The 144,179-nt window shown below is 42.8% G+C and overlaps 5 protein-coding genes across 10 annotated transcripts in view; 3 read left to right on the forward strand and 2 right to left on the reverse strand.

Moving 5' to 3' along the window:
- The first annotated feature begins 414 nt into the window (after positions 1–414).
- On the forward strand, positions 415–14,278 carry eif2b4 (eukaryotic translation initiation factor 2B, subunit 4 delta). 4 transcript variants are annotated; one of them, XR_013792154.1, is made up of 14 exons: positions 415–538; positions 1,461–1,495; positions 1,636–1,822; positions 3,453–3,668; positions 5,338–5,420; positions 6,832–6,923; positions 8,659–8,773; positions 9,337–9,413; positions 9,603–9,705; positions 10,125–10,252; positions 11,310–11,487; positions 12,209–12,389; positions 12,756–13,350; positions 13,476–14,278. XR_013792154.1 is itself a non-coding variant. In XM_079526954.1 (13 exons), exons 1-13 carry the CDS (start codon positions 514–516, stop codon positions 12,953–12,955), a joined length of 1,620 nt encoding a protein of 539 aa, XP_079383080.1. In that variant the 5' UTR covers positions 415–513; the 3' UTR covers positions 12,956–14,278. The 4 variants fall into 4 exon arrangements, 1 of the variants encoding a protein (XP_079383080.1); XR_013792155.1 differs by having other exon boundaries at positions 12,756–13,232; positions 13,351–14,278; XR_013792156.1 differs by having other exon boundaries at positions 12,756–13,212; positions 13,459–14,278.
- Positions 14,155–17,866, reverse strand: atraid (all-trans retinoic acid-induced differentiation factor). Its single transcript, XM_079526955.1, has 7 exons — positions 17,747–17,866; positions 17,341–17,483; positions 16,637–16,705; positions 16,477–16,548; positions 16,205–16,326; positions 15,619–15,719; positions 14,155–15,526 (listed from the first exon to the last, which is right to left on the reverse strand). The coding sequence occupies exons 1-7, from the start codon at positions 17,840–17,842 to the stop codon at positions 15,422–15,424; spliced, it is 708 nt and encodes a 235-aa protein (XP_079383081.1). The 5' UTR covers positions 17,843–17,866; the 3' UTR covers positions 14,155–15,421.
- Positions 17,867–19,577: 1,711 nt separating this feature from the next.
- On the forward strand, positions 19,578–81,099 carry snx17 (sorting nexin 17). Of its 2 annotated transcripts, none has more exons than XM_079525853.1 (15): positions 19,578–20,533; positions 28,785–28,859; positions 34,918–35,035; positions 41,008–41,072; positions 49,138–49,248; positions 54,698–54,788; positions 57,686–57,773; positions 63,029–63,098; positions 65,484–65,576; positions 65,756–65,959; positions 74,733–74,861; positions 75,890–75,967; positions 76,374–76,448; positions 76,550–76,591; positions 76,936–81,099. In XM_079525853.1, the coding sequence occupies exons 1-15, from the start codon at positions 20,474–20,476 to the stop codon at positions 77,053–77,055; spliced, it is 1,419 nt and encodes a 472-aa protein (XP_079381979.1). In that variant the 5' UTR covers positions 19,578–20,473; the 3' UTR covers positions 77,056–81,099. The 2 variants fall into 2 exon arrangements, with proteins under 2 accessions (XP_079381979.1, XP_079381980.1); XM_079525854.1 differs by having other exon boundaries at positions 74,736–74,861.
- A 3,223-nt stretch (positions 81,100–84,322) lies between these two features.
- On the reverse strand, positions 84,323–103,338 carry znf513a (zinc finger protein 513a; the record flags this gene model as incomplete). Its single annotated transcript, XM_079525660.1, has 6 exons — positions 103,204–103,338; positions 101,538–101,671; positions 92,598–92,729; positions 88,678–89,487; positions 86,690–87,756; positions 84,323–84,358 (listed from the first exon to the last, which is right to left on the reverse strand). The coding sequence occupies exons 2-6, from the start codon at positions 101,575–101,577 to the stop codon at positions 84,323–84,325; spliced, it is 2,085 nt and encodes a 694-aa protein (XP_079381786.1). The 5' UTR covers positions 101,578–101,671; positions 103,204–103,338.
- A 7,831-nt stretch (positions 103,339–111,169) lies between these two features.
- The window catches only part of LOC306940711 (E3 ubiquitin-protein ligase RNF19A), a 34,243-nt gene continuing 1,233 nt past the window's right edge, over positions 111,170–144,179 (forward strand). Inside the window, exons 1-10 of one of the 2 annotated variants that reach the window (XM_079525841.1) lie at positions 111,170–111,474; positions 121,980–122,650; positions 125,288–125,814; positions 130,520–130,725; positions 131,296–131,443; positions 133,166–133,328; positions 135,552–135,666; positions 141,782–141,919; positions 142,642–142,906; positions 143,462–144,179. The exon at positions 143,462–144,179 is cut by the window's right edge and continues 1,233 nt beyond it. In XM_079525841.1, the coding sequence (XP_079381967.1) occupies positions 122,495–122,650; positions 125,288–125,814; positions 130,520–130,725; positions 131,296–131,443; positions 133,166–133,328; positions 135,552–135,666; positions 141,782–141,919; positions 142,642–142,906; positions 143,462–143,735 (1,992 nt within the window). In that variant the 5' untranslated portion in view covers positions 111,170–111,474; positions 121,980–122,494 and the 3' untranslated portion in view covers positions 143,736–144,179. The remainder of the gene's footprint in view (positions 111,475–121,979; positions 122,651–125,287; positions 125,815–130,519; positions 130,726–131,295; positions 131,444–133,165; positions 133,329–135,551; positions 135,667–141,781; positions 141,920–142,641; positions 142,907–143,461) is intronic. The other variant, XM_079525842.1, reaches the window with a different exon arrangement.

Genomic DNA, 144,179 nt, shown 5'->3' on the forward strand with positions numbered 1-144,179 from the left:
AATCATAGGGAATAATTATTCAAATCATTTTAATTTTGAAAGGTTTCATCATACATACAATCAGAGCAGAGTATAATGGCCCGTTTAATTAACCCAATTTAGACTCAAAGAGATGGTAAGAAAATGTGTCTGTTCTCACTATACATTTAAATTAGACAAGCTAAAAAAAATGTCTTCCATATTATTTAGCTGCTAAATAAGAAGAAATGTTTTTGATGATGACATGTTTAAGACCCCAGGAAGAGTAGCTGCTGTGACTCACAGTAAGCTAATGGGGATCTAATAAATACATCTAATCAAATCAAAATCAAGAAGTGAATTAAGACAAAGCAAATACAAATAAGGAAATACATGATCAAATCCAAATTCTTACAATGAAAAGGGGGCCACTACTACTTTTCCCCCCACAGGCCCCCACGGTGGGGCGCTGTGACCTCCTCCTACTACCCGGTCCTGTCAGCTCTCCCGTGGGGGAAGTGAGTGGAGTGGAGCCGTAGAGCAGAGAGAGTAAACATGGCTGACAGTGGAGGAGGCACAGGTGAGTTTACCAGAGAATAACAACCTAACGACGCGGCGATTTACAGTCGCTTAAGGATATATGTAGCAGCCAAAACGTCCACTACTAACAGCTTAGGGCTTCTGGGATACTTTATCTTTTACATTTATCTACTAGGGAGTATAGTGGAGTCTGTGCGGGCAGCTAATGTTAGCATCGCATGTAACGGTTGAACCACCAGTGTGTGTGTGTGAGCGGTGCTGCCTTCATGTTATTGAACGTCATTGCATCATCCGTTCACTTCTATCCAAAACAATGCCATTGGAAGACAAGTGCATGTTTAGTTCACCCTTCCACCAGTCTTCAATCAGTCTTTGGGTTGTGTTGCCATGAGTAACTGTGGGCACTGGGCATTATGGATTAGGAAGTCATGTTAATATTGTCGAAGCTGGAATGAAGCTGTCATTCACAGCTGCTTGGCCTGTGAAACACAAGGCTCCCATAATGTATAGTACCATTTTAGCCACGGTAACAATTTACAATTTTACAATTTAGGCATTTAGCAGATGCTCTTAATCCAGAGCGATTTACATTAAGCAAGAACAAAAAGCATGGCAATACAATACATCAAAAAGTAGTAGCATGAAACATGCGTAAGCTAAGAACGTGGAATATCTATATAATGAAACTATACATATACTATACTATACTATACATATGTACTAGTGCTATGACTACATACAATGCAATTTTAGTGCTGTCTACATAACATGCTATAAGTCTGTATCAAATGCTATCTAAGTCTACATAAAGTGCTATCTAAGGGGGTAGGGTAAGTGCTATGGGCCATTATGGAGTCTGAAAAGGTGGGTTTTCAGACTACTAGTAATTAGTAATAACTGATGTAACATGATATGTACTTGGCTGATGTAATCACACAAAACGAATTACAAATGTGTTCCAGATGGACCTGAAAATAAAGACACTGGAAACATAAAGGTTAGTACTATCTTGGTGTTGTTTCAACAAATATACAATTCAAAATGTTACCCCGATGTTTGGGATTCGTTTATGAAATGCAAAGCAGCGAATATACTATACAAAACGAAATAAACGAAAGTCATTTTCTTTCCCGACAGAGCGAAGGAAAGGAATTGACCAAAGAGGATAAGCAACGGCTGAGGAAAGAGAAAAAACAGCAGAAGAAAGGCAAAGAGAAAAAGGATGAGAAGTCTTCAACGGAAAGTGAGAAAGAAGAGAAGCCTGTTGTTGTCGCTGCGTCAGCACCGGCTCCTCAGCCGGCCGTACAGCCCCCATCACAGAAAGGTGAGGACCTCTCCTCTCAGCCGGCCGTACAGCCCCCATCACAGAAAGGTGAGGACCTCTCTCCTCAGCCGGCCGTACAGCCCCCATCACAGAAAGGTGAGGACCTCTCTCCTCAGCCGGCCGTACAGCCCCCATCACAGAAAGGTGAGGACCTCTCTCCTCAGCCGGCCGTACAGCCTCCATCACAGAAAGGTTCACCCCTCTACATCAGTGACAGTGAGTGGTTCTCTAAGTGTGGTCTGGGACCTCCCAGTGGTCCATGAGCAGTGGGCTCCAGGGGCCAGGGTCCCAAGCAACATTTCGTAATATAGCATTTAACCAATAAGTTTAACCACTATTTATTTTTGCCACTATTTTTGAGTGGTTCCACTCCTATAGACAGCTATGTGTGTCCCTGGGTCTGTCCCTGGGTCTGTCTGTCCAAGCACGAAAATAGCGTCAGAGATAAAATAGGGTGCATTTTTCATCCCAAAACGCAGTTTATAGTTAAGGGACGCAATAAAACAACGAGGATGCACTACTGTACTATGTACTGTACTATGTACTGTACTGTACTGTGTTTTATTCTAGTTTATTTTGCTAGCTTTAGTTATAATAATCCTTTCTTCTTCTGTTTTCTACATGAATATAACCACATTATAACCATATAAAATGAAATGGGAGTTAAATGCTGCAATTTGTAAAAATGGCAAAATACGTTGTTGAAGTGGGACTCATCTAAAAGACCATCCCTGCATCCTGGGACTCATTACATTGAAAACCTATTTACATCACTGAGCGTTATAGCGTTTGTTCACCACCATGTGTCACTGTTGCACAGCCTAACACACAGACACAGACACACACAGGCCAGGGAGGAGGGCTAGTACAGTACAGTACAGTACAGCACTACTCACTACTACTCAAAATTACCATTCAAATGTACCTAAACTAGATCTGTTTTTTTTGGGTAAAATGTCAAAATATCTTCTCTTGTGCTCTTATGGAGAATCCTTAGCATAACATTTTTGAGGGGTGCTAGCCCCTCCAAAATGCATGGCTTTTGAAGATTGTCATATGGCAGTCAAGTCTATGGACTTTAATATTAGTTTAGGGCACTAAATGACAACGTAAGACATCATGTGGCCAATAAAAATACAGTGGGTGCCCCTCACTGCATAGGAGTGTGATGTGTTTTATGTATTTTTCTAATGGTGCTCTATGGCCAAATACATCTGGGGCTCCTTGACATAGGCAACAAAGTCTTATGCGCTGAGACGGGTGCGTAGGCAGGGCTCAATGTACCCAGAAAAATGCACATAAAGTGCACAAAGACCCGCACACTGTCTGCACTTGCAATACGAACTTTATTTAGGCAACGTTTCGGTCAAAGACCTTCTTCAGGCATCCCAGGCATCCTTGACATGAAAACGTTTAAGAACAACTGATCTACATCGGCTAACCATGCAACCTTCTGTGTGTTCCTTCCCCTCCACCAGCTCCCTCAGCAGGGCCTGCACCTGATCTACATCATCTAACCATGCAACCTTCTGTGTGTTCCTTCCCCTCCACCAGCTCCCTCAGCAGGGCCTGCACCTGATCTACATCATCTAACCATGCAACCTTCTGTGTGTTCCCTCCCCTCCACCAGCTCCCTCAGCAGGGCCTGCACCTGCGTCGATTCACGTGCCAGTCTCAGAAGGACCCGCCTCGGCTGACAAGCCTGCGAAGAGTAAAGCAGAGCTGAAGGCTGAGAGGAGGGCTCGGCAGGACGCTGAGAGGGCCTCCAAAGAGTCCAAACAGAACAAGACCACAGGTCCACCGGGCCCCGCAGGCAAACCCAAGGCACCGCCCAATGAGCAGTCAGGTACTGTAACCCTAAACCCAAGGCACCGCCCAATGAGCAGTCAGGTACTGTAACCCTAAACCCAAGGCACCGCCCAATGAGCAGTCAGGTACTGTAACCCTAAACCCAAGGCACCGCCCAATGAGCAGTCAGGTACTGTAACCCTAAACCCAAGGCACCGCCCAATGAGCAGTCAGGTACTGTAACCCTAAACCCAAGGCACCGCCCAATGAGCAGTCAGGTACTGTAACCCTAAACCCAAGGCACCGCCCAATGAGCAGTCAGGTACTGTAACCCTAACCCAAGGCACCGCCCAATGAGCAGTCAGGTACTGTAACCCTAACCCAAGGCACCGCCCAATGAGCAGTCAGGTACTGTAACCCTAAACCCAAGGCACCGCCCAATGAGCAGTCAGGTACTGTAACCCTAACCCAAGGCACCGCCCAATGAGCAGTCAGGTACTGTAACCCTAAACCCAAGGCACCGCCCAATGAGCAGTCAGGTACTGTAACCCTAAACCCAAGGGACCGCCCAATGAGCAGTCAGGTACTGGAATAATGTATATGTTATAGCATATATAGATGTTTCTAGTTCTTGTTCAGTCTTCTCTCGTGTCTCTCAGTCTCTGCTAGAATAACTTTACTAAATTACTTCTATGATCGGTATTTAACACACATAGGTTACAGCAAGAAAGTTTAAATGCGGAACCTAAACGTAAAACTAACAAAACGGATGTAAATGTAAATGCTCAATTTTACAATTGAAAGATGAAGGGAAGCTCCGCACACTCAATGTATTTATTTAGCATGCTTTCAGTCTACTGACCTTCTTCAGACATAATCAAAAAGTGACGTAGGACAGAATATATGTTCATCACTTGATTGGATGAATGGTCACACCTATGTCAAAACATTTCCTAATTTACAATTAAAATAATGTACAGTAGAGTATAACTATAAGTCCACAGACTGCTCAGCTCCCAATCCTTTACATCGGGTGCACGTTTAAAACAACACACCGGTAGACCACCAGCACTTACTTTTTGTCTTATTTTCACACGGTGAACTGAACTCTTTGAAACTATTCTGAAGCTCACTTTTCAGTGATTGTAATTATTCCCCTGAGCGACACACACCGACTGCACGGAGGAGAAATGAACTGGGTCACTCCGGGGCAGACTGGGTGGTTGAGTGGAGTGGTCACTCCGGGGCAGACTGGGTGGTTGAGTGGAGTGGTCACTCCGGGGCAGACTGGGTGGTTGAGTGGAGTGGTCACTCGGGGGCAGACTGGGTGGTTGAGTGGAGTTGTGCACAGTCGGCCTCTTGTTTTAGTTGCCACAACAAAGCTGCCTACTAGTCAGTGGTAGTGACTCCATGAATTGAATACACAGGACCTTGTCACCTCATTGGGAAAAAAGCCTTTTAACATTATTTTGTATAAACTGTTAATTAATAAAGTAATCAATCAATCAAAAAAGTGAGAGACGGCAGCAAGAGAATGACCAGAGATCAGTTGTCATACAGATCCATCAAAATATAATTATTCTGTGGGACTTCTTCCACTGGAGAACTTTGGACGTCAGACCTATTATCTGCTAAATGTATATTTCACTGTTCTTGTTTGGCTAATATATGCAGAAACACATGCTTTGGATTAACAGGGTTCTACTTTAACTATTATGTATTTGCAGTAGTAAAGAGGCTGCCAGAGCATGTCCAAGTGGACAACCCAGAAGTTTTAAAGAAGCTTGCCAAGAAGTTGGAAAGGCAACAGGTCAGCTGTTTTTTTATTTGTTTACTCCTTGGAACAACTCCTTTACCTGGTTGAAAGTGACTAATTATTAAAGAAATAGTTTAATTTGCTAAGGATGTTTCATTATTTAGTGCATTGCAGTCCCAGAGTTTAAAGGGAAAAAATTTCGGGTCTAATTCGGGTCTAATTCGGTCTAATTCGGGTCTAATTCGGGTCTATTTGACCAATATAAATCAACTTTTTTCATTTTTTTTTGCTGGAAAAATATGGTGCTGACACGACGTTATGCTGCTTTCACACGGGCAGATGCAAAGCTACACTAGTACACCTAGTCACAGAACAGTGTCGTCGTTAAGCAGCAGGAGGATCCCACTGGCAGCACCTGTCCGTTTATCATTAGCACAACCACGAACGTCCAACACATATACAATGAATTACTCACCTAATGCTGCCTGCAGGTTCCATGTTTAATTCCAGCGGTGTGTAACCTACATTGTCTAAGAAGTGACAGTTTTCATATTGTAAATATGGTCGCTAACGTGGGACTTAAAAAAAAAAAAAAAAAAAAAAAAAAAATCTCAAAATTATCTCACGGGCCAGATATTATTTCTGGGGGGCCAATTTTGGCCCGCGGGCCGCCTGTTGCCGACCCCTGCTATAGTGTGTGTGTGTGGTAAAGATGCCTTGTTTATTTCTCCGCAAAATGTTGAGCTTATGGAATGTATGCCCAGTAACATGAAACGACCTGTTTGACATTATCGTTTCGCAGCATCAACATTTCACATTTTCTTTGAAGTACAGTAATAATAGCCACCTCATTCCTCACTGCATGTCACTGTGCCAAACATTTCTTTCAGACACCAGGGCAAAGCGCTGCTAAAAAGGTATCGGGCATTAAGTTGTGGAACTTGTGGCCCATGGAACGAACGTGTGCCTCGTTGTTTTGGTTGCTGTTGTTGTGTTTTTTCATGATCACTTCTCTGTCATTACCTGCATTATCAAGGAGTTGAACATGATTACCTATATGAGTTGTGTCTCCTGTTTGTGTGCTCTGTGCTAACGGACAGCACAGGGCTGTTTGCTGTGAATGGTTTCGTTTGAGTTCTACACTGATAAATGTATCAGAAATATTTGCTGCTGTTGTTGATTTGAAGATGCTTAAGGGTGGCATTGTGACTTGCAATTGGACACAAACGTAAGGGCCTCTCGGGAATACATATCCAGATCAACCTTTAACCTTCAACCTTTGAATCAAAAGTCAAAATACTGCATTGGTTCTCCAATGAGGTGTCTCTCCTACATTGGGTGCATTGGAACACAAGTTCTTTCTCCTATGGTCCTGACAAGTAACGGTTTTTGGACAAGGATTTCACCTGACCGTGATTATTTGCTAAGCTCATGATCACTAATCTTTTGGGCTTTGATATTTCAGATCCCACTACGATCGGACTACGGCTACAAAGTCAGCCTATTCTCTCACCTCCACCAGTACAGTCGCAATGCGCCTCTCACTCAGCAACTCAGGTAATCTGCCTTCATTTATATCGCGTACAATACAATCTATAGCAGTGGTTCTCAAACTGTTTTATTTCAAGGACAATCATAACTCTTGAGAGTGTACTAGAGATGTCCCGATACTGTATCGGGAAAAGTATCGGATCGGCCCTTATTTGTCATATCGGGTCATATCGGTATCTGTGAATATGCTGCAAGTGCACATTTGTCTGCTATAGTCTGCTATAAACACACCACGAGATATAGATTGCTGTAAACACAACATGAGATCACGACACTGGTATCGGTATTCGGTATCGGTATCGGCTAACACAGAAATTGTGGTATCGGGATCGGATCGGAAACGAAAAAAAGTGTATCGGGACATCCCTAGAGTGTACAAATGAAACCATTTTTACAGACCTGTAAGTGGCCATTTGGAACCCCCTCAAGGAACCCAGAGGGTCCTTGGATCCCCCTTTGAGAACCATTGCTATAGTACAGTGGTTCTCAACCGTTTCTCACCAAGTACCACCTCAGAAAATATTTGGCTCTCCGTTATGACGTTAAAATACGTCGAACAAGGCCTGGGCCATGGCTCAGTGGTCCAGGCACCTTGGCTGGTAATCCAGCCAAGGTGTTCGACTCCCGATCCAGACGGCCTTTACTGCATGTCTTCCCCCCCATCTCTCTCCCCATTTTCTGTCAGCCTACTGTCTGTCCCTCCATAAAATATATAAAATAAAGGCGAAAGCCACAAAAAAAAACATTTAAAAAATAAATAAACGTTGAACAAATGCAGTAGCGTACGCCTAACCTATCCCATCCTATTCACACAGGAGGGAGATTTGAACGGCACTAATTTGTGCTGCTGGTACCTTACCAGTTTTTACGTGCAGCTGCTGCTGGTCAAAATATTCTCCTTAAACTTTTATAGTTCCATTTTAAGCCACTGCGTTGCCACCGTTTAGTTTGTTGTGATCCGTGAACGCATCGTCAGCACAGCAGTGCTCGGCACAAAGCCAAACCACCCCCCACACCCCCCCTCCCCCCACACACCCCCACCCTTGTCATGTTCAGGAAGATTCCTGGTACCACCAGAGACGGTCCTTAGTACCATTGGTGGTACCACAGGCTGAGAATCACTGCTTATAGTACATTAGAATTACAATATTTGTTTGGAGAATTGCAATGTAAGGGGTCTGCAAAAATAAAATGCCTTACCTGTTTTGCATTTAAACCAGTGATTACTAGTTAGTACAGTAGTTAGTACAGTAGTAGTTCAAGTGGTAAATAAAATATATGTGAAAATTAAACCCATATCTTTAACCCATTTTGGGCAGGAACCCCATTTGGTGTTTTAAGCATTATGTTATACTTTAGCTATTGAAAAATAGCAGATCTACAAGCTCATAGCACGGCACCAAGTGCCGCGCTATGAGCTTGTAGGTCTGCTATTTTTGAAAAATTGTGAAAATGTGGCACAAATCTATAAATATATATTCTTTCAGAGCGAACATTTTTAACTCAAACCTTTGCTTCTGTCAGTCCCTGCATGGAACAACATATTTTGAGGTGGGGGTCGGCGGCCAATTACATATAATTTTTGGGGGTCCTTGACATGAAAATGTTTGAGAACGACTGATATAGAAACATGGGTTTTTCTGAAAACGGTCATAATTTAGAAGACATTTTGTAGAATCTGGTCTCAGGTCTAAACTAAATGGGTTAAACCTCTGTCTCTGATTGCGTTGGTCTGTGGCAGCATTCCCTCCACAGTGATTCATCCTGCCATTGTGAGGCTGGGTCTGCAGTATTCCCAGGGGATCGTGGCCGGGTCCAATGCTCGCTCTGTAGCCCTGCTGAACGCCTTCAAACAGGTAGCGTTATGCAGAAATAGCAGATCTACTGTACATGATTACAACGCGTTGCATCAAGAGATTGGCTATTTAAACTTTGTATGGAAGTATAAAATAGAAATAGTCTACAAGCTCACAACGTTTTGTGACGTTGTTGTTCGGCAAGTGCTGCCATCATACAACTAACATACTGTATACTAAATGGGTTGATTTGTTTCCCAATATATATATAGGAGGTTGATTTAGATCTTTTGGATGTGACAATTATGCAACAGAAGGACATGTGCCACTTTGGGAAATACAAATAAATATCACAGCAGCTGGTGACATTACAATCTATTTTGCAAGGTTATAATAATTATCGCTGGTTGAAAAATAAGAAGTCAAACTTTTCAATGTGCCAACAAAAAAAATAAACATTTTCTTTGTTACCAATCTCAAGCAAACATGGGGAAATTACATTAAAAAATTATAATAATATGCATAATAGAGGTCTCCGAGGTGTTGCACAATGTATCGACTTGAACTGCTTTCAGTGCAGATTGTGACGTCAATGAGCTATAACTGCTTCTGTGTCTCTCCAGGTCATACGGGACTACACTACTCCTCCTAATGAGGAGCTGTCTCGAGATCTCGTTAACAAGCTGAAACCCTACATCAGGTACAAAAATGTGTACATATAATATAACTTAATGCAGTGGTTTTCTTTTATTTCAACGACCCACACATAACACATAAATATTTCGGCTACAGAGCTGAAATATATATAAGTTAATAGAGTAACTTTTGATATTTAATCTTGAAGTGTTTAAGCTAAAAAAAAATACCCCTTTCTTTCATATCCCTGCAGTTTTTTGAATCAATGTCGCCCCCTGTCAGCCAGCATGGGTAATGCAATCAAGTACATCAAAAAAGAGATCTCCAATATTCCTAGTAATTGCAAAGAAGAAGAGGTAATGTTTTCTCAGTTGGAATGCAGTGCTCATCTGTCACATCAATCTCTCACACCTCATAGACATCACGTCACCAACACATTGAATCGCTAAATGCATCAATCATGTTACTTAAGGCTTGACTTAACCCATTTTGGGTGGGAACCCCTTTTGGTGTTAGCATTATGTTATACTTTAGCTATTGAAAAATAGCAGATCTACAAGCTCATAGCGCGCCACCGAGTGGCGCGCTACGAGCTTGTAGGTCTGCTATTTTTGAAAAATCGAAGAACGACTGACATAGAAACATAGCTTTTTCAGAAAACTGTCAGGATGTAGAAGACATTTATAGAATCTCATCTCAGGTCAAAATAATGCTCTCAACTTTTCACTATGGGCTTCCGTTGTGTTTCATCTCATCTTCTCTCACTCCGTTTTAGGCTAAGAGCAAACTGCAGTCATGTATAGACTGCTACATTAATGAGAAGATCATTCTTGCAGCTAAAGCTATCTCCAAGTACGCCATCGAAAAGATCAGTGATGGAGACGTAATTCTAGTGTATGGATGGTAAGTAACAAACTTGGTTTGAAAAATGTTTCTGTGTGTTTTAGCTATCATTAAGCCTTTACTCTGCTGAGCAGTACTGTCTTTTGCGACCTTTGCCATTGTGTGCATTTCTTAAAGCAGTGGTTCCCAAACAGTTTAGCTTGAGATCCACTCATACGGCAAGTTGGTGGTGCCCAGGATTGAACCCAGAACCTCGCGATTGATGCATCGTTATTGTCCAAAGGCTATCTAACAGTCCAATAAACAGGCTGTAAACATAAGTCATGGAATCTTAAGAACTGGCATATTTTAATGATTGTGATATGACTATGAACAGCAAATGACATGGATGAAAGCGAATACCACCTGTTACATCACGAATCAGATCAGATCAGTCCGTGGGTCGGGGCGCCACTTGAAGCACAGGCCAGAGGTGTCGTGTGTCCTGGAGAGCTCTGATGTGTATCTGTCTCTCTCTGTGACCTTGCTTAAGCACAGCTAGGGTGCACACTCGTATAAGTAATGTTAACTGCTTAAAAGGTCTACTATCACGATTCACATTAACTCAGGGATTACAGTGTACAGTAGGCTAGTTTTTTATTCCTAGGGTGGCTCAGGTTTAGGAGCGCTCGTTTTACCGCTCCGCCACATCTTTTACTACCGCGGATTTTTTAATAGTTTTTGGATTAAGGTTGGTGAGGGGTACGTTAATAGTTTTTGGATTAAGGTTGGTGAGGGATGCGTTGCTCCCCTGCTTGCGGTTATGTTTAGGTTAGAGTTAGAGATAGGGTTAGTACTAGTCATAGAGTACTAGTAGGCATAAACACTTGTGTGCGGTCCAAAACACAGACCCAGCGCTTCCTACTCCACTGACAACCAATCACAGCGCTCCAAATTCCCTCCCATCATAGGAATAAAAAACTCGCGTACAGTAGTGTGTACTGTACACACCTGGCTTCACTGTTATCATCACATTCTTTTGGCTTGCCATTTTTCCTTTCCGCTTTCCTCCCTAACCCCCTATTCTCCCTCACTCTCTCTCTCCTAACGTAACCATCCTTTCCTTTCCTCTCCTCAGCTCATCACTGGTGAACCACATCTTGTGCGAGGCCTTTGACAAGAGCCGGAAGTTCCGTGTGATCGTGGTGGACAGCAGGCCGCGGCTGGAGGGCAGGGAGGCCCTGAGGCGCCTGGTCCAGAGAGGCATCAGCTGCACCTACGTCCTCATCTCAGCCATCTCCTATATCCTACCAGAGGTGGGATGTCTTGTCTGGACATGATTATCTCCAATTCAGCAGTTCCCATTCCCAAACCTTTGCAGCTCGAGACCCAAAAGAAAGAATACATTATGAATTAATCTCTTAATGGCACTTGGGTAGAGGTTTGGGCTGTGGTACTTACTTGATGATGCCTTTATTTAAATCCAAATATTGGTTCAGATACCTTCAATAGATGATCCTGTTGATCTTTATTTTCCAGTCTTCCAGTCTTGGTGGTGTTCTTAAAGCAATAATATGTCAAAAAAAATGTATTCAGACAGGCATTAGAACGCTCCCAAAATAAATGGTGTCTCTGTGACGCATCTAGGGGCCGCATTCTGCATTCAAAGATTTTCCTAGAAGCTTTGTCATTGGTCGATTTCCCTGTCTGCTTCCTGATTGGTTAGTCATTGCGACCGGATTTTTTTCAGCCAATGACAAAGCTTCTAGGAACATCTTTGAAATTAATGCAGATTGCGGCCCCTAGATGTGTCACAGAGACAAAATGTTTTGGAGAGTTCTACCCATTGCTGGCTGTCTGAAATTCTGAATACCAAAAAAAATCAATATTTTGACATTATTGCTTATAGCAGCTTTAATAATAATAAAAAGGGGTTTGCGTTATACTGTATATTGGCAGAATTGGCTTTGTTCTAAAAGAGTGACTTTTAGAGCTGCTATAGAGTGAGTGGTAACGTGCTATTTGACACCTTCCCAGGTGTCCAAGGTGTTCCTTGGTGCCCATGCCTTGCTGGCCAACGGCTACGTGATGTCCCGTGTGGGGACGTCCCAGATAGCCCTGGTGGCCAGGGCCTTTAACGTGCCTGTGCTGGTGTGCTGCGAGACCTATAAGTTCTGCGAGAGGGTCCAGACGGACTCCTTCGTGTCCAATGAACTAGGTATGGAAATAAATGGCACTTCCCCTTGACCAATTATATTTTATAGTGAAACCACAGGCATCTGTGTAGTTTTGTTTGGTTTCTTTTAACTGCATTTTGCATGATAAGTGGACTCCTAAAGTAATCTCATGTGAATTTATCAAAGCATCGATATCAATGCATTGTGATGATTATATTTCACTTACATATTGACCTGGTTATGTGGATCAACGATTGGTCTCTTTTAAAGCATATGTTATGCTCTGTCGCACATTGAAAGTAGACCTACAAGCTCACAACACGTCGCATCTGCAACACGTTGCAAGCTTGTAGTTCAGCTTTTTTTTTAAGTATGAATTGGGCTTTTGTCGTGCCATGTCTTATCAGATGACCCCGATGACCTCATCGTGACCCGGAAGGGGAAGACTCAGTTGCAGCACTGGCAGGAAGTGCCCAACCTGGGCCTGCTCAACCTGGTCTATGACGTGACGCCACCCGACTTTGTGGATCTGGTCATCACGGACCTGGGCATGATCCCCTGCACCTCTGTCCCCGTGGTACTGAGGGTCAAAAACGTGGACCAGTGAACCCTCTCCGTTCCACCTCCTACACTGTAACTTCCATAGTGGGTAATCACCCGTTTCGAATGGTATCAATCAACCGATAATTCCCAGTAGGTTATTTATCAAGCCGATCTTATCGACCTACTGCATGTAAGTCTGGGAGCCTACTGGCTGCGATTAGCAATGATAAAACGAAAACCCAGGAAAAAGACCGGATTAAGGTTGGCGAACATGCATTAAGGTTGGGACCGCGCTGCTACGTGCTTGCGGTTATGTTTAGGGTGAGGGTATGAGGAGGCTTGTCGTTTCTCAGTAGGCAGTAGACCAAAACGACCGGATTACGGTTGGCGAACATGCGTTAAGGTTGAGACCACGCTGCTACGTGCTTTCGGTTATGTTTAGGGTGAGGGTATGAGGAGGCTTGTCGTTTCTCAGTAGGCAGTAGACCAAAACGACCGGATTAAGGTTGGCGAACATGCGTTAAGGTTGGGACCACGCTGCTACGACATGCTTGCGGTTATGTTTAGGGTGAGGGTATGAGGAGGCTTGTCATTTTCAGTAGGCTCCCAGCATGTGCGGTAGACAGATAAGATAGGTTAACGTTTTGTCAATGCTAATCGCAGCCAGTAGGCTCCCCAGACCACATGCAGTAGGTCGATAAGATCGGCTTGATAAGTAACCTACTGGGAATTATCGGTTGTTTTTTCACTCGAATCTGCTGGGGTAATTTAACACTAGTACAAATGTACCTTTATTTGGTTACATTTGTTCACTCTTGGTTAAACTAACAGGGTGTATTTTACAGTGCAGCTGGTCTGAACCATGAGGCAGTCTTTCTCTGTACCTTGACGGAGTAGTCTGTGTGTGCACGCACATGACACAAAATATCATGCTTTTGGCATGCAATAAAATATCTATCTGAAATGGCATAGGGTTTTTAAACGGAGTCAAAGTGTATTTTGTGTTGCTATTGCAGTTGAAAATGGTTTAAGTTACTTAACATGCATTTTCTGTAGTTCTGTAAAAATGTAGTTGGACAGAAATTCCGTCTCTAATGAAAAAAGGCTAAATGTTCAAATAAATAGGTTGTACTGATAACATTTTAATTTCCAGGATTACAAATGATGCCTGACAATATACTCTAAGTCCAGCTAAGTTCCTTTCCCTAAATACGTTTAAAACTCCAACATGAAGAACCCACATTGAGTCAGTGACAAAAGTACTTAGTTTGTGGTAGACAAAAGTTTTTATTTCTGAAAGATTCAATGGAAGAGACTCAATTATTTTTGTATTGCTATTATGTTACATAACTGACTTATGAATGACCATAAATGGAGACAAACCGTTGTACCTGTCAGTTCATTGTTGCCTTACTGCTCATTATCTGACCTCAATGACCAAGCGATGACCAGAACCGACCAATATAATAGACTAGTAGTCATGATTAAATATGTCATTATGCAACTCTTATAAATGTTTATTGCTCATGTGCAGAAATAATTTATAAAATTACAGCATAGGCACAAAAACTCATGTGAACCTAACTCTGGCTCACAGTGATTCATTCATAATACAATCTTATTTTCATCCTCGGTAAAGGACATGTGCAACGTACCATTTTAGGCTACATCAAACTATATGCAATCTCATGCTTCAAATACAAATTTCCAGTGTTCATGTAAACCCATTTTCTATTTACAGTGTTTGGCAGTTAACTTAAAATAATAAATAAGTCTCATAGAACTCTTAAAACTAAAATCTTCAGTTTCACTCATGTCAGCTGAGTGTAGTACAACAAAGGATTTGTGATGTTAAAAAAAGGGTTCAAACTTGTATTAAAAGAAATGTAGTATAGTAATATATTATTTACCATTACTAAATTAATACAATTCTACAGTATAACACTTGGATGTAAAACTAAAGTAAAGCTGTATAATATGATAAAATAAAACGGCTACCTGTCTTAAAGGGGAATGCCACTCATTTTCAACATTTTACCATGTCATTAATATACCTTAGTTGTTGTGTGGAAATAATAATAAAAAGTCCCCCCATTCTGTGTTGCCTAGAACTGGAGGTCTGAAAAAAAATCAGTAACATTATGAACTTATATTAATGACATAGTAAAATGTTGAAAATGAGTGGTATTCCCCTTAAGTATTAAAACCTTTTCAAATTGCTTGGGGCAAACCATCTCGGTCCTTGTCAGCCTTTTCCATTGTGACTAAATCAACTTAAATTCAGTAGATCACTATGTAAGTAAGGTCTAATTTATACTTTGTCTAGGTCTAATATACTGTATGACTGTCACCAACTGAATCTGTTATTTTCTTAAGAGTGGCGCAGGCAGTACAAATGTATAAATTCCACTTTAACCACTTAAACCCTATATACTTTGTTGACCATCGCGTTGTGATGAGCTTGTAGAAACGCTATTTTCTGCAAATGTTCCCTGCAGAATAGAGATGCTACGGTATAGGGTCCAAGTGGTCAGATTGATATGACCTTGCGTCTCTGGGTGACCCAGAGTATAGTGGCGACCAGGACCGTCGACGCCCCGAGAGGTCCAAACACCTGGAGGATTGGGAACTGCCCCTGTTAAACAAAAACGAAGTATTTGAGATAAAAAAATAACCGATTATTCGTGTAGGATCACTTGCAGACATGCCTGTAGACAGGGGACTGACCTCTCGAAGACACTTGTATCCATGGTGTTTGCCGTCGCATTTGCACTCTGAGAAGCCAGGGCCATAAGGAGCACAGAGAGAGTTCTCTGGACATTCTAGAGCTGTGGGTCATGAACGAATACACATTCCCAATAATTTAGCTTTGTAGTTAATTTGTCCTTATGTTCGATTCTACAAATGCCTTCTAAATCATGACAGTTTTCAGAAAAACCTATGTTTCTATGTCAGTGGTTCTCAACCCTTTTCATGTCAAGGACCCCAAAAATTATATGTATTTGGTGATTTTCAGATGGTCCCCCATCTGGAAATATGTTGTTTCAGGGACCGCCCCAGAAGCAAAGATTTGAGTTAAAAACGTTCGTTCTGAAAAAATATATATTCCAATTTTGTGCCACATTTTCATGATTTTTCAAAAATAGCAGACCTACAAGCTCGTAGGGCGGCACTCGGTGCTTGTAGATCTAAATTATAACTGTTTAAAACACCAAAAGGGGTTGCCGCCCAAAATGTGTTAATGTGGGAGTGATTGGTCCACGGCATTGATACACTGGCTAACAGGTGGATCCTGCTGCATGCAAGGACTCACCTAGCTGTCCAGTTTGGTTGCACAAGTTCAACGGATCATGACAAAGACGATTTCCCTCCTTGACTTCCACCTTTTCCCAAGATGCATTGCCTCCGGGACAAGCTTGGTCTGAAGGCAAAATCCTTCAGGTAAAAATAAACAAGACAAAAACAAAACAAACATTTCCATTGGTGAAGAATCACGGTCAAATGATGAGAAGTATTGTTTTGCAAGAGGTCGTGTAGCCACATAATACTTATACATACAGTAGATACATATAACGTGATACTTACAAATCTTTTAAATAAAAAAATCCTTGAAACACCTTGTCACTGAGGTTGGCAATGGGGTTGTGTGAGAGGTCACTGTAAGGACAAGTGAACAAAATATAACTACATTTTATAGGCTATCCAACACATTGGGGGCAAAAAGGTAAAATAATAACATACATACATAATGACAGCGGTAGATGCCTCTCGGAGATCGCTCACATTACTTAAAGAGCAATTGGACAGATCCAGCCTGAACAAGAATGAGAAGGATAAATGACTGTTAACCACAAATAATAGCACAGATATAACAGGTAAGTACCTTACCACACATCAGTGGTTCCCAAACTTTATATCAAGGACCCCCAAATTAACACAAATTAGCCTGTGGAACCCCCATTTGAAAATATATGCCAGGGACCCCCACACGAGAGATTTGTACTGCTCTAGCAGTGATTCTCAACCCGTTTAATTTCAAGGACCCCCAGTTTGAAATGCATTAGTCTACGCCGGACCCCCATTTAATGGCATTTCTACCTCTGGGACCCCCAATTTATATTGTAAAATCAATGTTAATTTAACTCTTGAGAGTGTACAAATGGAACCAAATGGACCCGTTAGTTAGGGTCCATATGTACACTCAGCTACAGACCCATAAGGGTCCATTTGGTTACAAACTATCATTTAGCTCAAGGACCCCTGGGGGCCCCCAGACCCCACTTTGGGAACCACTGTATTTATTGGTATTGTATTCTATTGGTAGATACAATCCTCAGCTAATAAATGTAAATTTGGGTGGGGGTCCTTGGCATGAAAAAGTTTGGGAATCACTGTAGGCCTACTAATAAAGTAAAATGCATTATTAAACGCCCAGCCGGGCCGGCCTACCCGATGACATATTCCTCCGTATTGCTCGTGTTGTTGTCGTTTCGCAGACAGCAGCGGCCGACCATGAGACCCGCAGAGGAGGCGCAGAACTGTCCCACGGGCGCCGAGGCGTTCAGGGCGCTGCCACTGCACAACTTACATACCTATGGTGATGAATTGAACAAGGTGGACCCTCTTGTAAACACAGTGTAGTGCTTTATTGGGTCATCCACTCACAAGTTAACAGTTTTTTTTGATTGAGTTGTGCTTGAAATGTACTGTAATTCTGCAAACTATGTAACAACAACATTCTGCTTCAACAACACGCTATAATTGTAGGCTACTGTACAGTCATTAACACTTTACAAAAACAACAACAATACTTATTATTATTATAACTAAGCTGCTTAATAATTAATGCTCTTACCTGCAGCTCTGCCAACTGGCAACTCGTGTATAAGCAAGAAATAATGATTAATAATATAATCACAGATGATTTCGGCTGGAAGACTCCAACTCTCATTTTCGTCGAATGAAGTCATATGACTGGTGGTTCAGGTCATGTGACGAGAAGGACGACTTTACAGCCTTCCGCATTTAAATGTATCATTTAGCTTACACTTCGTCAGTAAAAAAATAAATAAAACAAACAAACGAGGAATTCAACTTGTTGTTTCACACTAAACCTTAAAATGTAGGCCTTTATTTATTCTCTGATAGAGATGAGATGACATGAATAAATAAAGCCGGGGTGAAGACGCAGCCGGAGCCTTCATGCCATCATATTGCGTTACATTTTGCGCATATATATTACATACATCCAGTCGTGATTGTCATTAATTAAACTAAGGCCCAATCCCAATTGCCTCCCTCAAGCCCTGAGCCCTGAACCCTCATTGACTTTAGTGACGTCAGCTGTAAGTGCTTGAGGGTGAGAGGCTGCGAGGGCTCCACATTGTTGTGAAGAAATGGGACAGCACTTTGAAGATGAGTCCGCCATTCATGACACTTTGCATCACTTTATTCACAGCCAGTGCCTACCTACATGCTTTGCCTATTTAGTATTTATACATGTCTATCACGTCTATTTTAGAATTTAAGCTGATCGTTTTATTATTAGTTTCATAAATACACTTTCCTGTGTGATAGGGGTTGTAATATTAATATATAATAATATTCATTATAAATTGCATTTCCATATTATTTTACTTTGCTCATTTCTCATCATGTTTCCCTTATTATTATTATTGTTATTAAATATATAGCATATCCTTCCATTCCGTCTCCCTTTGAGAACAGTGAGAAAGCACTATTGTGTTTGTTGACATTCTAACTGCGATACATAACTAATTTGCATACTTAAATGATTGACGTTCGGAGGATCCCCCTCATTCCCCTGGTAACGCTATGAACTGTGGGTAATTTATTTGCCAAAGTCAGCTAAAGTCAGCATCGATGCTGACTTTGGCAAAGGGCACATAAAGGGGCGGGGCTGAGCCCTCACTGACTTACCGATTTCAAATGGGACATCCCTCAAGCCCTCGCAGACTTCACATGAACGCGCAGCTAAGTCAGTGAGGGCTCATTGAGTCAGCAAGGGAGCGGATTGGGATTGGGCCTAAGAAGTCAAGATATATACATCCAATGTGATTTGCAACATCACTTGAATACATTAAACATTGTTCTTGTCGATTTTCTAGATCTTATTGAAGCCTTGCACGGAAATAAAGAAATATTAAAGTTAATGTTTACCAACTTTAATAGGTAAAATCATGATTTTACCTCATGATTAACTACCATATAATCCGAGCACACGTTTTGTGTTTTACTGCTTGCTTGGTAGCCTTGGTTAATAAGCAAGTTATGGAATTATGATCATTATAGAAGTGTTTATACTGACTTTTTGATCTAAAATAAAATAAATGTTGACTGCTGCGCTTTTCTCTGACACTGTGACTGGGCGAAACCATAAAACAAGCTGACGTTATAGCGGGGGGGATTCCGACTCGCCATAGGATTCAAAGGAACATAAATGCATGCAAGAAAGAAGCAATATTTTAGTTAGATATTATCTTAGGTGGAACTCGCCATAATATAGTTTAAATAAAAACGTGTGAAGAAAATAGGCTGTTAATACAATTGTGAAAAGTACTAACCCCCCCTCGGATAAACATAACGGTTTGATCCCACCCAGGGATTGTTGCAATGCTTCTCCTCGGTGGGGCAGACAGTTACTTACATATTGAATACATTATTGCTTGGCTGCAGCCCAACCTTGCGTCGGTTACTTAAAATATTACATTCTCTGTTTGTTGTTGCTGTGCTGTTGTTCTACTATAGCCATATGCATTCGATTAAGAAGAAGAAGAAGAAGTTCTAGAGGAGCGACAACAACAAGAAGGAATATAAGCGCATACATATAAACCCAGCCCACGTTGGATTGTTTGTGTGACACTAGTACATTTGGGGGTTTGTTTTAGCATCGGCTGCCCCGGACGGACGGACGGTACGGTACGGTGTGTGCGACGCGACGCGGGGGTTTTGCACAAACTGCACCTTTTCTCATCCAGAAAGAAAGTTCCATTCCATGATCTGATCGAGCCGCGGCGAGTGTGAACGGATTCGGAATGAACTATTAACGGCATGTTGCATCGAAGAAGGAGGATTCGCCTAGCGTAAATGTCTGACTGTCCTCCTATCCTATGTCAATTATTATTATTATTTAGCCCCGAATCATTTCACACTAATATAGTACTGTGGGACGGGAATAAATCAATTTAGCATCAGCATTATGAAGGCAAGAATTACTTAACATTTTGCAACATGGCTGCTATACGGACGCGGTAGTGAGAAAAGTTTAGCACTGACTGACTGACGTGGGAAAAAAAAGTTTGATAGGAATGTTACTTGGTATATGAGACACTTTTTTGGTTTTTTTTTAAATAGAAGTCGTCGTTTGTTCTGCGAGTCGAACCTGGGCTGGTACAGACTCTCCTGATCGGACTTAAAACCAGCACATTGTGGATATATATACAGTGGTGGGACTGTACTATAGTCACCACCGACACTGACTGCAGCGAACTTTTGTGAGAATCAAAGCAAAAAAAATATTGACAAAAAGGGGACTTGCCTTCCAAACAAGTCTGACCCTACAATGCATTTTTCCATACCTGAAACGGAGGTTCGTTCGGGGGAAAATGGATCAACATATGTGGTGAGTGAGTGACACAAAGTACAAACATGTTATCTTTTAGTTTTAACGTCAGATGGAACCACACAACACACTACACAGCTGTGTTAATCTAAACTCAAACTAATCTAACCTGTCAAAGAAAGATAATATTCGAAGTTGTTGCTTGAAGTTGTATTTCATTTGTAATAATATGGTCATGGCTTTTAGGAACAAATGCAAACCTTATATAGAGTAAGAAAGGACAGCCTACCACCGTGTACATTCGAAATTGAATAAGCAATGCACATGATTACAATTTCATAAGGCAATTTTAAATGTAGGCTATGTCTTGCAATAATTATGCAATTTTACTACACTGCTTAACTGTTTCTTGTAACCACACAACTACAGGAAATAATTTTTCTATTTGTTTTTATTTTAAATGCAGGACATTATCTTTCGACAGTCAGTCTACCTATTTTTTGGCTTGAACTCAATGGTACAACAATGTCCCTTTTGTTATTGAGATTGAGTCAGCATCCCTGTGCAGGTCGGAGGTTTGCCACCAACCATGATATTCCAATGCTGATCCCCTTTAAAAGGATAAGAGACATCCCATTGGAAAGTGTGTTTGTCTTTCCAACTACCTGTTACTAACTGTTATGGTGCACTGCAACGTTTTATGGGCATGTCTGTTTGTCTGGTGACTCTGGTCACTCTGGTGCCAATGTTACTGCCTGGCTGCCTCTCTCTTTTGGTTTTGAAATGCCTGGTTACCCCATGCAAGGTTTGTAAACAAGAACAAGCTCTGTCTGTTGGCACGTTGGTGGAGTTTTCAGTGACTATTCATATTATAATGAAGCATGACATGGGCATTATTATAGACATTTCTCTTGACTTATTATGGACACACAAGTGTGAGCACACAACCACCATACTGGCAGAGACTTGTTTTTTAGAAAGATAAGTAGCCAGCGAACATGTCAAACTAAAGAATGCTGCTTTAGTGCTTTTTTTAATACATGCAAGACTGTGCAAGACACATGAGAACAGTGCTTGTGCCTTCCTTGTGGTCACTGGATGCCTGAAATTATGAGACACTTAACACTTAAATCCATGAGTACCTCAGGTGTATTGGCCCTTTACACCACAGGGAAGTGTGAAATCACGTTTTCCTGAAATTAATTTCATATTCCTGTGACAAAATGACCCTCTCCTGAAGTATGGTGCACTGGGGATGTGTGGTGGACTGTGTCTGTGGGTGTGTCTGAAAGACTGTTTCAAGTCAAATAAGGTAATGAGTAATCCTTTAGTAGGGGAAATTGCTATAATAAAAAACTCACTTTCTCTGGAGAAATCGATATGTTACGGACACTCACACTATACAGTTCTGTTTCCAATGAAGGGATTTCATTTAGCTGTGATACAGACGTGATGTAAGTCGGGTAGAATTCCAATATGCTTTTGTGATCATTCTCTAAGAAATGTACTAGTGCACCTTTTGCAGTTTGCGCCGCCACGCTACAGATGTGCAGTTTGCGCCGCCACGCTACAGATGTGCAGAGGAGCGCCATAGTTTGGGCTGTTTATTAATCACTTCCTCCTTGCATGACTGAAGCTGATGAAAATAGCAGATATGAAATAACTTCACACTGAGGCACAGACTCGCTTCACAGTCACACAGCAAGACTGTTTTATATCTATCCAATATCGATAACGCATACCAAAAAAAAGCCCAATACGGTATTGATTGAATACTTTATTAGTCAGAAATGTAAACGGTACAAACTAGAAAGTACAAGGATATCACAAAAAAGGCTGATTAGGTATGATGATTGATGTGTTTTGCATCCCTAATCAAAACATTGTGAATGTAGTCGTGTACGACTTAGCAAAGAAATGTGCAGGAAGCTGTTTATTTGAAAGGTCCACGCCTCTCCCAAAAACCTTTACTCTCGCTGTTGAAATCATAGAGTTATTTGAAATTCATTATTATTATTAAGAAACTTCCTTATCAGAGAGAGAGAGCCTTTCTGTTTGCTGTACAGTGACTGTCACTGTGACCTGTCTCTGTAACCAACCACACAGCAGGAAGGGACTTGGCTGAATCATAATGCTGAAGGATTGTCTGTGTACCTTGGCACCAAGAGACCACACACAATTTGCAGAGTTTGCAAAGGGTTTTTTAGACTAACAATGCTTGCGCTTTTTAATACGTCAGCATCCCTAAGTAAGCGCGAAAAAAACATGTTTGTTTATTATGTCGCGTCACCCTTCGCATTGGCTTGTCTACATATATCCTATGTTGCTGTTGATAATATGGCTTTTACAGTAGCCTGTGCGTTTACTATGTGAGTGAAGGTGGATAGATGGCGAGTTGTTTACCCTGGGTCGGGGAGCAGGTTGGGACTCGTTAAGACAGCTTGAAGGCTCATCAAATTATAATTTTTATTTGTTTTTAGACTAATGATAATTATGCCCCACTGCATATAATTATAGTTAGACAGCTGCCATTTTGCTCAGAATGTCTGACTGATGGTCTTCTCAAGGTGTGCACAAGGGCTCCTTTTGTTTGCTCTTGAATTATCCTAATGAGCTATCCTCGGTTGAACCTGAATTCGAATTGATGTCGTTAAAATGATGAGGGTGATAAAGTAAGACACAAATCACGGTAGTTATCTTGGCAATCATGATCTCCTTAACTTCAGCTGCTGAAATTATTCATGATACATTTTTGGCTCCACCATTATTTTATAGTTCCTATTTTTTCCATCCTGCCTGCATGTAGATCTTCTGCTCTTAGCCTTCAGTTTTTATCTACTTATTTACCAATGACTGCCCGTGTCTGCCTCTTTAGTCCTACTATGTACGGTACGAACCTCAACAAGGGACAGTTTTGTTTTGACGGATGACATGGCAATTGACTAATATTCATAGGGATTGAATTACAGACAGGAAAGAAGATTAACATGCTGACAGAGCTTCTGCCTTTTGACATTCAAACAGGAAGCTTCTCCAGCAAACTTCCCGTCATCTCATGCCAAAGTTCTGCTGTACAGACTACGAGAGCTTTGTGGAGGCATTTTTGTTTTCCCAAAACTACAATTGAATGATGATGATATCTGATATCTCATGTCCCGAATGTTTAGGTCTGTCACAAAGATGGAAAAAATGATATTATACAATATATCTGATTGACATTTATACCACTTACATGGTGTAAAAGATCGTTTTCTCCAGATTGGGTAAATTGCCGATCACAGATGGGCTAAGTGGCCGGTTATCGGAGCATCTCTACTCTCTAGTTGTCCATCCATCCATCCATCTTCAACCGCTTATCCGTAGTAGGGTGGCGGGGGCAACAGCTCCACCAGAGAGCTCCAGACTTCCCTCTCCAGAGCAACATTAGTGACTTCCTCCTGGGGGATTCCGAGACGTCCCAAGACCAGTGAGTCGATGTGTTTCCTCCAACTGCGCCTTGGTCTGCCCCGGGGTCTCCTCCCAGTGGGACGTGCGTCGAGGACCTCCCTAGAGAGACGCCCGAGAGGCATCCTAACCAGATGCCCGAACCACCTAAGATGGCTCCTTTCCAGGCGAAGGAGCTCAAACATTTTCGTTATTCAACATTTTCCCACACTTTCAAGATCTTTCAAAAATAACAGCTCGCAGCACAAAGTGAGCATGTACAACTTCTGCATTGTATGAACATATGCTTTTTTAACGCTACAATCTGGGACTTATATATATATATACCTTTTTTTTCCCCCGCCTCCAATGTATGGAACAGTATGTTTACAATATATTAAACTAGAACATCTTCAGTGTTTGGTCTCCCTACTCCCTACTCCCTACTCTTCCATGAGAAATGTAGACCCTGGAGTGCCGTGTCAAGTAGGACACACGCTGTGTCATGAATGGCAATAAATGTATCTGAAACAGACGTTTTGCACACTAGAAGCAGTGTGTTGGAGGTGGTGCTTTATGGACCGTTTCACACTAGAAGCAGTGTGTTGGAGGTGGTGCTTTATGGACCGTTTCACACTAGAAGCAGTGTGTTGGAGGTGATGCTTTATGGACCGTTTCACACTAGAAGCAGTGTGTTGGAGGTGGTGCTTTATGGACCGTTTCACACTAGAAGCAGTGTGTTGGAGGTGATGCTTTATGGACCGTTTCACACTAGAAGCAGTGTGTTGGAGGTGGTGCTTTATGGACCGTTTCACACTAGAAGCAGTGTGTTGGAGGTGATGCTTTATGGACCGTTTCACACTAGAAGCAGTGTGTTGGAGGTGGTGCTTTATGGACCGTTTCACACTAGAAGCAGTGTGTTGGAGGTGATGCTTTATGGACCGTTTCACACTAGAAGCAGTGTGTTGGAGGTGGTGCTTTATGGACCGTTTCACACTAGAAGCAGTGTGTTGGAGGTGGTGCTTTATGGACCGTTTCACACTAGAAGCAGTGTGTTGGAGGTGGTGCTTTATGGACCGTTTCACACTAGAAGCAGTGTGTTGGAGGTGATGCTTTATGGACCGTTTCACACTAGAAGCAGTGTGTTGGAGGTGGTGCTTTATGGACCGTTTCACACTAGAAGCAGTGTGTTGGAGGTGGTGCTTTATGGACCGTTTCACACTAGAAGCAGTGTGTTGGAGGTGGTGCTTTATGGACCGTTTCACACTAGAAGCAGTGTGTTGGAGGTGGTGCTTTATGGACCGTTTCACACTAGAAGCAGTGTGTTGGAGGTGGTGCTTTATGGACCGTTTCACACTAGAAGCAGTGTGTTGGAGGTGATGCTTTATGGACCGTTTCACACTGGAAGCAGTGTGTTGGAGGTGGTGCTTTATGGACCGTTTCACACTGGAAGCAGTGTGTTGGAGGTGGTGCTTTATGGACCGTTTCACACTGGAAGCAGTGTGTTGGAGGTGGTGCTTTATGGACCGTTTCACACTAGAAGCAGTGTGTTGGAGGTGGTGCTTTATGGACCGTTTCACACTAGAAGCAGTGTGTTGGAGGTGGTGCTTTATGGACCGTTTCACACTAGAAGCAGTGTGTTGGAGGTGGTGCTTTATGGACCGTTTCACACTAGAAGCAGTGTGTTGGAGGTGATGCTTTATGGACCGTTTCACACTAGAAGCAGTGTGTTGGAGGTGGTGCTTTATGGACCGTTTCACACTGGAAGCAGTGTGTTGGAGGTGATGCTTTATGGACCGTTTCACACTGGAAGCAGTGTGTTGGAGGTGGTGCTTTATGGACCGTTTCACACTAGAAGCAGTGTGTTGGAGGTGGTGCTTTATGGACCGTTTCACACTAGAAGCAGTGTGTTGGAGGTGGTGCTTTATGGACCGTTTCACACTAGAAGCAGTGTGTTGGAGGTGGTGCTTTATGGACCGTTTCACACTAGAAGCAGTGTGTTGGAGGTGGTGCTTTATGGACCGTTTCACACTAGAAGCAGTGTGTTGGAGGTGGTGCTTTATGGACCGTTTCACACTAGAAGCAGTGTGTTGGAGGTGGTGCTTTATGGACCACTAGAAGCAGTGTGTTGGAGGTGATGCTTTATGGACCGTTTCACACTAGAAGCAGTGTGTTGGAGGTGATGCTTTATGGACCGTTTCACACTAGAAGCAGTGTGTTGGAGGTGGTGCTTTATGGACCGTTTCACACTAGAAGCAGTGTGTTGGAGGTGGTGCTTTATGGACCGTTTCACACTAGAAGCAGTGTGTTGGAGGTGGTGCTTTATGGACCGTTTCACACTAGAAGCAGTGTGTTGGAGGTGGTGCTTTATGGACCGTTTCACACTGGAAGCAGTGTGTTGGAGGTGGTGCTTTATGGACCGTTTCACAGGTCAGGAAATGGGAGAGTTCAGTGGTTTAGTGTCAGACTGAGGCCGATTCTTAAAAAAAAAAAAAAAAAAAAAACGCCTTCTAAATTTTTGAAGTATTCTGAAAAACGTATATATAAATATTTATATAGCAGCATCAACATTTTTACATTTTTATTTTTGAGGCATGGGCAAAGCATTTCCGGGGGTCCCCAGCCAAAAACGTTGAGAATCCCTGCTGTATGGAACCCCAAGAGGGGTTCCCGTCCAGATTCGGCACAAACAAGGGACTAAATTCTTTTCGCTCCTATGCCACCAAAATGTGGAACGCCCTACCAACTGTCATTAAGACATGCGAATCCCTTGACTCCTTCAAAACCGCTCTCAAAGGGCACCTACGGATGGCTGCAATTCGAAACTGGCCCCCGTAAAATCTGAATCCCCCCCCCCGCCCCCCCCTTTTTTCCCCTCACTGTATATATTTCTTTTCCCTTTTTACCTCCTTTTTGATGAATTCCTGTTCTGTCTATAGAAGTGTCTATTTGTACGTCTCTAAATGTTTTGATGATTTGAACATGGTGGACCCTGTTGGAAACAAGTGTAATGCTTAATTGGGTCGTCCACTCACAGTTAACAGCCTTTGTATTGAGTTTGTGCTTGAAATGTACTGTAATTCTGCAAACTGTTAATAAATTCTTCAATCAATCAATCAATCAAAAGGTTAGAACACCAAAAGGGGTTCCCGCCCTGAGAATGGGTTAAAAAGCCATTGTTGTCTCAGAAAAACAAACCCTTTCAGCTTTACTATCTGTGATTGGTCTCCAAATGCAAACTGCAGTTGCGTATGGACCGTTTATTCCAAATGCTAGTGTGGAGGAGAAAGTAGTAAACCAATGATAGCTCTTGTGAAAATAAACAAGGGGGAGTCCAGGAGAAGAATACGACATTCTCTCTGAGATCCTCACTCTGTTTCCCTTTTAGAGGCAAATGCCTCTTAAAAGTAACTAAGTAAGTCAATACTTGGCTTCTTTGGTTCCTCTGCTGCTTAATGCTTAATTTATACTCCCTGGTACCAGATCTACTTGCTCACAGTCACAACGCGTCCCGTTGTGGCGCGTTGTTGTGAGCGTGACAGATCTGCTACTGTATTCTCAGTGTGGCGTCATTGTGCACCAAAGTATAATTCAGGCCTAATGATAATGAAGATGCAGTGAATATAATCAGTCCTGCAGTGAGTGAGAGTTGTTGGGTGGAACTTAGCAGATTGATTTTCTTCAATGGTGCACCGGGCGGCGTGCTCTGCTCTGGGAAATTAGAACTGAAACTCAGGGCTCTGGTCTTTTAATTTGATTTTGAGTTTCTCAATTCAATATCTATCTCCACTTTTGCTAGTAAATGAAAGCAGAAATGTGTCGTTACTCTGGAGAATGCTTTCAGAAGACGCTGGAGAATGTGTTCAAAGGCAGACGTAAAAAAACAATTGCTTGAGGGACATTAAGCACAACAGTAGTCTTTTCAACTGACATTTCTGTGTTCGTCCGTTACACCAGGGGTTCTCAACCCGTGGGTCGCGACCCCTCGGGGGGGTCGCCAAATTATTTTAGAGGGTCCCCAAATTATTTTCAAAAAAACAAAAACAAAAAGATTATTTTTTATTTTTTTTCACGATTTTTCAAAAATAGCAGACCTACAAGCTCGTAGCGCGCCACTCGGTGGCGCGCTATGAGCTTGTAGATCTGCTATTTTTAAATAGCAAAATTATAACAATGCTTAAAACACCAAAAGGGGTTCCCGCCCAAAATGGTTTAAGGTTATTGTAGCAGTCAATTTATATTGGGGGTCGGGAGGGGGCGGGGCGGGGGTCCCGAGACGTTGCCAAAGCATTTTCGGGGGTCCCCGGCCAAAAACGTTGAGAACCCCTGCGTTACACCGACGAGCTTTACAAAAATCGATCTATGCTTTTGATGTCTAGTCTAGCCCATTTAGACCTGAGCTCCATCTTCTAAAATCAGACAGTTTTCTGAAAAACCTCTGTTTCTATGTCAGTGGTTCTCAATATTACAGGTCAAGGACCCCCAGAATTTTATGTAATTGACCTGCCGACCCCCATCTGAAAACATGTTGTTCCCGGACCCCCCCCCCCCCCCCCCCCCCCCCCAAGATGCAAAGATTTGAGTTAAAAACGTTCGCTCTGAAAGAATATATATTCAAACATTTGGGCCACATTTTCACGATTTTTCAAAAAATAGCAGACCTACAAGCTCATAGCGCGGCACTCGGTGCCGCGCTACGAGCTTGTAGATCTGCTATTTTTCAACAGCTAAAGTACAACATAATGCTTAAAACACCAAAAGGGGTTCCCGCCCAAACTGGGCTAGGGCTTTTCACATGGTCTCATGTCAGCCAGAGAGAAGCTTTTCTCGTCACTTTTTAATGAGCTTCTCATCTTCCTTCCTTCCTTCCTTCCTTCCTTCCTCCCAGGCCTACAACATCCACGTCAACGGTGTCCTGCACTGCCGCGTTCGCTACAGCCAGCTCCTCGGTCTCCACGAACAGGTACGCCAAACTGTTGCCTCTCACAGTTTACAAACGCTTCCGTCATAGGCCTATCTCACAGCATTTCCCCGCCCCCTTTCCACACCCCCTTTTGTAGCTAGTGGTGTTATTTGTTTTGCGGCCCATAGGCTTCCATGTTAAAACTCAATGGTCGCCAAGGACTTATTTAACTTCTTTTTCATGATGTCCTGGAGCGCCAAGGACGTGTTTTTCGTGTTTATTAACATGGTAAAAAAATAATATATATATATATATATATATATATATATATATATATATATATATATATATAAAAAAAAATAAAAGATATATGGTGGCGGTCTGGGGCTTTTGGCGCCCCCTGGTGGCGGTGAATGAGTTAAAAGAGGTATTTTCACAAGTCACAAACTACCGTTTTGTAAAGGTAAGGTTTATTCTACTTATTAGAGTTGTTATACCATTGTGTTTTCTTCATATTATTATCGGTCTTTGACATTTTAACATTAGGAAATGTACTTAGATTCTCCAGAGAAAAAAAGTGTAAATGCCTAATGTTAAATGACACCACTATCTACCGGAAGTGGGCGTGGAAAGGGGGCTGTGAGATAGGCCTATTCAGTCTGGAGAACGGAAGGGATAAAGATAATGTGACGTCCTCCTTCCCACCTCTGTTTCCTCTTCGAACCAAACCCATTTAGGCCTGACGTCGACATTTAAAAAAAAATGTCTTCTAAATTCTGACAGTTTTCTGAAATACCTCCATGTTTCTGTAATCAGTGGTGCTCAATATTTCATGTCAAGGACCCCAAAGATTATATGTAATATGCCTCCACCCCCCCATCTGAAAATATTTTGTTCCAGGGACCTCCCGCAGAAGCAAAGATTTGAGTTAAAATGTAACAATATGTATTCAAAGATTTGAGGCACATATTCACGATATTTCAAAAATTGCAGACCTACAAGTTCGTAGCGTGGCACTCGGTGCCACGCTACGAGCTTGTAGATCTGCTATTCTTCAACAGCTAAAGTATAACATAATGCCGCCTGCCCAGATTGGGTTAACCCTCCCTACCCTAAGCAAGCATATATTGATTGTTGCTTAGCGTAAATGGAAAGTAAAACATTCAATGTAAAGGTGTTATAGGACTGACAAACGGATGACTGCTTCCTGTCTCGGTGTAGTTCCAGACTCGATCTTGACTCTTGTTCTTCTCCCGAGGTCAACCTAGTGCACGTATTACTCCAGAGGAGATTGGAGGAGGCTGACATGGAAGGAATGTTCTTGGGCCTTTTTCTGTTTTTCCTCAACTAGTGCACACAACAAAATCCTCCCTGTTAATTTTACTCCTCGAGTGTACAAATTGATTCCAAATGATCCATTTGGGTTCATTTGATACACCCTCGGACTTAAATTAACACTGAGGATTTTATTGTGCACCTGCTGAGCAAAGGGAATATTGGCTGCCGAGGTGGTGCTGGGGAGGAGTGGTGTTTTGCGGCTGGTATTTCTCATTCCCTGTCCTGGTGCCACCACATAGTAGAATGTGGCAACAAAGCATTAAACACGCAATTCTTAATTCTTAGGGAGGTTTCTTGGTGTTCGAGAGGTCACTTTCTTTTTGACTAAATACCTCGGACATGGTATTATAATGATAATATTGTAATGTGATGTAGGGATGCTCCGATCAGGTTTTTTGGGACCGATACCGATCACCGACTGTTTTTCTCATGATCGGCTGATACCGATATGTCCGATACTGATACTGATCTTGTGAAATGTTGCAAATTTGAATATTTCCAAAATGATTATATGTCAAAACCCATGTCAAAACTGTTCCTGTGTGTGGGGAGGAAGGGGAGAAAATGCAATGTTATATATAGTATAACATCTGATCGACATTTATACCACTTAAATGGTGTAAAAGATCAGTTTCTCCAGATAGGGTAAATGCCGATTACCGATCAAAGTGAATATCGGCCGATATGGCCGATCACCGATCACTGGCCGATTATCGGAGTATCTCTACTGTGATGCTATCCTTTTTTTCGGGAAACCTTTTTGTTTTAATTAGTGAAAATAGCAGATCTACAAACTCATTCGCACACTGAATAGTATACGACTTGAGTGATTACAACTCTTATGCCATATCACGATATTTATGATTTCCAAAATCCCAGACACGCTACTCTAGTCTCATATCACAATATCAATATAATATCGATTTATTTCCCAGCCCTTGGAGCGGCCATGAGTAAACACTGCACACTTGGGGAATTAAATGACAGTGTGGTTGAATTTATCAGCGTGTGACAGATCCTGGGGTCCCCTGATATGAAATGACAGATCCTGGAGTCCCCTGATATGAAATGACAGATCCTGGAGTCCCCTGATATGAAGTGACAGATCCTGGGGTCCCCTGATATGAAATGACAGATCCTGGGGTCCCCCCTGATATGAAATGCCAGTGGTGGTGACGAACGAGCACATGTTTGTGGAAATGCACAATCACCTGCAGTGGTTATTCATAAATGATGGAGGAAAAGGGCAAACTTTGATTAATGCCTTCAAGGCCGGACCATCCTGTCAGACATGCTGCCGTTGCTTGGCAACAAGGCGTGGAGAAGAGACAGCCGGATTAGAACACCAAATCCCATAGGGGTTTGTCATGGCATAGATATGCAGTCTAATGGCATGTATGTGGCCTGCACCAGCATGTCGGCTGATTGCACTATAGCTCTATAGCGCTCTGTTGGTATTGTTGGTTTTCAGACTTGACTGTTGTGCCTTCGCTGTTGCTCATAGTCAATAGTCATGAATGCAGATCGATCATGATTACTGTCATGCATAGTCACCCCCTTTAAAGGCCCACTCTGGGCACTGGAATATCCCTTATTGTGATTGTTAGAATTAGTTTTCAGGCAGTTACTTGAAAACACTTGAAATTAACTAGAAATGAGCATGTAATGAAATTATCTTTCAGAAATGTTCTCCCTGTAGAAACATGGAAACATGCTTACAAACCCCCAAAGTTTTGGCCTTTTTTATTTCTTTTTTTTACCACATACCTGTTTGCATCCTTGGTTCTGCAAAAGTGATGTAAAACAAGGACGAAGAAAATACTTTAAATGCCTTTTATATTTTTGTTTAAAAGCCATAGAAGAAAGTAAGTGCTGTGGCCGAGAGGAGCACTCGAGGGCAACGTGAGATCGCTGCCCTTTCTATTTGCGTGGACTCTATACTATGATGATGCATCTTTAACACACACAAGTGGCTGCGGCTACCAGGCTCATTAGTATGCGCGACTGATGCTCCCTTCCAGGCAGCACAGTGGAAATAGCAAAGGGCAGTATGTGGAGGTGAAGGATGTTCTCCCTGCCGCCTCCCGTGTGCACTGCAGTCAATCTTTTTACAGATGTGTTAGAGAGCCTGAATTTCCTCTACATGTAAAAGAAAATCACCCATCAGGCAACATGCCACAAGTTGTAAGCAAAAAAAAGGAATGTGAAATGATTAAGTTCTGTTGTAACTCTGTTAGCCTGCAGCAATGTTCCGAATTAAATGAAAACATTTTGGTTTCTGATTCTAGCTTAGCTTAACTTTAGCTGTTGGAAAAATAGCAGATCTACAAGCTCATAGTGCGGCACCGAGTGCAGCGCTACGAGCTTGTAGATCTGCTATTTTTTTTAAATCTTGAATGTGGCAAATCTTTGAATATATATTCTTTCACAGCAAACGTTTTTAACTCAATTATTTGCTTCTGGGGGGGGGGTCCCTGGAACTACATCTTTTCAGATGGGGGCGTCGGCGGCCAAATACAGATAATTCTGGGGGTCCTTGAAAAGGTTGAGCATCATTGTCATAGAAACAGGGGTTTTCAGAAAACTGTCAGGATTTAGAAGACATTTGTAAATTCGTCCTCAGGTCTAAATGGGTTCATTTGAAATCTAGACTGTTCGGTCTTATATAAATGGCAAAATTATTTTCAATGGGAATTAATGAGTCAAGGTAGGTCTGGATGACAGTGAACTCCTGAAATAACCCATTTTGGCCTGACGTCGACATTTAAAAAGAAATGTCTTCAAAATCCTGACAGTTTTCTGAAAAACCTTATGTTTCTGTATCTGTGGTGCTCAATATTTCATGTCAAGGACCCCAAAATGTATATGTAATTGCCCACCCCCACATCTGAAAATATGTTGTTCCAGGGACCTCCCCAGAAGCAAAGATTTGAGTTAAAAACGTTAACTCTGTAATAATATATCTTCAAAGATTTGAGGCACATTTTCACGATTTTTCAAAAAATAGCAGACACTCTGTATGAACTTGTAGATCTGCTATTTTTCAATAGCTAAAGTATAACATAATTCCTAAAACACCAAAAGGGGTTCCCGCCCAAAATGGGATAAGTAGACACTCATCATTCTAGATGTGTGTGTCTGTGTGTGTGTCTGTGTGCGTGTGTGTGCGTGTGTGTAGGGCATGGAAACTATTCACCAGCTATTTGCTGAAATGAGGCTTAAAATAACCCTGTGATTCATCTGAAATGGTATGAATGGGCCTCAAAGACTCTGAATCTGCTGCTGTTGAATTCAGGGAGGGGACCGTACGTACGTACAGGTTCTGCTGCTGTTGAATTCAGGGAGGGGACCGTACCGTACCGTACAGGTTCTGCTGCTGTTGAATTCAGGGAGGGACCGTACCTCACGTACAGGTTCTGCTGCTGTTGAATTCAGGGAGGGGACCGCACCGCACGTACAGGTTCTGCTGCTGTTGAATTCAGGGAGGGGACCGTACCGTACAGGTTCTGCTGCTGTTGAATTCAGGGAGGGGACCGTACCGCACGTACAGGTTCTGCTGCTGTTGAATTCAGGGAGGGGACCGTACCGCACGTACAGGTTCTGCTGCTGTTGAATTCAGGGAGGGGACCGTACCGCACGTACAGGTTCTGCTGCTGTTGAATTCAGGGAGGGGACCGTACCGCACCGTACAGGTTCTGCTGCTGTTGAATTCAGGGAGGGGACCGTACCGTACCGTACAGGTTCTGCTGCTGTTGAATTCAGGGAGGGGAGGGGACCGTACGTACAGGTTCTGCTGCTGTTGAATTCAGGGAGGGGACCGTACCGCACGTACAGGTTCTGCTGCTGTTGAATTCAGGGAGGGGACCATACCGTACCGTACCGTACCGTACAGGTTCTGCTGCTGTTGAATTCAGGGAGGGGACCGTACCGCACGTACAGGTTCTGCTGCTGTTGAATTCAGGGAGGGGACTGTACCGTACCGTACAGGTTCTGCTGCTGTTGAATTCAGGGAGGGGACTGTACCGTACCGTACAGGTTCTGCTGCTGTTGAATTCAGGGAGGGGACCGTACCGTACCATACAGGTTCTGCTGCTGTTGAATTCAGGGAGGGGACCGCACCGTAACGTACAGGTTCTGCTGCTGTTGAATTCAGGGAGGGGACCGCACCGTAACGTACAGGTTCTGCTGCTGTTGAATTCAGGGAGGGGACTGTACCGTACCGTACAGGTTCCGCTGCAGTTGATGTAATTTTGATCCAGTAAAATGTATTTCTAAAGTTGTTGGGTCTTTTTTTTTATTTGAGTCCTTCTGAGTTCATTGTTAAGCCATTTAGACCTGAGAACGAATCTACAAATGCCTTCTAAATTCTGACAGTTTTCTGAAAAACCCATGTTTCTATATGTCAGTGGTTCTCAAACATTTTCATGTCAAGTACCCTCAAAAATATATGTAATTGGTCGCCGATCCCCATCTGAAAATATGTTGTTCCAGTGACCCCCCCCCCCCCATAGCGCGGCACTCGGTGCCGCGCTATGAGCTTGTAGATCTGCTATTTTTCAAAATCTAAAGTATAACATAATGCTTAAAACACCAGAAGGGGTTCCCGTCCAAAATGGGTTAAAAGAACAATGCAGAACTAACGGCTTAATGCGCCACAAATTCACAGCTTAGCCACAGTACAATCCCCAGTGCTAAACTCTGAGTGTTAAGAATGTATGAATGTTTAACACTTAGGATTTAGCTGTGTAGTTTCACAATTATTTCCATTTGGTGCCAACAGATAAAAAAAGAGTATGGGAACAACGTGGTGCCATCCTTTCCCCCGAAGAAGATCTTCACGCTGACCCCCGCTGAAGTGGAACAGAGACGAGAACAGCTGGAGAAATACATGCAGGCTGGTGGGTTCTCCACGTCTAATATATACCTTCACAGATTGTTCCGTTTCTCATGTGTATATGAATGAATGAATGAATAAGAGAAATCTATGAAAATCTGGGAACTAAATCGTTACCAAGAAATTTCTTCACCAATGTGTTTCTAAAGGTGTCTAATAACATGTACTAAAAGTTTGAAATTCAACTCCCGTGGGAAATTGAGTTATTAGCATAATATGTGACCATACCCATAACATCCTATATAAGGCAAAAAAGTCCAAATTTCATCATTCTTTAAGTAGCATGTGACATATGAAACTAGGGGGTTTTCATGATTCTGAATCCATTCCAAGCATTAGTTTTGCACAAAAAACACTCCTTGGGAGGAAAACGGCCTCACAAACGTGATGAGGTCAGCACATTTGGTCATGTGGATATGGCCTAATTTAGCCCAAGGAGTGTTTTTTTGTGCAAAACTAATCACATATTATGCTAATAACTCAATTTCCCACGGGAGTTGAATTTCATGTTACATGTTATTAGACACCTTTAGAAACACATTGGTGAAGAAATTTCTTGGTAACGATTTAGTTCCCAGATTGGTCAAATACCTGATAAAATGCCCTTACTAATGGTAAACTTCATCATTTGCATTTATGTTATTACAAAGAGGTGGCACCGAAAAGGTCTAGGCTGAAGCCCAAGCTTATTTGGCCTAGCCTTTTTTAAGAAAAGAAACACAGTACAAAGGAAACAAAAGAAAAATAAAGCATTTCTTAGAACTTAGTCTTTACAGAGTGAGAGCTTTCAGATGGAGAACAGTAGGATAGAAGTTACAATGATCAGCCCATTTAAACTCAAGCCAAGAATGGAATATAGAACTTTGATCTTATGATAATAATAGTTGTGATAATTATGATATGATAATAATTATGATAATAATCTTATGTTAATGTTTAATGATGATAATTATGATAATAATCCTATGATGTTAATACCCTTCTTTTAAATAGCTTTAAATATATGCTGGTATTCACTGGGTGAATCAAAGTTTCTGATGTTTTAAAATGATTCCCCAAGTTCCTAATAACTCATTATTATCATTATTTAACTACATAGACAAATGTTTTACTCTGCATCTTCATGCCATATCCAGAATTAAAGGTATATACCTTGCTATGCCAGCAATTCCTCTGGTATTTGACTTGGCTTGGTGTGTCGGTTCTGGCAAGCATAAAACTGCTCTCTGAGTCCAGACCACATGAAAGTTCTACATGTCTGACTCAGATCTAAAGCACAAAGCATAGTACTGTAGCATGCTTCTGGGCCAAGACGGTCCTGGGTAAAGTATGCTGACGCACCTGGAATTACCGACTTAGACAATCTTGCCACTAAGTCTTTTCACTCACTTCCTGGTTATGATTATAAACGTTATGCGTTTGCATTCTCTAAAAATATTTCTTTGCCAAATGAAAACTTGAATGTGATTTTAAAATACCGGTAAGTCATATTCCTCATTTCATAGTAAACTAATGTTAACAAACTTTTGCCAGTAATTCGTAAAAAAAAGTTTAACCTTAGGTTGGCCATGATATAAGTGAAAATATTGTTGATCATCATCTATATATCATCTATTTCTTCTGTGATTGAGGAACTCGAATGAGCGATTCCATTCACACTCATTGATTTTTTTAAAAAGGTCTCAAAATCACACTTTTAGCAAATAAACAAGGAAGATTCGGACAGTTTTTCCAGAATCTGAAACATGGCGTACAACGAGACGAGAGTGAATGCTATCACTAGAACCACAGGACCAACATAAATATCTCTGCTGTCGGGAGGAAACCTCATAACTCCAAAATGTTCATTTTTCAGGAAATGAAAAATATAACATTTTCAGGAAATTAAGAAAACCTTATATTTTTTTTAAACGAAAAATATTGTCAATTACTTCCATGAGAGGTGGTGGAGTTAGTTGCTTTAGCAGACATTTTGAGGGGCCAATGGAGTTGAGAGGTTTTGTCCAAAGCACTTTTTACTACTTTCCATTGGTTCAATATTTTCAAAACAACACAATAATAATAACACTGATTTATGCCAAAAAAATCGAAAAGCTCAAAATGGAGTTATGAGGTTTCCTCTCGACAGCAACGAATGATAAAATGTCAATATTTGGACTCGTGGAAAATGTTCCAACGTGGCTTTTTAAAGCCTCTCGCCTGACATTTGACAAACGGGTCAAGGGTCAAGGGTCAAGGGTCAAGGGTGAACTTTGGCCAAACATTCACTGTGACCGAAGGAGAGTTGGCTGCATTTACCATGTTTTGTTTTAATCCACACCAACTCTGGCAGTGAATGCAGAACAAGGGAGCTTTGTTTAGTTGGGTGTATTTGCTCGTAGTCTGGGAGGCATGGACACACACACACACACACACACACACACACACACACACACACACACACACACACACACACAGCCAAGTGTGTTCTTGGCTGGATATTTGCTTGGTTGCATCATTGGTTATGGAAAATTAACCACTATGACAATCTCATTTGGACTGGGCCCGTTGCGAAGCTGTGTTAGCCGTTTTTAAAGGTCTTGTGATCAATGTTGGCATTGACCTATTGGCATAAATGCTTTATAGACCTAAGCTAACAGCATTTTGTGGAAGGGTTGGAGCTCAAAATGTACGTACAGTTTTACTAGCAAGCATTTGTGGCTGTAGTTAATCATGTAATGTATTCATTCATATAATGACTGAACTATAATTCACTATAAAAATGAGCACTGGCACCTCAATGGAAGCTGAAGTATTAATTAAACTGACTTCATCAACTGGATTGTGTCATTCGTCAAGTGTGGCGACTACTGTTGATCGAAGCTGAGCCAAATTCTTCCTAGAAATGTCCAAATCATTGAGACCACCACCAGGCCAGATGACCAGTTAATATCAGTATATCTGTTTTTGAGGGGGCGCTAGCCCCCCCAACATCTGGCTTCCAGAAAAAAAACAGGACCCCCGCTTGTGACGTCATGTGGCAGCCAAGTCTATGGACTTTTAATTAATGCAGAAGGGCGTTCCAACCGCACCTCTAGCCTATAGCAGGCCAGTCTGGTGGATCTCAGAGGCAGCCTCTAGCCTATGGCAGGCCAGTCTGGTGCGTCTCAGAGGCCTCTAGCCTATAGCAGGCCAGTCTGGTGCGTCTCAGAGGCCTCTAGCCTATAGCAGGCCAGTCTGGTGCATCTCAGAGGCCTCTAGCCTATGGCAGGCCAGTCTGGTGCGTCTCAGAGGCCTCTAGCCTATAGCAGGCCAGTCTGGTGCGTCTCAGAGGCCTCTAGCCTATGGCAGGCCAGTCTGGTGCGTCTCAGAGGCCTCTAGCCTATAGCAGGCCAGTCTGGTGCATCTCAGAGGCCTCTAGCCTATGGCAGGCCAGTCTGGTGCGTCTCAGAGGCCTCTAGCCTATAGCAGGCCAGTCTGGTGCGTCTCAGAGGCCTCTAGCCTATAGCAGGCCATGTCTGGTGCATCTCAGAGGCCTCTAGCCTATGGCAAGCCAGTCTGGTGCATCTCAGAGGCCTCTAGCCTATAGCAGGCCAGTCTGGTGCGTCTCAGAGGCCTCTAGCCTATAGCAGGCCAGTCTGGTGCGTCTCAGAGGCCTCTAGCCTATAGCAGGCCAGTCTGGTGCGTCTCAGAGGCCTCTAGCCTATGGCAGGCCAGTCTGGTGCGTCTCAGAGGCCTCTAGCCTATAGCAGGCCAGTCTGGTGCGTCTCAGAGGCCTCTAGCCTATAGCAGGCCAGTCTGGTGCGTCTCAGAGGCCTCTAGCCTATAGCAGGCCAGTCTGGTGCGTCTCAGAGGCCTCTAGCCTATGGCAGGCCAGTCTGGTGCGTCTCAGAGGCCTTTAGCCTATGGCAGGCCAGTCTGGTGCATCTCAGAGGCCTCTAGCCTATGGCAGGCCAGTCTGGTGCATCTCAGAGGCCTCTAGCCTATGGCAGGCCAGTCTGGTGCGTCTCAGAGGCCTCTAGCCTATGGCAGGCCAGTCTGGTGCGTCTCAGAGGCCTCTAGCCTATAGCAGGCCAGTCTGGTGCGTCTCAGAGGCCTCTAGCCTATAGCAGGCCAGTCTGGTGCATCTCAGAGGCCTCTAGCCTATGGCAGGCCAGTCTGGTGCGTCTCAGAGGCCTCTAGCCTATGGCAGGCCAGTCTGGTGCATCTCAGAGGCAGCCTCTAGCCTATAGCAGGCCAGTCTGGTGCGTCTCAGAGACAGGACAGGTTACAGGAGGTCAGGAACCTGGCGAAGATGTAACATCGAAACGTTGTCTCTTTATTACTTTGCACCCTGTTAATAAAATAAGGGCTTAAACTGTCTGAGCTGCTCCAGCCTCCCTTTCTCCACTTTTAAATTAATGTTTGCTTTAAGCAGTGATGTCATGTGGGAGGCTGGGAGCCCCCCCCCCCTCACTTCACACGATTCTGATATTTAGTCGAGTACATTTTGTATAATTATAAAATGACAGATTTAGCTTAAAGGATGATTGAATTATATCCTGTAAACTCCTTACTAATGCATGGATGGCTCACCTAGGATATATACATGCCTTTTTTCTGCATTAATACCAGTCTGTCCTGCCTTCATTTTCACCACTCCTGTAGTACTATATACTCTTGTCATTCACCTTATATGACATGTCTTTGACTACCGGCTGTTATGAGCTACTACTATCTACAGTATCTTACTGTATCACATGACTACTCCTGGCATGTTGTACCTCTGCACTTTGGTATCAGCATCTAGCTGGCAGCACACATATTGTTCAAATACATCTTAATCACCTACCTACATACAGTACATTTCAGAGTCTGTGTTTCCCCCTAGAGTAAAAACACATGATGGCTTTAGTTGACACTGAAAACATTCCTTCCTAAAATGTTGTCTAACCCTGCCCTAACTTTATTATTACCGTACTCTGTACAGTACATCTGTAAAGAGTAAAAAGACTATTATCTTTTTATTGTGTAACCAGCTGATGACGCTCAAGAGTGTAAATGGGGTCGTCCGAGTTGACTTCCCTTCTACTTCCCTTTCACTTTCCAGTTTTCCACCACGCAAAAAAATAAAATAAAATAAAATCAAACTTTATTTGTAAATTTCCAACGACCGAGGTGGAACCAAAGTGCTTCACATCACAGAGCATAAAAACATACATGGAGGCAAAAAGAAGAGGAGAGGAAGATAAATGAAAGCAAAAAATAAAAGGAAGGAAAAGCATTATATAAAAAAATGTCAGAACAGAACAATATATCAAAAACAAAAGGCAATTCCATAAGTGCATATGGGAACAAAGTACATAGGTAGGCTATAAAGGCTACGGTAAACTTAATTAGGAAAAGTGATTGAAAAGAAATGTCTTTAGCAGTGTTGTTTTTGGCGGCACATTTTGATTTTAGTTTTAGTCAGTTTCTTCAATAGCTTTCATTTAGTTTTAGTCGCATTTTAGTCACCTGGAATGTTTTAGTGTTTAGTCTAGTTTTAGTCGACTAAATATCATAAGATTTTAGTCGACTAAATCTACAGTTGATTTAGTCGACTAAAATGTATTTTGGCGGGCCTTGATGCCCTCGTAATTTTCCATTGCTGAAAATAGCCGATCTACAAGCTCACAACGCGTCGCGCTGCGACGCGTTGTGAGCTTGCAACCAAGTGTAAAATGACTTATACTGGATCTCTTGTCCACTAGTCCCTTCCTAACGTTTTAGTCTAGTTTTTATTTGTTGACGAAATTGTCACTATATTTAGTCTCAGTTTTAGTCATCGTAGCTTAGTTTTCATTTAGTTTCCATTTAGTTTTCGTCAGTGAAAAAAGGTAGTCGACGAACATTTTTTGTCATAGTTTTAGTCGACGAAAACAACACTGGTCTTTAGCAAGGATTTGAAAGTCGTCAATGACCGAGCTGAGGATGACTTATTTGGTGATTGTGTTGTCTTCTCTTATTATCTAACAGTGCGTCAGGATCCATTGCTCGGAGCCAGTGAGACGTTCAACAGCTTCTTGAGAAAGGCCCAGCAGGTGGGTGGAGGTGGTGGTGGTGGTGGAGGTGGAGGTGGTGGTGGTGGTGGTGGTGGTGGTGGTTGATTCCCTACCAGGATTTTATTTTATTTTTTAACCAGCAGGTGGGTGGAGGTGGTGGTTGATTCCCTACCAGGATTTTATTTTATTTTATTTTAACCCATTCTGGAGAAAGGCCCAGCAGATGGGTGGAGGTGGTGGTTGATTCCCTACCAGGGATTTTATTTTATTTTTTAACCAGCAGGTGGGTGGAGGTGGTGGTTGATTCCCTACCAGGATTTTATTTAATTTTATTTTAACCCATTCTGGAGAAAGGCCCAGCAGGTGGGTGGAGGTGGTGGTTGATTCCCTACCAGGATTTTATTTTATTTTATTTCAACCCATTCTGGGCGGGAACCCCTCTTGGTGTTTTATAGCATTATGTTATACTTTAGCTATTGAAAAATAGCAGATCTACAAGCTTGTAGGTCTGCTATTTTTGAAAAATCGTGAAAATGTGGGGCAAACATGGAATATATATTCTTTCAGAGCGAACATTTTTAACTCAAATCTTTGCTTCTGGGGGGGTCCCTGACCTGGAACAACATATTTTGAGATGGGGGCTGGAAGCCAATTACATATAATTTTTGGGGGTCCTAGCTTGACATGAAAATGTTTGAGAACGACTGACATAGAAACATAGGGTTTTTGATTAAACTGTCATGTTTTTAGAAGACATTTGTAGAATCGTTCTCGGGTCTAAATGGGTTAACCCATTTTGGGCGGGAACCCCTTTTGGTGTTAGCATTGTTATGCTTTAGCTATTGATAAATAGCAGATCTACAAGCTCATAGCGCGCCACCGATTGGCGCGCTACGAGCTTGTAGGTCTGCTATTTTTGAAAAATCAAAGAACGACTGACATAGAAACATAGCTTTTTCAGAAAACTGTCAGGATGTAGAAGACATTTTTAGAATCTGATCTCAGGTCAAAATGGGTTAATGTTGTTGTTCCGTCAACATGGGGCAGCCAGCCTCACCAGCCAGGCCTGTGAGGAGGCAGAACGTGGGCACAGCGTGGGCGCCGTGAGCCAAAAGGCTCATGGCGTAATTGCTGCCAGCCTGGTGTAATTACTTTTTAGTGACACTGTTACGTTGTGGAGGAGTGAGGAGGCTGTATTCTTTATGGTTGTCACAGTTTGCAGCAGCAAAGCACACGCATTCCCATCGGATGGAGTTGAGATGACTTTTTCATATTGGAGGACCAGATTGTTATGATGTCTGCTTTGCCGCCGCCTCTGTGCGATGAGTCAGTCGATATTCGGCAAATCACGAGCAAGTATGAGTTACAGTGTCGGTTTGCACGTGCATGTGTGAAATCACTGTCCGATCTGAGACTGAGGAGGAGGCAGCGTTGCCACCCTTGGGTCAAATTTAACAACGTAGTTACGCCCTGTGTGGGAGTTGGATCTCTTTTAATGACCTCCATATTATCAAATCAAATCAAATCAAAGTTTATTTGTATAGCACATTTACATTGACCGAAGACAAACCAAAGTGCTGAACAGGAGCATGTAAAACAATAACAGAGCAACAACAAGAGCATGTAAAGAAAAGAAAAACAAAACAAAAACAAAACAAAACAAAAACAAAGCAACAAGTGAGACCGGAAGTATAAACAGACATGGTATAAGAAGGGTACGAGTTTTCAGGCAACATTAAAAGCCAGGGAGAAAAAGTGGGTCTTTAGGAGAGATTTAAAAACACCCAGGGACTGGGCAGAACGAATGGGAAGGGGCAGGGCATTCCACAGTGTGGGACCGGCCACAGAGAAGGCTCGGTCACCTCTAGTGACACATGAGGTTCCAGGCACAATCAAACGCAGTTGGTCAGCTGACCTCAAGGGTCTGGCTGGGACGTATGTTTTAATGAGCTCGCAGAGGTAAGGGGGGGCATGCCCATTTTGGGCTTTGAAGACAAACAATAATAATTTAAAATCTATTCTAAAGCGAACTGGGAGCCAGTGTAGGGAAGCAAGGACAGGTGTAATATGATCGCGCTTTTTCTTTCCGGTAAGGAGGCGGGCAGCAGCATTTTGGACGAGTTGTAGGCGTCTGATAGCAGATTGATCGATTCCAAAGTACAGGGCATTGCAGTAGTCAATCCGCGAGGAAATGAAGGCATGGACAACTTTCTCTAGGTCTGAGGGAGGTAGATAGGCCTTGATCTTGGCCAGCAGCCTTAGTTGGAAAAAGCTAGCTTTGACAACGGCACTAATCTGCTTATCAAATTTAAATTTGTTGTCAAAGAGTACTCCTAGATTTTTAACAAAGGGGCGAGTGTTGATGCTGAGTGGGCCAAGGTCAGCGTTGGGATAGCTTGGGGCATGATCGAAAACCAGCACCTCAGTCTTTCCCTCGTTGAGTGTTAAAAAATTTGAGGCCATCCAAGCCTTAATATCTGAGAGACAGTCCAACAATGGTTTAGTTGAATCACTGGTTTTTGTGTTTAAGGGTAAATAAAGCTGTACATCGTCGGCATAGCAATGGAAAGTCATATTATGTTTTTTAATGATTGTCCCTAATGGCAGAATATACAATAAAAACAGAAGAGGGCCGAGAATGGAGCCCTGGGGGACGCCACAGTTAAGGGGGGCAGGACTAGAGGAAAGTTCACCAAGCTTGACTGTAAAGCTCCTGTCGGTGAGGTAGGACTTGAACCACTGCAGAGCAATGTCAGTGATGCCGATGTAATGCTCTAGTCTGGATAGCAGGGTTGGGTGGTCAACAGTGTCAAATGCCGCTGTCAGGTCCAGGAGCACCAAGGCAGCGGGGGAACCAGTGTCAGCAGTTAAAAGTAAATCATTGAAAACTCTGAGGAGGGCTGTTTCAGTGCTGTGGCCTGTCCTAAAGCCTGACTGAAAGGTTTCATGTATGCCGTGGGTAGTTAGAAATGATTGCAACTGGGTATAAACTAACTTTTCGAGAACCTTGGATAGAAATGGGAGTTGTGAAATGGGTCTAAAATTTGAAAGAACGGAAGGGTCAAGATTCTTTTTTTTTAAAAGAGGCTGAACCTCCGCATGTTTAAAAGCAGCAGGGACATGACCAGAACATGTCTGGTTAATATTACATTAACTCATTCTGAACGGGAACCCCTTTTGGTGTTTTAAGCATTATGTTATACCGTACTCTATTGAAAAATAGCAGATCTACAAGCTCGTAGCGCGGCACCAAGTGCCGTGCTATGAGCTTGTAGGTCTGCTATTTTAGAAAAATCGTGAAAATGTGGCGCAAATCTTTATATATATTCTTTCAGAGCGAACGTTTTTAACTCTTATATTTGCTTCTGGTGGGTCGCTGGAACAACATATTTTCAGATGAGGGTCGGCAGCCAAATACACATAATTTTGGGGATCCTTGACATGAAATATTGAGCACCACTGATACAGAAACATGAGGTATTTCAGAAAACTGTCAGGCATTTTTTTAAATTTCGACGTCAGGCCTAAATTGGTTAAAATATTGAAAATAGGAGACGCGTTATGATTCCTCCTTGTGAATTCATCAACAGGCTTTTTATGAAGCTCCAACCGAGTGCCAAAGCTTGTAGGCTGTAATAACACTGGAGACAGATGAGATCATACCAACACAATTACTGGTTGTTGCTACTCGCCTGCAGAGGCTTTCTGCAGTTGCTGCTTTGCATGCTTAACACCACCCATGTCCGAATTTTGTATCTGATCACAGTCTTGCTACCAATTACTGAGGGGTGCTCTTTATATCATCGTACATCATCATGACGTAAAATAGACACTATGTCTATTTGCTCAGACACTGATGTAGAATCTCAAAGGGAGAACAGGAACGTCTAGCAACGCAACCAATAAACAAAAACTAAGCAACAAAATGTTCTAGTAAACTAAAAAGCAAGGGAACATTTTCTATACGTCAAAGCAGGAGCAGTGTTTGGGAAGTGTGCCCCATGATGGCAATCCTTTTAAAGCTCACTAGGGGAATCACAGCAGCCAGTCTGAGTCTGGTCTGTAGGTCATTCCAAGACCAGGGTCAGAAATAAGCAAGGCTTCTTTTTTTCCAGCTTCAGATTTTGTTGGGGGCACGACGTAGCACAGCCAAGCATTTGATCTGAGTTTGAGAGAGTTTTGGACAAGTTCTAATTTAGAACTAATGTAAAGTGGGAGATTACCAACAATGGCTTTATAAGTGAGAATATACCAATGTAGCAACCTGCGAGACTTTAACCCATTTTGACCTGAGATCAGATTCTAAAAACACCAAAAGGGCTTCCCGCCCAAAATAAGTTAAGGAGTACCAACCCACTAGGACGTACAGAGTACAGTGATGAGTCCTATAGGGGGAGTTGGTTATGAACCTCAATGCAGCATGAAACAGGGGGTCGAGTTTGCTCAGAGTTGAGTAACTAGCAAAGCGGTAGACCGTATCGCCATAATGGAGCTGCGACAGGAAGAGGCCTGTAACCAGCTTTTTGCAAGAAGCATTAGAAAAGCAGGACTTCATTCTGTAGAAGAAACTCAGCGTGAACTTAAGCTTTTTTGCCAAGGCGTCAATGTGGTGTTTGAAGTTTAACTTGTTGTCCAACCAAATCCCAAGATATTTATACAACTCAACCCATTCGATGGATACTCCATCCAGAGTGGTGATATTTGAGGGGACATTGACTAGGCTATTTGGATATAGGAGGGACTCAAAAAAAAAGAAGAGAAAAACAAATATGTCTGCATAATTGTAGTCACTCTAGGTTAGAAAGTGACTCACCTGTTTCCTCATAGCTTTGTTCGATTGGCTCAGTATTTTACAGTATACAGTATTTTGAAACATTGGTCCCATGTTGTTAATCTATGAATATTTACGTGCCAAATAAACCCACGGATTCGACACAACCCTTTTTGCTGTTTGTGTATTCGTTCAGCTGTGCACTCACGTTGCCAACCTCTGCAATCACAAAGATCAGCACGTAGGCAGGCATGTCATATCCATTCTGCACCTCGCCTTCTGTCTTTGCTCCCACATGGGATTCTCATTTCCCCCCCTCTAAACCCATCCCCTCCCTCCCTCCCTCCATCCCCCCCTCCCTCCCTCCCTCCCTCCCCTCCCCTCCCCTCCCCTCCCCTCCCCTCCCCTCCCCTCCCTCCCTCCATCCCCCCCCCTCCCTCCCTCCCTCCCTCCCTCCATCCCTCTCTCCCCTCCCCCCCTCCCTCCCCTCCATCCCCTCCCCTTCCCTCCCTCCCTCCCCTCCCTCCCTCCCTCCTTCCCTCCCTCCCTTCCCTCCCTCCCTCCCCTCCATCCCCCCCCCCCCCTCCCTCCCTCCATCCCCCCCCCTCCCTCCCTCCTTCCCCTCCCTCCTTCCCTCCCTCCCTCCACCCCTCCCTCCCATCCCCTCCCTCCCCCCCTCCCTCCCTCCCTCCCATCCCCTCCCTCCCCTCCTTCCCTCCCTCCCATCCCCTCCCTCCCTCCCTCCCTCCCTCCCCTCCCTCCCTCCCTCCCTCCCCTTCCCTCCCTCCCTCCCTCCCTCCATCCCTCCCTCCCTCCCTCCCATCCCCCCCCCTCCCCTCCCTCCCTCCCTCCATCCCATCCCCCTCCCTCCACCCCCCCCCCTCCCTCCCTCCCTCCCCTCCCTCCCTCCATCCCTCCCTCCCTCCATCCACCCCCCCCCCCCCCCCCCTCCCTCCCTCCTATTCTCTCAGTCTCACGCTGAGGGAACAGCAGGTGTAGAATAGGAGATGAGATCCCTTGCGGTGTTCTCATCTCATCTGCACCCTGGTGATAAACATGCACTTTGAGACCCCTTGTTGACAGAGAGGGAGGATAAGGGATGACTTTGAGAGTCTGTCTGGGAAAGACAAATGGTCTTATGTCCCAGTCTGTCCAATATTGATCATTCAATTATCATCCAAATAGCTATTGTTTGTAGTTTGAAAATAATGCTCATCATAAAATGAAAGACAACATTCCATTGTTTTCCATATTCGTTCAGAAGGATGGTCTCTATAGCAAATTAAATGGGTGACCTTGATCTGATTCTGCATAGATGATGACTGTACGTGTTGTACGTACGTGACGTAAAATAAATACTTAGGGTATTTGCTACAGTATTCCATAACCACGGTACCACCATGAGAAATGTTACCTTTAACCCATTTTGGGCGGGACCCCATTTTGGTGTTAGCATTATGTTATGCTTTAGCTATTGAAAAATAGCAGATCTACAAGCTCATAGCGCGCCACCGAGTGGCGCGCTACGAGCTTGTAGGTCTGCTATTTTTGAAAAATCGAAGAACGACTTTTTCAGAAAACTGTCAGGATGTAGAAGACATTTTTAGAATCTGATCTCAGGCCTAAATGGGGTAATCAAAAATCTTTTGTGTCAATAATGACCACTTGAAATGGTTACATAACTTACATTTATGGTGCACTGTAGTTTCAGCCCTGCCAGCCATCTCTGTCCATCATCAGTCCAATATTTTATCTAGAAAACAACTGGCTGGATAGAGATGGATTTTGCCGTGCATCTTCGTGCTGCATGAGGGATGAAACCACATGGACCTTTTATTTTTATTTCCAGCGTTACCCCTTAGGCAAACATGTCTACATTCACAGTTCACACACAATTGATCTGATAATGGAATTGGCTGATTGCTGTGAACTTGCTGAGCAAGCATTCATTCTAACGGGAGGATGAAACCTAACCTTGTGTTGGTCCTTTTCCTCCAAGGTCCCCCTGAGACTAAAATGTTAATTTGACCCATTCAGGACGGGAACCCCTTTTGTGTGTTTTAACCCATTTAGGCCCGACCTCGAAAAAAAAAAAAGTCTTCTGAAAGAATATATATTCAAAGATTTGTGCCTCATTTTCACGATATTTAAAAAATAGCAGATGATCTTGAGCTTGTAGATCTGCTATTTTTCAATAGCTAAAGTATAACATAATGCTTAGTTAAAACACCAAAAGGGGTTCCCGTACAGAATGGTTTAAGCATTATGTCATACTTTAGCTGTTGAAAAATAGCAGATCTTGTTTAACCTGTAGAAACAGATGCACCTGTTTGAGGTACTTATGTATTATGATCATCAATAGAGAAGAGAGGCAGATATCTCCCCTTGTGTGTATTGTACGTATATTGTTTTGTTTTGTTTTGTTTTTGATGTATGTATTGTCAGTCTTTTCGTTTGAAAGATCGTGAAAATGTGGCACAAATCTTTGAATATATATTCTTTCACAGCGAACGTTTTAACTCAAATCTTTGCTTCTGGGGGGGTCCCTGAAACAACATATTTTCAGATGGGGGTCCGCAGCCAAATACAGATAATTCTGGGGGTCCTTGACATGAAAAAGGTTGAGCACCACTGGCATAGAAACATCGATTTTTCAAGAATCCGTTTCAGAATCGGCCTCAGGTCTAAAACAAACAAACAATAATTCATAATCTAATAAGCAGATTGCAGGGTTTGGGAGATTCCACGGTCTTCCCTTTATGATACGATATTTTGTCCTTTATTGTCACTTTAAAGCTTTTGCTGTTGGGTGTCTTCAGTGAATGAAGTCACATCTCACAGGCCATGATATATTGTCATATCACAGCTAAGGGGCATTGTTTCGTAGCCTGGTAAACCACACCGGTCGCAGAAATCGCATTTCATTTAGAAATATTTAACTTAAGTTGTAAATGAGTCCACAAAACTAGCGTCATTTGTATTGTTGACCTATTTCTAAAATATTAGCGGAACTTTCGTTCAACTTTGACCCCTCTATCACTCACATGGAACTATTTTTTGGGGTGTAGTGATATGGACTCGGGCAATCAATTAATACAGTTGCAACCACTATTAATTTACAGTTTGTTGCACTTGATTAGTGAGCTACTGTAGTGTGACTTGTGTCTTGTTTTTACAAGGAGTGCATTTACAACAAGAAGAAGTTCTTCAAATGAACCCGAGCAGCTTATGATTGAACTGCATATCCGACTAGTTGTTTGACTCAGAAGGACCACCGACGTGCACCGCGGTTGACCTGAAGTTGATCGTTCATGCCTTTGATGTTCACCACAGGAGACCCAGCAGATTCCCACAGAAGAGGTGGCTCTAGAGATCTCCCTCTCCAACGGCCAGAAGGTCACGGTGAACATCCTGTCTTCAGACCAGACGGAGGATGTTCTTGAGGTGAGTTCTAGCTGACTCATGTATGTGATCACAGTTAAAGTCCTCAGCAGTTTTTAGGGTTTTTTTAGGTTTTTTTTTAGGTGGTGTGCAAAGTCCTTCCTCAATTCTCAATTTTAAGTTTTTTTTTTATTCAGCATTGAAGAGGGGTTTAGACAGGGGAACAATGTAGTGCATATATGATGCTTCTCTTTTCTGTTTTTGTACATGCATACAATCTACATAGAGACAGGAAACGGACAGGAAACAGGACTGTTTTGCTAGTATATGAACAGATAAATGGGTTGGATTAATGTGGACAGTTATACAAACAAAACAAAACAACACCCCACCCTCCCACTTGGAACTTTGACGCTACAGGTATTAAAAAAAAAAAAAAAAATAGCCATAGCCACTATGGTAATAAGGATTTCATGGTAATAAGGATTTCATGGTAATAAGGATTTCATGTGCATAAGGAAAGGGAAGAAAGTCATGAGAAAAGAGTAGACAAGAGTGAATGATGGCATAAGAACTGCATGGTGGAGGAATGAGGGGGTTACGGAAGGTTAAGGAGGTAGTTGTCCTCGGCACTTTAAAAGGTTTGTGCAGTATGTTATCTTAAGGTTAAGGAGTTAGTTGTCCTCGGCAGTTTAAAAGCGTGTAAAGGTTTGTGCAGTATGTTATCTTAAGGTTAAGGAGTTAGTTGTCCTCGGCAGTTTAAAAGCGTGTAAAGGTTTGTGCAGTATGTTATCTTAAGGTTAAGGAGTTAGTTGTCCTCGGCACTTTAAAAGCGTGTAAAGGTTTGTGCAGTATGTTATCTTAAGGTTAAGGAGTTAGTTGTCCTCGGCACTTTAAAAGCGTGTAAAGGTTTGTGCAGTATGTTATCTTAAGGTTAAGGAGTTAGTTGTCCTCGGCACTTTAAAAGCGTGTAAAGGTTTGTGCAGTATGTTATCTTAAAGGTTTGTGCAGTATGTTATCTTAAGGTTAAGGAGTTGGTTGTCCTCTGCAGTTTAAAAGCGTGTAAAGGTTTGTGCAGTATGTTATCTTAAAGGTTTGTGCAGTATGTTATCTTAAGGTTAAGGAGTTGGTTGTCCTCTGCAGTTTAAAAGCGTGTAAAGGTTTGTGCAGTATGTTATCTTAAAGGTTTGTGCAGTATGTTATCTTAAAGGTTTGTGCAGTATGTTATCTTAAAGGTTTGTGCAGTATGTTATCTTAAAGGTTTGTGCAGTATGTTATCTTAAAGGTTTGTGCAGTATGTTATCTTAAAGGTTTGTGCAGTATGTTATCTTAAAGGTTTGTGCAGTATGTTATCTTAAAGGTTTGTGCAGTATGTTATCTTAAAGGTTTGTGCAGTATGTTATCTTAAAGGTTTGTGCAGTATGTTATCTTAAAGGTTTGTGCAGTATGTTATCTTAAAGGTTTGTGCAGTATGTTATCTTAAAGGTTTGTGCAGTATGTTATCTTAAAGGTTTGTGCAGTATGTTATCTTAAAGGTTTGTGCAGTATGTTATCTTAAAGGTTTGTGCAGTATGTTATCTTAAAGGTTTGTGCAGTATGTTATCTTAAAGGTTTGTGCAGTATGTTATCTTAAAGGTTTGTGCAGTATGTTATCTTAAGTAATCTTTTGTTTCCTACTCGAGGGCTGCAACTGGAAATTATTTTCACGGCGACTAATCTAGCATTATAATTTGTATACAAATGAATCAATGCAAAGACATTCCGATCTATTTTATTATAATCTACTAAATCTATAGTCTGAGCCCTATTTTATACGTTGTATAAACTAAAATTCAAATTGATTCTTATAATCAATTAAATCAATTACTTTGATAAAGTGTTGCACCTCTACAGCACACCAAGACATGCTAGGAACTGCTTTGAGACACAGATACTGTAGATCAGGGGTGCCCAAAAGGTAGATCGTGATCTATACGAGTATATCAGGTAGATATGTGCAGGTAGATCACATGACATGTCCCTAAAGAATATTTAATTTAAATATAAACAAATATTTTGGCATCTGCCACTTGAGTTAGGTGACATGATTGATTGACATCAAACGGGCCTGTCAGCTCAAACCCACACTGCAATATCATGTTTTCAAGAGTGTTGCTCTAGCTATTCCATTTCTCTCGCTCTATTTTCCATTCCATGTGCATTCGTCTTCTATGTAACACCAGCGCCGCTATTCCAAAGCCCCCTCAGGTAACTATTTTCAGCAATGGTAACAAACATTTTGAAAGTAGCTCTCAAGTCAAAAAGGTGTGGGCACTCCTGCTGTAGATAAACACTGATGGATTATGAAAAGATAAAAGGTCATGTGTCATGTTTTCCCATAGACGTTTCAGAAAGTATTGTTGGCTTTGTCAGAGACTTAAAAGGTCTTTAACCCATTTTGACCTGAGATCAGATTCTAAAAAATGTCTTCTACATCCTGACAGATTTGTGAAAAAGCTATGTTTCTATGTCAGTCGTTCTTCGATTTTTCAAAAATAGCAGACCTACAAGCTCGTAGCGCGCCACTCGGTGGCGCGCTATGAGCTTGTAGATCTGCTATTTTTCAATAGCTAAAGCATAAACAAAATACATACATACATGGATGCACCTGGGACGTATCCTCAGTGATGTATCCTAAGGTCATCGGGGTTTCGGGTCTCCCAACATCATACCCCTCACTCAGGTGACCCAGCCGGGGTGATCAAGTCCCGACTTACGTCCCAGTAGCTACCCTCGATCAGTCCCATTAGGGAAAAACCAGGGCCACACAATCCGTTCTTCCTGAACTACTCTGCCGGGACTGGGAGGTACCATTCTGGCGTGTGGAAGGACTAGGCTCTGTGGGTTGACTCCTGTCCGGGCCCCTCCTACGTCTCACCAGGTCCACTCCTGCTCTCACCAGGTCAGGCCCTGTGCATTGCACCAGACTCCCAGCACCAGGCACTTTATTCAGGAATGGTGGATTCTCGAGCCGCAACAGTTCCGCAGGCTCCACCTTGCCCTTGGTGGTGCCGCAGGCTCCGCTTGAGGCTTGAATGGCCCTCCTAAAGGCCTCACCATGGGTTTGTTGGGCTTCTTCCTCACGGAAGACACAGGCTGGGGCGCCAACCCATACTGCTCCCGGGTGCCGTCTAATTTCCGGCTGCCACCCGTCTCTCCGGTGGTCACCAGACTATTCCTGGTTGTCACGTAGTCTATTCCTATGAGTCACTATAAATAGAATAACTAAACAAAATACATACATACATAGATGCACCTGGGACGTATCCTCAGTGATGCATAACATAATGCTAACACCAAAAGGGGTTCCCGCCCAAAATGGGCTAAATAAATACTTTCTGAAACGTCTATGGGGTAAATGCATGGGAGATGGTTTTCTGGGTCTGTCGTCGTCATGAAAGGAGGCGGGACCAGTGTTGTTTTTTGGCTGCAAATGTCTATTTTAGTTTTAGTCACAGTCTCTTGAATAGTTTTCATTTAGTTTTAGTCACATTTTAGTCACCTGGAATGTTTTAGTGTTAGTCTAGTTTTAGTCGACTAAATATCATGAGATTTCTTTGATTTAGTCGACTAAAATGTGTTTTGGCGGGCCTTGATGCCGTAGTAATGGCTGATTTTACACTTGCTGAAAATAGCTGATCTACAAGCTCACAACGCGTCGCGCAGACTCGCGCTGCGACGCGTTGTGAGCTTGTAGATCAGCTATTTTCAGCATGCAACCAAGTGTAAAATGACTTATACTGGATCTCTTGTCCACTAGTCTCTTCCTAACATTTTAGTCTAGTTTTTATTTGTTAACAAAATCGACAGTATATTTAGTCATAGTTTTAGTCATCATGGCTTAGTTTTAATTTAGTTTTTATGTGGTTGTTGTCAGTGAAAAAAGGTAGTCGACGAACATTTTTCGTCTTAGTTTTAGTCGACGAAATCAACACTGACTGCAACGCTGTGATTCATTGTGCTACATGCTAGAGTCTAGCATGTAGCACAATGAATCACACAACCAAAGTAAGCCTTGTCTGAGCCATGTGGCCCATCGGGCAGGAGCTTATCTACAAGTACTAGTCATGACCAGGGTTGGTCATGACCAGGGCATGTCACAGGGACTTGTCACAGGCACTTTCGACATACTATTGGTCCGACTGTCATTAGAACGACAACCTACCTCAAAACCATAACCTAACCATAACCGCAAGCACAGAGCAGCGGATGTTTGCAAACCTTAATCTGATCGTTGTTTCCGCATGTCGGTCCTATTATGGTGTGTCGGATAAGCGTGCACAACCCAGCCTGGCTCCACCAGCCTCTGAATCACTAGCCACGGCCATTAAAAAATATGTTCTTCTGGCGTGAAACGAAATGAAAATTCAGGCTGAGTGTCAGGCTAAAGCAGGGAGGCATTGGGTCCCATTTTTTTAAATAGTCTTTGGTATGACCTGGCTGGGTGCCACACAACCAAGCCAACGTTCAATCATTTTCGTAGCCGAGCTCGACTTTGACATAAATTACACACACAAAAAGCCCAATGCCATCTCTACAATAGAAAAAGCCCAATGCCATCTCTACAATAGAAAAAGCCCAATGCCATCTAGTCTACAATAGAAAAAGTACGAAGCAATTGTACCTCAGTGAGCTAACGTCACAAGCTGCCCTTTGTCACTGATAGTTGTCATTTTAACCTAATGGAGTAACGCCGGGACAATGCTCCACACGTCCCAAACCACCGGGACAACGCTCCACACGTCCCAAACCACCGGGACAACGCTCCACACGTCCCAAACCACCTGGACAACGCTCCACACGTCCCAAACCACCTGGACAACGCTCCACACGTCCCAAACCACCTGGACAACGCTCCACACGTCCCAAACCACCGGGACAACGCTCCACACGTCCCAAACCACCTGGACAACGCTCCACACGTCCCAAACCGCCGGGACAACGCTCCACACGTCCCAAACCGCCGGGACAACGCTCCACACGTCCCAAACCACCGGGACAACGCTCCACACGTCCCAAACCACCGGGACAACGCTCCACACGTCCCAAACTCTTCTCCCTTCTGGCTCCAAAACTATGGAATGCACTTCCCATTGCAATCAGAACTACAGATTCACTCCCAATCTTCCACCGCAGTCTGAAAACGCACCTCTTCAGACTCCATCTGAGCCTATAGCACTTTCCGTAGTACTTGCCCTGGCCTCGACCTCCTACAGGCGTATACAAAGGCCCAACTTATGTAACTTAGACAGCAGTTTATGTAGACTTATAGCATTTTATGTAAACATAGCACTATATAGTATATGCATAGTTTCCTACATTGCAAATTGAGTATTCAGCTGTAGGCAAAATGCAGTATATTGACCATCAGATCCTCAGCAACAGCAAGATGGACTTCAGAGCAGTGCATAGATAGGAAGATGATACAATCAGTGACGGATCATTTAACTGTCATCTCTTTATCTTCCTACAGGCCGTTGCATCAAAGCTTGACCTCCCAGATGACCTGGTGGGTTACTTCAGCCTGTTCCTAGTCCGAGAAGGCATGGATGGTGGTTTAACGTGTAAGAAGTGCTCACTTTTTCCATTTTTCAAATCAAGAGATTCAAGCCATAAAAAGAAGAAGAACAAAAGACGTTCTACTGTGGATTGTTAAATAACTAAAGTTCATCCATGGCTATAGTTTCTTTTCTCTCAACGTCTTGTCAGCTTGGGCTAGTGTGGATAGATCACAAAGGTACTTTAAACCACTTTCATGGTATTTAATACCTTTGCTGGAATGTTCTAAGAATAGGAAACAACGGCTATACTACCTTTTGGGTCAGAAACCAACGGAACTTGGCCTTGTCTCACTTTGTGAGACAAGGCCAAGATCTGGTTTTAAGAAATCTGTTTATTTATATATCACATAGTGTAGAATATTTTGACTTGTTAACACAAATAATACATGAAGCATTCACTGTGAAACGCTTCAGTATTTCCTTCCTAGCCTTTGGGTTCTTTCACAGCCCTGTGGGGTCTCCTTTCACCCGAGGTTTACTTTTCCACTTCCACATGCCAAACGCCTCTCCAAGTCCTCCTGCCAGATTCACTCACTCTGGAGCTGGAGTTGATGCCAGTTGAACACAATACAATCTGAACTGTATAGGACTCTACGGACATTGTAGGCATTTCATCTCTCTCTCTCTCTCTCTCTCTCTCTCTCTCTCTCTCTCGTCTCTGTCTCTGTCTCTGTCTCTGTCTCTGTCTCTCTCTCTCTCTCTCTCTCTCTGTCTCTGTCTCTGTCTCTGTCTCTGTCTCTGTCTCTGTCTCTCTCTCTCTCTGTCTCTGTCTCTGTCTCTGTCTCTGTCTCTGTCTCTCTCTGTCTCTGTCTCTGTCTCTGTCTCTGTCTCTGTCTCTGTCTCTCTCTGTCTCTGTCTCTGTCTCTGTCTCTCTCTCTCTCTCTCTCTCTCTGTCTCTGTCTCTGTCTCTGTTTCTCTCTGTCTCTCTCTCTCTCTCTCTCTGTCTCTCTCTCTGTCTCTCTCTCTGTCTCTCTCTCTGTCTCTGTCTCTCTCTCTCTCTGTCTCTCTGTCTCTGTCTCTCTGTCTCTCTCTCTCTCTCTGTCTCTGTCTCTCTCTGTCTCTCTCTCTCTCTCTCTCTCTCTCTCTCTCTGTCTCTCTCTCTCTCTCTCTCTCTCTCTCTCTCTCTCTCTCTCTCCTCTCTCTTCCTCTCTCTCCTCTCTCTCCTCTCTCTCTCCTTTCTTGGCATAGTGTAGTATAAACTAAAATGCGATAGAGTAGGGCCACATGTTTCCTGCAACTGCACTGCTGGGATAAACTCCATCCATCCCAGCAGGCCTCAATCCATTTAAAATGGGTCGTTGGGACTGTATCGACAGTATGATATATCCAGAGGAATTGATTTAATGTCCGACAGGATATGGAGAGAGTAGAGATTATTACGCCATTCTCAAAGTGACGCAGCTTTGTACAATATGCTAAAAATGTGTAACAATGAAACTAGCATATTGATATCGGTGTTTGAACCTGGTCTGTGTATTGCATATATAACTCTTGGGTTGGAGCCTCCCAAGTTTTGAAAAACATTCACTTTGTAGCTGTTCTTTTTTATCCTAGTGATTAGGGAAGAGAGAGAGAAAGTAAACTTTACTTTACAAAATTAATTTCTCTATAGAGGGTATGCACAAGCATAACGTGAGTGGCAAAGTGAGTGGCAAAGTGAGTTTAACGTCGTTTAACCCATTTTGACCTGAGATCGGATTCTAAAAATGTCTTCTACATCCTGACAGTTTTCTGAAAAAGCTATGTTTCTATGTCAGTCGTTCTTCGATTTTTCAAAAATAGCAGACCTACAAGCTCGTAGCGCGCCACTCGGTGGCGCGCTATGAGCTTGTAGATCTGCTATTTTTCAATGGCTAAAGCATAACATAATGCTAACACCAAAAGGGGTTCCCGCCCAAAATGGGTTAATGCAATCATATTGGACTTTTCCGTTTGGATGTATGAGCTATCAAGGCCAGAAAGTAGTTTTTTGGCACTCCTGGTGTGATGTCACGCACATACCCTCTATTATGTCGTTTTTTTGTCATTCTCTCTTTATGTACAATATTTTTCTCCATATTTAGCAACAAGCATCATTTACAGCGTGTCCTTTCACTGTCCTTGTGAAATGGACCCTGACTTAACCCATTCTGGACGGGAACCCCTTTTGGTGTTTTAAGCATTATGTTATACTTTAGCATAGTTTGAACACAAGGGCTAGTGTAGCTGATCTTAACCCATTTTGACCTGAGATCAGATTCTAAAAATGTCTTCTACATCCTGACAGTTTTCTGAAAAAGCTATGTTTATTCAAAGATTTCTCGATTTTTCAAAAATAGCAGACCTACAAGCTCGTAGCGCGCCACTCGGTGGCGCGCTACGAGCTTGTAGGTCTGCTATTTTTCAAAAATCGTGAAATCTTTGAATATATTCTTTCAGAGCGTTTTAAACTCAAATCTTTGCTTCTGGGGGGGTGGTCCCTGTTTTCAGATGGGGGTCCACGGCCAAATACAGATTAATCTGGGGGTCCTTGACATGAAAAATATTGAGCACCACCGATATAGAAACATAGGTATTTCAGAAAACTGTCATGATTTAGAATACTTTTTTTTTTTAATTTCGACGTCAGGCCTAAATGGCTTAATAGCTGTTGGTCTATTGATACATTAACCACTCGGGCAGATGATGATGATGATCTTTTTTCCTCATTCATGCGCATGTCTGTCTCTCTCACACACACACACGCACACACACACACGCACATTTCCCTGCTGGGATCAGTCCAGATGGACTCTACCCATCCCTCAATGTTTGTTGTTGTCACCACCGTAATCTAAAATGTCCTTGAGATCAGCCTCTTTTTCTCTCTCTCTCTCTTTGTCTGCCTCTCATTAAATACCTTTTCTCTCTCTCTCCATCAGTTGTACGGAAGCTGCAGGAGTTTGAGCTGCCTTACGTATCCATCACCAGCTTGCGAAGCTCGGAATTTCACATACTCCTACGTAAAAGGTACCGAACACCCACTCGCAGACACAACTTTAACTTTTAAAGATGGAGTGCCACAATTATTGTATTATTCCAGTATGTGTCGACTCTATGAGGTGACAGTACTTCATTAGACACCCTGGAGTCGTTTTTATGTGCAATGGTGTATTAACTTTGTATTTAGGGTTTCTTCCTGGAGGCTGAACCCTTGACAGTCAAACGGGCCAATGAAATAAACAGTAATATAGTGACATCACACTATAGAGCGTCGCAGTCCTGCCTCCTACCCTGGACCAGGAAATGAAACCCAATGCATTATTCTCATAGACATTTCTTAAAGTATTTATTTAAAGACGGTTACGCCGCGGACAAAGCCAACTCGAGTCGTGACAACTCATGACAACACAAACAATATTTTGGACCAAACAAATAATTACAAAGAAGAAAAACAACAAAAAAAGTGTTGTAACCTGCCGTTTTTTTCTTCTTTGTAATTATTTGTTTGGTCCAAAATATTGTTTGTGTTGTCATGAGTTGTCACGACTCGAGTTGGCTTTGTCCGCGGTGTAACCGTCTTTAAATAAATACTTGTCTATGAGAATAATGCATTGGGTTTCATTTCCTGGTCCAGGGTAGGAGGCGGGACTGCGACGCTCTATATGCACCAGTGATATAGAAACATAGGTTTTTCAGAAAACTGTCATTTCGAAATTTCGAAGTCAGGCTAACTAATTGGGTTAAGACATCAGAGCAACTGTACGGGTATATGAACATGTCTGACTGGACCGTCTTTTCTGCAAAGTCCCCGCCTCCCGGCATGCGGCATTTCATTTGAAACATGGGCCGGAGTATTTCCCTTCGAGTACTGCAGTTGTTCTGACCAGACAGTTGGTGGGTTTAACTGTCGCCCCAGCAAAGCCAAAGGGGCTCTTAACCTGAAATTGCTCCAGCATGTCTCCAGCTGCTCCGTGTAAGTGGGACCATATGGAGGTATAGAAGTATTTACCCAGAGAACAGGACATCAGCGAGCAGCCAGAAATGACACAGGCCCAACATGTTTAGTCAAAAAAAACTTTATTCAGTGAAGACAAATAATAGGAAAAGGGTAGATCCACTTGGTCAACCAAATCGAAGCGATCAGGCGGTCTGTTGACCTGATTGATGCCACATCTGTATGTTGCTAGTACGCCTCTCAAGTTAATGAATGCTCTTCTGTACGTGACATCTGCCCTCCTCTCCCTTCTCCGTCCTTTATTTCGTCACGCGACCCCCTGCTGACTGAGAGGTACACAGGATGTTGACTTGTCTGTCTGCCTGAAGGAAAGGCTGTAGTGTTTGTGTCCCTGACCTAGTTTCACTGTGTAGTAGGGCAGCGAGGGTATTGTAACCGCTGGGGGAGACCCCATAGTTAAAGCTAACAAGTTTAATGGATACAACATATATATATTTTAACCAATCTCTGTGGTGCTATAGAGCATATACAATATCTATACAATATAACTACCATATCTGCAGTTGGTCTCTGACCGTACTCTACGGTCTCTGACCGTACTGTACGGTCTCTGGCCGTACTCTACGGTCTCTGGCCGTACTCTACGGTCTCTGACCGTACTCTACGGTCTCTGGCCGTACTCTACGGTCTCTGGCCGTACTCTACGGTCTCTGACCGTAAATAAAGTTATTTGAACCCATTTAGACTGGCTAATTGGCTGCCGACCCCCATCTGAAAATATGTTGTTCCAGGGACCCCCCCCAGAAGCAAAGATATGAGTTAAAAACGTTCGCCCTGAAAGAATATATTCCAACTTTGAGACTCATTTTCACGATAAAAAAAATAGCTCATAGCGCGGCACTCGGTGCTGCGCTATGAGCTTGTAGATCTGCTATTTTTCAATAGCTAAAGCATGCTAACACCAAAAGGGGTTACCGCCCAGACGGTGCACCGGACTGGACACTCAAAGCGCCACCATCTTTATTGTAGTTTGGATTGCAACACATGAAACACAGATTGTAGCTAGCTTTATTGAGATAAAGGAGTTAGATCTGTCGGAAAAAAATGTTAACCAATATTATCACCAAATATTGCGATTGTGCTTAAAGTCTTACGATATTAACCCATTTTAGGCGGGAACCCCTTTTGGTGTTTTAACTAAGCATTATGTTATACTTTAGCTATTGAAAAATAGCAGATCTACAAGCTCATAGCGCGCCACCGAGTGGCGCGCTATGAACTTGTAGATCTGCTATTTTTGAAAAATCGTAAAAATGCGGCACAAATCTTTGAATGGTATATATTCTTTCAGAGCAAACGTTTTTTTAATTTCGACGGCAGGCCTAAATGGGTTAATAACTAATGTATAGAAATAAGGCGTATTGTGATTTAGTACTGTATGCATGTGAAAGTGAATGAAAAAAGTTTCTCTGAGACACAATGGAAATAATGATCTCTCTTGTATTTGTACTGAGCCATCAAAGCAGTCTGGTTTGCATGAAATGTTATATGAATTTTTTAATAACATTAGAAATTTAAATTATAGCTGAAAAAGAAATGCACTCCAAGATGCAGATGTGAGGCCTGAGTTAGTCCTCTCTCTCTCTCTCTCTCTCTCTCTCTCTCTCTCTTTCATCCCGGTCTTCGCTCCCTATATTTTTCATTCTCCTTCATCTTCTCCCTGCTGGTGTTATTGAATTGCTAATGTGGCCAGTTAACTTTGTCAACAATTACCTCCTTTAATCCATTTAGACCTGAGAAATTTAAAAAAAAATGTCTTCGAAATCTTGACAGTTTTCTGAAAAACCTATGTTTCTATGTCAGTGGTGCTCAACCTTTTTCATGTCAAGGATCCCCAGAATTATCTGTATTTGGCTGCAGACCCCCATCTGAAGATATGTTGTTCCAGGGACCCCCCTCCACAAGCAAATATTTGAGTTCAAATCGTTTGCTCCGAAAGAATATATATTCAAAGATTTGCTCCACATTTTCACGATTTTTCAAAAATAGCAGACCTACAAGTTCATGAGCTTGTAGATCTGCTAAAGTATAACAATGCTTTAAAACACCAAAAGGGGTTCCTGCTCAAAATGGGTTAACAACTCTATTCCCTCCATCAACCCTTACTCAGAAGTTTGCTACCAGCGGAAAATGTAATATTTCAAAGGTATGCCCAGATTACTGCATCAATAGAGGAGGCATCGGGATGGAGAGAGAGATGCTAACGAGGGAAATTGAGAAGGCAGAGATTCATCTGAGTTTCATCGAGTTGTTTATGCACATATTCAAGAGTAAATCCTCAATCAAATCTCACAAAGTTTGACAATATACCTACTTTAAGCCCAAACTACACCAAAGGGTCGGGTTGGGACAAAACGGTTTTTAACCCATTTTGACCTGAGATCAGATTCTAAAAATGTCTTCTACATCCTGACAGTTTTCTGAAAAAGCTATGTTTCTATGTCAGTCGTTCTTCAATTTTTCAAAAATAGCAGACCTACAAGCTCGTAGCGCGCCACTCGGTGGCGCGCTATGAGCTTGTAGATCTGCTATTTTTCAATAGCTAAAGCATAACATAATGCTAACACCAAAAGGGGTTCCTGCCCAAAATGGGTTAAGGTAGACACACAGTAAAGTTTGATTTGATTTGATTTATTTGATATATTCATGATACAATTCATAAAAGAGCAGTACAGAATTATCAGAATTGCACAAAAAGTCAGAGGACTTAATTCCATTGCGATCCAAATAAATAAATAGTTACAGCATATGATGAGGAGAACATGTGTTCAAAGACTGGGCAAATTTAATTTCCCTTGGGATTTTGTTCCAATCCTCCACCCCTGTATATTTAAAAGAGCTTCTACCTACCTTATGTCTTAGGTTTGGTGGTTTAAGATCAGCTACACTAGCCCTTGTGTTCAAACTATGGAACTGGTTAACATACGGGAAGTAACCTTTAAGATATTTTGGGCATTGTTCTTTTAAAATGTTATAGACCATAATGAGTCTCAGTTGTAGTATTCTGCCTCGTCGGGATCGGGACTCGAACCCGCGACACACTGTCATGCTGGATTACCAGCCAAGGTGCCTGGACCGCTGAGCCGGCCCAGGCCTCATTATAATATTATAATAACAAAGACATCTGTGTAGAATAGTATGACAATTTTATATTAAATATTTCCCAACAGTTGTTTTTTTTAATGATAACCAACCGAATATTGACTTAAATTGAGTTAACTTCCAAGCAGGAAAGTGGAACGAACACACACACACACACACACACACACACACACACATGCACATGCATACTGACTATGCATGATGTATTTATGTCTCTCTGTAGCCCAAACACAACTTTTATTGAAAGAAGTGTCTCTTGTTCAATTATATTGGTTTCGATTCGATTGGTTCACATTCTGGGCCTTCTGTCAGACGGTGTCAACTGTTGACGCTTAAATTAATTAAAGTTTATGACCAACAATATAACAGCCTTTGTTTTTCTGGGAATGCTGATGATATCAAGAGACAACTTACTATCCACAAATCACATTTCATTAACCCATTTAGACCTGAGGTCGATTCTACAAAATGTCTTCTGAATCCTGACAGTTTTCTGTTTTTGTGGTTCTCTTTCATTTTCATGTCAAGGACCCCCAGAAATATTATGTATTTGCTTGCCGACCCCCATCTGAAAATATATTGTTCTAGGGACCTCCCAGAAGCAAAGATTTGAGTTAAAAACGTTCGCTCTGAAAGAATATATTCAAAGATTTGCGCCACATTTTCACGATTTTTCAAAAATAGCAGACAAGCTCATAGCGCGGCACGGTGCCGCGCTATGAGCTTGGGGCGACTGTGGCTCAGGAGGTAGAGCAGGTCGTCCAATGATCCATGGGTCGGCGGTTCGAATCCCGGCTCCTCCTGTCTACATGTCGAAGTGTCCTTGGGCAAGACACTGAACCCCAAATTGCTCCCGATGTGCTGGTTGGTCCTTGCATGGCTTCCGCCGCAATCGGTGTGTGAATGGGTGAATGTAATGCACAATCTATGTAAAGCGCCTTGGATAAAGGCGCTATATAAATGCACCATTTACCATTTAGATCTGCTATTTTTCAATAGCTAAAGCATAACATAATGGATTAAATGTGTTATACATTTTTGACAAATCTTGGGTGCTTTTCAGATGGTTTGAACTTTGAACCACTGGAGCAATTGATTGTGAATTTATTTGTCGACCACTGCACCCTAAATGCCCACTGTACCCCCCCCCCTTCAACCCTTGCAGCTACTGGGACATGGCGTATGATAATGATGTAATGGAAAACCGAGTGGGCCTTAACCTGCTGTATGCCCAGGTATGTAATAATAATAAAACTTTATTTGTATAGCACCTTTCATGACATGAAATGCAGCTCAAAGTGCTTTACAGAGCAATGGAGAAAGAAAGAAAAGAAAAGCAAGGCATCACATTAAACATAACAGCAGTAATGCAATACAGTGAGGACATGAATAACAAAAAAAATTAAAAGATCAATTAAAAGCAAGAGTGTAGAAGTGGGTCTTGAGCTGTGCTTTAAAAATGTCTACAGAGGCTGCCTGTCGAAGGTACTGTGGGAGTTTGTTCCACGCCGTCGGCCCGTAGAAGCAAAAAGCTCCTTCCCTGTATTTTTTAGGCAAAGCGAGCAGGCCAGCAGTGGAAGATCTTAGGGGGCGGTTTGGGACATATTTAGACAGGCAGTCATGTAGGTAGGAAGGTTTGGGACATATTTAGACAGGCAGTCATGTAGGTAGGAAGGTTTGGGACATATTTAGACAGGCAGTCATGTAGGTAGGAAGGTTTGGGACATATTTAGACAGGCAGTCATGTAGGTAGGAAGGTTTGGGACATATTTAGACAGGCAGTCATGTAGGTAGGAAGGTTTGGGACATATTTAGGCAGGCAGTCATGTAGGTAGGAAGGTTTGGGACATATTTAGACAGGCAGTCATGTAGGTAGGAAGGTTTGGGACATATTTAGGCAGGCAGTCATGTAGGTAGGTAGGAAGGTTTGGGACATATTTAGGCAGGCAGTCATGTAGGTAGGAAGGTTTGGGACATATTTAGACAGGCAGTCATGTAGGTAGGAAGGTTTGGGACATATTTAGACAGTCATGTAGGTAGGAAGGTTTGGGACATATTCAGGCAGGCAGTCATGTAGGTAGGAAGGTTTGGGACATATTTAGGCAGGCAGTCATGTAGGTAGGAAGGTTTGGGACATATTTAGACAGGCAGTCATGTAGGTAGGAAGGTTTGGGACATATTTAGGCAGGCAGTCATGTAGGTAGGAAGGTGCGAGACCATTGAGAGCTTTATAAACAAGTAAAATAATTAACTAACCCTAATCCTAACCCTAAAAACAACCGGAAGCCAGTGCAGTGAAGCTAAAACTGGAGTAATATGTTCTCTCATCTTAGTATGGGGGTCAGTACAAATGTCACCAGTGGTTTTTTTTAAACCTTTTGCCTGTTTTCATTTCACAACATGGCTGGAACAGACACAGGCATTCACTTTCAGCAACACACTAGTATGCACAGTTAATGAAAACAAGAGGTCCTTTTTACTAAACCCCAGAACAATGGAGCTAAACAGAAAATGTGGGGGGGAAAAAGGCGTTTGCCTACTTTTCATCAACTTCTTACACTTTTATTAAGTTTTCATTACAACCAAGACATCAATATCTGAAAGCTTATAAAAGGTGTTGTCTCTTGGGCCCATCAATTATCTAATGGTGTTGATCAGTGTTGTTTTCGTCGACTAAAACGAAGTGAAAAATGTTCGTCGACTACCTTTTTCCACTGATGAAATCTAAATGGAAACTAAATGTAAACTAAGCCATGATGACTAAAACTAAAACTAAATATACTGACAATTTCGTCAACAAATAAAAACTAGACTAAAATGTTAGGAAGGGACTAGTGGACAAGAGATCCAGTATAAGTCATTTTACACTTGGTTGCATGCTGATAATAGCAGATCTGCGACGCGTTGTGAGCTTGTAGATCTGCTATTTTCAGCAAGTGTAAAATCAGTCATTACGACGGCATCAAGGCCAGACAAAATACGATTTAGTCGACTAAATCAACTGTAGATTTAGTCGACTAAAATCTTATGATATTTAGTCGACTAAAACATTCCAGGTGACTAAAATGTGACAAACTGTTCAAGAGACTCTGACTAAAACTAAAATTGAAATTTGCTGCCAAAAACAACACTGGAGTTGACGTGGTTTGGCTTGTGCTCCTGTTCCTATTTATATCAGAGCTCCAACTGTGCTATATTTTCTTAAGCTGTTTAGAGATGACTGGCTTGATTAAAAGTGTGGCGGTCCAAGAACACTGTCAGTGAGTGTTCATCTATGTGTCTGAGCATTTGCGTTTGTCATTTTGATGATTGCATTTTTTTTTTAAATAATTGATTCGATGTTAGAAAATTACATGATCACTAGCCCAAAATACCTCATGGTACAACAAATGGGAAAACATAGCTGGTCTACAAGCTCACAACATGTATTAATGCGATTCATCGTGATCTTGTAGATTGGATATTTTTTGAAAATGCAGAAAGATTGAAAAACTTTTTTAGGATTTTTCATCTACTTTATAATGACTTATAATGCCAGCGTTGAAGTGGCTGAATGCCTTCCTCACTACAAAGGGAAATGAGTGTTCCTTCCATGCATGGTTTCTTCTCTGTCCTTCCAGACGGTGTCTGACATTGAGCGAGGCTGGATACTCGTCAACAAAGACCAGCACAGGCAGCTGAAGTCACTGCAGGAGAAAGGATCCAAGAAGGAAGTAAGCAATACCATCTACTGTGATGTCCGACCTTGGAAATGTGTCTAGCGTTAAATTCCTTTTGCATTCGCTTCCCCTCTGGAGGATCCTTTTGGAAAGGAATCGGGTCACATAAAACCATTTCGAGGATTTAAGAAAATTGCCCGATTTTAGTTACTTATTTGTCCTTTTTCCACCAGTTCATCCGTCTAGGTCAGACACTCAAATATTTCGGCTATATCAAGTTTGATCCCTGCATCACCGACTTCCCCGAGAAGGGCTGTCACGTGATCGTCAGCGCCGGGAACAACGAGCTCAACTTCCACGTCAAGCTACCGAACGAACAGATGAAGGAGGGAAGCTTCAAAGTAACACGCATGAGGTGCTGGCGGGTCACCTCCTCTGTAAGTGGACGATTTTTTTTTATTTTTTTATTTTTTATTTATTCATTTTTTTTGTGGTGCAACCACTCCCTTACGGAGCTGTGTGTGTCTCTGGCTGGCTGGCTGGGTGGCTGGCTGTGTCCGTCCGAGCACGAAAATAGCATGGCTGTTTTAAAATAGCATGGCTGTTTTTTTGGCGCAACCTAACACACACACAAACTCACACGCATATATTAACTGTATATATGATGATTTCGGATGGTACAGTACAGTACAGTACAGTACAGTACAGTACAGTACAGTACAGTACAGTACAGTACAGTACAGTACAGTACAGTACAGTACAGTACAGTACAGTACAGTACAGTACAGTACAGGGACCCACACAAGGTAACTCTGTTCTCGGGACCCCCTGGGGACCCCCACACGGAGTTGCACGACTCACTTCACAGGGGTGGGATTTTTTTTCTTTTTTTCCACTAGAGCTGGACAATACGACTTCAAATCAATATCACGATTATTTAAAACGTATGCCTCGATTATGAATAATCATAACATAAGCCCCCACCTTCCTGAATAACCCGTAAAGGAAACGAGGGTCGTAGAGTTGGAGTGGACGGGTGGCGTTCCTTTCGTGTGCGTTTGCTGCCACCTAGCGGCACAGAAAAGGTTAATGAAAAGGCAGTACGTTTAATCGGAGTTGCTCCCGTGCCGTCCTTTCTACCTCTGTTGCCATTGTTCTAATCCTGTGATGCACTGACCGGTCCTGCCATACCTTTCCTGGTTGGTGCACCGTAAGGAACACCCTTTGCATTTCTGTCTGTACAATTTACAATTTAGGCATTTAGCAGACGCTCTTAATCCAGAGCGACTTACATTAGGCAAGAACAAAAGTATGGGAATACATCACATATATAAAATGCATTTATCAAGAAACATGCGTAAGATAAGAACGTAACTAGAACATATCTATATAATGACACTATACATATTAACTATACATATATACTATGCTATACAAGTATATCTGTAAAAGAGAGAGGTCAAGAAGAGATGTTGTCCATTAAGGCAGGGGTTCTCAACGTTTTTGGCCGGGGACCCCCGGAAATGCTTTGGCAATGTCTCGGGAAGGAATCCTACCATATTGTTCTAGCATAAAAAAAGATCAGAAGCCCTTTGGTTTAGCTTCTCTCCTTGTTGACATTGCCGTTTGTTCGCAAAGGTTACCACTTCTCCTTTTTGTAGCGTTAACCAGCTGGCCCTCTCTCTGACTTGGCGATATTTTCTATTTTTGCACAGCAGAGAGGGATAGTGTAGTAGGAGAGACGGGTTGGACCTAGTCCAGTTAGGCCAGCGAGAGCAGATGTTTTTCCCAGAGAGGTGGGGGTTTTGACCGCTACACCAGTGGTTCCCAAACTTGGTCATGTCAAGGACCCCCAATTTGACACTAATTTGCCCACGGACCCCCTTTGAAAAGACATTCCAGGGACCCCCATAAGAGAAGATTTTTAAGGCTCCAACAGTGATTCTCAACCCGTTTAATTTCAACGGGTCCATTTGCACACTCTCAGAGTTACAGACCCATAAGGGTCCATTTGGTTCCTAACTGTCATTTAGCTGCCTGGGGACCCCCTGGAACTCCCTCAAGGACCCCTGGGGGTCCCCGGACCCCACTTTGGGAACCACTGCGCTACGCTACATAACATGCTGCCCGTTCATTCACTCCTTAGCGCATGCAGACGGAGGCTTACGAAACGCACTTCTTCATTCAGCCGGAGCCAAAGCACCACTTTCTGTTCCTGCTGCGGACGAAAAGTGCTGACCTCTCCATGTTGTTCATCTTCATCAGTTCAATTACCCCGACACGTAGTCACCACAAAGTCTAACGGCATATTATTGATCCACCAGCCTCATACAGTTACCTTATCCCATTTCTACAAAATGTCTTCTAAATCCTACCAGTTTTCTGAAAAACCTATGTTTCTATGTCAGTGGTGCTTAACCTTTCTCATGTCAAGGACCCCCAGAATTATCTGTATTCATCTGAAAATATGTTGTTCCAGGGACTCCCTGGAAGCAAAGATTTGAGTTTAAAACGCTCTGAAAGAATATATATTCAAAGATTTGCGCCACATTTTCACGATTTTTTAAAAATGGAGCTTGTAGATCTGCTATTTTTTCAAAAGCTAAAGTATGACATAATACTTAAAACACCAAAAGGGGTTCCCGTCCTGAATATGTTGTTAGACTCTAGAGCAGGGGTTCTCAACGTTTTTGGCCGGGGACCCCCGGAAATGCTTTGGCAATGTCTCGGGACCCCCGCCCCCTCCCGACCCCCAATATAAATTGACTGCTACAATAACCTTAACCCATTTTGGGCGGGAACCCCTTTTGGTGTTTTAAGCATTATGTTATAATTTAGCTATTAAAAAATAGCAGATCTACAAGCTCATAGCGCGCCACCGAGTGGCGCGCTACGAGCTTGTAGGTCTGCTATTTTTGAAAAATCGTGAAAAAAACAAAAAAATAATAATTTGGCGACCCCCTGAGGGGTCGCGACCCACGGGTTGAGAACCCCTGCTCTAGAGCACCAGCCTTTACTGTAATTGATACAGTAAATCCATTGGCAAAGCAGTAATCGGTTGATGCACTGTAAAATCCTGATCCAATCCAATGGATCCTTTAAAGGTGCATTTGGTTCTATTTGTACCATTGATAATATGCAACAATTGATAATATTCGTAGCAATTATTCTATCGAATACTTTTTATTTTTTGAATAATTTTAACTTTTTGGAGAGAAAAAATATATGATCAACTAATCGATTAACCACTTAAAGGGAATATCACACATTTTCTTTTTCTTTTTCTCTTTTTTTTTCCCACTTGAATTCGTTTTAAATTGTATCATTCTATAATTATGCTAAATTCTTCATACACAAACCAAAAAATTTGCTAAAACTACACCAATCTCTCTCCCACTTCATCTTCCAACTTGGAATGCTCCTCTGATCATTGGCCCTAGTAAAGTACGTCTGTGTACTCTTTGGCTTGCAGAATACACCCCGAGTTCTAGACCTCCAGCCTACAACAACTCTAAGTTATATAAATGACAGTTCAATGTTGAAAATGAGTGGTATTCCCCTTTAAGCATTATTTTATACTTTGTCGACAACCGTGTTGTGCAAAAAATGTCTGATCTACAAGCTCACAAAATGACGCGATGGGATCATTGAAGTATTTTCCCCTCCCCTTTTTTATTTATTTAACATTCCCAGAATAGGATGCTTGGGTTAATAAGGAGCTTCCTTCCCAAACAAACGATTAAAAACATCCTATTTAGTGGTGTACTGTTATCCTACTTAACTGTCCCAGCTCCAATGACGTTTTGTCTCCAGGGGATCGCAGTGATGAAGGGAAAATGACGCGTACGTTTCCGCAAGGAAGACACATTTAAACAGTTTCAGTTGTGTGTGTGTGTGTGTGAGAAAGAGAGATGGGGTGAGAGAGAACCTTCTTTTGGACCAGACCTGGTATTACGTCCTTCACACACAGACACACACACACACACACACACACACACAGACACACACACACACACACACACACACAGACACACACAGGCTGCCAGCGCACAGAAATACATCTAGCACTAGTACTGTTTAGGTCACATATCATTAATTATAAGGCATAGATAGATAGCGTCACTATTGGGGAGAAACCTTGTGTTTCCATAGTTCATCTTGTTTTAATGTATTTTCATACATTTATTTAACCCATTGATGCCTGGTGCAACCTATACGTTGTTCTACCCTTGATGCCGGCGCGCTCTCTGCGTCTCATCAGCTATTGCTATACATGTAGCAACATAACTATTTAAAAAAATAATGAATCAAAATGTGAAGGTTTTCAGAAACTATAGGTCAGGCCCTAGAAGGCGTTCCCAGATTCGGCCTCAGGTATCCTATTTTACTGTGTCTTGCAAAAGTAACTAAAATAGACGATCAACAAAACAAACTTTGTGTTTCTGTTCGCCTATAATGACTTGCTGGACACGAGGTGGTTAGGTCTTTCTTTGGGCTTCATACATTATTTAACAATTAAAAATAGGCTTTGTGGCTAAATAATAAAGACATTGGATTAATTGTAACCCATGTTCCTTTTTCTATTTCCCAAAAAGTAATGGTTTATACAAGGTTTCAGTCCGACAGAGATATGTATAAAGTTGTCATAATGTGTGTGTGTGTGTGTGTGCGAGTCATTCATGCTATCATGATGTTTATTTGTGTGTGTGGGTGTGGGTGCACTGAGGGCTACATGGGAGGGTTGCGAGTAGGAAGTAGGCCTAATTGGTGCACAGGAAAGCACTGAGTGGCTCTGTACTCCTCAGTCACTTCTCGTAAGAAATGAAGCCAACCCAAACTATGGAATGCACTTCCCATTACAATCAGAACTGCAGCCACACTCCCAATCTTCCGCCGTAGTCTGAAAACCCACCTCTTCAGACTCCATCTTGGCCCGTAGCACTTGCCCTAACCCCGACGACCTTACAGGCGTATGCAAAGGCCCAATTTATGTAACTTGGATAGCATCTTATGTAGACATGGCACTATAAAGTATACATGCATAGTTTCATTATATAGATATTCCACTGTTACGTTCTTAGCTTACGTATGATTCATGATAACTACTTGTTATGTATGTGATGTATTGCCATGCTTTTTGTTCTTGCTTAATGTAAGTCGCTCTGGATTAAGAGCGTCTGCTAAATGCCTAAATTGTAACATATTCTTTTTAGTACGGTGTTGGGCCACGGCCAACACGAGCCACCCGATCAGCTTCAGATGTGCCTTGACAATAGAATTGAATAGTACAAGTCTCTGGAACTCTGCTGGAGGAATGGAACACCAATAGAACTGAATAGTACGAGTCTCTGGAACTCTGCTGGAGGAATGGAACACCAACAATAGAACTGAATAGTACAAGTCTCTGGAACTCTGCTGGAGGAATGGAACACCAATAGAACTGAAGGATTCTTAACTCTTTGAGAGTTTCATGGATTTCTATATAGTTTTTAGACTTCTCTATGGCAGAATGGCGTTTTTGAATGATTTATTGAAAATTCTCTGTTGTGAATGTGTGACAACGAAAGACCTTCAGAGAAAGCTTGGCTTGTCTGCTTCCAGGAAAAAAATGAACTGAGTTGATAAAATGTTTAGTTGTGGTGTTGGAAGCCATTTAAAAGAGCCTGCATTTACACTGGGTAGTGTTTCTAGGACAACAAAAAAAGTTATGACCGGTTTAAGTTTTATTTTCTAAATAACTTTTTTTCTGCTGGGCGTACATAGCCATGCAATATCTCATTTTAAAGGGTGAGTTGTCTAGTTCAATTAAAATAAAATAAAAAGTTTCTCACATGTACCACTGTAGATATTTTGCCATCTATAAATAGCATGGTCAGTCATGATCAATCTGACCTATCCAGCTAAAAGTCCCCCTAGCTCTGAAATGGAACATCATATAAACTCAATTCTTTTTTGGGGTAAAATTAGACATTCTAACGCACATTTTGATATATACCATGTTTACATAGTCTTACCAGTACCGTGTCTATTCATGCATGTATCTCAAAAACCTGTTGTGAAGAAACAGTTTTGATAAAAAACTCATCCAAGGACATTGTTTTGATATGACTTTGTGCCCATGATATGTATCAAAATATAGACTTGAATGTATACTGTATTATAACAAAAAAATTGGGTTCTTACCATCTACCGTTACAGAGTAAATCACAGTTGAAACTCGCTTAGTCAAACCATAAACCTCAGACTAGTGAACAAAATAGCCATGACAGGTCTAACTCATTGTAAAAGCTTGTCTTTTATTTTTTATGACTACTAACATAATACAATTATAATAAATATTACAGAAAATAAATAGGCCTACATACAAAACAGTTGTCCCCAAACTCCCCAGTGTCCCCAAACCACTGCATTCCAGTTGTTCTTGACGGTGTGTGTGTGTGTAGGCTAAATTTAAAAAAAAACAACAACTGAAATGAATGAATGCATCCGGTTCAGTGTCGGAGAACTCCATCGCAGTCTTGACTCTTCGTCTTCATCATCATCATCATCATCATCATCATCCTCCTCCTCCGATGCCAGTTCTAAATATATAAAAATAAACATTTAGCTGTAGTCAGCCCGGCCAATAGCCAGTTGGGGGGGGGGGGACGTAGGCTATCTGACATCATCGTCATCATCATCATCACACGGAGACACACTAAACAATGTACAATCATGATTGTATACAATATACAATGAATGCAATTATCATGCAAGCTCAGACGTCAATGAAACGTCATACAGATCTTATATAATACGCTACTGTTAGCTTCACTCCCCGTCCCCCCTCCGATCCTTGTAGCAACGTCATCATAACCACGCGTTGCTTCAGTAAACGATGCATGTTTGTTCTCCGTCTTTGTAGACAGTAAATAAAAGGAGCGAACATTACTCTAAAGATCAGATCGCCTATAAGGCACGCTACAATATAAAATACTTGTACTGCCATGCGTGCATGCCTGCTACGATACATTTGTACTGCACTAACCAACCGATCGACACCAACCCCCCCCTCCAGCCCTTAGCCAGCACCAATGCACCGACCAACACCATTAGCCAGCACCTTCGGTGCTGGCTAATGGCTGGGGGCCATCGTGGTGAGTCATTCTGGCGTCATGATCTGACTAGTAGTAGTAATTATCCAAGCATCTATTTGTAGCGATCATCTTATGATTTCTGATCACTATAGAAGGGCATTTTCTACAATAAGATTACCTCAAAACATTCCGGGTTGATCGTCTTCTTCAATGGTTTCCCGGTATAGCTCATCGGACGACGATGGGGAGACAATGAAAAAAGGAGGGAGGGAGCAGCGAGTCTCGCTGTAAGCACTGGACCAGGGCTACTCCGCCTGGAGAAGGCGACTGGGACGCGTATGGATCAATACTACTACCACAAAACTCGCTCAAATAAATAGTACTGCTTTCAACTTTTTCTGCTAGAAAATCGCTCGGGCGAGACGGCAAACAGGCAAAACAATGAAAACTATGAAGACTCCCTCTGCCCCCACTGTTTACAGGGGGTGGGACCAGCTTCCAATGGCAACACGTACACGTGTGTCACGTGACACGGGTTTTCTGGGTAATGTAGTTGGAATATAAGCTCAGGAATTTAAACAGCGCTTCGGAGCATATTAATATGTTTAGATTCATCAAAAACTGTGAAGACGCCAATTGGCGTCATTGATCATTTACGGAATTCTGATGAAGACGCCAATTGGCGTCTTTCATCTTCTAAGGGTTAATAGGACTAGTTGTTAAAGATCCCTAAATATTCAGCACAACAATTGAATGGATTGGAGATGACTTCTTGGGTGGGGTGGAATTGTCAATGATCGCGTGGTGCCACCAGTACGACACATCTTCAGTTGTGTGCCCTGACCTCATTGGGTGTTTCGGCCACTTATCACAAGACACCCTCTGCCGAGGTTGGCCCACCACAGGCTGATCAGACCTGGGTGTATGTCGCACAAGTCTCTGGAACTCTGCTGGAGGAATGGAACACCAATAGAACTGAATAGTACAAGTCTCTGGAACTCTGCTGGAGGAATGGAACACCAATAGAACTGAATAGTACAAGACTCTGGAACTCTGCTGGAGGAATGGAACACCAATAGAACTGAATAGTACAAGTCTCTGGAACTCTGCTGGAGGAATGGAACACCATTCTAACACCATTCTTTCAAATTTATGATATTCTCTCATTTTGTGTTTTGGTGATGGTGGATCCTCAGTCCCAACTCGCACGCGGGTGAAATCAGATAATCAACTATATCTGCCAGACATAGCGGCCCAACCCCTTGAATCCAGCAGCCAAACCCAGTAGTCACCTTGAGTCGCACCGAACGCAGAAGCCACAGGTGTGATAAATTGCTTTCTGACAGAATTAACAGTCTGGTAACTGGCTTTTTGACTGAATTACCAGGTAGCTGCCTTTCTGACAGAATTACCAGTCTGGTAGCTGCCTTTCTGACAGAATTACCAGTCTGGTAGCTGCCTTTCTGACATAATTAACAGTCTGGTAGCTGCCTTTCTGACAGAATTACCAGTCTGGTAGCTGCCTTTCTGACAGAATTACCAGTCTGGTAGCTGCCTTTCTGACATAATTAACAGTCTGGTAGCTGCCTTTCTGACATAATTAACAGTCTGGTAGCTGCCTTTCTGACAGAATTAACAGTCTGGTAGCTGCCTTTCTGACATAATTAACAGTCTGGTAGCTGCCTTTCTGACAGAATTACCATCTGATTAATGCATTTCTGATAGAAATGCAGTGTAATAAATAGCGCTGTATGTCGGGATTCAAACCCGGGAGGTGTGGATTGTTTGAATGGGTTTTAAGGCTGCATTAGAATATGACGACGCCCCTACGGGGCGAGGCTTCCCTCTCCACCCCCTCCCCATATTTCTGGCATATATAGTTGAGGGGTGATTTCACCATTCTGCTCCAAACTCTCCTTAGGTGTTCAATTATGTTGATCTGCGGATGGCCATTACATATGAATCATTTTCATACTCCTCAAGTCATTCAGTGAAACCTTCTGCCTAGAAAATAACATGCATCAACACCGGTGGACGACAGACGATTCTAGACGATGGTTAGATTACATCATTATAACGCCTGCTTGCTTCTCAGCCTGTCCAAATAAACCATCTGGTGTCTCCTCCTACACAGCAGGTTCCAGTGGCTAACGGCACGGCCAATCCCTGCAGCTCGGCCAAGTGCGAGGTCAAGCTGGAGCTGGCCTTCGAGTACCTGATGAGCAAGGAGCGCCTCCAGTGGGTCACCATCACGAGTCCACAGGTAAGCTCTCACTGATGGCTTCAAGCAGTACAGGGTCACTACAGTTTGAGAAAGTCTTTTAAATTTGGTGATCCTCAACCTTTTGGATTAGATTTTCTAGTCGGCCACGCCGGTAAATATATGGGACCCCAATATACACTGTAAAATCCTCAGTGTTGGTTTATCTCCGGAACCAGGTTTACAGACCAGTAAGGGTCCACGGAAACAACATTGAAAACCAGTGGTTTAATTTGAACCAGGTTTACAGACCAGTAAGGGTCCACGGAATCAACATTGGTTTAATTTGTACCCACTCATACAATTGTGTGATTGAGTTGAATGTAATTATACGGTAGCTACGGTATTTATTTATTATTGGTTTGTTTGTTTTCTCTGAAAGCTGTGAGCTATTAATTTTGATTGCACATACTGTATGAGATCTCTGTTTAACTTGACCCCGAGTTCAAGATTCAATGGCAAATGCAGGATAAAGGGGAGGGTAGGTTTGGGGGAAAAGGGCTGTAGGGAGAATGCACCAGGGGTGCCCACACCTTTTTTACTTGAGAGCTACTTTTAAAATGACCAGCCCAACATGATCTACCCACCCCGAATAAAAATAAATACATAAATAAAAACTGAGGGAGGTTTGGAATAGCAGCGCTAAGATAAACACACTTAGAAAGTGAAATAGTGGGGGGGGGGGGGGGGGGGAAGCCTTGCCCCCATTCTGTATGGAAGTGGTAGGTTTTCAGGTTCTTCTGGAAAACAAAGCATTTCCCTACATTTAGAAGCCGTGAAGGGAGCCAACAGGCCCTTCTTGTCAATCAACCAAGTCACCTTAAGTGGCAGATGTAAAAAAGAGGGGTTCAACTTTTGTTTTTATATTTTGATTATAATTATTTTGGGGCATGTCATGTGGTCTACCTGCACAGCCTTTGTGATCTACTGGTAGATCACAATCTACCTTTTGGGCACCTCTGCTGTAAACATTCTTTGGGGTGATTCTGTAAAGAACATATAAAATAGGCTGACTCTTCTCCAATCTTTAGGCCATCATGATGAGCATCTGCTTACAGTCTATGGTGGACGAGCTAATGGTGAAGAAGTCAGGCGGCAGCATCAAGAAGGTTTGTTATTAACACTTTCAGCGCCCCCTGGTGTTCATGTGAAATTACCGCAGGCAGCATTGCCTGGCTGAGTCTAGTGGACAAGAGATCCAGTACAAGTCATTTTACACTTGGTTGCATGCTGAAAATAGCAGATCTACAAGCTCGTAAAATCTGTCATTTCGAGTTTTGACGGCATCAAGGCCCGCCAAAATACATTTTAGTCGACTAAATCAACTGTAGATTTAGTCAACTAAAATGTTATGCTATTTAGTCGACTGAAACTAGACTAGCACTAAAACATTCCAGGTGACTAAAATGTGACTGAAACTAACTGAAAACTATTCAAGAGACTATGACTAAAACTAAAATCTGAATTTTGCTGCCAAAAACAACACTGGTCTCCTGTTGTACTGTGTTGTACTAGATGCTGAGGAAACGCCAGAATGGCTCTATACACCGCTCAGACAGTCAGCAAGCTGTGAAATCTCCCCCTCTACTGGTGAGACTCGGTTCGGCATGTCACAAGTGTTTGCTGCTTTGCCTTTTAGATGTCTGGTGAATGTATTACGTATTTGACTTTGAATCTTCATATTGCTGCAGGACTCTCCAGACCCAAATCGTGAACAGATCGTCAAACTCTCGGTAAGGGTACATTTTAGAATAATCTTTTACTGTTGGTAAAGTGAGTAATAGTAAAGTTTCTGTTTTAGTACGTTTAGCAAAATTCAGACACATTTGGCCCAGTAATGTTGGTTACCTACCAGCTGAAATGGCTTTCCATGACCATCATTCAAAAGTTATTTTTAATTTAATTTGTCATTCATTTTAAAATTAAATTTAAAATTTATATTTTTCATTTTTCATTTCAACTGGTATAGCCTGTACCTTAATAGCCTGTACCTTTCCATAATAAGTATGCTCTTTACTCTGTAGTCTAGCAGCCATCAGTCCATAATGTACTAAGTATGCTGTGACCTTCCATACAGACCAAGCTGAGCTCGGTGTCACTTCGTGGGATCAGCGCCTCCAACTCTGCAAACGACATCAGTGGGAACGACTTCCATGGCAACTACGCTTTCGAGGGAATCGGGGACGACGACCTGTAACCCCCCCCATCCCCCTTACCCCCCCCTCCCCCATTCGCCTTCCATTACTCTCTCAATGATTGCGATGGCACAGATTCCCAGCTGAGCTGAGCCAAGCTGTGAGGATCATCAGACATGTCAAAATTCTGCAAGATTGTAGCTTCCCCCTGGAAAATGTGTTGCCTTAATACTCTCATTTAATCTCCTGACAGTCTTACTTTTTAGAATGTAGAAAAAAAGGTGATCTAGATTTCTATTTCTATCATCGAATTATATTTGAATTCTCCCCCCTCTTTAATCTTTTTTTTTTGTTTTGCGATATTGGCGAGCTAGCATGTGATTGTTTTTGCTCCACCAACAGAATCCATCATGGTGAAAGAAAGCAATACGAAACAAAGCTTTATGAAGTATAAGACGTGTGGAGAGTGGAGAGCTTGACAATGAGTGGACTGGTGGTGCAGCTGGTGGGGATTGTTTGGCTATGTGAGCAGTAGTGGGTGAATGTCGGCAAATGCCACAAATGAAACATTTCAGAAACGTTGAACTACGAGATGACAACCTGGCAAATGTATGGTGGTCGGTTACTGTGATTTCATCACTCACAAGTCACGACTCACCTAAAGACCATGAGTACCTGATCCTTCCCAGGAAGAAAACGAAACACCCCTCCAGGACATGAGTAAGTTGCATACAGCATTATGATGCCATACATAGACAGTAGACACACACAGACAACAACCTTCATACAACATGCTTAGTTTAACCTCTCAAGCCCTATCTTATACTTTGTAGTACAATGGTGTTGTGCGGTGAAAATAGCCGATCTGCAAGCTCACAACGTGTCGCGTCACTTTTCCACATGTTACTAGAGCCACGAATAGAGATTCTTGTGGTGGGAACAGGAGCTTGGGTTGAATGGATTGATCCCCGACGTTCCAGCCCTTCTAAAGAGTAAAGCAGGCCTTGGCATTTCAGGACACATCAAATGCATGTGCAAACTTAACATTCTCTGTCCAGTGAAGAGTAGCAGCTGCTGGTCTGATCCCATCCCATCGCCTATCAGTACAGTGCTAGACCTAACGGAATAGTGGGTCTTCTGCTCAAACATGAAATGGAGACAAACCTCCAATGGAGCTCAGTTTGGTGTGGCATGAGCTTGTAGATAATTTATTGTCGCTATTTTTGACCATCTATTCTATAATTACATGCGCAAAATGGGGACCGTACGCCATGTTGAATGTAGTTGTCTGTATCACAGTGGTATCAGCATTTGGGCTATGGGATGTTTCAAAATGGGGAACACATGGAGTGATACTAATCACACTCTCTCTTTAATGCTTAATTGTCTTATTAAAGCATAATTATAATTTATAAGGCATTGTTTCACCTTTTGGTTGACAAATGGATGGAGCCCGCACACCAAAATAGTAGGTAGAGGTACAAAAAAAGACTTCTTTATTTGTCTGACAAGTGACAACGTTTCAATGACCTGATGAAGATCGAAACGTCAGACAAATACAGAAGTCATGTTTGTACCTACTATGGTGTGCGGGCTCCATCCATCAGTGTCTTCAGTCCAGCACCCACCTGTCGATGTGCTGTACGTATTCTACAGCCTCGCCCATTGTTTCACTTTCGGACATGTGTTGTCAGAGGAGGAGTGTAACCATTCGGTAAACATGACCACATTTGACAAATACTGGTGGTGTCATTTAAGATGTTTAAGTGGGGATGCGTTCATTAATTTGCATTACAGAAATCGATGCATTCTTTCAAAACATGTTTGCATGTTAATCAATCATACACTGAACAATATCCTTTGTCATAAGTGCCGCTTTTTTATAATGCATTTCAATGTTCTGAAGTAAATGAATAGCTTGGAACCTAGGCAGTAAAAAGCTAGATCCATTGATGGCTGCATAATTCCCTTTCAACTCTAGAAGCAAATAATCCAGTACAACCCGACAACTACTGATAAATACCACAATTGTTTGAAATTATATTATCAAATTTATATCTAAATTATATAGTCTAGTCGAATGAGTGACTTGAAATGTATCTCAACTGTGAGATGTTGACATCTTAATCACACAGGTGGCATACAGTATGTTTGATTTGGCCGCGTAACAAAATGTAATTCTGGGAAATGTTATTTCCTAGCGACAGTACTTAGTAGGCATGTAACGATACACTCGACTCACGATACGATTTTTCACGATATTTTCAACACAATTATTTTCCAGACAAATGACAAAAAAATCTTTTTTTATTTTTATTTCCACAATTTTTATTTAACTACATTGCAAACATAATTGCCTTCCTTGATGTATTAATTAATGAGCATCAATAACGACCATCACCTGGGCACAGACACATACAGCTCCCCTCTGCAGGCCTCTACTACTGAAAGTGACTGCATGGAGTCTGTCTCATTTCTCTCCAAAAGCATGTGGAGAGAAATGATGAGCATGATGGAATATGATTACAGCTCACATTTCATATCGCACACTAGCCCCCCCTAAAAAAAAAAAGTAATATCGATATATCGCGATATACGATATATCGTTACATGCCTACTTAGCCTTTAAAGCTGTCAATGATTCTCTTCATCTGACCATGATGGTAGTAAGTAATGGCAGGCTTTGGCCTCCGTTATGTTACGATTTACAATTTCGTTCCAGTAAAACTTTACCCTAATATTAGAGGCACAGCCACTCGCTTGCCTTTTGCAAAAGAGTCAAATGCCTTAACTTTTTATTTCTGTCTGATCTCTACCATTATTTACCAATCAACTAATCAAATGATTCCCGAGCGCGGCACGGCTGCAGCTCACTGCTTCTTGGCTGCGGATCACCGCTCCAAGAGATGGGTCAAATGCGGAGAACAGATTTCACTGCGGTAACGTGTGTGACAAATCGTACGACTTTGACTTTGATTATCATAAGGAAAACAGGGGGCGGGTATGTCGTTGATTTGAAACATGCTGTGTGTAGTCAGTCACTCAGCCTTTCAGCCAGCGCTGGCTAGGATCTTGCAGAGCACGATAGATTGATTAGTTTGGCAGAACTCCTTGCACTTGCTGAACCCATAATTTTTTGCACAGTATTACAGATGGAGATGGATATTTATTGAACGAAGTTGCTAATGTCTGAATATTGTGTGGGGAAAATTTCCAAGGGGGGCTCTTGAAAGAAATCATCTTTGATTTGTTTTTTTTCAACCAATTATTTTTTCAAAGTTACTCATTAAATGCCAAAATATAGTTTACTAAAGCATTTTGCACAAAAGAAGCATTAAAAAAATTTACGTCACTTTTATATTATGTACATGCAATTAAAGAAAAAAAGTATTCTCAAACATTTACTAATATGTATCAATAGTTTTATTGTACTCAAATAAATCAAATGTAATCTAAGCTGTATAGAACAAAAAATATTTCAAGGACTAACATTTATCATTGTTTACAGAATGTTTAGGGAACTTGTTAAAAGTGTTTACAAATTCCACATCTGATTTTTTGATTGATTGTCTTTTTTTTATTATTATTATTATTTAGAGTAATAATGGGTTGTGTGGAACATGCTCCTAACAGATTGTTAGTATATTGTGCCAATCATCTCGGAGGTTTTTTAGCGGAAAAGCTGCTTTCTTGAGGGCAGCACGATCGCTAGTTTGACCTCTGAACAAATGTTGGTTTTACGGAGCGTTGCGAACAATATGAACATTCATTCCAGATTCCAGTCTTATACTGTTTGCATCCGTCGGAGAGAGAGTGTGAGCAATGATGCAGAATTTCTTCTTTTTTTTTTTTTTACAGAGTTGAAATCTCCAAATGTAAATGAACCGGTGCACTCTCATTGGATAGTCTGAACTGTAATCAAGAAATATATGTTATGGTGTCTTTTCCTTTCATTATTTTCCTCATTTGTGTCCTCAGTTGGCTTATAGGGTGGAAAGGACACGAGGGTGTCACCGATGAGGCCTAATTCTGATCACATTACTGAGAAAATACATGTAAAGCTGCAAAGTCCAGGATTTCAATAAATGTATAGTTGCCAAATTTCACTCTAGGCTTTGCATTTATTTCTTTAATACTTGCTGTGATATACTTGGGTTTTCTGAAAAAACCCAGGTTTCTATGTCAGTGGTGCTCAACCTTTTTCATGTCAAGGACCCCCAGAATTATCTGTATTTGGCTGCGGACCCCCATCTGAAAATATGTTGTTCCAGGGACCTCCCCCCCAGAAGCAAAGATTTGAGTTAAAAACGTTCGCTCTGAAAGAATATATATTAAAAGATTTGCGCCACATTTTCATGATTTTTCAAAAAAAATAGCAGATCTACAAGCTATGAGCTTGTAGATCTGCTATTTTTCAATAGCTAAAGTATAACAATGCTTAAAACACCAAAAGGGGTTCCCGCCCAGAATGGATTAATACTTGCTGTGACATTCATCAAAAAAGTGTGTGTCTTTGTGTCCTCCAAAAATGGCAGTGTATGGCTTTAATAGCACAGGCGGGCCAGCGTGTTCTCTCTAAACTCATATTGTTATAAGTGCGCAAAGGTAGTCGTTTTTTGTTGAATAAATGTCAGGTTAAAATAAGGTGCATTTTGCATCCCAAAACGTAGTTTATAGTTAAGGGACGCAATAAAACAACGACCTCTGCAGCCACAGGATGCACTACTGTGCTAGCTAGCTTTAGTTATAATAATCATTTCTTCTTCTGTTTTCTACATGAATATAACCACGTTATAACCATATGAAATGGGAGTTAAATGCTGCACTTGGTAAAAAATGGCAAAACATGACTCCTAACGTTGTTGAAGTGGGACTCATAGAACGTCCCTCGGACACATCTAAAAGACCATCCCTGCATCCCGGGACTCATTACATTGAAAACCTATTTACCTATTAAACCTATTTATCACTGAAATGTGAATATAAAACTAAAAGAAATGAAAACCAGTCAGTCAGATATCCAACAATAAATGAACTCAAGTTCATGTGTTTATTTCAAAATCCGCACTTAAGGCATTTATGAAAACACTGCATAAGAACAAAAAGAACACTTGGGGACCTCAGCACTAATTACTGGGTTTGGATGCTCCACTGTGTGTCAGGGAAACCTGAAACATGTCTTACTTGCATATAATAGTAATTCACAAGGAGATGAAAACGTAAACATGACCTCACATTTTTTTTTCTTCACATTAAAGCAACACTATGCAATCGTTTTATTAAATTCTTGAGCGTTTTAGCACCATTTTTGCAATTCAATACAAGTAGTTTCACTTCCAGAGCGTTAAGTGTTGAGGTGCGTGCAACCAGCCTTCTCAATTTGACGACCTATTGCCCTGAAATGTATCTTGAGGGAGAGCTACGACCTAGGCTGTGTACCACCCCATCACACGTTTAGTTTGGTAGTCAGGATTTGAATCAACCTGAAGATATGGATGGCTTGCGCACGGCTAATCCAAGGATCAAATATTTCACTGAAAAGTTTGAATGTTCGGCAAGGACACACTCAAATAACTTAACTACTTCTATACATTCCAGGATAGGGAATAAAATCGTATATCAAAAGCATCAAGTACCAGTTGCAGCCAACAAGTGCTGCTATTGTGCCAATCTTAAAACTTACATAGTATCGCTTTAACCAAAATGTCCCTAACTTGTCACACATTCAAAATACAAAAGAAAATGCTCTCTATATATATATTAATAAGGTATGCATTTGTAATGGTCTATTACAGCCACATTAGAAAAATAAACAAAAAAACTATACTATACTGTGTATATATATATTCAGTTCCAACACTCTCATGCTTAATAATGAGTGTCTTCTTTCAAGTAAAACAAATGGGCTAATTTCACAGTCAACAAGACAGCAATTGAAAGTAAAATGACTCGACATACATTCTCGCTTAATAATAATATAACTCTTCCCAAAGGGTACTAGGATTTGGGCTCAGACGGATCGAAGGACAGCCGACACATGGTTTAAAATGCATGTGGCAAAAATACTTGACACTAGCAAATCACGAGAAACATGTATGATTTGTAAACCAGCTGCTTTCCCAAAATGATGCCACTTCTTTAAGAAACAAACATGGATCTAACATGCTTTGTACTGTAATGACCATGAGGCAAGCATCCATCCCAGCATTCGTTTTGACCTTGGAGGAAGTCAAGAGGTTAATTCAGCAAAGTATAAGCAAGTATAATAAGTGTGTTGCTGAACAAACAATTATTGGCACACTGAAGTACATTTTCCTCATGCAAAGTTCTTTTTCAGTTGACTAGTCATGACTCATGAGAAATTAGTATAAAACGCAGCAATACAAAGATATTTCCTTTTTGATTGTGCTTAGATTTTGAAACAATGGTGCATGCACTTTGTTATAGACAAGCTCTGACTTCAGCACATTGATGCATTTCCAGACATTCTGTCTAAATAAATTACCTTTTACTCCAAGGGGTTTAGTATAATGTACACAATGTACTGTAAAACACTTGAGTCTTACCATAATCAAATAATATCCTATTAAAAAATGGTCTCTGGCAGCAGGATCTAATCTTGCATAATTACTAAGACGGCCATTGTTACATTTTTGTGCACGCTGACAGCAAGCCAAGAACCTCAATTCTCGGTTTTATCGGTCAATGATATGTCATTTGTATTTACAGAATAATTGCAGAACATTGTCCATTCAGTCTAGCCAATTAGGCACCTGTCCGTGCAGGTTATGGGATCTATACTACTACTAGCCAATTAGAATGCTCCTGTCCCTCTGGTTTATGGGATGTATTGGTACTAGCCAATCACAGACATGCATGCCTCTGACTGACTGACACCAAAATATTTATAAATATGACAAATCAGGTCTCAATGTCAACACATTCAACTTAGTCCAAGCATTTTTAAGTGAGTCATTAGCCCCGCCTTTGACAGTTTAGAGCGCTGACGTTTTCAAACGCATGCACCCAAGCAAACTGGGCATCATACAGTGCCGTCTTGAACTCATCAGACATGTAGCCAAATGAGCATGCTGGATTTGAAAATGATGATTTGTTTGGGGACATCCCTAGTTAATTTAAATATGAAATGTCATGCAGGTTGAGAGACCAGTCTGTCTCCTTTCCCTCTCATCACAGGTCAGGTCTGAGGTCTCTTTCCTGAGACGATGCTGGCAAGGTCTGTGACATTTTGACACTTCTGTCGGTTCTGTGTACGACTGAATGTCAACTTGTTGTTGTAGCTGTAATATTCTGTGAAAATACAGACTTTTACTTGCGGGGGGACAATTCAAATGGACTGACTGACTGGTGACACAAACATACTTGACACAAGGAATTAACAATCACATTTAGCTGATTAAATAGAATGAGATCTGTTGGGAACTACGTGCAGGATCAATCTATTGCATCTGGGAGGGTCCGCACACATATTGCAATGTATTAGGCTATAACATGACGTCATGTTTGTCCTAGTGATGGCACTATGATGATGTAAATGCGAGTCCTTTCAAAAATAACCCTTCCCTCATTTACCTGTGCCTTCTCATATTTCTGCACAACCCAAAAACAATGTCATCACTTGCCCCAGACAGAGAGATGTAAAGGTATAAGGGAAAATTAGCGAAATGTGTGGCAAATCTGCAAAACAAATGCTTACCATGAGGTCAGTGGCTATGGCCGAATTTAGCCCAAGAGTATTTTCGTGCAAAACTAATGCTTGGAATGGATTCTGCATCATGGAAAAAAACCCTAGTTTGACATGTCACATGCTACTTAAAAGCATAATGAAATGTTGGGAATTTTGCCTTATATTGGTTGTTAATGGTACCCCAACATTCAGCAGCTGTCACAAAGTTTCCCAAGGGAGTTGGGTTGGAACAAATTCATGTTATAGTAGACACCTTTTATGAACACATTTGTGAAGAAAGCTAGTGGTAAGTATGGCAGATTTTCCACACATTTCGCTAATGTTTAACTAGTAGGACATGCATCCTGGTGGACATTTGCGTTCTAAAAGAACACCCTTTCTAGTCTAATAATAATACTGCGACGTAGTTGATCAGTACATATATAAATATATATAACACTATGCTAGGGCTCCGTTTCTAATATTGAAAAGGCTATGATATGAAAGGGTTACAAAGTACTGAAGTCTCTTTACAAGGAGGTTCAACGATAGGTCCTTGCTTAAATTATAATTGACATGTAATAAGCGAGTAAGACAATAGTGCTTTAAGCACTCATTTCAAAATGCATACAACATTAAAAAATAAATAACTTGTCAGGTTTAAACAATGCTCTGGGCCCAAGAGTTCAAAACTTGTAATAAGAGTCCGATCAGAGTGGATCAGATTTTTATTTGGGGTGTTATTTGATTAATCGACTTATTTCTTATCGAGATGTTATGGATAACTGTATGATCACAGATTGGATACCAAAGTGATCCCAATGCCGTTTCAAACTACCTTTAAAATCCCAATTTCCATCCACTCTGACAGGGATTACAAGTTCTGGGCCTGCAGGGGATCCAAATTCTATCTTGGCACATTTAAATAAACCTGAAGATATGCATTTTCTTAGTTTCTTCTTGGCATCTCAGACGTTCACATTTACTTTCTAAAACGAATGCGATGCAGCTTTCAGGCAGAAGTAGGCATGGGTTCCACATATCGAGTAATATTAGGAAAAAGGTGAGAAGTGTTTGTCTATAAGGCATGATGTGTGGGGCAGTCTGGAATGGCAGTTTTGGGGATTAGCATATTATGGTGTTAAATGAAGACTTACAAAGTGGAGCACTTTATCCAAGTCCATTTCACTGGCACAAATACAGCAACGAGCCAATAGAAGACAAGCTTTGAACAAACTTCTTCAACCACACTATTCAAAGGCATCAAAATACATTTTTTTTTCCACAATTGTGCATGATTTCACAAACAAGTAGCAGCCTCTGAAGACATTTGACACAAAACACAAAACAGACCCAACACGAGACAACCGTATATAAGGAAAGCAATACAAACTGCTGGTAGCTTTAGTGTGTTGCTGAGTTTTACTGTATACAATCTCAGGTTTGTGGCACAATGTGCTATATTCCCCATTATTAATAATAATAATAGCTCAAATTTATATAGCGCTTTTCTAAATACCCAAAGCGCTTTACATAGGAACACTAGGAACAGACTAAGAAAAAAACCAAAGCAAAACATAACGGATACAACAACAGTACAGGGTTAAAAAGATAAACGAGGGAAGGGGGGGGGGGACATCCTGACCAGACCTCAGCTGGGGAAAGCTATCCTGAAGGTGGGTTTTGAGTGAGGTTTTGAATGAGAGGAGAGAGGGAGCAACTCTGAGATGGTTGGGGAGTTCATTCCAGAGTTTGGGGGCCAAAACATAGAAGGCCCTGTCCCCTCAGGTGCGGTACTTGGCCTTGCGGACCTTCAGGAGGTTGGCTTCACTGGACCTGAGGGAGCGGAGGGGGACATATGGTTCGAGAAGATCGGAGAGGTGGGGGGGGAGCCAGGTTATTGAGAGCTTTGTAGGTGGTTAGCAGGATTTTGTAGTGAATTCTTTGTTTGACGGGAAGCCAGTGTAGGTCGTGGAGGACGGGTGTAATGTGGTCTCTGGAGCGTGTACTGGTGAGCAGGCGGGCAGCGGCGTTTTGCACGTGTTGTAGTTTGTTGAGGACTTTGGAGGCATTGAGTATACTGTTGCAGTAGTCAACCCGGGGTGTGATGAATGCGTGGATGAGGGTTTCGGCAGCTGGGAAAGACAGAGAGGGTTGATGTACTGCATGTCTACCCCTACGTCCTTCCTCGGAGTTTGAACCCCGCCGCCCACCCTTATCCCTTCTTCCACGTCATCCTCTTCGTCGTCGTCGTCGTTGTTGTTGTTGTTGTTGTTCCTTGGCAGCGGAACCTTCACCCACCCGTCGGTGGCCAGGCCGTGCTTCTTCTGGTGTCGCTTGTAGTTGTCCCAGTGGCCCGTGGTGTAGCCGCACTCCACGCACTTATAGGGCTTCTCGCCGGTGTGCCGCAGCATGTGGCGCTTGAGGTTCATGCTCTGGTTGCAGCTGTAGTTGCACACCGTGCACTGGAAGGGCTTGGCGCCGGAGTGCACGCGCTGGTGTCTCTTCAGGTTGGCCAGGTTCCCGCACGCGTAGTCGCACAGGTGGCACTTGTAGGGCTTCTCGCCCGTGTGCACCCGGTGGTGCCGCTTGAGGTTGTCGAAGTGCGCCGAGGCGTAGTCGCACTGCGGGCACTTGTAGGGCTTCTCCCCGCTGTGGGTCTTCATGTGGCGCGCCAGGTGGTTGGGGTAGTGGGTGAGGAAGGGGCAGGCGGCGCAGGTGTAGACCTTGTCGCTGCGCTCCCCGGGACTGTTGGGCGACGAGGAGGAGTCCTTCGTCAACATGTCGAGGGTGCACTTGGCGCAGATCTGGGCCGAGGAGCCGTCCTCGTCCTCCAAGACGATGCCACACAGACGGCAAGTGAAAGGGAAAAGGGAAGGAGGGAGGGTGCCGTCTGCTACCCTCATTCCTCCTCCACCACCGCCGCCTCCGCCTGGGCTCTCCAGGAGAGGACGGGGTTGGTGGTGAGCCGGGTTTGAGTTTTGTGGGGGTGGTCCCCCTTTTAAGTTCTCAAACGGCGATAGGTAGTCACTGTTTTGGGCGTCCACGTTCAGGTTTTGAGCTGGCTTCATAACTTCTGCAAATGTGTTTAAGAGGGAAAAAAAGACAAAGAACAGTGAGATAATCTGAATATCGTTGCTGTCGGGAGGAAACCTCATAACTCCATTTTTGATAGTTTTTTGGCATAAATCAGTGCTATTGAACACCCTTTACGTCTGTGTGTTGTTTCGAAAATATTGAACCAATGGAAAGTAGTAAAAAGTGCTTTGGACAAAACCTCTTAACTCCATTAGACCATGGGTTCTCTCCGTTTTTGGCCGGGGACCCCCGGAGATGCTTTGGCAGTGTCTCGGGACCCCCCCCCCCCCCCCCCCCCCCCCTCTTTTTGAAAATAATTTGGGGACCCCCCAAAATAATTTGGCGACCCCCAGAGGGGTCGCGACCCACGGGTTGAGAACCCCTGCATTAGACCAACATTTTCATTTCCTGAAAAATGAACATTTTGGAGTTACGAGGTTTCCTCCCGACAGCAGAAATATACTTTTGTTTTTACCACTATAAAAAGGCAGAAGGGCACTATTAATAAAAGTAGTAGTAGTCGTACGGGTGGCGATAAAAGGTAAGACAAACGAAAAAACGTAGCAAGGACTAAATGCAGCGAGAAATACATTTGGCAGTAAGTCAGTTAAGTAAGGAGACCCCGGGGCAGACCAAGGCGCAGTTGGAGGAAACACATCGCCTCACTGGCCTTGGAACGTCTCGGGATCCCCCAGGAGGAAGTCACTAATGTTGCTCTGGAGAGGGAAGTCTGGAGCACTCTGGTGGAGCTGTTGCCCCCGCGACCCGACTACGGATAAGCGGTTGAAGATGGATGGAGTTGTTGCCCCCGCGACCCGACTACGGATAAGCGGTTGAAGATGGATGGAGTAAGTGAGTTAATATCAACTTCCATCTCTTTTTTTGTAGTATAAATGTAATAAATAATCCCCTTATTTACCTTTGGTTGAAGCAGCATGCAGCTCGTCCTCGTTGGGTCTTCGGCCAGTCACGTGGTGCCTCTTCTGACTGTTCTGGCCAATCATGACAGGTCGGTTCGCCTCCAGCCCCGGCCCCGCCCCCGTCGTGTGCATGCGCTGGTGCCTCTTGAGGTTGCCCAGGGAACTGCAGGCGAAAGTACAGCGGTCACACTTGTAGGGCTTCTCCCCCGTGTGAATGCGCAGGTGTCTCTGCAGGTTCACCAGCTGGGCCGAGGCGTAGGTGCACAGCGGGCAGTTGTAGGGCTTCTCCCCGTTGTGCGTCTTCATGTGTCGCTTCACGTGGTTGGCGTAGCGCGACGAGAAGCCGCAGACGTGGCAGGTGTGCAGCTTGTTGAAGCCGTCCTCGTCGCCCAGGAGTTTCTCTCCGTCGTCGCTGTCCATCTGCGAGTGCGAGGAGGAGCCCGAGCCGCGCATCTCGCCGCTGCCGCCACCGCCGCCACCGAACGGGGAACAGAAGTCCATGCTTTTATGGGCCTCCTTGGAGGCTTTGCTGCAGCACCGGAGGCAGTACGGGCCCACCAGGTCTATGCCGGGGCCCAGGGGGTCGTCGCGGAGCTGGCCGCAGCCCCTGCAGGAGAGGTAAGGGGGAAACGTGGGTTCAGTCTGGGCCGCCCGGCCCCCCTCCCCCTCCTCCTCCTCCTCCTCCTCCCTCCCGTTGTCTGCGGCGTTGCGTGAGTCGTCTGCTTCGCTCTCCATGCTGAGCTGGCTGTAGGCAGGGCTCTGTTCTTCACTCAGAGGATACACAGAGAAACCGATCTCAGCTGCTACTTCTGCGAGGAGGGAATGACAGACAGATGTTATTATTGCAACTTCCCAAGCGTTTCCAAATGTGAGTTTTGTGGCTGTTGTTGCAACAGACCATAGTAAACAAAGTGCAATTTCTGATTGCATATTTCCAAAACCATCATTTTTTTTTAACCCATTTACTAGAATTATCTGTATTTGGCCGCGGACCCCCATCTGAAAATATGTTGTTCCAGGGTCCCCCCCCCAGATGCAAATATTTGAGTTAAAAACGTTTTTTTCTGCTATTTTTCAAAAAAATAGCAGATCTACAAGCTCATTGCGTGGGTATGAGCTTGTAGATCTGCTATTTTTCAATAGCTAAAGTATTACATAATGCTTAAAACACCAAAAGGGGTTCCCATCCTGAACGCGTTAAGCAATCTTTAGCAAAGCTGCAAATAGTTTTGATCCTGCACCGTTATAAATGATATGCACTAAGTAAAGGGCCAGTGAGAATGCAATACTAAGTCCTGGACTCAAATAATAATAAATACATGGTATGAGGCTCAATTCATAGCATGGTTTTGGCTGGGGGGACCCCTGGAAATGATTTGGCCATGTCTTGCGACCCCCACCCCAACCCGCCCTGCCCCCCTCCCCTCCCCACCCCCAATACAAAAATAACCAATAATAGAGAAAATATATCAAATGAATACTGAAATCAGATATAATCATTAAGGAACGTTTACATACGTAAACTCTCAATTTCCATTTTCCAGCCATTCGGTTACAAAAACATATTTTGGGGACCCCCCCAAAATAATTTGGCGACCCCCCCCAGAGGGGTCGCGGCCCACGGGTTGAGAGAACCCATGGTTTAGAGTTGTAGTTATCCAATCTGAATCAAACATTGTTTCAAACTGTCCATTATTGTAATTATGTTGTACCTGCAATGACAATAAAAGGCATTGAAATGGAAAAGAAACCCAATCAGACCAAATTAAATCACCCCAAGAGCATAGATAGATATCCCCGTTTTAACATTTACTCGATAATTCTGAATTAACATTTCATAAAAGTCCAATAATACAACAATATAAAATTGACAAACAATACAGAACATGTTACCTTAAATGCTCCTAGGCTGGTAGGCCTACTGTGTAAGTTGATTCAAAAGCAACAAAGAAAAAGAGAGACAAAGAAAGAAAAAGAAGCCTTCTCTGAAATAATGTGATCGGAACTCACGCAGCATTCATAGTTTCCATACTCGCAGTTCTACTTTAGGTTAACAAATAAATAGCATTACACTTTCCCCCAGACGGAAAAGGAAATACCTAGCCAGTCAGTCCCTCGGTAAGATGCCCTTCCCGTTCCCACACGATGATACTGAAGCAAACCAGAGAGAGAGAGAGAGCTGAACGAACTAACCCTGCTTCAAAGAGAGGCAGTGGGGAAAGATGTGAGGAAGGCAGGAGTTGGGACTGTCCTTTTATACAGAACCCCCCCTTTGGAAAGCCCTCGTGGATGATTACCAAGCCTAATGATAATGATGATGACTATAATGGCTGGGCTGATGATGATGATAATGATGATGATGATGAGGGTGGGTAGATGATGATGATGATGATGATGATGATGAGGGGGAGACAATAATGGCAGCCGGGGAGCCGGAGCCGAGGCAGCAGCAGATGATGATGATGATGATGATGATGATGATGATGAATAAATGCCTTTCCCTGTAATGGTGTCCTTGATGGTAATGGCTGTCTTTTTATGACCCTTATATAACCCCTTCAGACCTGAGGCCGATTCTACGAAATGTCTTCAAAAAAAATCACGACAGTTTTATGTAAAAACCCTATGTTTCTATGTCAGCTGTGCTCAAACTATCAAGGGATGTCAACTGTCAAGGACGGTCCAAAAATCATCTGTATTTGGCTGCCGACCCCCCTCTCAAAATATGTTGTTCCGCAGAAGCAAAGATTTGAGTTAAAAAACGTTCGCTCTGAAAGAATATATATTCAAAGATTTGTGCCACATTTTTCAAAAAATAGCAGACCTACAAGCTCATAGCGCGGCACTCGGTGACGCACTATGAGCTTGTAGATCTGCTATTTTCCAACAGCTAAAGCATAACATAATGGTTAAAACACCAAAAGGGGGTTCCCGCCCAGAATGGGATAATAATGGCAGCACAGTGTTTTTTTCCCCCTACTTTGCCGGTTTTTCATATCATTCTTTCTGACAAAGAGCCTCAGAGGGAAATATGGGCTGCAGGCGTAGCTCCATTTCTCTTCCTGTCACAAGGAGAGAGGCCCCCGTCAGATTCAGGCCCTTGATGATGTCTCCCTTTAGTGAGGTCGCCTTTCCAGAGGTGTACATTTGCATTGGTAAAACGAATCAAAAAGGTTCTCCGTGATACTAAAATGGTAACGCGACAGCAGACAAAATGTGCTAGTTACCAGGTATTATGGTACCGGTACTAGCAAAATAGCAGGATCTGTGCAGAAAACTAACATAGTTGGAATGGTAGCCTAAATAGTCAGTTATTTATCATGGGGACCTACAAGAAATGTCAACTACATCTGCTAGTTTGAATTGGCAACACTCACTACTCAATTATTTCATTAGAATTGATAGCACTATCAACCCCGAGGAGTTCACAGAAACTGTGCAAGTCGGGCTAGTAGGTTGATCATGAAAGGTTAACCAATTTAGACCCGAGGACGATTCTTTAAAAAAATCTTCTAAATCCTAAAAGTTTTCTGAAAACCCTATGTTTCTATGTCAGTCGTTCTGCAACATTTTCATGTCAAGGACCCCCAAAAAATATATGTAATTGCCCGCCGAGACCCATCTGAAAATATGTTGTTCCAGGGACCCCCCAGAAGCAAAGATTTGAGTTAAAAACGTTTTTCACGATTTAAAAAAAAATAGCAGACCTACAAGCTCGTAGCGCGGCACTCGGTGCCGCGCTATGAGCTTGTAGATCTGCTATTTTTCAATAGCTAAAGTTTAACACAATGCTTAAAACACCAAAAGGGGTTCCCGCCCTGAATGAGTTTAGCAACAAACCAAAACCCCAGACAATGTAGCCCTCCTTCATACACTAGTAACATAACACTACCCCTGGTTGGAATTCAAGATGGCAAACCTGAGAATTTGTCGAGGCCTAGGATCTTGTCATGATCAGAGTCACCAAATGTGAGGTCTTGTCCTAGAAGGAAGTCGGTCTCTAAGGTGAGGTTTGCCGGAGCGTCGAGGGCTACACCATCTTCAGAATCCACTGAGATAAACAAGAGAAAGCAGTCAACCATGTTACTACAACATAATATATTATACCTCCCAGAATGTGAATTAAGGCTATTCAGCACAATGTTTGCAAACATTCATTAAGCATCGCTTACTGTGTGTGTGTGTGTGTGTGTGTGTGTGTGTGTGTGTGTGTGTGTGTGTGTGTGTGTGTGTGTGTGTGTGTGTGTGTGTGTGTGTGTGTGTGTGTGTGTGTGTGTGGTCGCGGTCGCCATGGGATTAAACACATTTAAAGTCAAAGACAGAGAAAATAGCATTTGATCAATGCAGCCAGCAACCTTGTTAGTTAGGGCATTCACTTCTAGTCATTTTTACAAGTTGACTAGTCGACTAGTTGTTTAACCACCTATTAAGGGGCGGCGGTGGCTCAGGGGTAGAGTGGCTGGATGGCAACCGTGAGGTTGCCAGTTCGAACCTGGGCTCCCCCAGAGTTACTGTCGAAGTGTCCTTGAGCAAGACACTGAACCCCAAATTGCTCCCGATGTGCTAGTTTGTGCCTTGCATGGTTTCCGCTGAATGGGTGAATGTAATGCACAATCTCTGTAAAGCGCCTTGGATAAAGGCGCTATATAAATGCACCATTTACCATTTACCATTTATTATGAAAAAAAGAATCATGTTTGACATTCGGAGTTCCTTCCAGCAAGGTTGCTCTCAGTGAAAGTATGTATACGTACGCACTACATACAGTACGTATGTATAAAATGGTAAATGGTGCATTTATACAGCCCTTTTGTCCAAAGCGCATTGTGCATTACATTCACCCATTCACACAACGATGGCGGAGGAGGAAACCATGCAAGTTTCCAAAATAAATTTGGCAAACCCCCAGGGGCTTTGGCTATTCAAAAAATAGCAGAGCATTTTTTTTATACACACACAAATCTCTTCTGGGGGTCCCGCGGGGCACAAATACATATACATTTCCTCCTTGACATGAAACACTTTGAGGACCACTGGATTTAGTCAAGTGATAAACGGAGCTGAAAACAGCCGTTCACAGTGTGGCTCCCCACCTGCAGGGCAACACATTCTCCTGTTCTGAACCCATTTTGACCTGAGATCAAAATCTAAAATTGTCTTCTACATCCTGACAGTTTTCTGAAAAAGCTATGTTTCTATGTCACACCAGGGCTCCACCGGGCGAGTCAGCGTCGCGTCTCCGTCAGGGAATGTTCCCTGACGCACGCGACGAAGACGCAACGCGTCCGGTGGAGCCCCGGCGTCAGTCGTTCTTCGATTGAAAAAAAATAGCAGACCTACAAGCTCGTAGCACGCCACTCGGTGGCGCACTATGAGCTTGTAGATCTGCTATTTTTCAATAGCTAAAGCATAACGTATGCTAACATCAAAAGGGGTTCCCGCCCAAAATGGGTTAATCAACGTTCTTCTAACCATACCGCTAGAAACCTCCAGCAGAGCAGGACGGTGTTGTTTTGTTTGTTGTTTTGTTGACAGCAAAATTTTAGATTTTAGTTTTAGTCATTAGTCTCTTGAATAGTTTATTTAGTTTTAGTCACATTTTAGTCACCCGGAAATTTGTTTGTGTTAGGTCTAGTTTTAGTCGACTAAATATCCTAAGATTTTAGTCGACTAAATCTACAGTTGATTTAGTCGAACAAAATGTATTTTGGCGGGCCTTGATGCCGTCGTAATGACTTATCACTAGCTGAAAATAGCAGATGTGAGCTTGTAGATCAGCTATTTTCAGCATGCAACTAACTGTAAAATGACTTATACTGGATCTCTTGTCCACTAGTCCCTTCCTAACATTTTAGTCTAGCTTTTATTTGTTGACAAAATTGTCAATATATTTAGTCTTAGTTTTAGTCATCATAGCTTAGTTTCCATTTAGTTTTCGTCAGTGAAAAAAGGTAGTCGACGAACATTTTTCGTCTTAGGCCTAGTCGACAAAAACAACACTAGGACAGGACTACCATTTGGTTCAATGGGGCCGTTCCTCATCTTCAGTAATGTTATTCTACCAATAGCATGTTGTTGATAAAATTATATTTAAGCCATTTTGGGCGGGAACCCCTTTTGGTGTTTTAAACATGTTATAATTTAGCTATTGAAAAATAGCAGACCTACAAGCTCATAGTGCGCCACCGAGTGGCACGCTATGAGCTTGTAGGTCTGCTATTTTTGAAATTGTGAAAATGTGGCACAAATTTGGAATATATTTTTAACTCAAATCTTTGCTTCTGGGTGGTCCCTGGAACAACATATTTTCAGATGGGGGGGGCGGAGGCATATTACATATCATTTTTGGGGTCCTTCACATGAAATATTGAGCACCACTGATTCAGAAAAATAAGGTTTTTCAGAAAACTGTCAGGATTTTGAAGACATTTTTTAAATTTCGACATCAGGCCTAAATGGATTAAGGGGCCAACAAGCACAAGGTTTGTAGGCACAATTATGTGTCAGTTGTTTGTTTTTTATTTTATTATGCCGCAAACAGCTTAAGCACCCTATTGCTTTTTTTTGAGCGGTGCCTCCGCTCCTTACGCAGCTATGTGTGTCCCTATGTATGTCTGTCTGTATGTCTGTCTGTCTGTCTGTGCGTCCTAGCACAGAAAGCTGCAACACGATAGCTCTGTCATTTCTCGACCGTTTCGGACGCGGGAAGGCTCGCCGGAACTGGGCCGGCCCCCTGGCCATGTTCCTACGTACGCACAAGGCCAAATAGGACGTGTTGCGCTCACTGTTTGGCCCCTGGTTGTTGCTGCTAGCTAGGAAGGAGGTCTATTTTATTGTTGTCTTTAAAGCTATGGGTATGTGAATACGATGAAGAAATTATCACCCATTATCCAACCTCCGGCACAGCAGCATCAACTGATAGGCCTGTGCTCGGCTGGATAGTCTGAGGATGACGATGAATGTGAACGTTAAATGGTGAGTCGTGTGGACTGTGGAACATGATGGTAGACACTAGACAGTGGCACAGTAGGTTTCAGATGAATCATCAGTGTTCCACACTGTGGACAGTGGTAGTCATATCGTTTAACCCAGCGGTTCCCAAACCATTTTGGCCATGCACCCCGTTACCTCCCGACCTAGCTGATGCACCCCCCCCCCCCCCCCCCCCCCCCACATGGAAATATAAATTGCATAAGCTATAATAGACATATTTCCTTTTATCCACATATATGCACATATATGAACCTGAATATGGCATAATATATGCCGCATAGGCTATATTCTGCATTACTTGCCATATATTGGCATAATATGTTAATACCGGTATATTTAAAATAAAACCATAGCACCACCATTAGACTTTTCATGTCGCGCACCCCCTAGAAGGCGCTGGCGCACCACAAGGGGTGCACGCACCACAGCACCCCCTAGAAGGCGCTGGCGCACCACAAGGGGTGCACGCACCACAGCACCCCCTAGAAGGCGCTGGCGCACCACAAGGGGTGCACGCACCACAGCACCCCCTAGAAGGCGCTGGCGCACCACAAGGGGTGCACGCACCACAGCACCCCCTAGAAGGCGCTCGCGCACCACAAGGGGTGCACGCACCACAGCACCCCCTAGAAGGCGCTGGCGCACCACAAGGGGTGCACGCACCACAGCACCCCCTAGAAGGCGCTGGCGCACCACAAGGGGTGCACGCACCACAGCACCCCCTAGAAGGCGCTGGCGCACCACAAGGGGTGCACGCACCACAGCACCCCCTAGAAGGCGCTCACGCACCACAAGGGGTGCACGCACCACAGCACCCCCTAGAAGGCGCTGGCGCACCACAAGGGGTGCACGGGCACCCCCTAGAAGGCGCTCACGCACCACAAGGGGTGCACGGGCACCCCCTAGAAGGCGCTCACGCACCACAAGGGGTGCACGCACCACAGCACCCCCTAGAAGGTGCTGGCGCACCACAAGGGGTACACGCACCACAGCACCCCCTAGAAGGCGCTCGCGCACCACAAGGGGTGCACGCACCACAGCACCCCCTAGAAGGCGCTGGCGCACCACAAGGGGTGCACGCACCACAGCACCCCCTAGAAGGCGCTGGCGCACCACAAGGGGTGCACGCACCACAGCACCCCCTAGAAGGCGCTGGCGCACCACAAGGGGTGCACGCACCGCAGCACCCCCTAGAAGGCGCTGGCGCACAACAAGGGGTGCACGCACCGCAGCACCCCCTAGAAGGCGCTGGCGCACCACAAGGGGTGCACGCACCACAGCACCCCCTAGAAGGCGCTCGCGCACCACAAGGGGTGCACGCACCACCACAAGGGGTGCACGCACCACCACAAGGGGTGCACGCACCACAGCACCCCCTAGAAGGCGCTCGCGCACCACAAGGGGTGCACGCACCACCACAAGGGGTGCACGCACCACCACAAGGGGTGCACGCACCACCACAAGGGGTGCACGCACCACCACAAGGGGTGCACGCACCACCACAAGGGGTGCACGCACCACCACAAGGGGTGCACGCACCACCACAAGGGGTGCACGCACCACCACAAGGGGTGCACGCACCACCACAAGGGGTGCACGCACCACAGCACCCCCTAGAAGGCGCTCACGCACCAGTTTGGAAACCACTGGTTTAACCCATTTAGGAGCGAGGCCGAAAAGATGTCTTCTAAATCCTAAAGGTTTTCTGAAAAATCTGTGTCTATTCACCTTTTTCTAACAGCCCATAGTGCATTGCGTTTGTGTGTGCAATAGTTCCTCTTTCTCTTGCTGTGTTGCCAGTTTTGCAAGAGAAACAAGTGGCCAGGTCTATGAAAACAATGAAAATAGCTGATCTACAAGCTCACAGTGACACATTGTGAGGTTGTACACCGTAAAAACGCATTGAGAATAAATCTAAATATTTTGAATATTTTTAAAACATTAAAAAAAAGGCACAAAATATGTTCAGATGGATGTCTATGGACAATTACATATTAATCTGGGGTTCCTTGATGTGAAGAAATGTGGAAGCAATCCCAAATAAGCAACTACTATACACTTTAGAATCAAGCCCAAAAAACCTACCAATAATTTATTTGCAAGTGACTTTACAGAAAAAAACAAGTCAAAGGTTGCTTATAATAAGCAGACATGGCAACACGGCCTGAAGGAAGCAAAGCACACACACACAAGGAGCCCCAGGACCTTGGCGGGGAAAAACGTGGATATTAGTGGTGCTTAACCTTTTTCATGTCAAGGACCCCCAGAATGATCTGTATTTGGCTGCGGACCCCCATCTGAAAATAGGTTGTTCCAGGGACCACCCCCCCCCCCCCCCCCCCCCCCCTCAAGAAGCAAAGACTTTAGTTAAAATCATTTGCTCTGAAAGAATATATATTTCAAAGATTTGCGCCACATTTTCACTATTTTTCAATAGCAAAAGTACAACATAATGCTTAAAACACCAAAATGGGTTCCCGTCCTGAATGGGTTAAGCATGAGTTAAACCAGGGGTTCCCAAACTGTGGTGCGTGAGCGCCCTCTAGGGGGTGGCTAATGGGTGTTATTTTAAAAATATGAACATATGCCGATATATGGAAAGTATATGCAAAATATATGCCATATGTGCATAACATATACAGTATGTGGATACAATATATATATATATATATATATCTCGTATATAGATTATATATGTGCACATATGGAAATATATTTATATATGTACATATGTAGACATATTATGCAGGCAGCCTATTTTTAATAATATGTCACATATGATAAACCCATATAAAAAATAATGTTTATTCATATATCTAAAAATGACATGCTTTCCTGGTCTTAATGGGGTCTAACGTTGCCGTTTCTGCACGGATACGGCAGTGATGGTAGGTCCAAATCTAAAGATAAATATATCACCTCTAGGCAGATACACTACGTAGCCACTAGTACGTATCCACGGTTCTTAATTGATAAACTAATTCATACATGGGCAACTGGCGGCCCGGGGGCCACATGCGGCCCCCATCTTCACTTAATGAGGCCCGCAGGTTAATATCAGAAATACTGATATATTATTGATTTGCAAACATGACCCGCTTCAATTACGTCTAAATTAGTAGCTTAATGAGTAGTATTAAAATGCAATTGTCTTTTTTTTTATGTCCAATGTATTCGTATTTAGTTCATAAAGTTAATTATAATTAAAGGCATTTGAAATTCAAAAATATATATATACTTTTCAGGATTCCAATTCAAAAATAGCAAAAAAGATTCAGGATTTCAATACAAATAATAGCTAAAAATAGCTGATCTACAAGCTCAAAACGCGCCGCAAGATCGGCTATTTTTGCTATGACAGTAATATGCAATGCCCTGGAGTTAGTGTGGAAATATAGTGGCCCTCTCCATTGTCAAGGTTGCCCACCCCTGAACTAATTGATTGGTCCATCATCCCCCACCCACCCCTTTTTCCCCTCACTGTATATGTTTTTTTTCCCCTTGATAAATACTAAAATCAATCAATCAAAAAAAACATCCTGCAAACAGACCTTGAGAACAGCACAGACAGAGATGCAGCCACCTCACACAGACGGTAAAGTCTTCCTCCCTAGGAGATGGGGACGGTTTCACATTCCATGTGTTCTACATCAACATGAATACACACAGGAAGGTCAACAGCTTGTGTTGTTATAGTGTTGGGGAAGCAAGGCTGGTTCATGCAGTGTGTTCATGTGCTCTGGCCCCTATACTACCTAGTTATGGGCTGCTGAATGGAATGGGTCCAAGGAATCATGCAATTAATATGAAGAAATTGATCAATTATATAAAATCGCAAGAATGGCAGCTGCAGTTGGAAAGCAAAGGCTGTACCCATTGTTCCATCTAAAATATTTTTACACTGTACCTGGGGAGATCGTGTTAATTGTTTTTATTTTATTTTGTAATCTCTAAAAAAAAAAATAGATCTACAAATTTACAAAATGCATTGTGAGCTTGTTGATTGGCTATTTACTATTTTAGCATGACACTGTTGTACAGCAATGTATAAATTAGAGCTTAAGTGGTTAATCAGACTTATCGTGGTTTATTAAAAAGAAATTTGATTAATTTAAGAAGTAACTGACCCGAACCCCCATTCCATTAACCCATTTTGGGCGGGAACCCCTTTTGGTGTTTAAAACATTGTTATAATTTAGCTATTGAAAAATAGCAGATCTACAAGCTCATAGTGCGCCACCGAGTGGCGCGCTACGAGCTTGTAGGTCTGCTATTTTGAAAAATCGTGAAAATATTTATTTTAGAAAACTGGAGGATTTAGAAGATTATTTTTTAAATTTTGTGGTCAGGCCAAGTAGTCAGGTCAAGTAGAATTCTCTCTAGCTCTGTAGTTAAGTGATGATGGTGAGCTTATATTACAAGTTTTTTTAAGGTAAGTTTAGTTTTAAAGTAACTTTTTTGTTTCCTCACTCAGGAGATAAAGCAAGTTTCACATACACCACAAGATTAACAGCTTGTGGAAAAACCTGACAATAAATTGTATTAGAATAAATTGTATTCGAACTGGGAACCTTGTGGTTCCCAATCCGGTCACTCTACCCCTGAGCCACTGCTGTTCCAACGTCACTTGAATTCACCAGCTGTTGTCTGTCAGTCACTTCTTCACTCAAATATATATATGTATAGACAGACAGCCATGGTGATTATAGACCAACTCCCAGTCGCCTGGAAACCAGACAAATCTGAGGCCCCTTCTCTACCGGGGTTGAACCGGTTCGGTTCTTTTTTATTATAATTTTATTTTAATATTGAAACGGTTCAGACTGTTTCCACTGAGAATGATTTGTTTCCAGAACCTTAAAAGTTGGTTCGGAACTGGAACCAAAAAAAAGGCCACCGGTTCTGTGAAAGCACTAAGGTTCCAAGAATCTAGAACGGAACCAGTTCTAGAACCAAAGTTCTTTTGGTGGAAATAAAAAGGGGCCAGAGAGAGACACCCAGTGGCCTCACTTCTAATTGCATTATGCCACCATCTAGTGGCCACATTGGTGTATATCAGAAGATGGGCATTATTTTCCCATGGGCCTTGAGAAATGCTGAAATGTCATTTTTGTATAGTAGACCATGCTATTTCTTGGAGGTATTGGATGTCAGCAGAATCCTATCGCAAAATGAATCATAGTGTGCTTAGTTAAAAGACATATATTCTGAATGTGCCACTGCGTTTGTGTTTTCCCTAGTTACGTTTTTTTTTTTTTTGTACTCATAAAATGCCCCTGGGAGCCATCTAAAAGACCACATCTGGGTCCCGGAACCCATTACATTGAAAACCTATTTACATCACTGGACCTAAGATATTGCCACTCATCGTCAGACAGTTTGGGAGCATTTGAAAATGTGTGCAGACTTTATCTTTTACTTTACTGCTTTTGCCCTGCCTGGGCTTACTTTATGTGGATACAAGCAATCCAATGATATTCTCCAGCCTCAAGCAGTTCACCAACTAGAGAAGTAATTAGAGCCCAGAGTTTATTAGCTCCGTGGACATTCGTTTCACAGTATTGTCAGTATCGCTTTTTGCCTAATGAATGGAAGTTCTGCTGAGTGGTACAGTATAGGTAGTTACAGTACGGTATGCTCAGACTTAACTGCTCTATTTGAAAATGTCAGCACATTCACTTAAGAATGTCTGATGGCCAAAACTGACAAAGCAAAATGGTCACAATGTTTCATCGTTCAACATTGGATGGGATTAATGAACCCTTAAGCCACAAACTGTCAGAATAAATGACAATAATAATAGATAAAAACACTATTCAAATCAAAACTGCCTTTTCATTTTTGACGTGATCATTAAATCACTCACACTTGACAGGTTGTGGATTCTGTTGTTTTTTTCTTGGCATCTTCCGAAAAGCCTCTCTCTTTTTTGCAACCTCTTCTGGAGCACCTCCAAAACCATCAGCTCATTCTAAACCCTTTGGAATTCCTTCAGTATTTCTAAAGGTGAAAACAGAAAACAGAACATGGCATTTGTACTGTGACCCGTTTTTTGGGTGGAACAGGTTGTTGTATAAATTGCAAAGAGCATGTTAGGAACTATTTAAGAATAGAATATTATTCAACAGAAAATATCATGTTCTGGGTGCTTGTATAAGTTAACCACTTAAGCCCTATTTCTATTTTAGAAATGTTTTGGAATATTTTGAAAGATTGATAAAAAAAAAAAATGCTGCAGGGTTAAAGTGGTTAACCTTTGCTTTCAATCACCATTACCATGACAGCAAAGAGTTTGTGTTGACCCCGCAAATTTGACAAACTGGAGACTATTAGCCTACAGAGCCCCCAGGGGAAGTCCATACACTTTCTGGGTTGCACCACTTATATAGTTTAAATAGGCTATGGCAAAATGAATCTACACATTAAAATTAATACTGAATGAAAACATAAAATAAAAAAACAAGTAAAACCTTAGCTCCATCGCAGTATTAAATATGACAACACCGTGGAATAAACGCTTATTTGTTTCTGTGGAGACTATAGAGTAGTTTATGTAGATACTATGTTGTTGATTCCTTCTTTGTTTTTTTGTGGGGGAGAGCTAAATCAAAACAAAGTTGCAGGTGGTTTAAACCCAGCAGTTTCTATTTAATCAAATGCATAATCCCCCAATATATATATGTGTTGAGATGCTGGTAGGCAACAATAAGCTAGTAGTAACGTCATATAGCAAATAGCATAGCAAGAGAGGTACTATTAGCTTTGACAATATTGGACTAGGGATTTGTAAGCAAGCAAGTGGGTTAGTTAAATATTAGCAACCACACAGTCAGAGCCATTAAGCACTATTGATTCAGTCTGAGTTTAGCAATAGAATGTGAAAACAGGCGCTAATAACATGCATGTATCCCATTTTCTTTGTGAGGTTCCTCTTGAAGCCATTAATAACAAACACCGACAGAGAATGAAAACGTGACATCAATACAGACAGACAAGTAAATGTAACAACTAGTTTTACTACAATTCCAGTACATTTTGGTGGTTTAAAAAACCATCCACAGAAACTGTGCCAATGTACAGTATACCAGCTGTTCAGCTATAGGGGAGGTAACGCCTATATTAATCACCCATAGCAACGGCTCACACAAGCTTGATGCTAACTAGACATTTCCAAAAATAGTACTCCGAGAGAGTTAAAGATCATACTATTAATAAGTAGTATCCATGTTATTATGCATCTTAACTGTAGCACACCATTTAGAAAATGTACAATTACTCAACCTAGTAGGATTTAAGGTTATTTTAAGGCGTTATCTCGTCAGCTAACGTTGACATGTTGTAGCGACTGTCTTGTCTGCAGACTCACTGACTGGCAAGAAATAAAATTAGCTCCATGTCACGTTAGCTACCCGAGCCGTGTTAACCAAGGAGAGGGAAGCTAAATTAGCCCCGACAGGCTAGGTTTACTTAAACTAGCTATCAAGCTAACTCACCTAAAAAACGTCAATATTCCTTTCGGATGCGATATTTACCGTCAATATACGCCTCATCGGATGGGAAATGCACTTGATCTGCCGCGGAGCGTCTAGAGATCCGCCATTTCTTTATGAGCCGCGGTGACAAAGAAAGGCAATTAATGGTGTTTTTCATAACTTAATTGATTTTCTTGATTTTTTCCATTGTATACATTGTCTTCCGCTTACGCGTGCTTCCGCTTCCTAAAACAATTTCCTGTTTGGGCGCCCCGCGCTGCATCATGGTCGGTGTAGTCATTCAGGGCAGGGATGTTGCACTGTCACGAGAAATGGACCAGAAATAGAAAAAAGAAAGGACATTGATCATTGATTGATTGAAATATTTATTAACAGTTTGCAGAATTACACAACTCTATACAAAGACTGTTAACTGTGAGTGTAATAAAGCATTACACTTGTTTACAAGAGAAGAGGGTCCACCTTGTTCAATTCATCAAAACATTTAGAGATGTACAAATAGACACTTCTATATAGAGAGTATGCGCATGAATGGCACATTGAGTTAGCCTGGCTAATAAGCCAGACTAATATCACACAACACTGTCGCGGTATATTAGTCTGGGCTGGCTCCACTTGGATTTCATTTCCCGGGGGGCGGGTTCAAACATTTTCTCTTTGACGCAATTGGTCAGAGCTACTGTCAGTCAAAAGTCTCAAGCATTGAACGTCACTGTACCAAAGCCCGCCCATATTGCATACCGTGTCCCGATTGGTCCGACCTGTTCTCGGTTGTAGGAAAGAGGCGTGCTACTGAGCCTCGCCAGACCGTAATCCGCTGGTAGGCAATTTTTTTTTGCCAACGGCTGATTCGGTCTGGTTTATTAACCAGGCTAACATTGAGTGGCAAATCGAGTGGCAAAGCAACATGCAAAGTGAGTTTAACATTGTTTAACGTTGTTTAATGCAATCAAATAGGACTTTTCTGATTGGATGTATGGGCTGTCAAGGCCAGAAAGTAGTTTTTTGCCACTCAGTAGGCATTCCTGCATAACTTCCGGGTTTGATGATGATGTCACGCGCATACCCTCTATAGCCAAAAAACAGAACAGGAATTCATCATAAAGGAGGTAAAAAGGGAAAATAAACATATACAGTGAGGGGGAAAAGTGGTGGGGGGGAGCGAGACTTTCAAGTTTCACACAAATCATGCAGCTTTCTAGACTATAGGAAATAAAATATATAGGCCTATATTTTTTTGTCGTTTGGAATATCATATCAATAACATTTGTATCGTAGACAAGCAACCCAAAAAAAGGGAAAAAAGGCATCATTCAAACAGCTGATTTTCTCATGTCGTGGAATGTGAAATTACATGATGTGAGGTCGAGTCTGCTTTTAATTGTCAGTGAAGATTTGATTCATGGCAGACACCAGACACGCAACGGCCTTGATGTCAACATGTTTTACTTGTGATGATGGTAGGCCTAAGTAACTTGTCGCCAGTGAAGAGTTGATTTAGAGCAGACAGACAGGCGACATGGATGTCAACATGTTTTGTTGACATTTGTTTTGTTTGTAACTTTGCTGGCGACTATGTAAAACAATTATAACTACCCATAGTCCCGCAGAACATGACAAATGTTAACGCCCTCCCCCCACATTCTCCTGGGCCCTATATTTCTCTAAAGTTGAACAAAATAAGAACAGGTTGCTCTGATAATTTCACCAACATAGCCTGGCAGATTAACTTCAAATCCTCCACAAAAGCCATGACTGAATGGCATGCTTGTGCTTGACCTATAGAGTTGAATACTGGACAACTTAAGTTCTCAGTCCCATTATTACCCATGTTGTTCTTTGCTATTTTACTTAATTTGTCTAGTATGTTGAAATTACTGTATTTATTATTGATTGTATTTTTCTGTAGGCTGCCTATCCCCCCCGCACCCAACAACAATAACAGCATGGCACTCTAAACAAGTTTAGACACACCTTTGCACTCAAATAACCACAATATGAATAAGCTCTTTTGAGCTTTTTGTGTTTTGTCAAATATGTAGGCTACTGGCTACAACTTGGTCATTAATCTTTCAATTTCTCCCTGCAGTAACTAACTAACTAACTAACTAACTAACTAACTAACTAACTAACTAACTAACTAACGAACTAACTAACTAACTAATTAATGTTTCATAAAGCACAAGATGCTGTGTCAAGCAGGTATACGTAACAGACAGAGTACTGAGAGTAAGCATATTTTCTGAGCTCAAAATAGATGCTTTTAGATATATAATTTATGATGTGATATGATATTTAGTATTTAAAAAAAAAAAAAGACTTACCAAAGAAATGAATAATGCATGGTGAATGTGGTAGGCCTATACACCAAAATGAAAGTTGAAACATAGTTAGAATTCGGCTATATTTAGCCTACTTTACACCACATTTCTAGGATGGCTGGCCATAGCCTATAGCTGGTAAACCACATGGTCGTGGAATTCACTTTTCATGCTCTTCTCTGTTACAGGTACTATAGCAGTGGTTCCCAAACTTTTTCATGTCAAGGACCCCCAAATTGACACTAATTAGCCTGTGATCCCCATTTGAAAATAATATGCCAGGGACCCCCCCATGAGAGAAGATTTTTACGGCTCTAGCAGTGATTCTCAACCCGTTTAATTTCAAGGACCCCCCAGTTATATTGTATATTGTAAAATCAATGTTAATTTAACTCTGAGAGTGTACAAATGGAACCAAATGGACCTGTTAGGGTCCATTTGGTTCCATGTGTACACTCTCAGAGTTATAGACCCATAAGGGTCCATTTGGTTCCAAACTATCATTTAGCTGGGGACCCCCTAGAACTCCCTCAAGGACCCCTGGGGGTCCCCCGACCCCACTTTGGGAACCACTGTACTATAGTTACATGGACAACAGGTTAAAGTGATAGAAGAACAGAGGCAGTGGAACAGTAGTCTTCTCTTTCACAGTCTCCTCAGTTCAATCATTTATTCCCATAAACATTTTGTACAATAGATTCCCTGTCTGCTGTTCTTGTTCTTATCATTTACCCGGCATTTAATAATACTGTATCTTTATACTGTGACAGGGATACTGATATACTGGTGATGACACTAGTGGGCGTCAAATCAGCATGAAATGTGAATTCCGTGACCCGGGATGCTTTACCAGGCTACAGTGGTTTACCAGGCTACAGTGGTTTACCAGGCTACAGTGGTTTACCAGGCTACAGTGGTTTACCAGGCTACAGAGGTTTACCAGGCTACAGTGGTTTACCAGGCTACAGTGGTTTACCAGGCTACAGTGGTTTACCAGGCTACAGTGGTTTACCAGGCTACAGTGGTTTACCAGGCTACAGTGCTTTACCAGGCTACAGTGGTTTACCAGGCTACAGTGGTTTACCAGGCTACAGTGCTTTACCAGGCTACAGTGGTTTACCAGGCTACAGTGGTTTACCAGGCTACAGAGGTTTACCAGGCTACAGTGGTTTACCAGGCTACAGTGGTTTACCAGGCTACAGTGGTTTACCAGGCTACAGTGGTTTACCAGGCTACAGTGGTTTACCAGGCTATAGTGCTTTACCAGGCTACAGTGCTTTACCAGGCTACAGTGGTTTACCAGGCTACCGTGCTTTACCAGGCTACAGTGCTTTACCAGGCTACAGTGCTTTACCAGGCTACAGTGCTTTACCAGGCTACAGTGGTTTACCAGGCTACAGTGCTTTACCAGGCTACAGTGGTTTACCAGGCTACAGTGGTTTACCAGGCTACAGTGGTTTACCAGGCTACAGTGGTTTACCAGGCTACAGTGCTTTACCAGGCTACAGTGGTTTAATACCAGGCTACAGTGGTTTAATACCAGGCTACAGTGGTTTAATACCAGGCTACAGTGGTTTACCAGGCTACAGTGGTTTAATACCAGGCTACAGTGGTTTACCAGGCTACAGTGGTTTAATACCAGGCTACAGTGGTTTAATACCAGGCTACAGTGGTTTACCAGGCTACAGTGGTTTAATACCAGGCTACAGTGGTTTAATACCAGGCTACAGTGGTTTACCAGGCTACAGTGCTTTACCAGGCTACAGTGCTTTACCAGGCTACAGTGGTTTACCAGGCTACAGTGGTTTACCAGGCTACAGTGGTTTACCAGGCTACAGTGCTTTACCAGGCTACAGTGGTTTACCAGGCTACAGTGCTTTACCAGGCTACAGTGGTTTACCAGGCTACAGAGGTTTACCAGGCTACAGTGGTTTACCAGGCTACAGTGGTTTACCAGGCTACAGTGGTTTACCAGGCTACAGTGCTTTACCAGGCTACAGTGGTTTACCAGGTTACAGTGGTTTACCAGGATACAGTGGTTTACCAGGCTACAGTGGTTTACCAGGCTACAGTGGTTTACCAGGCTACAGTGGTTTACCAGGCTACAGTGGTTTACCAGGCTACAGTGCTTTACCAGGCTACAGTGGTTTACCAGGCTACAGTGCTTTACCAGGCTACAGTGGTTTACCAGGCTACAGTGCTTTACCAGGCTACAGTGGTTTACCAGGTTACAGTGGTTTACCAGGCTACAGTGGTTTACCAGGCTACAGTGGTTTACCAGGCTACAGTGGTTTACCAGGCTACAGTGGTTTACCAGGCTACAGTGGTGGTTTACCAGGCTACAGTGGTTTACCAGGCTACAGTGGTATACCAGGCTACAGTGGTTTACCAGGTTACAGTGGTTTACCAGGCTACAGTGGTTTACCAGGCTACAGTGGTATACCAGGCTACAGTGGTTTACCAGGCTACAGTGGTTTACCAGGCTACAGTGGTTTACCAGGCTACAGTGGTTTACCAGGCTACAGTGGTTTACCAGGCTACAGTGCTTTACCAGGCTACAGTGGTTTACCAGGCTACAGTGCTTTACCAGGCTACAGTGGTTTAATACCAGGCTACAGTGGTTTAATACCAGGCTACAGTGGTTTAATACCAGGCTACAGTGGTTTACCAGGCTACAGTGGTTTAATACCAGGCTACAGTGGTTTACCAGGCTACAGTGGTTTAATACCAGGCTACAGTGGTTTAATACCAGGCTACAGTGGTTTACCAGGCTACAGTGCTTTACCAGGCTACAGTGGTTTACCAGGCTACAGTGGTTTACCAGGCTACAGTGGTTTACCAGGCTACAGTGCTTTACCAGGCTACAGTGGTTTACCAGGCTACAGTGCTTTACCAGGCTACAGTGCTTTACCAGGCTACAGTGCTTTACCAGGCTACAGTGCTTTACCAGGCTACAGTGCTTTACCAGGCTACAGTGGTTTACCAGGCTACAGTGGTTTACCAGGCTACAGTGCTTTACCAGGCTACAGTGCTTTACCAGGCTACAGTGGTTTACCAGGCTACAGAGGTTTACCAGGCTACAGTGGTTTACCAGGCTACAGTGGTTTACCAGGCTACAGTGGTTTACCAGGCTACAGTGGTTTACCAGGCTACAGTGGTTTACCAGGCTACAGTGGTTTACCAGGCTACAGTGGTGGTTTACCAGGCTACAGTGGTGGTTTACCAGGCTACAGTGGTTTACCAGGCTACAGTGGTGGTTTACCAGGCTACAGTGGTTTACCAGGCTACAGTGGTGGTTTACCAGGCTACAGTGGTTTACCAGGCTACAGTGGTTTACCAGGCTACAGTGGTGGTTTACCAGGCTACAGTGGTGGTTTACCAGGCTACAGTGGTTTACCAGGCTACAGTGGTGGTTTACCAGGCTACAGTGGTTTACCAGGCTACAGTGGTTTACCAGGCTACAGTGCTTTACCAGGTTACAGTGGTTTACCAGGCTACAGTGGTTTACCAGGCTACAGTGCTTTACCAGGCTACAGTGGTTTAATACCAGGCTACAGTGGTTTACCAGGCTACAGTGGTTTACCAGGCTAGTTTACCAGGCTACAGTGGTTTACCAGGCTACAGTGGTTTACCAGGCTACAGTGGTTTACCAGGCTACAGTGGTTTACCAGGCTACAGTGGTTTACCAGGCTACAGTGGTGTTTTACCAGGCTACAGTGGTTTACCAGGCTACAGTGGTTTACCAGGCTACAGTGGTTTACCAGGCTACAGTGGTTTACCAGGCTACAGTGGTTTACCAGGCTACAGTGGTGTTTTACCAGGCTACAGTGGTTTACCAGGCTACAGTGCTTTACCAGGCTACAGTGGTTTACCAGGCTACAGTGGTTTACCAGGCTACAGTGGTTTACCAGGCTACAGTGGTTTACCAGGCTACAGTGGTTTACCAGGCTACAGTGGTTTACCAGGCTACAGTGGTTTAATACCAGGCTACAGTGGTTTACCAGGCTACAGTGGTTTACCAGGCTACAGTGGTTTAATACCAGGCTACAGTGGTTTACCAGGCTACAGTGCTTTACCAGGCTACAGTGGTTTACCAGGCTACAGTGCTTTACCAGGCTACAGTGCTTTACCAGGCTACAGTGGTTTACCAGGCTACAGTGCTTTACCAGGCTACAGTGGTTTACCAGGCTACAGTGCTTTACCAGGCTACAGTGCTTTACCAGGCTACAGTGGCCACCCTTAAGTTGTAGGCTAGCCTAATACAATAATTGCTTAAGACACATTTGCACAGGAGCTGCTTCATAAAAGTGCCACAGCAGTTATATCCCCTGCCCGGGGGGGGGGGGGGGGGGGGGGGGTGGCTCAGGAGGTATCCATGGGTCAGCGGTTCAAATCCCGGCTCCTCCTGGCTACATGTCGAAGTGTCCTTGGGCAAGACACTGAACCCCAAATTGCTCCCGATGTGCTGGTTGGTACCTTGCATGGCTTCCGCCGCAATCGGTGTATGAATGTGTGTGTGAATGGGTGAATGTAATGCACAATCTATGTAAAGTGCCTTGGATAAAGGCGCTATATAAATGCACCATTTACCATTTTACCATTTGCAGGGCACACTTTGCACAAGTGGCCTGTCCAGTTCTCCACTGGGACTACTTCCATGTGCCTGCATCCCAGTTCTCTTTTATTCGGGCACCAAGCTGTTTTCAAACTGCCACGTCAAATTATTTACACCTAAGGAATTAATACATGTATATGTTTAAAAAAAAGGCTAGGTAAGCAAATATCAGGTCCACTTATTGGAGAGGCTATTACTCAGCTGAGGACTGTATCCTATCGGATAGGATTAGGATACATAGAGAGAGGTCAAAATGTTAGTCTAAAACAACAATACATTGCATCGATGCACCTGGGACGTATCTTCAGTGATGTATCCCAAGGTCCACATGGTTTCGTAACCTATTCTACTCTACGGCCTAATATGCCCAAATTGCTATTGGAAACCACGTGCAACCCAGATTTGGCTCAAACAAGGGATTAAATTAATTTCGCTCCTATGCCACTACGATGTGGAACGCCCTACCAACGGCCATTAAGACATGTGAATCCCTTGACTACTTCAAAACCACCACTGTAAATTAAGTCTGAGCTCCCCCCGCACCCCTTTCTCCCTATGCATACTGTACATGTTTCTTCCCTTCGTTGCTTTTTTTATATGATGATTTAACTGTTTTTTTTTTTTTAATTAAAGTGTATATTTGTCTCTAAATGTTCTGATGAATTGAAAATGGTGGACCCTGTTGTAAAAGTAAATAAGTGTAATGCTTTATCATGGATCGTCCACAAAGTAACAGTTTTTGTACTGACTTGTGCTGTCGTGGTTTGGAATGTACCCATTCTGCATTCTGTGAAATAAAAACTTCAATCTATCAATCAATCAATCAATCAATCAATACATTTGACACGGATCAGAGTCAGAGGTATTCTATTGAAAAAAATGTGTAGACTGGTCTGTCCTGGCCTGTGTGTGTGTGTGAGTGTGTGTGTGTGTGGGGGGGGGGGGGGGGGGGGGCGTTATTTATGAATTGGAGATCCTGTTACACGTCATCCCATTGGTCCGTGTCACTGCAGTATGCCTCCCTCAGGCAGGCCGATGCAAAAACCCCTCACAGCAGTGCTGCCCGGCTGTAACCGCCTGTACCGGCCCGGGGAAGCTCTACCTCACCGGCGGGGATCTCCTCTCCCTCTCCTCGCAAAGAACCGCGTCATGCCGCCGCCGCGGCGCCGTCTCTTCTTGGACCGTGCTGCCATCCTACCAAATCCACCACTCCCTATCCGGGATATGTTTGATGTTGGTTGGTTCAGATGATCTGTTGTAAAGGCAGACAGGAGGAGGTGTGGGAGTGGGAGGGTTTCTGTCATACTGGTTGGTCCTCAAGGGGAGGAGCCATTGGTCGATTCTAGTCTGCAAAAGAGAACGCGCTAGAGAGAGGTAAGATAACCGTTTACGTAATGCAAATTGTGTTTTATCTTATTCCTTGACCAGACGTTGAAGCGGCTGTGTATAGTTGGTGCATTAGCTGTCAGTAACGGATCCGCCTATAACGGGGGTTTGACTTGGAGTCAGATCAAATCGAATACGTAGTCCAATAACCTTGCCACTCCCTGCAATAGCTTACTGATGCCCTGGACAGACCCCCCTTTTTAATAATTAAATATGTGTGCATATTATTGTTTTAAAAACAGGACTGGGGGGATGATGACAACGGTTAACTTCGGTTGTATGCCCGTTTTGGTTGTATTTTAAAGTTTCAGTTTCTTCCTGAAACTGTATTTTGAAATATATATATTTTTCAGTTCGTTTGGCAGTTGTGTGGTTATTTAATACAAGTCTCATTTTTAGATTAGATTATTATAAATGCAGCGAATGAAGGCCCATCTGCTTGTTTGTTGCGCGTAATGGCCAGGGATGCCGCGGGCCCTGCGGTCGCTCACATCATGCTCTCCCGAAACCCGCATTGCTGATGTAGGCTAGTGTCCACTGTCTGTCCAGTCAGTGATGAGACATTTAATATGGTGTATCATGGTTATCCCTGCAGGGTAGACCGTAGACTGGGTCTGTAAACTGACCGTCCGTGTGAACCAACCTATTGCGTCGAAACTACTCGTGGACAACAAGTGTCATGAGGCTACTGTAGTATAGTCTAGTCTAGCCAGCCTACTATAACCTGAAGAAACTCTAAATGCTCTGACTCTAGTTCACAGAAAACTAAAAACTCAGCTGGCTCCAAAACTGGCATTTTAAAGATAAACGGTGGTGATGGGGCAGAAGTTTGTGTACTTGCATTGTATTTTTGTTCTTTGATATGTAGGCTATTGTCTATTTTTTATACTATGTGCTAAATAAATAAACCTATACCTAAACCTGTCATTCAGATGTTATGGGCCAACACAAAGAGGATTGTGTAATCTATTAGTTCGAGGCTAATTTTAAATTGATTAATTTCAATGCAGGCTTATTGAATAATTAAAAATGGGTGATTAATGAAATATTCAAGATTAAAGAGAATTATGAAGCAGTAAACTTTGACTTCAGAATCTATTTGTATAGTGCATCTGATCACAGGCTTGTACGGTTTCAAATGCAAGATCAAATAAAAGAAAATATATATCTCTGTGTGGACATGATATCATATGGGTTTTAGCAAGGCCCTTTTGTCAAGTCTCACAGACTACCACTCCCTCTGTTTTGTATAGGCTACCTTACTTTGTTTTGCAACAGGTATCATGTGTGTGGGTGTGTGTGTGTGCATGCACGTGTGCGTGCGTGTTGTGTGCGTGCCCGCGTGAGCACATGTGCTTCTCATTGTACTGTATAGTAAATTGTCTGATACACTATATATAGCTTACTGTAGCATGACAACATATAAGAGGACTCCAGCTGTAGGCAGCCCTTGTACATTATGCAGAAGGATCTGCTGCTGCTGCTGGGGGCAAAGTGATGTCTGTCTGTCTGTCTGACACTCTGTCTGTCTGTCTGTCTGTCTGTCTGTCTGTCTGTCTGTTGTTAGCAAGATTGTGCACTATGTGCAGCCAATGAGTCCTTTGGTTTTGAACAGCCACAGGTGATAATAAGGATGTTATGCCCATTGGGGGGATTATGCTATTAAATAACACAATGTGGGCGACTGTGGCTCAAGAGGTAGAGCAGGTCGTCCAATGATCCATGGGTCGGCGGTTCGAATCCCGGCTCCTCCTGTCTACATGTCGAAGTGTCCTTGGGCAAGACACTGAACCCCAAATTGCTCCCGATGTGCTGGTTGGTACCTTGCATGGCTTCCGCCGCAATCGGTGTATGAATGTGTGTATAAATGGGTGAATGTAATGCACAATCTATGTAAAGCGCCTTGGATAAAGGCGCTATATAAATGCACCATTTACCATTTTGTTATAAACCTACTACGTAGTAACAGTAAGTATAGCTTGAATGTCTGCAGGCCAATGTGAGGGCCATGCAGTTTGCCTTCCAGTCAGAGATGTTCCGTAAGTTCCTAAGCACCAGAAGCACATTGTATATGGGCTTTGATTTATAGTTGGTTGCAGATTGGATCTTGAAATGTCCTAAAAGTTAATAACAACCTAATAATATCACTTCAAATGATTAAAGATCTGTTCTCCCGTAACATACGGTCAATTTAAAGCTTTGATTGCAGACTTACCCCCAAGTGTCTGCAACTGTTTTTAAACATGCGTGGTTGCGTGCTACATCACGCGATGATGAAATGTTGCTGTTCTGTTTTTTGTTTATTGCTTTGAAATGATGTTGTTTCTCGACGACACTGCAAATGAGGGTGACCTCAATGTCTTTCGAGAATAAATACAGGTTTGAATGAATGAATTTTGAATATTAACAGTTTCCAGAGATGATAAGTTAACAACCATGGCCCCCTGTGCAACAACAAGGGTGGGTGCCTCTCAGTGGCATGGTAACCTATCCTCTGAAGGTCTAGGTGTTTTTCCTGGTGGCCAAACCGCTGCTGCTGTACATAATAACATAATAACACTGGCCTTAGAGAAAAAAATCACACCCGTGTGAACTGAGTGGTGTAAGGTTTTATATAGCATGATCAGCTGTGGTCTGACGTAATGTCTGACGTTAAAGATCTTTGGCTAGGTAGACTCGTCTTCTGATGTGATGATTTGTGACCATGAAGTTGATTCAGCTGGAGTTTTTGTCCGATGTGAGGTATTATATAAGGTAAGGTATTATATAGCCTGATCAGCTCTGATCTGACGTAATGAAATCATCACACCTGGATGTGATTTCACAACTGGCTTTTTTTGTGCAGAGAAAATGAGCATGGTTGCTACGGTCATCCAGTTCACCCGGGTGTGATTTAATTACGTCAGAAATTATTTTGAACATAGCAACCATGCTCATTTTTTTCTGCACACAAAAGCCAGTTGTAGGAGTGGTTTACACCACTCAAAAAGCTGTGTTGTTGTGGAGGAAACTATGGTGAGCTTTGCGGCTTTTCATGCACTGCCCGGCCTAGCAAACTAATAAAGAGTTTGTTGAAAGGAATCAACTTTTAATTTGATGGATTTAGAATTCATTGGCAATTTTGCCAATTCACTGGATTTTGTTCTCAATAATCCGGGTCCTCAATGCTTCTCAAGAATGTCAACACCTTTATGGATTTATTTACGTAATATTGGTTGCACTTTCTGGCCAGGATTCCTGCAGGAAAGGGAGTGAAGCACAACATCAAAAGTGTTGGATTGAAGCGATAGGTCAATGTATAAGTGGATGCTACAGTATGTCCTGTGTAGCCTTCACCACCATGAGCTTTTCATGATGTACCAAATGTACCATGATCATAGTCCATGTTGCTCGCCCACTCACTCACACGCATGCACGCAGACCAGCACACACACGCACGCACGCACGCACACACACACGCACACATGCACACATGCACACATGCACACACATGCTCTCTAAAGAGAAGCATTAAGCCATAAACTGAAGATGTGTTTCCCCTCTCTCAGCATCTGTGTCCATCGCTTTCTTGGTGTATTTTCCCCGGAGTAATTTGCAGAAGGACATTAACCAACTAAAGCAGGATCTCCCTTCCCCCTCCTCTCTTTCCTTCCTCCTCCTCCTCCTCCTCTTCCTCCTCTTCCACCTCCTCCTTCACCTCCTCCTCCTCCTCTTCCTCTCCACAGGGCTTACAGTTGAAGAGAGTTGATGAAGTTGGTTGAACTCTTGGAGCTCCTCTGGTAGACAGACTTTGATTCAGATGATTCCCGAGTACGGCTGGGCAATATGGATATAATCAAATATCACGAAATGTTTGAGAAACCTCAATATTGATATTGTGAGTGACCCTAACCTTGTATTTGTGACAACAGTATCAATTTTCTTTTACAACATTTTCAAAAATCAGAACAATAGCAGCTTGGAAGAGAATCACACTGAGTTATTGGCAACTGAATGTTGTGGTTATGTAGCTATTGTGTGCGTGCGTGCGTGAGTGCGTGCGTGCGTGCGAGAGTGTGTTCTGTTTCTGGGGCTTTTGATAGGTGGGTGAGCTTATTTTGGGTGACATTTGCCCAACGCTTCATAATAGTCCAGTCTAGACGGACAGAGAATGGTAAGGTTGTTATAAAGGGTTTGTGGAGTGAAAGGAAAAGGGTCAGTTTGAGATATACAGTACAGTAGCGTGGATGGTTTACTGGGGGATGGTGAAGATATTTTGATATTAGAAATAGAATGTCTTCAGATGTAATGCACACAGTAGGAGTGATATATGGGGCTAATACTGTTTATGTAAAGGGTCTTCTTGAATCAAACATCACTGACATGTCTCAAGTGATGCAAGTGTATTTACTACTGCGTTCCCTACGTTGTCCAATCTAGCAGAAAAGTATAAGGACCTGTGTGAGTGTGTCCATTTTGGACGGGAACCCCTTTTGGTGTTTTTAAGCATTATGTTATACTTTAGCTATTGAAAAATAGCAGATGTACAAGCTCATAGCGCGGCACCGAGTGCCGCGCTATGAGCTTGTAGGTCTGCTATTTTTGAAAGATCTTGAAAACTGTGTCCCTGGAACTACATATTTTCAGATGGGGGTCGGCGGCCAATTACATATAATTCTGGGGGTCCTTGACATGAAAAAGGTTGAGCACCACTGACATAGAAACATAGGTTTTTCAGAAAACTGTCAGGGTTTAGAAGACATTTTGTAGAATAGAATCTAGTGTCAGGTCTAAATGGGTTACGTTATTGTAGTGATTCTGTTTTAATGCATTAATGTTCAGTATCGTCTAAACTTATTTTTAGTGCAGTCAGTATGAACTGCCTGCACAGTGACTCTCGGCGAGCCAAATCAGTGTGAGATCCATGCAAGGTAACGATTAAAAACTGTGAATGTGCTGAGTGAAAAATCCACTCCCTTATACAATGAGAAGTTAACGATGAACTATTCCAGCTTTAATTTTGATGTGTTTATGTGAGAGAATTTATTCTATGAATATACAGAATATCTGTACTCTCTGGTGTGTGTTTTCTACAGCAGTGTCCTCGGATGTGCAGACTCAAAAGTCAGTCTCCGTGGAATATGGATGTTGGGGAAATTAGAGCGGATTAACAACCAAGAGGAGATGACACAATTAGTTGTGAAAGCTGTGTTATCTTTTTTTCAGCATACTGTAAAGCAGTGGGTGTAAAAGTGGGGCTGTATACGTTGGTTATTTGATAAACCAAAAACTTGGGAAAATAATTGTCAAAAAAGATTTTCAGTTGGGGATCTGTGCCAAAATATATATTAATTTGGGGGTCCTTGACATGAAAAAGCTTGAGACCCTAAAGTATCAGTGTTAACCCATTTTGTCCTGAGGACGATTCTAAAAAAATGTTTTCTAAATACTGACAGTGTTTCTATGTCAGTGGTTCTTACACATTTTCATGTCAAGGACTCCAAAAATTCTATGTAATTGGCCGCCGACCCCCATCTGAAAATATGTTGTTCCAGGGACCCCCACCCCAGAAGCAAAGATTTGAGTTAAAATCGTTCGCTCTGTAATAAAATAATATATATCCAAAGATTTGCGCCACATTTTCATGATTTTTCAAAAATAGCAGACCTACAAGAGCTTGTAGATCTGTTATTTTTCAATAGCTAAAAGTATAACATAATGCTTTAAACACCAAAAGGGGTTCCCGCCTATGGGTTAAGGCATGAAAAGTGTGTACATGGGCTTAGTGTGTCATTTGAAAAGAGTAAATCATTCACTGGGTCTTGGACTCTTGTTACGGAGTTGTTGCAGTGAGGGCATATGGCTCAATATTATCTCTTGTTTCTTTTTGCAAAAATAAATATATAGGCTACCGGTAACTTAGAACTTTCCCTTCTCTCATTACATGGCAAGTCTATGTTATTTTCGTGATTGGTATTGTGACGACCGATACACCATGACTCAGTCAGGAGTCACGTGTTCACGAGGTGCCAAACCAGACAAATTTATTCACAGAAAATTTAATTACAGTTAGTCACTTTTCAACTTTTTCAGGGGGAATTGCAGCCAAAGGTAAGCATGGCCCGACTGAAAGTTATCTTCACAGGGGAAACTTGATAAGCTGCCGTTGTCGTCGGTAGGTTTCAATTCAACTGAAATCATCACAGGTAGGTTTTAATTCACCTGAAATCATCACAGGTAGGTTTTAATTCACCTGAAATCATCACAGGTAGGTTTTAATTCAACTGAAATCATCACAGGTAGGTTTTAATTCAACTGAAATCATCACAGGTAGGTTTCAATTCAACTGAAATCATCACAGGTAGGTTTCAATTCAACTGAAATCATCACAGGTAGGTTTCAATTGAACTGAAATCATCACAGGTAGGTTTTAATTCATCTGAAATCATCACAGGTATAGTTGCGGTAACTGAAAGGGATTTCCAACAGGTGAGTAAGGTTTAACTCGGGCTTCTCTTTTAGGTTTCAGATAATGTTTTCAGGTACGTGACTAAACAGTCAATGAGGTTAATAAGGTAGGATTGCTCCACGGTAAGTATTTCTACTCAGCCTGTTACTCGAGTAGAGTAGTTTTACTCCTCCGAAGGCTGTGTACTAAAGGCAGATATTTCCCTCCGTTTCCATGTCCGTACCCTGGTAGGGTTTCCCGCCGTTTCCATTTCCTGTATTACTCCTAGATTGGTTTGCATGCGCTAGCTTGCCAGGCTTTTTTTACTTATTTAACCAGTAAAAACACATTGAGACTGCGTCTCTTTTACAAGTGGGAACTGGCCAAGAGGCAGAAATAAAATTACACTTCAATACCACATCGTCAATGTTACATTTTGGACCAGCAAATACAACATCCAGAATACACCTTAAAGTACCTATGAATGAATACAACACCTCACCAAAGTCCTACTTTTTAGTAGCAGGGAAAAATACACGATCTGAACCGACATAATAAATATCTAGGCATGAACATAGCGGTAGGCTAGTACATATCCAAACATGTGCAGGTGTTGGACTGTACATCTAAGATGATCCTTTTGAAACTTCTCAAGCAAACTTTCAATGCCGATTTTAGTCTGGACTGTAGATCGTTCCACTTCCGCTAGTGCGTGCCCCGTCGGTGCCTTGTTGGGATTAGTGAGACAGGCAAGTATAATTCACAATATCACATAGCATGGGATGTGAGTTAAAGTGGTCGTCTTGCTAGTGGTTCTTACACCACTAGCATTTAAAAGTTATATACAGAGACTACAAAGGATAGTTTCAGCGTGACCCGCGTTGAAATAACAGGTCTGGGAATGCCCATATATGGGCGTTTTCGGGCCGGGTAGAGCGTAAAATGTGTGCTAATTAGTAATTAGTAAGGCCAGGCAGGGCCTCGTGCCAGCCCAGTTAGGGCCCAGGTAGGGCCGGGCCTTCATTTTCTTGCCTGTTGAGAACTCGATCTAGTTTTCGCCGGCTGTCGGGCGCGGCTGCGCTAATGACTTTGAATGGACAGGTATCAGTCAAAAGGGTGACATTGAAGAGGAAGGACGGGTTGGGATTGGGGAAGCATCAACATATGGAATGTCAGATCAGGTCAGCTCCATCATGTATGGAGATCTAAGGGTTTGATGAGGTCAGATCGACATGGTGTCCTTGAGGTCAGATGTAGAGTTGCTGGCCGGCTCCATATATGCAGATCTAGGTGATGATGATCCAGTATGGCTATCCAGGGTTTGATGAGGTCAGTGTCGCGATCTTCATATATGGCGACGACCATATAAGGTCGTCGAGGCGTGACTGACGGACTGACTGACTGACATGAGATGTGACTGACTGACATGAAATGTAGTCAGTCATAGTAAACTGCGACCTATGGTCACAATGATGAAAGCTATATTGCTCACATCATCTTGTATGCTAAAAATCACACCCGTGTCTCTCTCTCTCTCTCATTAGCAGGCAACAGTGCAGCACTATCTCTCTGTGTTTCTGGCACAACAGCGCCACTTTTGCCCCTACTGGTACTCATAGTCACATAGTCACATACTGTAGGTAGTCACATAGGTTAACACGGACATTGCTGTTCCTTGGAGTGGTTGCACTTGCACCACTCAAAAAGATCACTACTACTACTACACAACCCGATTGTAAGCAGAAAACTGTATGTTTATGCAAATATTGTGTAAATACAGATTTCTGTGTGTATTCCTGTTCAAAGTAAAACATAGCAACGTATAACTGCATGTCATAGAACTTAATTTTTAAGTTAAAGAAACAATTCATTTATTTTTATTTTTATACTATATACCTAAGGAGTTGTCTAAAAGAAGGTTGCTGTGTATGTTTTTAAACCAGCTTTGCTTTAACATTTACATAAGATTACCGGTAGTTAATTGGGATTTGGGAATTGGCAAATACTAGACGAGCTAAAAGAGCTCACAGACTCATTTCACATAGTGTCAGTGTGGAGAGAGATGTCAGCTGAGCTTTTTTAATCACTCTGGGCTGGGGTTATGTGAACGAACTAATGCGCCCCTTTGGCTCGCTCACAGTGCCTGATTATGAAAGAATGCTGTCACCCCATGGATTCAGAATGAATGCTGTCTTTTCTGTCATCTCCTCCCCTGACGGGTGGAAGAGTCAGAGAGGGCCTCTTCCTCTTCAACCCACCAGCATCTCCTCCCCTGATGGGTGGAAGAGTCAGAGAGGGCCTCTTCCTCTTCAACCCACCAGCATCTCCTCCCCTGATGGGTGGAAGAGTCAGAGAGGGCCTCTTCCTCTTCAACCCACCAGCATCTCCTCCCCTGACGGGTGGAAGAGTCAGAGAGGGCCTCTCTTCCTCTTCAACCCACCAGCATCACCTCGTCCATCTCCTCCCCTGACGGGTGGAAGAGTCAGAGAGGGCCTCTTCCTCTTCAACCCACCAGCATCTCCTCCCCTGATGGGTGGAAGAGTCAGAGAGGGCCTCTTCCTCTTCAACCCACCAGCATCTCCTCCCCTGATGGGTGGAAGAGTCAGAGAGGGCCTCTCTTCCTCTTCAACCCACCAGCATCTCCTCCCCTGACGGGTGGAAGAGTCAGAGAGGGCCTCTCTTCCCTCTTCAACCCACCAGCATCTCCTCCCCTGATGGGTGGAAGAGTCAGAGAGGGCCTCTCTTCCTCTTCAACCCACCAGCATCTCCTCCCCTGATGGGTGGAAGAGTCAGAGAGGGCCTCCTCCTCTTCAACCCACCAGCATCTCCTCCCCTGATGGGTGGAAGAGTCAGAGAGGGCCTCCTCCTCTTCAACCCACCAGCATCTCCTCCCCTGATGGGTGGAAGAGTCAGAGAGGGCCTCCTCCTCTTCAACCCACCAGCATCTCCTCCCCTGATGGGTGGAAGAGTCAGAGAGGGCCTCTCTTCCTCTTCAACCCACCAGCATCACCTCGTCCATCTCTTCTTGGCCTTTACTTTGTGTCTCATCCCTTTGACTTTATTGCTCGTGCCCGAGAATGAGTGAAGCCTAGATCACTGATTTATTTTTTTCCCTTTTTTTTTGCGCCATTGCCTGTTTGAATCCAATTAGAATTGAATGACTATTCAAAAAAGAAACTTACAGTAGATACATTAGCATTCTTTTTTTAAGCATTATTTTGAGATATTCCATGAACATTTTACTTAAAGGAAACTTCACCCTTTTTGCAAAGAAAAAATGTTAATGACGTTTAGAAGATGTAGAACACTTTCCTGGGGGTCTTTGAGCCCAGTGTCTCTGATGTCATGGACACTGGGCTCACTTACTTCCTGGACTACATCTACTGTCTCAGTAAGACAGCCCTCCCCCTATCCACAAGGAGGAGCAGTGCACCAAAGCATTATGGGAATTGTAGTCCAGGAAGGAAGTGAGCCCAGTGTCCATGACATCAGAGACACTGGGCTCACTGCTAAAATCTAAAATATCTAAAACCACAAATTACACACATAAAGACCCCCAGGAAAGTGTTATACATCTTCTAAACGCCATTAACATATACTTTAATGTAGCTTGGCAAACTATCACCTCTCACCACAAACCTAACATTAAGAGAGGTACTGTACATTCCCTTGTGACAGCCGTATATTAGTGTGAGGTAAAGCTTATATTACACAGTGAGGTTTGACACAAAAAGATGCTGGAGACTGTTTTAGTTTTCCTTTAACATGAGGGATTTAAGTGATTCGTGAATGAAAGAATAAAAAATGTGGTCATCAAAATAATTTCAGCTTCATGTTTCTTTTTGTTTGGCAAACTGATTATTTAGTCACCGGTGTGGAACATTTGCCGTTTTCCCTTGACATACATAATTTCTCCATTCCCTGCGATTTTTGCCTTTTATTTCCTTAGCAGTTCCCCAGCCAACCAAGGCTTGCACAGTATAATTCAATACATAATGTCTCCTCTGAAGCGTGCAAAGGAATTATTTGCACTGCACATTTTTAATATTGTACTATCTTTTTGCAGGATAAGGGACTGCCTGCCTTCACCCACAGAGAGGGGGACTTAAAGGATGAAGAAGGACATTGTTTTGAACTAGCTCAGAACGAGCGTGGGGTCGACGACGAGGAGAAGAGGAGAGAAAAAAAACGGGAGAGAGTAAAAAGAAAATCAAACTCCCATGGCCTTGGAAGAGATCCAGATCGGTCAAATGTTCTCCTCCATCAGGGATTACCTCATCCTCGGTCCTCTCTTTTACTCCTCTCTGTCTCACTCTAGCTGTCTCGTACCCGAGAGCTTCTATCCTGCACAGAGAAGCTGAGCTGTGTGCGGTGTGTGTCCGCGCACGCTTAAACACACACACACACACACACACACACACACACACACACACACACGCACACGCACGTACTCGCACACACACCAAAACTACTCGTCATAGACGCACACATACACTCACTGCAATCACACAGCTGCAATCATCCCGCCCATGGTCGTTGGCCACCCCAGCTCAGCTGCAGCTCCCGCTCTGACGCCAGACCATGAAGAGGCCCAAGCAGCAGGCGGGGCCCCTGAGCTTTCTGAACTTCTTCAGCAGGAAGCCCAAGGCGGAGGCCAGGCCCGAGGCGAGGCCCATGGACGCCTGGCCCAAGGACCAGGTGGCCATCACCCTGACTCCCAGCGAGCATCCAGAGCAGGTGAGAGAGAGGAAGCCTTGTGATTACTGTTTAGGTACATAACGTCGCTGTTGGGAAGAAACCTTGCAACTCCGTATGTATTACACAGCTTGGTCGAATGCTTGATTCTGATTGGTCAATCACTGAATTTCAGCAGTGTTATTTCTGGATAATGACCCAAACAGCTCAATAAGCAAGGTGCTCTGAGTCTTTGATTAGACAGTGGTGTCTAATCAAAGACTCAGAGCACCTGCTCATATCAATCTGCGCTGCTTGATTTTGTGCCGTATCCAACAAACACACCATGTAATTTACGACTAAACGTTGCTCTCAAGAATGTTTTTGAAAACATTTTGAAGTGAAGAAATAGACAATGCAGTAACCGGCGAAAATGTAATCTATTTGATCAACGCTTCCTTGTTTTCTGAGGCGACCATGTCCGCCCCGCGCACACTTATGGAATACTTTAGTTAGCAAGGAAATACAAACAAATCTATGCCCAGATTGGTGTAGTGTATGTGTAGTTTGACTGTAGTTTGACGTAGTTTGACGAAGTGTCACACAAACAGTGTCACACAAACATAGACTCAAATAGACGATCTATGATGCTTTTTGAGTTTGTACGTTGCTGTTTTTGCTACTTTTGAATCTGAATCCTGAAAAGTAACAGTTTTGGACATATGGAGTTTCCACCCAACAGCAAGTTTAGAATCTTGTACAGGTCATTCTAGATTTGTCTGAGTGAGTGGGCGAGTCAGTGGGCGAGTCAGTGAGTGAAGCACTATTTTAAAAATAAAAACTATGTGTTACTTGCTTACTTGCTTATTATATTATATAATTACTATTTACAACAAGTATTGTCAGTCATCTTTAGCTGTTGCTTCTGTTATCTCAGTATATGGCAAAACATGTCTCACAATCACACTTTTAGCACACAAATTAACAAAAACAAAGCAGATTAGTCCTGGTAAAATGGCTGCTATCATACATTGTAAATAATCAGGCAATTGTAAATAAATTAATAATGCATAGATAATGGGCTATATCTTGTGCCACCCCTTACCCCTTATCTCTAAGCGTATTTTCCATTTAATACTATTTTAAAAAACATTTTAAAATAGTTCATACAGCCGATCTACAAGCTCACAGCGTGTCGAGGTAGATCGGCTAGTTGAACTATTATAAAAGGTTTTTCAAGATAGTAAAATATGGCAGATAAGTTTAGGGATAAAGGGAAAGGCGCGCCCAAGATGGGGCCAAATGTCTTGATTTGTGCCTATTTATTATCAGAGGATTATATCTCTACTTCACCTTGCTTCAAAAACTCATTTTGAGTACATGCACCTTGCTTCAAAAACAAACTCATTTTGAGTACATGCACCTGCCTGGGAGACATTGTAGAATGTAGATCATTAACTGTGCTTGCTCCCATCTTACCTCATATCTACATAAACCAAATCCATTAGAGTGTTTGTTTAACCCATTCTGGGCGGGAACCCTTGGTGTTTTAAGCATTATGTCATACTTTAGCTATTGAAAAATAGCAGATCTACAAGCTCATAGCGCGGCACCGAGTGCTATTTTTGAACATTTTTGAAAATGTGGCCCAAATGTTTGAATATATTCTTTCAGAGCAAACATTTTAACTCATATCTTTGCTTCTGGGGGGTCCCTGGAACAACATATTCTTCTGGGGGGTCCCTGGAACAACATATTCTTCTGGGGGGTCCCTGGAACAACATATTCTTCTGGGGGGGTCCCTGGAACAGCATATTTTCAGATGGGGGTCGGCGGCCAAATACAGATACTTTTGGGGGTACTTGACATGAAAATGTTTGAGAACATGGGTTTTTCAGAAAACTGTCAGGATAGAAGGCATTTGTAGAATCGTCCTCAGGTCTAAATGGGTTAATTACTAAGTAATTTCAATCCTTTCTGTTGCCAAGGAACCAAATAACCCAAATGAGTATCCAATCCCGTCACAGCACACCCATACGCTCACAGATACACATATTCCCTGCGCTAACCACCAATCCTAACTTTGAAACAATGCCTTCTTTGTCTTGGGAATAAGTGTAGAGTGGCCTCACAGGTAGCGATTTTTCTCTCATTCTTTGCAAACAATCTAGTTTTAATATATCAACAAATTAATAATGAATAAATTAAAATTACGTTTTCATAAATCACTCTCAGACTAAATTGATTAGTCTGATTATCTGCTTACGCCCAATTATACTTTGTCACACGAAAATGTCATGCAAAATAGCATAAATTATTAAATAGCCGATCTACAAGCTCACAGCATGTTGTGACGTTTTTGCTATTCATGAAAATAAAATCAGTTATTTTATTAAAATTGATTATTCTTTTAATCTGCCGTTTGATGAACCCATTTTGGGCGGGAACCCCTTTTGGTGTTTTAAACATTATGTTATAATTTAGCTATTGAAAAATAGCAGATCTACAAGCTCGTAGCGCGCCACCAAGTGGCGCGCTACGAGCTTGTAGGTCTGCTATTTTTGAAAAAATCGTGAAAATGTGGCGCAAATCCTGACAGAAAACTGTCAGGATTTAGAAGACATTTTATAAATTTCGACGTCAGGCCTAAATGGTTTAACCAATGCACTCCCAATAATTGACGTTATGCTGCCTTCCAAGGACCAGAACATCACAACAGAAGAGGCTGGAGGAGGATCAGGAGTCTCTGGAACAGAAAGAGAAGAAGGAGGAGGAGGATGCATCACCACCACAGCGGCTGACCAGCCGGGCGAGGAAGGTGGCGCGACCACCACGGCAGAGTGCGGCGGTTCCACGGCGGACTGCGGCGGCTCCACCGGCGTCCTGTCCGGGCTGTCCTCGTCCAGCCAGGAGCAGCTCCTGGAGGAGGAGCAGCACCTGGAGGAGTGTCCGCTGTGCCTGCTCAGCCAGCCGCGCTGCCACTTCCCGCGGCTCTCGTCCTGCTCCCACCGGACGTGCTCCGACTGCCTGCGGCAGTACCTCCGCATCGAGATCTCGGAGAGCCGCGTGGGCATCGCGTGCCCGCAGTGCCCCGAGGCGCTGGCGCCGATGGACGTCCGTGACATCCTGGACGACCAGGCGCTCCTGGAGCGCTTCGAGGAGTACCAGCTGCGGCGTTTCCTGGCGGCGGACCCGGACACGCGCTGGTGCCCCGCGCCCGACTGCAGGTGAGGATTCAGACCAGCAGGATTACACCACAATCACAGGCAGCCTCCACTGGCTTTGCATTATTACATAATCATCAGCAGCAGCAGTGTAGACCAGTGGCTCTTACGTTTTAATTTCAAGGGCTCCCGTCAGAGTTACAGACCGGTAAGGGCCATTTTGGAAGCTCCTCAAGGAACCCAGAGGCCACTGATGTAGATCATTATCATCTTTATCTTCCTCATCATTAGGTGCTTTTCCATTAAGCCTTTGACGGGACATATGATTGGCAGGTATGAAGAAGTCCCACGGTAGCCTGCGTGGGGGTCCGCGGGTACAGCGGTGGTCCCCGCGGAGGTCGGCGCGGGGGTCCGCGGTAGTCTGTGTGGGGGTCCGCGGGTACAGCGGTGGTCCCCGCGGAGGTCGGCGCGGGGGTCCGCAGACTAGATAGAATCCCTTGGTGAAATAACATAGGCGTGCAACGTGATAAAGACTAGTGGGTTGTTGTTGCAACTTACTGGCTGCAATGCTATCCCAATCCTATTGGCTGAGAGGTCGGCTAGAGGCTAAAAGTGTCTGGTTGCCGGCCCTAACTTGCTGGCTGCGCGCGACCGTTTAGAGGATGGGTTGTTGCTGGCATTAAGGCTTTACATTTCTGGATTGAATATTGCATCTATTCTGTACATACGCAAAGATATGCTGCAAATAAATGCCATATTTGACGTTCAAGTGATGGAGGCATGTCAGATGGCATAGGCACAGGCTCTGGAAAGACACTTTTCCATGGTGTAATGCCTTTGTTTTCCAGGCCACAGAGAGTAACAGAACACCATGCAGTGCTAGAGCAGTGCTAGTGTACAGGATATGTTCTGTTGATGAGGACACATGGACATGACTAAGCACATATGGACATGACTAAGCACATGGACACATGGACATGACGAAGCACATGGACACATGGACATGACTAAGCACATGATGAGGACACATGGACACATGGACATGACTAAGCACATGATGAGGACACATGGACATGACTAAGCACATGATGAGGACACATGGACATGACTAAGCACATGATGAGGACACATGGACATGACTAAGCACATGGACACATGGACATGACTAAGCACATGATGAGGACACATGGACATGACTAAGCACATGGACACATGGACATGACTAAGCACATGGACACATGGACACATGGACACATGGACATGACTAAGCACATGGACACATGGACATGACTAAGCACATGGACACATGGACATGACTAAGCACATGGACACATGGACATGACTAAGCACATGGACACATGGACACATGGACACATGGACACATGGACACATGGACACATGGACATGACTAAGCACATGGACACATGGACATGACTAAGCACATGGACACATGGACATGACTAAGCACATGGACACATGGACATGACTAAGCACATGGACACATGGACATGACTAAGCACATGGACACATGGACATGACTAAGCACATGGACACATGGACATGACTAAGCACATGGACACATGGACACATGGACATGACTAAGCACATGGACACATGGACATGACTAAGCACATGGACACATGGACACATGGACATGACTAAGCACATGGACACATGGACATGACTAAGCACATGGACACATGGACATGACTAAGCACATGGACATGACTAAGCACATGGACACATGGACATGACTAAGCACATGGACATGACTAAGCACATGGACACATGGACATGACTAAGCACATGGACACATGGACATGACTAAGCACATGCTGCTGCTGCCCAGCGCTGGATGTATGTGGGAGGGGAAAGAGGAGAGGCCGGCTAATGGGAAACCATAATAGGGTTGCGTTGTGTGTGTGTGTGTGTGTGTGTGTGTGTGTGTGTGTGTGTGTGTGTGCATGCGCGTATGCCCAGTAGTCTGTCTGTCTAACTGTACTACTGTGTCTGTGTGCGCGTGCGTGCGTGTGTGTATGCCCAGTAGTCTGTATTGTACCTGTATTGTGCTGAATTAATTATGACAAAACTGTATGCAATTTATTACTTTGTCTTTGATCTTTTTTTTTAATATATTTTTTATCCCATGATTTTGTAACCCATTTTTCACCCCTGTGTCAATTATCTATTGTGATCCTGGGCTCTACACACCCTCCGCCAGCCTATAGTCCCCATATATGGGGGACATGGGGAGAGCAACGGACTTGAACTCATGCTTCCTTCATGCCTGAGTGTCCAAGTTGCTCCTTTACACCTGACAGGGGGGAGTTTCCCTGGTTGGACGTAGCGCGTGGAAGGAACACGTTATTCCAACCAGTTTCTTTCCCCTCCATCAGGCGCTGATCTTTTGTTTTTGATTTGAATGAACGATACAACATTTCTGGATTGGGGTGAACTGAACCGAAATGGCTGCGGGAGAAAGTAGTATTTGAATTGTTGTCGTATTACATAAGCTGCTCATTCGCAACTATGATTTTGTGTATTGCCATGTTTCTACTAGCATACACACATTCCTAGCGGTCTTAGTGACAGAAGCTTACCGTAGGAGATTATGTCAGCTCTGAGCTCTGTGTGTGTGTGTGTGTGTGTGTGTGTGTGTGTGTGTGTGTGTGTGTGTGTGTGTGTGTGTGCGTGTGCGTGTGCGTGTGTTCTCATACTTGGGGGGTCGATTTTAGCATTTTACACTATGCACATTTAACTTTTTTCTGCTGCATGGATGATCCTGGTGTAGTGGTTTATGAATGATAGTCAATTAGATTTGTTTTTGGTACAAGTGGTCAGTTAGTTGTCAGTGAGCTTGGATTGACACAGTGGTGTGTAGTCTAATATGAAGTAATTAATGGGCTTATTGTCAATTTGCCATGCCCACTCCCCCTTCCTCCTCCTCTGGGCCCCTCCACCACGCCCCCCTCCCATGCACGTGCGTGGTGGTGGGTGCACATGCACACATGTCCAAACATTGCTAGTAATAACATGCTAGTCCAGCAGTCGGGGGTGTGGAGTGGGAAATTTGGTATAGCGTTCTTTTTTTTTACTGGCCTAAAATGTTGTCTATATACATACATTCATGAATCCACCTGCTGACCGGCTGGGAGCATTGAGCAATGTTTTTTTTAGGGGGTTTTATGTGTTATGTAGACAGCACAATAATTGCATTGTATATAGTCATAGCACATCATAGTACATATGTATAGCATAGTATAGTATATATGTATAGTTAATATGTATAGTGTCATTATATAGATATGTTCTAGTTACGTTCTTAGCTTACGCATGTTTCTTGATAAATGCATTTTATGTATGTGATGTATTCCCATACTTTTGTTCCTGCCTAATGTAAATCGCTCTGGATTAAGAGCGTCTGCTAAATGCCTAAATTGTAAATTGTAAATTGTAAATTGTATACCATTAACAACCTATATAAGGCAACATTTTCTAAATGTAATTATGCCTGGCCCTTAAGTAGCATGATGTGATGTGTCAAACTAGGGGGCTTTCATGATTCTGAATCCATTGCAAGCATTAGTTTTGCACGAAAAACACTCCTTGGGCTAAAAAACGTCCGTAGCCGTCATCACAAATGTGATGAGGTCATCACATTTGGGCAAGTGGCTTATGGCCGAATTTAACCCAAGGAGTGGTATTCGTGCAAAACTAATGCTTGGAATAGATTCAGAATCATGAAAACTGCCCTATAGAGGGTATGCACATGCATAAAGTGAATGGTAAATCGAGTGGAAAAGTGAGTTAAACATTGCTTAACGTCATTTAATGCAATCAAATAGGACTTTGGATGTATGGGCTGTCAAGGCCAGAAAGTAGGGTTTTTTTTGCCACTCAGTAGGTGTTCCGGCATAACTTCCAGGTATGATGATGTCACGTGCATACCCTCTAATTCAGGGGTTCCCAAACTTTTTTGGACCAGGTACCCCTTTTGGGGTAGACATTTTTCCAGGTACCCCCTCATCTGAAGCGGCCGCAGAAACCTTTCAAGTGTCCTGAGTCTTTTTGTTGTTTCTGCAGCATGCGTCCTGCTGTTACTGTTTGGGGTCACGGCAGGTTGACTGATGTTGTAGTTTTAGTAATCATGTCAGCTATTGGCCCAAAGCAAACATGGGAGAAACACAATGAACAACACAAAAAATACGTTTATTGCGCAACTTGGCAGAAATGACCACGTAGACAAACATAATTTTAATGTTAAAACAACTTAAAAAAATAAATAAATAAAAATAATTCTGGGAATTATTTTGGGTACCCCCTGGCTATGCATCGCGTACCCCTAGGGCTCTAATTGACACGTCACATACAACTTAAACTTAAAGCATAATTAAATGTTGAACATTTTGCTTTATATAGGTTGTTAAAGGTATGGTCACATAACCCCCTATAAAACAAATGTCTCTTTGTTTTGTCCATTTGTCTCAAATGTCATTTTGGGCAGGAACCCCTTTTGGTGTTAGCATTATGTTATGCTTTAGCTATTGAAAAATAGCAGATCTACAAGCTCATAGCGCGGCACCGAGTGCCGCGCTATGAACTTCTGCTATTTTTGAAAAATCGAAGAACCACTGACATAGAAACATAGCTTTTTCAGAAAACTGTCAAGATTTAGAAGACATTTTTAGAATCTGATCTCAGGTCAAAATGGGTTGAACCTGAACAACAACAGGTCCATTACAGACAGTATGTCTTATTGTATCCACAGCTTCGCAGTGATAGCTTATGGCTGTGCAGAATGCCCCAAGCTAAGCTGCGGCCGCGAGGGATGCGACACCGAGTTCTGTTACCACTGCCGGCAGCTGTGGCACCCGGACCAGACGTGTGACCAGGCCCGGCGGCAGAGAGCACGCCACACGTCCGGCGGCAACGACGCCTCGACCCTGTACGTCTTCAACGAGGAGCTTGGTGGAGGTATGACCTGCCTGGGCTGGGGGAAACTTACTGTATTAGGGAGCTGAACTATGGGCTCTATTTTCTTCCATGCTAAACCCCTTATCCCTAAACTACATTTTTGAATAGTTAAAATAGCCAATCTACATCGACACGTTGTGAGCTTGTAGATTGGCTATTTGAACTATTAAAATAATGTTTTAAATTTCTTTTTGCTATTTCAAGCATTTTCAATGATTCTCTCTTTTTGTACAGCTGAGAATCATCCAAATATGAGACTCTAATATAATGTTGTACCACAACTTGTGCAACAGAAATGCCGTCAAGCTGGCGAACATTAGTATCAAAATACCACATTCTTGTTTGCAGTAGGCATAAATGTGAAAATGTTCCAAAAACAATTGTATAAATTGCAAATCTACAAGAATATCACATAATTTGGTTCCCGGGGGGGACGGGGCGACACACAACATGTCTCTTTTTGTCTCTCAAGTTGAAAACCTGTGTTACTTATAGTGAATGAGTGGCACTCCCTACCTCCCTCCCTCACTCTCACCCTCTCTCTCCGTGGCTGTGTTTTCTCCTGTCTAGATGCAGAGGAGATCAAGGCGTGTCCGCGCTGTGGGGCCTACATCATGAAGACCAACGACGGCAGCTGTAACCGAATGAACTGCACGGTCTGTGCCTGCCAATTCTGCTGGCTGTGTATGCAGGAGATCACAGACGTGCACTACCTCAGGTAGTTAAGCCGCTGTAGTGTTTGTGCACTCACACAATGCACGCGTGCATGTCCTGTACATACACGAAGATCGTAAACCAGCCATTACCTCTAATTCCCAAATGTTTGTGTATGCCCCAAAACTAAAAGCTGTTATTTTTATTCTCGACTAGAAATTATAGACCTTCAACGTATTGTTTTAGGGATATGGGCCTTGCAAATTCACTACAATAACACTCCACGGGCGCGATGCGGCATCAGCAAAACGTCTAACCCACACTTTTCAGGAATGTGTTTTTCTACAAGAGAGATAATGTTTGATGCCACTAACTCAAAACTAGCATTTTTTTAAGGGTGTGGTTACTTTTCTTTGATTCTTTTTACAGTCTGACATCAATTTAAATGGTTTCATATTCAGCAAAAAATGCCAGCAATAGCTGGCCAGCCATGCATGCCAGTTAGTCATGTCTATGTTGTTTTGAAACTGCACTTGAAAAAGCACGCTAGGCTCGAGGCCACCCATTGATTTTTCCAGTCCTGGACGGGAGCCATTGGCTCACAATTCATCAATTAATCAGCTCTATCGGCATCCATATTCCTATGCAACGGTATACGTAACCCGAGTTGGATAGCCTGATTAGAAGCTGATTAGCTACGTTTCAACGGAGCAGCTTAATTCTGGCTGCTGTAGTGCAAAGATATGGACCTTGTAGATATTTTTACAGAAGTTTCATTTTGCTGTACTGTACGCCATTGGTTTCACGTTTTAAGCTGTGTATTTTACGCAATGTGTATGAAAGTGTGCAAGAAAGAGATCTTTCGTCATTTGTCAGATTTTCCTCCTAATTTACATACTCCTCTCCTCTCCTTCCCCCCTAAGGGCCGATTCATACTCCTATTTTACCGCTGTAGTGCCGAAATGATTTCGGCTCGTCAGAAATCTTCAGTAGCACCGAAGAGCCGACTTTAGGACGGTACCCGGCCCCCCCCCCCGAACCTCAAATGACGTCACATTGTAGGCTCTACAGAGCCGAACCCACTTTTATTCGGCTCTAAAATAGGAGTATGAATCGCGCCTATAATACCGAACATGACATAGATCACATCTAAATACAATTTGTTTTGATATTTGCCATTACTGTGTGTATCTCTCTCTCTCACTCTCACTCTCTCTCTCTCTCTCTCACTCTATCTCTATCTTTCTCTCACGCACGCACGCACGCACGCACGCACGCACGCACGCACGCACGCACGCACACACAATTCTGGGTCTAAGGCCTCACTCAGACCTTTACTGCATTGCTGTATGCATTTCCAATGGGAGTCTCATGGTTTGACACAACATTTGTGTTGTATGAGGGGGAGGGGCGCAGTCGAAACACAGCCGAAAGCCATACAACAGCTTGTAGTCCAAAATGTGGACTACAAACCATGTGACTTCCATTGGAAATGCATTGGGGCGGCCATGACACTACACAACATTCATCCAACAAGCATACAGCAATGCAGTAAAGGTCTGAGTGAGGCCTTATAAAGACCAATGTTTCACTCTGGGTCTGTCCTGAACTCCTCCTCACCGCTCCGGTTCTCCCGTCTCTTCCAGTCCCTCAGGCTGTACGTTCTGGGGCAAGAAGCCTTGGTCACAGACTTTCTTTCTTTCTTCCAGTCCCTCAGGCTGTACGTTCTGGGGGAAGAAGCCTTGGTCACAGACTCTCTGGGTCTGTCCTGAACTCTCTCTTTCAGTCCCTCAGGCTGTACGTTCTGGGGGAAGAAGCCTTGGTCACAGACCCGCAAGGTGCTGTGGCAGGTGGGCATGTTGCTCGGAGCGCCGGTGGTCATTTCCCTCATCGCCGGCATCGCCATCCCCGTCATCATTGTGGGTATTCCCATCTACATGGGGCGCAAGGTAAAACATGCCCGTGCAATTTAATTTCATCTGTTTTCTCTTTTACACTTCATTATTTCTCAACATAATAATAATAAACAAGCAGTGGTGGAAAAAGTACTCAAATGTTTTACTTAAAGGACAACTTTAGTTTTTTTCAACCAAGGTTCATGTTTTAGGTTGTTATTAGAGAAAGTAAAAGGTGAGTGTAATTTTTTTTTCATTTGCTGCTTTCTTTCGTTTTAGGGATTTTAGCTGTTTTTTACAGGGGGCGGGGGCAGTCGAGCATGGGGCTAAATATGTATTTCTTTACAAAATTTTATAGCGATTTCTTTTTTTATTATTTACTATAGTCCTACTAGACCCTGTCCCCAATAAATTACATTTGGCCACAAAAGATCACGGGATCTACTGAATGTGTCAAACTGGCATATTGAGCCTATGACACACAGTGTTGCTTCCCCCCAGTAGGCTACCTTCACATTCAGTAGATCCTGTGATCTTCTGTGGCCAGATGTAATTTATTGGGGTCTAGTAGGACTATAGTAAATAATAAAAAAAGAAATCGCTATAAAATGTGAAGAAATACATATTTAGCCCCATGCTCGAATGCCCCCGCCCCCTGTCAAAAACAGCTAAAATCCCTAAAACGAAAGAAAATAAATTAACACTCATCTTTTACTTTCTCTCATAACAACCTAAAACATGAACCTTGGTTGAAAAAAACTAAAGTTGTCCTTTAAGTAAAAGTATAAATACTGCAATGTAGATGTACTCTGTTACAAGTACGGTAAAAGTCCCGTATTCAAATTCAAATTTATGTAGTGGAGTAAAAGTACAATATTTGGATCCAAAATGTAGTGAAGTAGAAGTGAAAGTATTGGAAATTGGAAATACTCAAGTAAAGTACGAATTCCTCAAAATTGTTCTTAAGTACAGTACTTAAGTAAATGTATTTAGTTACTTTCCACCACTGTAATAAAGACAATACACAGTCACAGCCAAATGCATGTCAAAACACAAGACAAAACCACAGCATACACAAGACAAGAATCAGAAACAAAATGAGCAAAAATAAAACAAGTCTTAATCAAATCAAGACAAAAATGACTTTCTGTCAGCAATTCCCAATGTCCATATCTTTATCTCACCATACAGTCCACACATCGCCAGGCATGCCAGTCCTTCCTGTACATAGCAGACAGGTTCGTCAATCCTCTTCAGAGTTACTCCATGACTCGGCGTCATATTCCATTTCTTTTAGCAGTTGTTGTTGATGCAGAAAGGCAGAGGAACAGACCATTTGAAATGTGTCTAAACTTGAAGTGATAACGATAAATTTGCTATGTTCTTTGTTTTTGTTTTTTTGCTGGCCAGGATGTCCGGGGAGAATTGTAATTTCCGGCTTTTGTCATAGAAAAAAAAAGAAAATCCAAAACCAGCAATGACTGGCCTAATGACCTCTGGTGCACATTATCCAGTTATATTTGCCATCTGTGTTTGGGCCTCTTTGCGAGCATCTTCCCCACTCATCAGCTGAAACACATTGCTGCAAATCCTCTACCCAGAAATTAGATTCAGATGACTCAGGGGGATCCAGATATAAGTACACTTGGATCTAATTTCAGGTTTTGGATTTGTTTGCTTTCATGGGATTGGTTGATGATGTCATTTGGTATATTCGAAACAAAAGTGCCCCTATAAATGAAACCACCCTGTTTGACCTTGAACTCCCGCACACAGTATTTTAACGCAAACAAAATAATGTTGGACCAGTAGTGAGTGGACTTTTTAGACTTGTGTATCCCCTCTGCAAATCTGCTATTCATCTAAATGGATTCCTGTACAAATAAACATGGACTTGGAACACTCTTTGAACATCACATATATGAAATATAAATACACATGACACACATACTGTCGCTACAAAAGAACAGGATTAATATTGATTTAACCACTTGAACTCTTGTGTTCCCTATTCTGGTGGAAACATTAGGCGACAATAGCAGACCTACAACATCACAACGTGCCACGTTGTGCCACGGTGTGAGCTTGTAGATCCGCTATTTTTAGTGCAGAGATTTAGTGTAGAGGAAGAAAAAAAGAGCGCACCAAATACAGAGCCAATTAACTCAGGTCAACTTCACTATTATAGAGGGTTTAAGCGATTGTATTTAACCTGTTTAAGGGAGTGAAGCCAATTCTCGGTTTGTTGATTTTCAGTTGTCTTTGTCGCTTTTGCAGGTCCATGGTCGTTGTAAGAAAAATAATATCTCAGGAAGTAAGCACTACTTGACGGTGGCAAGTGGCGTGATGATGTCCGTGTTTGTGTCACCAGTCATAGCAGCTGTCACTGTGGGTAAGGAGCAAACAACCAGCATCAGTCACTACCTACCACTCCAGTTGGAATGATAACGTCTTCTCTGTCCTACACATTAAAGAGGCTGGTAAAGGGTTAAAACAAGTTAGGGATAATATCTGGCTAGGTGGTCATTGTCGGGAGATACATTTTTTTAATCACCCTGAAGGTGAATTATCTCCCGACAATAACCACCTAGCCAGATATTATCCCGCTTATACTGTATGTATTGAAATTCTTTATTTGGAATACCCCTTGAGATACAATATCTCGTTTTCGAGAGGGTCCACAAGTATACAGTCGCACAGTATACAGTCAGTACAAGGTAATTACAAGTAATTACAGGTAATTACAGTACAAGGTAATTACAGTACAAGGTAATTAACAGAAGAAAAAAAGAAAAAAGAAAAAAAGGAAAAGAAAACAAACAAAACAAAACACAAAACAAACAGTTACAAAACACAAAACAACACAAAACAGGGTATTGCACTAGACAAGCAGATCAGCAACAAGATGGAAAAGTTGTTCCGTCAGTATCATTGTCACTATAGGTCAGCATTAAGATACATTTAATTTGGTTTTCAGCATTGGAGAACTTTTGATACAAAGAAACATTTAGTTAATCTCATTGATTGTAAGTTCATTGTTTGCATGAGAGTATATTAAGTAATATAGTAATAAAGTAAGAAACTACAATGAACAATCAGCTTATTACATGGCTACCTAACATAAATTAATAAATTGGCCCAAAACACAACAAAAAAAGTATCCCGGCTGCGTCTGCCCAGCTGCAGGGCTGGAACACTGTCGGAAAAAACAAGGAAGTGAGTTGATCAAATAGAATCCATTTTCGGGTACTGCGTCGTCTATTTCTCGCTCAAATTCAATGTTTTCAAAAACATTTTTGAGAGCAATGTTTAGCTGTAAATGACATTATGTGTCACAGTGTGTGTGTTTACATGCCTGTCATGTTGGAAACAGCAGTAAATCAAGCGTGGTGCAGCCGCGCAGCTGGTGCTCAGAGGGTTTGATTTGGCAGCGGTCTGATATAGAGTGTCTTTATCAAGAAATAACAGACCTCAGAATCAAGCATTCGACCAAGCCATGTAATAAGGTACAATAACAACAGTGTTCCTTTATCCATTTGTCACTCTGAGAGAGTACTAATGTCACCAAATGGACCCTTATACGGATGGTGGTTACATTTGATACACTCAGGTTAACCCATTAAGGCCTGACATCGAAATAAAAAAAAAAAGTTTTCTAAATCATGACAATTTTCGGAAAGATTTGAGGCACATTTTAACGATTTTTCAAAAATAGCAGATCTACAAGTTCATAGCGCGCCACTCGGTGGCACGCTATGAGCTTGTAGATCTGCTATTTTTCAATAGCTAAATTATAACAATGTTTAAAACACCAAAAGGGGTTCCCGCCCAAAATGGGTTAATGGTTAATGTGGTTAAATGCTAACGTGACATGGATGCGTTCCAGGTCTCAATGGATTAATAAAGGAGATGTAAGTGAAACTTGATTGTTAAATACATCCAACAACAATCTTTTCTATAAGTGTTTGTTGTTGAGTAACAGGAGTCATCCTCTCTCTCCAGCTTTAACCTAAGAGAACATATCACTTACAAGTTCCATTTAAAACACTTGTGATTTCACACAGTGTACATGGCTACTGCCTACTGTATCAAATTCCCCACTATGAACCTTTTTTTTCTTTTTTTTTAAAAAAACAATGTATTTATTTTCCTTTTTGAGTGGTGTATACCACTCCTACAACTGGCTTTGTTAGTGCAGAAAAAATGAGCATGGTTGCTATGTTCACCCTGTTCAATGAAATAATGAAATCACACCCGGGTGAACAGGGTGAACATAGCAACCATGCTCATTTTTTCTGCACAGGATGTGATTTCATTACGTCAGACATGATTTAATTACGTCAGACAGGCTATATAAGACCTTACACCACTCAGTTCACACGGGTGTGATTTTTTACACACAATACAAATATACAAAAAAAACAACAATGAACATTACAAGACAATTACTGATATAAAGAAAGCAAAACAACAATAACCAAAAAACAAAACAAAACAAAAACAACAACAACAGCACTACTCCTCTTCAGCTCCATCCATTAAATGTGACAAATTATTGTTCTTTATGCATCTTATAAAACGTCCCCACACCTCCTGAAACATTTCTTGTTTGTCCTTAAGAATGTATGCAATCTTTTCCAAAGGTAAACATAAAGACAATTCCCTGAACCACTGTGTAATACTTGGTTTGTCTGGCCTCTTCCAGGTCAATGCTATCATTCTCTTAGCTTGTAAAAGACATATATCTATAAACCTTTTAGTATATACACCCTTCCTAACCCTCCTGACACTACCTACTGTACAGCAGTTTTAATAAGGAGAGTCAAGTCATTCAATAATGAAATCTGAATGCACATCTTCTGGGGCTTCATGAGCATACTGTCTGGCTGCTACTGTAGCTGTGGTCACTGCGGTCAGGATGGGATATTCCTTGTTAAAGTAATGAGTCAGGACTGTAGCCGAGGCCAGAAGGAGAGGTCTCATGTCTGTTCACACTTCACTGACCGCGCCACTAACTACCTCTCACAGCTCTCCCATCTGGTAGAGCAGCTAACACACACACACACACATGCGCACGTGACGCACAGACACACACGCGCGCGCACGCACGCACGCACGCACGCACGCACGCACGCACGCACGCACGCACGCACGCACGCACGCACGCACGCACGCACGCACGCACGCACGCACGCACGCACGCACGCACGCACGCACACACACACACACAAAGAGAAGAACACACCTATCGTATGTTGACTCACAAGGGAGTGCCTGGTGGCTCAGCCAGTTAGTAATGCACTTCCCATCACAATCAGAACTGCAGCAGCCTCACTCCCAATCTTCCTCCGTAGTCTGAAAACCCACCTTTTCATGGCCCGTAGCACTTGCCCTAGCCCCTTAGATAGCCCCTTAGCATGTAGTCTTAGATAGCATTTTATACAGACTTATACCATGTTACGAGTCGTAGACAGCACTAGAATTACATTTTATGTAGTCATAGCACTTTATAGTATATATGAATAGTATAGTATAGTATGTATAGTTTATATGTATAGTTTCATTATATAGATATTCCACTGTTACGTTCTTAGCTTACGCATGTCTCATGATAACATACTTTTTATGTATGTGATGTATTGCCATGCTTTTTGTTCTTGCTTAATGTAAGTCGCTCTGGATTAAGAGCGTCTTGTAAATGCCTACATTGTAATTGTAAATTGTAGTACAGAGACCATACAGAGTTCACCATGGAGTCAAACATGGAGGAAGCACTCAGACACCAAACATGGCGGCGGTGTTTCAAACGATGGCTGTGTAATGCCATGGCTGGCAACTATAGCAGCGCTGCATGCTGTGTTATCAAACAACTACCTACATTGTGGGGAAATCCCTCTGTGGAGCCCTGGATGCTGTTGAAGTACTTAACCCCTTTAACCTTAGAGCTTCCCATTTTTTGGCGTGTCGTAATCGATGACAAAAAAGAAAGAAAAAAAAAAATATATATATATATATATATATACTAGGGCATTCACTTCTAGTCATTTTTACTAGTTGACTAGTTGCCTAGTTTACTAGTCGACTAGTTGTTTAACCACCTATTATGTTAAAAAAAAAAAAAACTATAACTATAATCTACCTGATCTTGAGGCCTACAAAATCGGGAAAAAAATAAACTTTTTTTATTTTGTATCAACTAGTCAACTAGTACCAACAAGTTCGACTAGTGGATTTACTAGTCGACTAGTAAACTAGTCGACTAGTTGCTTAATGCCCTAATATATACCCCTTTAGTTGTTGGGGTATGTCACTGTAACAATTAGCCCTTCACTAAATCCCACCCCAAAAAGCGATTGTCCAATGCCAGTCCAAATAGTTTAGCAACGGTTGCTATGCAGGTCAAGCTTTCTTCGCTGCTAACGTGCCTATTGGACAAGGATGGGTCGGGGAGGGACTTGGTGAAGGGCTAATTCATCTTCTGCATTTACCCATTCTGACTATTAGGAGCAGTGGGTGCTATTATTTCAGCGCCCGGGGAGCAGTTAGTTGTTAAATGTCTTGTTCTGGGAGTGGTGGTTGAACTGGGGACCTTCCAATTCCCTCAACAGAACAAGCAAACAACAAGTGCTCTTCCAGCCAACAACGATACAAGTGTATGGCTGTATTCCTTTCTGAGCCAGAACAAGAACAAATAACTGCCTAAGAGGCGAAGGGAACTTTGTACACATATTAGCGAATATATACATTCTCAACTGTCCTTCGATCTGAGACCCATTCATATACAATATACACAGCAATAATTCGTTAATATACAGTAGCTCTCACGAGTGTATGGAAGAATACTGGTGGTATATGTATACTGTCGACACACATGCACGCACAACAAGCGCACACACATGCATGCGCGCGAGCACACACACATACACGCGCACAGCGCCAGCTACCTCTCACAGCTGGTGGACTTGTGTGATGGTCATGCTCATGCCTATAGGCAGCAGCATGTCTGTCAACATGTGGGTCAACATGTCGACTATGGCAGAAATCCCTTCCTCAGCCTCGGGAGCTCTTACTGTCTGTGTCCATCACTGTACCGTGCGTGGCGTGCGTGCACGGATGATGGGGCTTAGCTGCAGCACATCGCATTGGGCCACACGTCCCGATTCATCCCACCTCCTTCCTCTCTCTCTCTGTTTATCCGTCCGTCCTGCCGCCCTCCTCCCCCTCGTACATTTTTCAGCCTGAAAGGCCCTGTCTGTTCTCACGGACGAGACGAGGTCAGCTCTGATGTCGCTTTTGTTCGGTCTCTCTCTTTCCCACTTCAATCCCCTGTTAGTCTTTACGCCGTTGCCATTTTGTCTCTGGTTGCATATGTCTCTCTCTCTCTCTCTCTCTCTCTCTCTCTCTGTCCCACACAATTCTTGTCATCCTGTTGATCAAAGCACCTGTCTTTTTTGTTTGCTTTATCATGAACCTTCACAATTTTTGTTTCCCCCATACTTTGCTGATGGGGCATCTTTATTATTTTCTGATCTGTCTTCATTTGTTCTCTGTCTTGTGCTTTTGGTGTTTTGCATTATTCCACGCACGGCCGCACGCACGCACGCACGCACGCACGCACGCACGCGCGCACGCACGCACGCACGCACGCACTTCTCTCTCTCTCTCTCTCCTCTCATCTTTGTCTATGTTGACTGCCTCAACCTCTTGCATTGGTGTTGCCTCGTAGACTAGATGCTGCAGTCCCAGTGTTTTAGCACACTCACAGGCGCGTTAATGATGACCTTTTGTTAGTTCTGTGCACTGCTTTGTTTGCCCAAATTCCTAGTGAGATCACATGTCGTGTAATCATCACACGGCTCAGGAAGAGGCTTCTGCTCATCAAGTTTCAGGGGCTTATGTTGAAAGTGAGGGTGGGGTAGTGAAATAGTCAAATACGTGAACACACGTCATTGCTGTAACTTGGAAGAAAATAAAGCACTGTTAAATTTAGGCATAATTATGAAGACTTGTTTTTGCTAACAAGATGTACTTCTTAGAAGCTACTTTAAATGTAATCGTGTTATTCTCATAGGTCTTTGGAGTACATAACATTCAGGGCGGGAACCCCTTTTGGTGTTTTAAGCATTATGTTATACTTTAGCTATTGAAAAATAGCAGATCTACAAGCTCATAGCGCGGCACCGAGTGCCGCACTACGAGCTTGTAGGTCTGCTATTTTTTTTAAATCGCGAAAATGTGGCGCAAATCTTTTAATGTATATTCTTTCAGAGTGAACGTTTTTACCTCAAATATTTTCTTCTGGGGGGGGGTGCCCTGGAACAACATATTTTCAGATGGGGGTCGGCGGGCCAATTACATATAGTTTTTGATGTCCTTGACATGAAATATTGAGCACCACTGATATAGAACCAAGTATTTCAGGTATGTCATGATTTGAATGAAGACATTTTTAAAATTTCGATGTCAGGCCTTTAAATCTGCTGCTCGTTGTCTTGTGTTTTCTGCAGGTGTGGGTGTGCCGCTCATGCTGACGTATGTCTATGGGGTAGTTCCCATGTCACTGTGCAGGAACGGCTGGTGTCGGCCGCAGGGCGAGCCCCCTGATTCTGAAACACACAAGATCCAGTTGGAGGATTTAGCCAGCTGTAAGTATACTGTAGCTTTCGTTTCACTCAGTACTTGGGTTTAGGTTTAGGTCTAGCTCTGGTCCATAGCTCTAATGCCGTTGCATTTAGAGCTATGTTTCCGATGACTTCCGGGGCTCGCATAAATACAGACCAGCCTCTCGTCTTTAGTGTAAATAAAAATAACGTTTTTGCTTCTCACAAAGGTGGGTTGTGTCATTAGAAAGCCTACTTTCCTTAGTGGAAGCACTCTGAGCCCCCCACCACACGTATAAAAGGTACTTTTTGGCCAGAAAAAAATATTCTGTATGAGGGTTTTCTCTTGGCAATATCGGTAGAGGGCGCAGTGGAGTAACTAAAAGTATTTCTTTTTCTGTGGAAAAAGAATCGCTTTTTGGCCAAAAAGTACCTTTTATACGTGTGGTGGGGGGGCTCAGAGTGCTTCCACTAAGGAAAGTAAGCTTTCTAATGACACAACCCGCCTTTGTATTGGTGAGAAGGAAAAACGTTATTTTTATTCACGCTAAAGACGAGAGGCTGGTCTGCATTTATAGCGAGCCCCAGAAGTCATCGGTAACATAGCTCTAAATGCAACGGCATTAGAGCTATGGACCAGAGCTAGGTTAGGTCATTAGACAGAGTCCTTTTGCCAACTATAATTGAATGGAACTAGGTAATAAGTGCATTATGATTGTTGCTCTGAAGCGTGGCCTGATCTGATGAAGTCTCAACTTCTCTTGAAGATCTCCTGTTCTCTCATGTAGTCAGTGACCACTGGACGGGTCAGAACAACCCGGCGCTCAGTGACACCAGCCTCCAAGAAGTCAGGGTCAGTGTACAGGAGGTGGGTGTGCTCCCCAGTACAAGCAACACCCCTCCAGAGCCTGGGAGCTATACGGAATTGGACGAAGCCACGAAGCGCCACGTATTCACACAGCACGACAGCCAATCAGAAGACTGTGAAGTGGTTATTGTGCCTGAGCCTGACAGCAATGTCGACTTTTTAAGGTTAGTCTTCTTTCTGCAGCATCACTCCCAATCTTCCGCCGTCGTCTGAAAACCCACCTTTTCAGACTCCATCATGGCCCGTAGCACTTGCCCTATCCCCTTAGACAGCACTTAGTATGTATAGTTTATATGTATAGTTTCATTATATAGATATTCCACTGTTACGTTCTTAGCTTACGCATGTTTCATGATAACTACTTTTTATGTATGTGATGTATTGCCAATTGCCATGCTTTTTGTTCTTGCTTAATATAAGTCGCTCTGGATTAAGAGCGTCTGCTAAATGCCTAAATTGTAAATTGATTCTTGAAAGAAAAAGAAAAGAAAGTGTATCGTCCGGAGTCTTGCACTTTTCACTGTGTGTTTTGCTGTCACAGCCCCGGCCTGCCTAGACTGTGGAACAGCGTTTCCCTCCCTATCAGATCTGCCCCCTCCATTGAATCTTTTCAAGTCATTGTAGTGACTGTAGTTTGTTTTAATTGCTGGTTGTTTTTTTTGTGTTTCTATCATTTTTATTGTTAATTATCAGGCTGTATTCTTTTTTTTTTTTAACAGGGAAGGAACAAATATTGAAGTTCGTGTGGAAATTGAAACCCAGCCTCGAGGTGCCCGCCGCCAGTCCAGCCTGAGCAGTGTCCTGTCCAGCCGAAGCCGCTCGCTGGAGTCCCTGGGACATTACCACTCCCAGTCGCAAGACTACCATTGTGCCTCAGAAAGCATTAAAGGAGGAGGAGGAGGGGGGGCAGAGGAGCAGGAAGGAACTGAGAAACCGGGAGGAGGTGAAGGGGAAGGGACTGCGTGGCCCGTCTTCGAAAAGGATGTCGTCTGAGTTGAAAGTGCAGTCAGGTTTTTTTTCGCTTGTCGATGTATCCATGGACTGATGTGACTTTATGGCTTGGACCTGAAAATCATTGGCCAAGCAAGGCCAAGTCCTGCTTCCACCATAGGCCCCTCCTCCCCACCAGTTGCCTTCTGACGCCCCTCCTCGAGGAAAAGACATGGCATTAGGGAGGGAGAGTAAATTAGAAAACTCAGAATATAGAGCGCGTGTGTGTGTTGAGAGAGAGAGGGAGACTGTGCGTGTGTGCGTGCGTGCGTGCGTGCGTGCGTGCGTGCGTGCGCGTGCGTGCGTGAAAGAGAGATTACTATGTGCGTGACACAATGATGTAAAACAAATACTGGAGGGGATGAATGATAAAACAGGCAGGCACTTGTCCGTCATTGGGTGGATGGAAACTATGAAGACATTTGAACAGAAATGACTGAGACCACA

This window comes from Electrona antarctica (genome assembly GCF_951216825.1).
Source record: "Electrona antarctica genome assembly, chromosome: 17".
Classification (NCBI taxonomy): Eukaryota; Metazoa; Chordata; class Actinopteri; order Myctophiformes; family Myctophidae; genus Electrona; species Electrona antarctica.

Bases quoted from the DNA above. Each gene is read 5' to 3' on its own strand.
- eif2b4 (XM_079526954.1), top strand. From the start codon at position 514: ATGGCTGACAGTGGAGGAGGCACAG. The intron at 3,669-5,337 runs GTACTGTAACCC...ATGTATTTGCAG, and splicing joins ACCGCCCAATGAGCAGTCAG to TAGTAAAGAGGCTGCCAGAG. The intron at 12,390-12,755 runs GTATGGAAATAA...ATGTCTTATCAG, and splicing joins CTTCGTGTCCAATGAACTAG to ATGACCCCGATGACCTCATC.
- atraid (XM_079526955.1), bottom strand. From the start codon at position 17,842: ATGAGAGTTGGAGTCTTCCAGCCGAAATCATCTGTGATTATATTATTA. The intron at 16,706-17,340 runs GTAGGCCGGCCC...ATTCTTGTTCAG, and splicing joins ACGGAGGAATATGTCATCGG to GCTGGATCTGTCCAATTGCT. The intron at 15,527-15,618 runs GTCAGTCCCCTG...TTTGTTTAACAG, and splicing joins GATACAAGTGTCTTCGAGAG to GGGCAGTTCCCAATCCTCCA.
- snx17 (XM_079525853.1), top strand. From the start codon at position 20,474: ATGCATTTTTCCATACCTGAAACGGAGGTTCGTTCGGGGGAAAATGGA. The intron at 54,789-57,685 runs GTAAGAAGTGCT...TCTCTCCATCAG, and splicing joins CATGGATGGTGGTTTAACGT to TTGTACGGAAGCTGCAGGAG. The intron at 65,577-65,755 runs GTAAGCAATACC...TTTTTCCACCAG, and splicing joins AGAAAGGATCCAAGAAGGAA to TTCATCCGTCTAGGTCAGAC.